General features: G+C 32.9%; 9 protein-coding genes, 1 long non-coding RNA gene and 1 pseudogene across 17 annotated transcripts in view; 8 read left to right on the top strand and 3 right to left on the bottom strand.

Annotated features, from left to right (window-relative positions):
• Positions 1-32,028: 32,028 nt before the first annotated feature.
• Positions 32,029-34,411, top strand: LOC133183412 (uncharacterized). Of its 2 annotated transcripts, XR_009720635.1 has the most exons (4): positions 32,029-32,319; positions 32,987-33,093; positions 33,538-33,635; positions 33,796-34,411. It is a non-coding gene; the product is annotated as an uncharacterized LOC133183412 (long non-coding RNA). The 2 variants fall into 2 exon arrangements; XR_009720634.1 differs by lacking the exon at positions 32,029-32,319 and having other exon boundaries at positions 32,919-33,093.
• Positions 34,412-48,895: 14,484 nt separating this feature from the next.
• Positions 48,896-50,323, top strand: LOC133183411 (elongation factor Tu-like). The gene has a single exon (XM_061318374.1). It carries the CDS (start codon positions 48,929-48,931, stop codon positions 50,303-50,305), a length of 1,377 nt encoding a protein of 458 aa, XP_061174358.1. The 5' UTR covers positions 48,896-48,928; the 3' UTR covers positions 50,306-50,323.
• Positions 50,324-52,688: 2,365 nt separating this feature from the next.
• Positions 52,689-62,639, bottom strand: LOC133181947 (uncharacterized). 2 transcript variants are annotated; one of them, XM_061316602.1, is made up of 4 exons: positions 62,599-62,639; positions 55,359-55,464; positions 53,031-53,111; positions 52,689-52,928 (listed from the first exon to the last, which is right to left on the bottom strand). In XM_061316602.1, the coding sequence occupies exons 1-4, from the start codon at positions 62,631-62,633 to the stop codon at positions 52,836-52,838; spliced, it is 315 nt and encodes a 104-aa protein (XP_061172586.1). In that variant the 5' UTR covers positions 62,634-62,639; the 3' UTR covers positions 52,689-52,835. The 2 variants fall into 2 exon arrangements, with proteins under 2 accessions (XP_061172586.1, XP_061172585.1); XM_061316601.1 differs by lacking the exon at positions 62,599-62,639 and adding an exon at positions 55,935-56,054.
• Positions 56,361-59,821, top strand: LOC133183410 (U11/U12 small nuclear ribonucleoprotein 48 kDa protein-like). Of its 2 annotated transcripts, none has more exons than XM_061318372.1 (8): positions 56,361-56,508; positions 57,266-57,398; positions 57,503-57,622; positions 57,910-57,976; positions 58,106-58,159; positions 58,483-58,671; positions 58,825-58,946; positions 59,129-59,821. In XM_061318372.1, exons 2-8 carry the CDS (start codon positions 57,273-57,275, stop codon positions 59,588-59,590), a joined length of 1,140 nt encoding a protein of 379 aa, XP_061174356.1. In that variant the 5' UTR covers positions 56,361-56,508; positions 57,266-57,272; the 3' UTR covers positions 59,591-59,821. The 2 variants fall into 2 exon arrangements, with proteins under 2 accessions (XP_061174356.1, XP_061174357.1); XM_061318373.1 differs by lacking the exon at positions 56,361-56,508 and adding an exon at positions 56,609-56,627.
• Positions 62,514-66,811, top strand: LOC133181946 (uncharacterized). The gene is made up of 10 exons (XM_061316600.1): positions 62,514-63,691; positions 63,825-63,884; positions 63,994-64,046; positions 64,201-64,345; positions 64,531-64,729; positions 64,862-65,277; positions 65,419-65,533; positions 65,792-65,924; positions 66,039-66,263; positions 66,370-66,811. Exons 1-10 carry the CDS (start codon positions 62,837-62,839, stop codon positions 66,482-66,484), a joined length of 2,316 nt encoding a protein of 771 aa, XP_061172584.1. The 5' UTR covers positions 62,514-62,836; the 3' UTR covers positions 66,485-66,811.
• A 1,275-nt stretch (positions 66,812-68,086) lies between these two features.
• On the top strand, positions 68,087-79,260 carry LOC133183408 (solute carrier family 25 member 44-like). 2 transcript variants are annotated; one of them, XM_061318370.1, is made up of 5 exons: positions 68,087-68,136; positions 73,325-73,667; positions 74,640-75,122; positions 76,146-76,270; positions 76,906-79,260. In XM_061318370.1, exons 2-5 carry the CDS (start codon positions 73,466-73,468, stop codon positions 77,095-77,097), a joined length of 1,002 nt encoding a protein of 333 aa, XP_061174354.1. In that variant the 5' UTR covers positions 68,087-68,136; positions 73,325-73,465; the 3' UTR covers positions 77,098-79,260. The 2 variants fall into 2 exon arrangements, with proteins under 2 accessions (XP_061174354.1, XP_061174355.1); XM_061318371.1 differs by lacking the exon at positions 73,325-73,667 and having other exon boundaries at positions 68,098-68,136.
• Positions 79,261-82,402: 3,142 nt separating this feature from the next.
• On the bottom strand, positions 82,403-98,991 carry LOC133181948 (ubiquitin-associated protein 1-like). 2 transcript variants are annotated; one of them, XM_061316603.1, is made up of 9 exons: positions 98,874-98,991; positions 97,714-97,762; positions 96,901-96,974; positions 95,560-95,616; positions 94,138-95,292; positions 93,756-93,779; positions 90,575-90,808; positions 86,698-86,799; positions 82,403-86,526 (listed from the first exon to the last, which is right to left on the bottom strand). In XM_061316603.1, the coding sequence occupies exons 2-9, from the start codon at positions 97,745-97,747 to the stop codon at positions 86,401-86,403; spliced, it is 1,806 nt and encodes a 601-aa protein (XP_061172587.1). In that variant the 5' UTR covers positions 97,748-97,762; positions 98,874-98,991; the 3' UTR covers positions 82,403-86,400. The 2 variants fall into 2 exon arrangements, with proteins under 2 accessions (XP_061172587.1, XP_061172588.1); XM_061316604.1 differs by lacking the exon at positions 93,756-93,779.
• A 2,380-nt stretch (positions 98,992-101,371) lies between these two features.
• On the bottom strand, positions 101,372-108,083 carry LOC133183407 (ataxin-3-like). The gene is made up of 7 exons (XM_061318369.1): positions 107,987-108,083; positions 106,095-106,259; positions 105,559-105,695; positions 104,850-105,004; positions 103,972-104,208; positions 103,177-103,458; positions 101,372-102,412 (listed from the first exon to the last, which is right to left on the bottom strand). Exons 1-7 carry the CDS (start codon positions 108,008-108,010, stop codon positions 102,345-102,347), a joined length of 1,068 nt encoding a protein of 355 aa, XP_061174353.1. The 5' UTR covers positions 108,011-108,083; the 3' UTR covers positions 101,372-102,344.
• Positions 108,084-112,745: 4,662 nt separating this feature from the next.
• LOC133182491 (uncharacterized) lies at positions 112,746-130,575 on the top strand. Its single transcript, XM_061317336.1, has 10 exons — positions 112,746-113,035; positions 115,029-115,056; positions 119,174-119,317; positions 119,565-119,807; positions 123,804-123,947; positions 124,742-124,984; positions 129,124-129,174; positions 129,695-129,838; positions 130,011-130,253; positions 130,470-130,575. Exons 1-10 carry the CDS (start codon positions 113,033-113,035, stop codon positions 130,496-130,498), a joined length of 1,272 nt encoding a protein of 423 aa, XP_061173320.1. The 5' UTR covers positions 112,746-113,032; the 3' UTR covers positions 130,499-130,575.
• A 2,023-nt stretch (positions 130,576-132,598) lies between these two features.
• The window catches only part of LOC133182490 (uncharacterized), a 23,561-nt pseudogene continuing 11,980 nt past the window's right edge, over positions 132,599-144,179 (top strand).
• LOC133181939 (calmodulin-like) overlaps positions 143,307-144,179 on the top strand; it is a 9,269-nt gene continuing 8,396 nt past the window's right edge. The window contains exons 1-3 of one of the 3 annotated variants that reach the window (XM_061316590.1): positions 143,307-143,422; positions 143,709-143,766; positions 143,902-143,925. In XM_061316590.1, coding sequence (XP_061172574.1) covers positions 143,758-143,766; positions 143,902-143,925 — 33 coding nt within the window. In that variant the 5' untranslated portion in view covers positions 143,307-143,422; positions 143,709-143,757. Of the gene's footprint in view, positions 143,423-143,588; positions 143,767-143,901; positions 143,926-144,179 lie in introns of those variants that run through there. The other 2 variants (XM_061316591.1, XM_061316592.1) reach the window with 2 other exon arrangements.

The raw sequence follows: 144,179 nt of genomic DNA, 5'->3' as shown, positions 1-144,179 counted from the left end.
CTTGATTCCTGACTTCACCCCACCCTTACCCAATGCTCTTATTATTATTTGAAAGAATTTGAATGCACATCACTTGGAAATCTTTACATTACTGCAATTGTGACCCTGGTTCTCTCGAATTTTTTATTTAATTTCCTGTATATCTTGTCACATAAAACTTTGAAATCCTATTTTTGCCCCACCCTAGTCCCATAGGCCATGATCTGAACAATCTTGAATCTGCACTATGTGAGGATGCTTGCATATTCAAATGAATAATTATGGCCCTGTTCTTCTTGTACAGATTTTTTATTATACTGATCCCATATTGTGTCCCAACTCTACCCCAGATGATGCTTGCATATCTTCATGCCACTCACTGTTCCTTAGAAAAAAACTTTATTAAAAGAGTTTTTTCTATATTTATGCCAAGTACAAATCTGATCAAGTATTCTGGCCTACTTACCCCTTAGGGCCAAGATTTGAACAAATTGAAATCTACAGAACCTAAGATGCTTGCTTAAAAGCTTAAATATTAGTTATCATGGTCCAGAGGTTCTTGAGAATGAAGAAGATTTTTCTCATATACCACCATTTAAAACTCTTATTCCCTACTGTGGCCCAATCCTTCATAACCCCCTCCCAACAAGGGCCATGATTTGATCAAATTGGAATTTACATTCATGCATTAACAGACCGGCCCGTTTTTGGTAGGTTTTTTTTTTTTTTTAATGAATTTGTCTGTAATAGACTTTTATGCAGCAAATTTTGTACTTTGAATGCAAAAAATTTAAGTGCTTTCACATAAAACAAATTTACTTATTGTTGTATTTGCAGAAGATAGGTTGACAATACGCATCAAAAGGACTATGCTGAGTCTAGCCCAGTTGGTCTTCTAGCATTTTCAGTGACTATATCTATATTTTTATCTTAATATTGACAAGAAACATTTTTGTGCAGAAAAAATTATCCTGATTAAATCAAACACTGTAAACCAACTTTTATTCGCATGCCAGAAATGTCCACGAGTTTCGCAACCAACTTTAACATGCAAATATTAATCGTCGCGAACCATTTATTTTGTTTTGTATTTGTAGAGAAGATTTCCTCAGTCGTGAAATTAATCATCGCGGATTGATTTCAAACTAAAGAATTGCGAATAAAAGATGATGCAAATAATAGTTGGCTTACAGTATTTAGGACTTTCTTGATTATGACACTTTCAAAATTTTGGAAATTTCTCTCTGTCTATGCTTGGTGTTGTTCATCATTGCCATGTTTAATTAAATGACTAAAGAATGAGAAAAATGTTTCTAAAAGGACTGAAATAAAATGTGGTCATTTTATTTTTCAACCTTAGGATGGTGTTGGGGTGGATGTAAGTGGGCTAGCAAAAAGAGATTCAGGCTAGTAAAATGTTACCATTACTAGCCCAATTGGGCTAGTGCTGCAAACAGTTTTTTGGCATAGGCTGTATGTCTTAAATTTAATTTAGACAAAGTAATACATTAGACAAGTAGAAATCCATATTAATCATATTTAGAACAAAAATCATAAAATTTACGGGCAAACCAGGAGAGTAGCAGGTTTGCATTAAGGAAACTTGTAAGTTTGTCTTTTCTGGCCCAGTGGTTATGAAAAAAGATTTTTTAAAATGAATGATGCCACAAAATCATTAATATTTCTTTATCTTATCTTGAAAATGAAGTGCCCCCCCCCCTCATTTGAACAATTTTGAATCCCCAATTTTCAAAATTTCTTTCTGGCAAGTTTGTTTTAAATACGTTCTATTTCCATTAGTGAACTCTTCAAAATTAGAGGCGCGTTTGGTAGTCTGACTGGGACAGCATGGTGTTGCAGATAATACAAAACATGCTAATCTCAATCCAATTTCAAATGTTAAATGTATTTGTCATTCTAATTAAAGAATAGAAGAACTAAAAGACATATGTAAGAGAGCGAGAACCCTAAATTTATCATCCATTAATAAAAAATATCATTTCCGAGGCATGTGTATTGTATTTAGATGTACATACGATAAATAGATACATACGATCAACAATAGATATAAATTGATATCATTGTCATTCCTACTCTTGATGTATATAAAGTCCACAACAATAAAATATTTCATTTGCATTTTCTTAGGAATTGTTCATCGGCATTCAACATATTGTTTACATGTTTATGTTACGTTTGTCCCAGAAATCCCGCGAGATTTGTACATTTTCCGACTTTTTCACAAAAGAGCGCACTAAGAAGTATAACTCTTCCATAGTGGAAATAGAACGTATTGGCACATATAGTGGTTCTGATGTGAAGTTTACAGTCAGACAAATTGATGCTGGACAATTGGTGATCAAAAAAGCTCACTTGAACTTATAGGCATATTATCTCTATCACTTGATGCCAATGTCTACTGCTTTTTTAACTCCATTTCCAGCCTACTGCTTTTTTTTAAAAATGTGCCGCTTTTCTACAAAAAAAATTTTTCTGCTTGGGTAACCATTTTTGAAACCACTCATTCATAAAATCTCATTTGTTTTAAAGATATCATGTGATTTGAACTAGGAGCATGCAAATGCTTTTTTTCACAACAATCTTTACACAAATTTCAATCAGACACATTTAAAGCTGTACATGGCTCATAGGTGGGCATAAGCCATATTAGTTTTCCTATCTCCTACATCAGCACTGGGGTATGTAAAACCTTTGCACTCATTACATCTGATTGCTTTTAGCTAGCAGCTGAAGTGTGTTGTACAAGTATATCTTACGTTATCCTTTTTGTTTACATTTTATTGCACTGAACTTGTATTTGTGTTTATTTCACTTCGTAATGCATTGTCTGGGGGGCCAATTGAATTTCAGCATTTTATGACCATTTAGAGTGCATAACATAGCAAAGTAAAACCATATTTCACATCTGATGAAAATTTTTACGTTTAAATTTCCAGTTTTTATGAAGGAAAATATTATTTGAGCTTTTTGTTATTGTTAGGGGAATTTTTTACTCATCAAAAGGTGAAAATGGGATATTCAGGGGAAATTTTCTCTTTGGGAAAAATACCTACTCTCGGTAGTAAATATACCATAGATTAATCCGTTTTTGTCTCACCAAGCATATCACAATGATAATAAAAGAAACATCCACAAAGGTGAATCCTTTGAAGAGATATACATTGATTCATGAACAAAGTTGAGGCCTATATAGGGGCTGAAGGAGTACAGCCTAGAGTAGAGAAATATGGCAGACAAAGATAACCCTCTTTCTTTTACAAATTGTTTGTTTGCCCTCTCCCTACTCAGGATGGGAAAAAAATTGGGTCGGTCAATGTAGGTACAATTTTTTTTTTCAGAAATTTTCAAACATTAATCCTGTATTTAAAAATTTATTGAAGGTACTAATAAAATTTTTAAAAGTTGATGATCAAATGAGAAAATTACTGGAATGAATAAAAAATAATTTTCTGGAGGTTAAAAAAAAAAGTTTTGAGTCTGACTTTTTTAGCCAGTTGGTTGGTAGAGGGCAAATAGACAATTTCTGAAAGATGGCCAAAGAGGGGAATAAATTCTTTTTGCTGTCATTATTTCTGTTCTTGAATCTGTTTTGCCTTTCTTATGAAAGCGTCAAACATCTCAAAGTCAGCAAAATAATGGAAAATCCCACACTGTATTTTTCTTACTGTGAATCAACCATGGTTACAATATAAATTTACTAGTATTTTGTGTCATTTTTAACAAATCTGTTGCATGATGTAATAAATCATTGCATCTGTTTCCCATTAAAAATTTTCCTTGTATGTGAGGATATGAATATGCCATTGCTAACTTCTAATCTATTAATATACATGTATGTTTAAACAAAGGGTCCAGAAAAGCTTGCATAAAACATTTACAGAACTTACATCAAATCTCTTTTTACAGCAAGTATACCTTGGTCAATGTACAGTTAATACATAAAATGAAGACCCAATTATTACCCCCTGCTTTAAACCAGTCACCAATGTTCCAGTTAAATGCTACTTTAGAAAACATCAAACAAAATTGTGGCAAAAATTGGAACATTTAAACAGAGGAGATATCGATATGAAATTTTTTTTTGTACATTTGTATCTGAACTTTGGCTATGAACATGATCAATTCATCAATATTATACAGAGCATGACAAAATGATAACAGCTTAAATAATTGAATGCTAGCCAATACATTTATATTACAAAAATGCAATTAATACAACAGCCAGGGTCAGTAGTCAAACACAGTGTGAAAGAGAACAGTCTGGTTTAAGGTTTCATGTTTATTCTCCCCAATAAAATTATGCCTGAAATTACGCAATACAGTGAAATGTATTGAACATTATCATATTGTGCTTCCATATATAAGCTTACATGTGCACATACTGTAAAAAATTTTGTCATAAATTGTTCCTGTATGATACAGAAACATTTATAACAAAATCTTTTACAGAAATCAAGTAAATTATTTTCCATTGGAGATTAATTTATGCTATGTACAAGTGTCACATATTTTCCAAAGAAATACTTAAATTACATTATACTTAAAATTACACCAATCCAAAAAAAATCCACTGTGACACAATTTTCTACACACAGATTGAACAGTACCTGGTAATTGTGATTTTCACTGAATTAAGACTCGATCTGTGGAAAAAGTTTTTTACAGTAAATAACCATGCAATACACTCTAAATATGAACAATGCTTTAAACATGATATCTGTTCAGTGTGCAACTCCTAAGTCAGATTACATGCCTAAATGATCTAAGCATGAGCCAGCTTTGTGTACAATTTCTAAGATGTTCTACAAATGAACACAATTGCAGAGTTTCCGAAAATCAAATATATTTCTATCAGGCATTCGGACTGTTCTACCAGTTCGAATAAATTCTAGTCTAATTCATGATGTAATTCAAAAGATAAGTTAGGACTGGTCTGTTTCATCCGAAAATATACTTTAAATTGCTGCAGAACATCAATGCCAACCTAGATAACCTGACCTTGAAAGTACTAAGATTGAGTGTGTAAATAATTCTGCGGATCGCAACAACAACGATTGTGAGGCATTTCAATAGTTCAGAGTACAATTAATTAGAATAATCTTAACTGAGTCTCGAGACAAGCCACATCACAGTTAAAATATGTCACAAAATCTCATCTAACATGTCAATTTTTTATCAGTTTTGCCGGTAGGACAGATGGTTTTCAGAAACTCTGATATGATTACACAAAGCAGAGCAATCCGCTTGCAAAACAGTCAATCCATCCTCATGTAAATTATTACTTGTGCAACTTCTGTTATGCACACATGCACTCACTCACCCACACACAACAACAAGCATGTTACCACATCCCCTCCAACTTTGTCAGAAGGGGATAACTTATCTTTTCAGTCTACAATTATACAGATGCTCTTAAAACAAGAGGTGCATGGGCCACATCACTCACCTGAGAACTTTGGCTAGGAAATTGCAGAAATCAGTTCAGTATTGAATAGTTTAAGTATTAAAGTGATATGTGTGTGTGTGTGTGTGGGGGGGGGGGGGGGGGGGGGTTATACGAAACTTCAATCTACACCACCTAAGGATGCTTTTGAATTAATATAACTAATAATGGCTTTGCTGTTCTTAAAGGGTTTTTATCACGTATCTAAATTTCTTAAAAATGAAACACTATTATATTCTTGAAACATATAATTATCGTTTGATTATGAAATAATGTTGAAAATAGCCTTAATTAGACGATAAAACGCCCGTAAAATAGGGCCCTCGAAGTAAAAATCTCCACAAATTAGATAGGGGTCACGTGGTACTGAAACGTCATAGGTGTCAATGGTCAATAAAACTCGTAAAGCTTATCGTAAGAAAAAATATATTGAACAGATTTTTACGGTAAATAAATCTGATACACAATATGGCCGGTTGAAATTTTGACATCGATTATATTCCTTTGGTTATGGACGGTCAATCTTTTATGTATGAACATCTAGCAGAGAGAAATAACCAGAAAATATGCCGATATAATCATTGTATAATTGGAGAGGTCACCGAATATGAAGCCGTTGACATTTCGGGACTAGAACAAATTACTAAAGTTTAACTTTGTAAACATTTATAAATATGGGAATTTTAAATTCTCCTTCATTATTATTTTAATTAATTATATATAAATAAATCCTATATATCTTCTATCTGTTCCAGCAGTGAATATCATGTACTAGAAATGACACTTCTTCAATGGCGCCGTACGCCATTACGAAGTTCACAACATTCCTACTAGATTCTGTGCAACTTTTAAAAAATGTGTGTTTATTATTTATTATCTTTTTTAAAGGTATCTTTCCTTAAAATATTTTATAGGACAGAAAAAAATTCGTAATCGATCGGGCATAAACGATTCAAACGTTATCGCATTTGCAGAAAAAAGGCCCCCATTTCATCTCTCAACCAAGTCCAGGAAATGTGGAAAAAGATTTCTTCCTAAAACCTTTCTTGTGCACATTTGTGCATCCTAAAGCCATAAATTATTTCTTACTAGCTGTCAATTATTCAATTATCTCTTAATTATTTTCTAACAGGTTTAATAGACACAACAAATGAGCCCTTTTGTATACACAATAAGTACTTCGCTTGACCAGGATTGACACCTATGACGTCAGAGCAATGGAGCGTAACATCGGCGATCAAAATATGCATATTGAGAAATTCAAACTTTGAATCGCTGAAACATCAAAAATATTAATTTTCTAGCAAAGATTTTATATATATGATTTTAATAGCACATAAACTTTGTCATATCAGAAAATTTTGAGACGTGATAAAAACCCTTTAAGAAGAAATTTTTATTGATACATCTTTATATTCCTTTGTATAACTATGATCCCCTTTTATGGCCCCTCTATACTCCTGGGGGGTCATGATTTGAACAAATCTAAATCCACATTACATGAGGATGCTTTTATTTTATTATGACAAATCACGATCTTGCTGTTCTTGAGAAGAAGATTTTAAAAGATTTTTCCAATGTTTTCCTATGTAAAACTTTGATCGCCCAATGTGGCCCCACCCTACCCCCGGCTGTCATGATTAGAACAAACTTAAATCTATACTACCTGAGGATGCTTCCATATAAATATGACCAATCATGGCTTTGCTGTTCCTGAAAGAAGATTTTTTAAAGATTTTCCCTATGTAACACTTTGATCGCCCATTGTGGCCCAATCCTACCACAGGGGGTCATGATTTGAACAAACTTGAATCTACTCTGCCTGAGGATGATTCCACAGAAGTTTCATATTTTCTAGCACAGTGGTTCTTATGAAGATTTTTAAATGATGTTATTAATTTTTCACTTATTCGTAATTATCTCCCCTTGGAAGACAAACTTGAATCCCCTTTACCCAAGGATACTTTATGAGAAGATGAAAATGTGAAGAGTTTACAATGAGCCAATTTAGTTTAGTGTTTATTCAAAAAAGACTCTCTAAACATAAACCTTTCCCTACATACAGTTACTATGACGCTATAAAACAAAAACAGTTCTTTGTAAAATCACTGGTTCTCTCTGACGATGAACCTGGACATCAACATACATGCTTATACTGAATCACAGCAAAAAAAATTGTATCATTAAGTTGATGTATACATGTATAACATTCCTATACAAGGTTCAAGCTCAATATCATTCAATGATATGCTGGGTGAACTAAGAGTCAAAGAAGGTTTAAACAATTAAACCACATCAACAATCAAACAAGTCCAAGAACAACAATGTTTGCAGACCAATTTTATGTTTGTAAAACTGTAATGTATATCAATAGACGTCTTCATGTCCAAGTTTATACCTAAAAAGCACAGAACCTTGCCTCATTTCCAGTGTATATTCATCAATAGTTAAGTGTAAACAGACTGAGGTGGCTATTAAGAGCTTAAATGGTTTTCAATGTAAGTTTGGACATATTAAATGAGCCAGAAATAGAACTGGTATTGATTACCATGTTAAAATTACAATGTTCTACAGACATGGGCTATGGTACCATATATACATACATGTATGTGCATCACAACACATAGATATGTAATATGAATTTCTGACACCATGTTTCATGCTGCTGTTTCAAGCATAAACACTTGCAATTGCAGAATTTGGTATATATTTTAATTGCAAAGAAAATTCCAATTGTTTCCAGGTCTTTATGTTCTCTCCTTTTTTTTTAATGAAAACGGTGAAGATAATGAACAGTATAGATCTCAAAAATCTAGAAATACAAATTTGTGAACAGGGCAGAAATTCCATAAGTGGATCAGGAGCGTAGGAGAAGTAAGCATCCCCTGTTGACCGGTTACACTCATTATGAGCCCTATGAATTGATCAGGTAGATGAAACATTCCGTAGTCAAATTTAGTATAAAAACAAAGGCCTAACAATTGGTATGAATCAAATCAGCCAAATATGAAAGGTTAGAATTTGTTTTGTTAACAAAGAATTTTAATTTAGAGGGTGGAGGAAGAGTTGTCCCTAAGACCCAGGGGCTGGGAATTTCCCTGCCTATAATGGTGTAACCCCCGATTATTCTGGTATTCCCCCTCAACCCCCTGTTAAACTTCAGACACCCTTCTACTTTTTTAATTTCCCCTGCTATTTCATTTCTTAGGGACAAACCTGGGTGGGTGGCATCAACTCTAAAAAATGGCATTTTTTAATTAATGACAGTCCAACAGAGTTTTGGAAAACTATTTCTCTGCATCAGACTTCAGCTTGACTGATTATGTCAGATGGAAATTGCTGTGCACTATGGTCAATTAAACTCCAAGAAAGTTATTCTATGATACAATAAATGCACTTCAATCTTTCACAAAAATTTTAGACTTATCTTTGAGCACTTCGCTCAGCAACTAAGAATTTTTCATAAAATTTATAACTAAAATTTATCATATATAAGGACCTCAATACACTGCACACAAAGGAGTTACGATAGTTATTGATATGCCCTTAGATCTAAATAAAATAAATTGAAATCTACAATGTAATACTCAAACTGTTCAAGCATTCTCTTCATATTAATGGGCCGATAAAAATAAATTAATTGAACACTTTCTTCGCATGTATATATAATTTTCCCAATTGAAGTAAACAACATTGTCAATTTATACATATCTGTCAGTTATAAAGCAGTATTAAATAATCCGCTGGATCATTATTGATGATTATGTCTTAGGTTTGACTGCACTTTTATATTAGAGTAAAAAAAGGTTTCAAATATCATAGTAACCAATAGTAACCAAAAGTAATTTCGATCTACCATATCTGTACGTAACATTATCCATGATTGTGTTTATATAAATTGTGTGGATATGCATATTCTTCTGGTAAAAACAGTATTGAGGTGTAATTTTACATTATCTGAAACTACCAAGGAAACTTGTAAAATGAAACAGATCAACCAGTAACAGCCTGATTTTATTTAAAAAAAAATTTTAAAAAATCACAGGTCCTCACTCCGGCAAAAAATATTTTTTAAAAGAAATTCTTATACTTACAGCTAAAACCACTGCTCTCTCAGATATAAGTATACAGTTAATTTTTTGATAAATATTTTTTCACGCGATGCAAGGGAACACACATTAAGCCTCTATGATAAAACTACAAGAAAATTAATGGCAACCAAAATATTCACTTGAAGTAAATGATATGCATCAGTATTTTTGAGTTTTATATACTTACAAAAACCAAGGAAATGCACCAAAAGAATTCTATTCTTTAGTTGGAATGAAAAAAACTAATTATAATAGCTAACTCATTCAGGATGGTGATCCGTTAGTGACTTATCAATGACAGTCATCTTGGCGAATGGAATTAATATTGTCTATAGCCTACACGATAGACAAATCAAACATGCAAAGCACAGGAAATGGAATTCATAACAACAGTTCAGAACCCCATGAATCATTGTCATCATCTTACCTGCATGATACGAGACCTTCACCAATACATTTTTAACTTTCGCAACACCTTTCGTCCTCCATATTGAAATGCACGATTGTCATTGGTTAGTGCTTGTCGAAAGATCAAGGGGAGTAACTCGTATACAAAACAATATCAATTTGCCCCCCCCCCCCAATATACAATTACCAAAGTTCAAAATGTTTTGGAAAAAAAGACATGCATGAAGACTCTACTAATAAACTAAAAAAAAAAAAAGTAATTAAATTCAATATGTACTATAGAGATATAGAAAGGCGTTTAGTATGCGGTCGGAACCGTCCGGGAGGGTGGGGGTTCCCAATAAAATAGAAAATAAAGCTATATACTTCATGGATGTACCCCCGAATATATGTACATATATCAAAGTTCAAATAAACACTAAACAGAACAGAAGTGTTTTTCATATCTTCGAGTTACCAACCCACAACATTCTTGATAGTTATTATACAATGTATTATACATTTTGTACAAAAATGACAATCTAAAGGACGTCTCTTCTAAAGGACAACCCCCCCCCCACCCCCACCCTCACCCTCTCTTTGAAGTGTCTATTATGATATATATACAGCTCAACTGTCGCCTAGGATAAAAATGCATGAATTGTGGTAGAATTTTTTTCTGTATCGATTATACAGTCGTATATACATGTACTCATGTACAGCAAATTACATACGACAAAAATAACCAATTTTACAAACAGTACTTACCTGTATATATTTGATGCCCAAATTTTAATCAATTGTTTACGATATTGATCTGTAAAACAACAGAATTCATATCCATGCATAACTTTGATTTACCAACACATCTCAAGGACATCTATAGCGATCTGCTAGAAGAACTTGGATTTTTTCCCCGGAAATCCAACTTATACCCCAAGCTTCACTCTCTGAGGATGAAATTCCTCAGAAACACGCTTCAGTCTTTAAATGGTCTTAACATTCCAGACAACGAAAGTGAATTCGATTTATCCTATATATGCTTGATTCTTAAACTTTAGGAAAGTCTTTACAAAAAAGATACATGCAGGTTCCAGCAAATGCTCTACCAATCCCCAATTTTTACTTCTCACAAAAATATTAACTGTTGTAAAGGAGAAACTTAAAACGCAAATTTTAATTACATTTTTCAAACATTTATAATAATTTTTTTTCTAAAGTCAGTAACATTAAACGTATGATTTTTCAACACTTTATATAGACATAGAGAGGCTTCTTCAAGAAAAATGGAATTTTCCTGTCTCGTGATTAGTCATTATACAAATAATTTGTTTAAAAAACAGTCTTATTCTACAAACAAGTACTCTGAGTTTATGTTAAAAATATGCCTTAGTTCTTCTTTCACAAGATCTATGTATAGTCTTTGGATACCATGTTTTCCAACAGTACGTTGGAATTTCGATGGGATCTAATTGTGCTCCTTTATTAGCTAGCAGACCTGTTTTTATAATCCTATGAAGTAGACTTTATTCACATACTTCTACATGGGAACAAGAAAAATCCTGCTTTACCTCAACATTCATATATATCGACGAAGTTTTATCGGTTAACAATTACTTTCATTCATATCTTGACTCGATATATCCCAGTGAACTCGAAATAAAAGACACCACAGAGTCCACAACATCTGTATCATATTTGGGTGTTTTACTGACTATAGACGATAATGGACAACTAACAATTAAACATGCTGTGTGACAAACGAGATGACTTCAACTTTTCCATGAAAAGTGAAGACAACGAACAACTTAATCCAGTTGAAGAGTCCCATAAAATTTTACAAATTGTGAGCAGAGCAAACTTATAAAACACCAGAGGTTTGATCAGAAGCCTTAGAGGAGTAAGCTTTTCTTGTCGAGAGGTCACATTCGCCGCGTGCCCTTTGTCATGATCGGGTAAATGAAGAAATACGCAGTCAATTCTTATTTAAAAAAGCAGTTGTCTATGATGTCAAATAGACTGGGTTTTTATTTATCACGGGGACTGGTTGTATAAAGTGTTGAAAAAGTCAACTTTTCTTAATATTTATTTAGTATTATTCCACTATCTCGTGCTTATGTGTTTATGTATACAAATGTATTCGATACGCAAGAGCATGCTCTGTGGGGAAGGGCACTGGCAAATAAGTAGATGTTACAGGGATTTCAACAACCTCGCCCGCATTTCGAAAATTTTATATGGGTGTTATAATGTCATATTTTGCAAATACAATCTATCATTGGCCTATATTACTGCTTACATTTTCTCATACCCATTGTTAGGCCATTGTTTCATACTAAATAACTCCGTCTACCTGATCAGTATATTGAGCTCAAGGCGGATGTGACCGATCGACAGGGGATACTCACTCCTCTTAGGCATCTGATTCAATTTCTGGAGTTTCCAGGGGTTCGTTTTTAATGTCCTGTTCACAAATTTGTTTAGTTTGTGAGAATTTTGATATCATTCACTGTTTGTTATTTTCCTCTTTTTCACTTTGGTTGAAAATTACGTATACCGGTGTATTTTGTAAAGAAAATTCAGTCGGTCCATCTTATAAACTTAAGTGGACAAGGCTACTTCTTCCTTTTCAGTTATTTCACTCCATAAAGAAAAATTACCAAATTTCAGATCTATGATATTTTAATTAGACCATATGCCATTGTTTGTTATTTCCGATTTCATTTCATATGCTTTGGCAGTCGTAGGTCGTCAAAAATTTTTGTATAATGAATTAATGAAAAATAAATGAGAAATAGTTGAAATTATTGAATAACGATAATAAAAAAGTGTCACGTTTTTTTTAAGTAGGTGTGAATTAGGTATGGAGAGTTTTAATAATATACAAGGACTAAAGCTGTTCTGTAAAATTAAAAAAAACTCTCAATTTCGAGCTGGATATAATATTCACTAAGTACGAATATGGTGATATTTCCCGTTTTTGTAAAGTTTTGTAGATTTCCCTCCTTCGGTATAATAAAATACTAGCATTGCTGTGGCGATAATATGCAAAACATTTACTATATATAATTGAAAAATAGTACAATATTGATTGCGTATTAAAGCCTTCTTTGCACAGTTTAAGAAAGATAAAAAATGATGTGTATTTTTGCGATAGGTCTTTAGAAAACTTTAGACCTTCCTTTCTAAAGTGCTACACGTTTTGTATAAATTGACTATTTCGAATTGAACATATATCAGTATTCATATTAACCTAAAGAATAAAAATATATTCAGTGAACAGTTAAGTAGGAAGAAAATTCAGTTTAGTTTTTGTTTTGTTTGTTCTTAGAGGGGGAAGGGGGGGGGGGCAAATAAACAAAAGTTCATTGACAAGCAAAAAGACACAAAAAAGTTCAACAGAGTTATGTTCTTTAGCTTTGTTTGCTTTTGTATAGTATATGATCGCATGTATTAAGGGAAACAGTCACCCTGTGCCCCCCCCCCCCTTTCCCTCACCTGGTTCCTACGGACATGGCGAAATAAAAATATATACATGACGTGTAATTTTTGAATGAAAAAATCATAATTGTAAATGTCAATTCATTTTAAAGGTGTTTTTATGCTGTTGAATTTTGACCCGGTTTTATGATCAAAATTCAATGATCCGGCTCAATTTTCAACGGACTAGGGTCTAAATTCAACATCTTTGGTCTCAATATTTAACGTTGAAAAAAGACCCCCGGGTCAGTTTTCAACCCGGGTCAAAATTCCACGTTACACCCCTCCCCCATGAAGTAGAGTTTATGTATATAGGTGTGGTACGTCTTTTTAAAAAGTGGTTTTTCTTGACTGAAATGAAATATATGAAGATAGCGAACAGTATTCAGGCTCAAAAGTCCATCAAACAATACAAAATAGGAGCAGAGTCGGGATCAGGTGCCATGGAGGAGTGAGCATCCCCTGCCGACCGGTCACACCCGCCGTGTGCTCCTTGTCATGATCGGGAAATAACGGAAAAAAATCCGTCGACAATTCAGTGTGTAAATAATGGCCTAACAATTTGTATGAAAAACGTCAGTCAGCATTTGACTCAATGATAAATTGTATTTGCTGACAAGGTCATTGTATCGACCATAGAACTTACGAAATGATGACTTTAAACGAGACTGCTGATATTCTTGTTTCATCAACTTGTTTGTCAATAATTTACCTCGTTTTAGAAATTGTACATACGTAGAGCATGCTCTTGCGTATCGAATCAAATGAGAGATATATACCCCGTATGCAGGTGATGAAGGTATATTGCTGCATAAGTAAGGGAAGTAGAAGATTGAAAAGTTAAAGTCATCACGTTTATCATAAAGCTTGGTTGTTAGATTACCATTAACGTCTTTTTCAAGTAAAATATCCAAATATGAAACAGATGTGTCAGACTCTGTGGTATCTTTTATCTCAAGCTCACCAGGATATATCGTATCGACATAAGAATGGAAATAGCCATTGTTAATTGACAATACGTCGTCGATATATCTAAATGTCGAGTTGAAGGCCACAGCAAGTGTTTTCTTCTTTTCACGTACAAGATTTTGGGCAAATTCTGCTTCATATGAATACAAAAGAAGGTCTGCTAATAACGGGGCGCAATTGGTACCCATGGGAATTCCAACAGATTGTTGGAAGACCTGGTCTCCAAAAAACCACATAGATATTGTCAATCAGAAACTCAAGCATCTTTTTAATGTCAACTTCAGAGTACTTGTGTGTACAATCAGGATGTTTTTTTAACAAAATAATTTTGCAAATGACCAATGACAAGGTAAGTAAATTTACGAGTTCCATTTTTATTGAAAAAGCAGCTGTCAATGATGTCAAAAAGCCTGGATTTTAATTTATCGTGGGGAATGGTTGTGTATAAAGTTGAAAAGTCGTAAGTTTTTAAGCTGTTGACCCTGGTAAAATCTTGTGATTTCAAATTTTCCAAAAGTTCCTTGGAATTTTTAAGTATCCACATCTGATTTACACCACTGCTCGAATATATTGTTGCACAGTACTCTTGAAGTTTCTCCTTCACTATTGTTAATATCTTAGTGAGGAGTAAAGAAAGAGGCTTGGTTGAACATTTACTGGAACCCGCTATGTATCTGAAATTGTCAGAATCTCTATTTTAACAACTTTTAAGTGTATTTAAAGAAGATTCTTTTTTTTTTGAAATTTATTTTACATTTAACAATCCGGAAGACAAGCCCCTATGGTCCCTATTACAACAGTTATATTCAGCTTCAATGTGATACTCGCGAAAATCCATTGCGGACATTTATTGGCGAGGAAACTATGTACATATTGTCTCCCTTTTATTTCATCGAGGAAAAAGTGTGGGAATTTTACACCCACTCCACCCCCTAAAACTGTTTTTGAGTGTGCTTTGTTACTATTTTCCCTATTTTTCAAGTCATTTTTTATTCAAGTATTGGTGGGGGGGGGGGTCATTGATTTTTATTGCAGGCCTGTAAAACGCAGGGGGGGGGGGGAGGGGTCGGCGCCTCCACTTATTCTGAGTAGAGTACTATTCTGCTGTAATTAACCTTCCTTTAGATGCTGGTTGCCCCCCCCCCCTCCTCCCCACCCTCAACTTTTTGATGCTGTGAGGTCGAGCACTGGCAAATTCCAGGATTTGGCCAGTAAATTAGTTTTTTTTGCTTGTCAGATAATTTTGCTACGGGCCTGTATTGGCTCCTCCCAACTCCAACCCCATCCCACCCAACCCCACACCTGGATAAACGATGCTGAGACAAAATTAATTCTGCACAAGAGGCCCATGGGCCTTAATGGTCACCTGAGCATAATACAACCACGCAAAGGATCAATAAACTGACAATTTCATAATTATATAGTAAAGCAAAATAAAGTGACTTATTTCTCAAATAAAGAAATAAGACAATCGGGGGTCAACATATCAGTTAGTTTGGCAATCAGAAACACCAGTGCTAAGTAAGCTCTCACAACACAATAGTGTTTGTCAGAAATGAAATACAGTATGCATCCAGTAAACTCATTATATTTCCACTCACACTATAGCCTCTCTTGGTCAATAAATAACATTTAATGTTAAAATATAATGTATTTTAATCCTGAGTGACTCGGGTGACGTAAAAATATATGTTTTAAAAAAAGATCAAACTAATTCTTTCAAAAATATTGAAGTTTTTTTTCTCTCTCTCTTTCTTCTAAGTTTCGCTTCAAAGTACAACAAGATTACGTAGGTGACAAATAAAAAAAAAAAATACAATGAAATAAAAAATTACACAATACAAATGGAGAATTGTTGAATACAAATACAAAATTTACAATGCAAATGAAAAAAATATAGAATACAAATAAAAATTTTACAATGCAAATGAAAAATTATAGAATACAAATGGAAAATTATACAATACAAATGGAAAAGATCGAATATTGCAAGGTTTGACATGCCATAGACATGGCGAAAAATTACAATGAAACTAGAAGGAAAAAAGCTGCTAACACGACTCTATTTGCTTATAATTGATTGGATATCGAGGACGAAAGCAAAATATCTCAGGCCCGTAGGAAGCAATTTCACTTTGAGGGGGCACAAACATACATTTTTTTGTTGATTTTCTCCAGTGTAAATTGTCAGTGTAAAAACTGTATATGGACATATAGCATTACCAGTCTAGTTGTAATTTGTCAACGAAAATTGACAAAAAAAGCTGTACAAAATGACAATATTCAGAATCAAAAGTGGCGGCCGCTGTCGGCCATCGTAGGAAACAGTTCAAAATGCCTAATTACAATTTATATAGTAGGTAAGGTAATAATATAATTTACCATGTGATTTCATAACTCAGGTAACGCTGTGAATACTAAATTCCGTCACGTGACTTGTAAGGTATCATGTTTTGTCCTAACTAGGACACTGTGCTCGAACACGATGAATTATCAGACATCGATTCAAAATATTCTTTCCTTACATGGACGTGCTCATATTGTTAATTTCGTTTTGAAACCTTTGTTAATAGTGTACTTGTGCCATACAGAATAATCTCGTATTTTTGTACATGTCATTGTTATTTACTTAGTCTAATTTTAGAGTCATTCTTACAATGTTAGCTCCACCTCTCATGCATACCTAATGTTTAATCAAGGAAAGGTATTTGGAAAGCAGTAAGGACAAAATTCATAGAATTATTTTATTGTATCAGTTTAAAATCATTTTAACATTTAAATTTTGGTGCCAAATTGACAGAATTCTTTAGTAAATATACAAAAGTGAAATAAGGTTAAGATATAAAAGCAACGGAACTTTACAGAAGCGACGGAAAAAGACCTGAAATTCAGCGTTAAGTGCAGTTATCCTTTATAAATAAAATGCAAATTGTAAGATAAATAGATATGACACGTGCTTTCAGTCCATTTATTAAATAAATTAATTATCATGGCCGCAGGAACTGGGGGGTTCGTGCCCCGATATATAGAATACTATAGAAAACATAGCTACTATATATAATAATAACATCTGATGCTTCTTTTTTTTTTTTTTTTTTTTATTTATTTATTTATTTATTTATTTTTTTTGCTTGTCAAGGAATTTTGGTAGTTGATAGTCCATGTAAGGAAAGAATATTTTGAATCGATGTCTGATAATTCATCGTGTTCGAGCACAGTGTCCTAGTTAGGACAAAACATGATACCTTACAAGTCACGTGACGGAATTTAGTATTCACAGCGTTACCTGAGGTATGAAATCACATGGTAAATTATATTATTACCTTACCTACTATATAAATTGTAATTAGGCATTTTGAACTGTTTCCTACGATGGCCGACAGCGGCCGCCACTTTTGATTCTGAATATTGTCATTTTGTACAGCTTTTTTTGTCAATTTTCGTTGACAAATTACAACTAGACTGGTAATGCTATATGTCCATATACAGTTTTTACACTGACAATTTACACTGGAGAAAATCATTAAAATTCTTTCTTGTGATATGAAATGAAGATACGTAAAACAGGTTACTTGAAGGTGATAAGCTTAAGGTTCTAGCAGAACAGCAAGGTCGGGGTGATTACAGATTAGTATTGTCTTCTAGATATGTTTTCTCGACAGATTGTAGTAATTAATTCATAAAATTCCATGTTGGTGTACCTGCTGGTCAAATCATAGGTAACCAGGATGAAATTTTCCAGGTCTATCAGAAATTTGATTTTGTTCATAATCTGACGTGTCTTTGATGTATGAATTTTGTTTTTTAAACAATGCGCACGAGGAAATGATCACATTAGTTACATGTACCTATATTTTCATTCCCGTGCCACATTGAAAAATACGAGTAATTGGCCGACCAGGTGGAAGTCTTGAGAGGTTGCGTTGGCCTTTAAAAGTGTTTCAAGCATTTAGTTATTAATTTTATGTATTTAGAGAGCAAATACAGACTCCCACATTTAAGGTTGTCATTTTATTCTTGCTTAAAAACGGGTATATTTCCGTATCTAAAGTTTTGTTTTTGATACATTCCATAAACTTTTGATTGGATGCTCACATGTAGAGCTACTAAATCCTGTTTTTCTACCTCTACATAATAGGTAGAATCGAGTTGTCTCATACACTTTGAGGATCGAGATATATCCATTATATTCATGTATATCCATTACAACAAACGTATTACTTTTATTCGCCTTTTTAATTACAATCCCAAGAATATCTTTTTAATGATACAACAAAGTGACAGAATGACGATTTACGTCTAATCTAGGATTAACTGGGTTACGATATCTCAGACTAATTGAGGGTGAAAATCATTAAAATGCTCCTTATCTTTTTCAAGCCACCTGTTTTATGTATCTTAATTTCATATCACCCGAAAGAATTTTAATGTTTTTCGCTGGTGTAAATTGTCAGTGTAAAAAGTGTACATGTACATATAGCATTACTAGTTTAGTTGTAATATGTCAACGAAAATTGACAAAAACGCTGTACAAAATGACAATATTCTTAACCAGAAAGTGGCGGCCGCTGTCGGCCATCGTAGTTTCCTGATTCATTTTAACTTTTTTGCACATCATGAAACAGTCAAAACTGTTTACCCGGTCACAGAATGAACTGTTGCATAGCTGAACTAATCCATTAAGACGTCACAATTAGTTTCCCGTACTTTACAGCTATAATATTGAATTATGTATAAATTGAAGAATTTTCATGGCAATAAATTTGAAATTTTGATTTGAAGAGTAATCCTGATACCCATATAAATATATATTCAATTTAATATCATTTGAAAGAAGAGGACAAGAACACCTTTTCTGAGGGTTTTGGAAAAATGTAGGCTCCTTTCACTCACTATAGATCTTTGCCTTTTAAAACGTCCGACTCATCGTGTTATATTCAAACCTTCAAGTCATCTTATGTCTTTTACTAAACAATACATGTATACATCAATATTTATTAGGAAATGATAACACTAAGAAATAATGCAAACTTTTGTCGATGTGTCTATATCATTACTTTAAGATATTATATAGGGGTGTTGCTAAAACGCGGAACGGAAAACGGAACGGAAAGCGGAACGGAACGGAAAACGCAAAATCTTATATCAAATTATTTACTTCAAGCATATATAAATCAGACAGGAACCAGTATTCTTTATCTTATAGTTTATGTCTCATTAAAAAAAAAAATAACATAACAATTTAATTTATTCATGACCCTTCCATCCCCCCCCCCCCCTTCAGAACTACATGCGGTGGTCAATGAAATACATACTAATTAGACACACAGCCCAAGCCAAGTATCTATCTGATACTCATTCATCACTTGTCCAAATCTAATTTTTAAAGCTTAATCACCAAAGACAAAACTCTCTTTTTTATCATTTATTATGTAACAGACAATGGTGTTTTAAAACAGGGAAGGGGTGGAGGGTTTGGGTGGCAGAGAAAGAGAATAATTATGTACATGCACATTTGTGTTCCAGACTACGATCACTGACATTAAGGAAAGAATAGAGGACATGCTTATTAAAACTAAGGGCATGTGTGGATCTAGAGTGGGTTCGGGATGGGCTTCGAGCCCCCTGAAATTTGCGGAGTTATTACGTGTACATTGTAAAGTAAATATTTATTAAGAAAAATGACCCCCCCCCCCAAAAAAAAAAAAATCACGGACCCCTGTGAAGTTGATGGGAAAAGTACACATTATCATCCATCCACTCCTAAAAATATCCTGAATCCGCGCTATCCACCGTTAGGCACTTGAAGAGAGGACAACGTAGGCTACATCTATGCATCATCCCCCATCCCTACCAAATAATATATAAATTACCCGAGTGCATTTTCTGAAAAATGTGTTATTTCTCCATCATAGCAATTTTAATATTATTCTGTGCAATCGGTCAGTGTTGTTTTCCAGTTTCACAATTTGGCCAAATACGGGGGATGGGGGTGGGTGGGGATGCAGAGTTGTACGATATCATGATCATTCGCGCTCTAGGTGCCTGTGCATCGAAAATTATGTTGTGTTCGCACATATAAATATCGAATACTGGCTATTCATGTTGATCAGAGTGGTCTTTTATAAAGCTAATTCACTCATTTCTTACCACAACGTTTTATATATACCACGTGTATATATTTTATGTTTTCCGTACCCTATGCTTTGCTTTTGTACAGTACTGGAAACTTCATATGAGAATACCGGTATACATGAAGAGATCAACTCATTCTTGATAATCAAGGTTAAATATGAATAACACATATAATTTATATTGTTTTTGGTATAATTTGTATTTTTCAAGGGCTTTAAACTGGTATCATATTTTCCGTTTTCCGTTCCGTTCCGCTTTCCGTTCCGTTTTCCGTTCCGCGTTTTAGCAACACCCATTATATAGTAGGTTAGGTAATAAAACACTTATTTCATGACAACTCGGGAAACAGTCAAACTGTTGCCCCTCGATAATGGGGAAGACCTGGGAAACTGTTGCCCTCGGCCTGCGGCCTCGGGCAACAGTTTCCCAGGTCTTCCCCATTACCTCGGGACAACAGTTTGACTGTTCCCCTCGTAGTCATGAAATAAGTGTATAATATTCAACATGCCACAGTCCTTGGTTACAACAGTGAGAGCGAATGTAAAAGGAAGCAGTTTTTTCTCTTTTAAACCATTAGCGCATGTTTGTCTCCTTTTGACACAACATTATTAATGTAAATATACAACTACTGTTATAAACGGATAACAATAGACAAACATGCGCTGACTATGAATAAAGTCAGTGAAAAAGTGGGCGTCCTCATTATCGTACGGAGATTCAAGAAATTGTGATGACCCCCGCCTTTGAAAACAGCTTCGTACTTCGTAAATACATACTTTTATTATGTTCCCCAAACGAAGTTTGGGAACATATTGTTTTTACTCTGTTTCTTCTTATTATTATTATTATTAGGTCTTCCGTTCACAACGGAAGACCTATAGTGATTGTATTGTTTCTTTTTAAGTCTTCTGTTCACAACGGAAGACTTATAGTGATTGTATTGTTTCTTTTTATTAAGGTCTTCCGTCTTCACGGAAGACCTTATAGTGATTCTACTGTTTCTTATTATTATTAAGGTCTTCCGTCTTCACGGAAGACCTTATAGTGATTCTACTGTTTCTTATTATTATTATTATTATTATTATTATTTTCCCCAAAATTTTGTGCAGGCGATTTCTCAAAAACTATTCAGTGGTTTTAAATGAAACTTTCAGGAATTATGCGTCGTCAAATGAACTTTGTTCATCAGAAGGAAAATTTGGAAAACTCGCTTCTGGTGCCAAGTTATTGACAGTTTTCTGATTTTAAAATGAAATTTTGTCCCCCTTTTTTTTCAAAAATGGTTTAAGATATGAACTGGAGACTTGTTAGAGATGATAGGTTATGTCTTCTAGATGAGGGGAATCACTTTTTTGTGCGTCGTCAATACTTCCGGTCGTTACCGGATCCGAATTTAAAAAAGTCGTATTTTAAAACTTTTTTGTTTTTCTATATTTTTCTTTTATTTTAATAAGGTTAATAGAGACTCTTCTGAAAATGCTTTATATATAATTTATTTTAGAATTGATCAATCCAAACTCTAGATATTCGCATTTCTAAATTTGAAGCGGGTCCAAAATGGCGGCTGTCTCTGTAAACTCCGATAAGTAGGTCAGAATTTACGGAGTCAGACGAGCGTTTGTTTGAATGAAAGTACCATAAGGATCAAAGAAATGTGAAGGAAATGTTGGATTGTCACATCACAATTTCGTTGCAATTCTGTTTCGCAATAGAGTTTTAATCCGGGGTTTCCTCAAACGTCTACTATAATTTTTCTTGTCTGTATCTCAAAGTAGAAAAACGACATGACTACAAGTGGAAATACGATAACTACAACCTTTTGTTTTACACCACGGAAAAACTGATCATAAACCATGGTTATAAGTAAAAGCTTTTCAAGAAACTTGCCTGACTAAAGCAATCAATATATAGTAATTATTACGTAGCCATTGTTTTTTCCCCATGCAGGCTTGTGTCATATTAAATGAACAGAAAAGACAGAAATAAGAAAACCATTTTTTCAAAGATTGTTTAATGAAAATGATTTAAATATTTTTTTGTAAAAGATGTTGTTATTGAACATAAATGGTATCAGATTCCTTGACCGTCGCAGGACGAGACATGTTTTTGGGCGAAACATTCTAGTCTTCCCATGAATGTGTAACTAATCGGGATAGTCCACTTTGGGGGTAAACAGGAAAATAAAACTTGTAGAAAATCTTACCTAAATCACTGCTTCAGTGTTACTTATCCATACGATATATAATAAGTACAATATGATAAATATACTTTCTCAAGCTCGATATTCAGGTTATAAGAACATACATTTTGAAATTTCATTGAAACCATCACCATTCAATAGAAAATACATTCCGAAGGATATGCGCGAATATTTACCCGTGACATTTCACGCGAAATAATGTATCGTGATCAACCTTTCGTAGTAGACAAATGGTCTGATGCAGAAGTGTATAGAAGTGCAGAAAAAGATTACATGGACATGCCTGTATATGGAATTACATGAAATAAAAAGTTGAATACATAAAGAATAAAAGAAAGTAAACAGTATCAACAGAGAATGGCTAAAGATATGAATATGAAACTTGCTGAGGTGATAGAGCATCAAATGTAGATATATTGATCGACAATTAATTTTCGTCGTTCTTACTTCCGGTCGCAAACGAAAGTGAATTCAAAAATGTTAAATTTGCAACTTTTTTGTTTTTCAATATTTTTCTTTGGGATTTACAGGGTTAATAGAAAGTCTTTTAGGAGTTTTATGTATGTTTTCATCTTTTTGATTGAAAAAGTTTGCAGAGATTTTTATAAAATTCACTTCCGGTCGAGTGATTACCTGTCCTCAAAATTAGAATTTATTCTCACAATATTGCTCGGCAACAGTAAACGACTGAAGTCTAAAACTTTCAGGTCTGATAGTCAGTCATCAGTTTATTTGAATCGTGAGAAAATCTTGTATCGCCGTTACTTCCGGTCGTGACAGGAAGTGATGCAAAAAAGTGAATGGTTAATGGTTAGCTTTCTTGAATTTTCACGCTGAATTTCTTTTATCACTTTTTCAGAGTGAATTTTTGCTTTTATTTTCAGAATCGGACGGAAGACCTCTCATTGCTCGCAATGAGTTTCTAGTTAAGTCTTCCGTTCACAACGGAAGACTTATAGTGATTGTATTGTTTCTTTTTATTATTATTATTAAGTCTTCCGTTCACAACGGAAGACTTATAGTGATTGTATTGTTTCTTTTTATTATTATTATTATTATTATTATTATTATTCCTCCCAAATTTTGTGAGCGCGATTACTCAGAGATGGTTGGATAGATTTTCACAATTTTTCACATGATAGTAGGCTGATATATGAAGTTTATATAAAATTCCGTTTTTTGAAAAATTCACTTCCGGTCCGAAGTTACGGCCGAATTTCCAATTTTTAAATGGACTTTTGTCCGGAATTTTTTTCGGAAACGGTTTGAGATAAAGATGTGAAATTTACAGGGGTATTAGATCATGACATTCTCTTTGTTTCGAAGTTGTTTTCGTGTGTTTCCGGTACTTCCTGTCCGAATCGGAAGTGAACTTGTGTTTGGTCAATTTTCAACTTTTTTGTTTTTTAATATTTTTTCAAGATATTATTATGTATAACAGAGGTTATTCTACAAATACTAAATATATAATTTGTTTTGAAATCAGATTCCACATTTTGCAGATTTTCGGTACCCTCATTTTCCCTATTTACCTAGTGTGTAGACAATGGGCAAAGAAAGATAACTCTGACTTGTAAGTGAGAATAGAACTTTCGAGATAAAGGCGGAAATAGTATCGATGACGTCAGAGACATATACACTCTCCATATCAAAATATTTAGACGTTCTATATTCACTCTTCAAAATTTAAGAGGACGTTGGTTACCGCTTCCAGTGCATGTAAAGTTTGAAGTTGCCAGTGTAGTGTAAGTCTGTATTGACAGTTAGTTAATTTACACATGAATATATCTAAAAAAAATTAATATATATATATGCTAGGTAGCTAATTCAAGTAAATATATTATAAGCACTGAATATACATTTATAGTGATGGACAGGCATGCAGTTTTATCTATTTCGTATATTAAGTTCAGAATACGATAGTTATAAGCCTTCTATAATGCAGACGATTTATTATTCTCTATGATCTGAATGCGAAATTATCCCGATTTCCGAGTTTTACTTTCGATATTAAAAAATATTACATACACTCAAAAAAGGAATTAAGCGATAGAAAATTGTAATACAGTACTGTTTTAAAGCCTGTATAAATAAATTGATATCTGCCACTGAAAAGAAAGAAAATCAATCTATAGATTAGATTTGGTTATTACATATATATTTGATAAAAGGTTATAAATTATTTATGACACATGATCTATACTCTATATACCCAAGGAATTATAAAAGATGTGAAAAGGCGATTCTTGGATTCTTGTGAAATACTCAAAGAGTTAAAGATTGTGTGAAATAATGGTACGCTATATGTTTCTTTTGAAAAAAAAAAAACATGATAAAAAAATTGTACAAGTCTGTTGATATGTGGGATAAGTATATCTGAATGAACACAATTTTATGCAATGATATATAATCATGTACATGCAACTGACGTCCGTACTTTTCCTTGTAATTCATAAAATTATCTAATTCCTTTGAAGCCCCCCCCCCCCCCAGTCTTGAATTTGAATTATATATTCGTTTTAGATTTAAATCTGGAACATGTGAATAACATTACCATTTACATGTATACAGAATTTCATATTTTATAATTATGAAATGTTCAATTTACATGTCTGAGAGAGAGAGAGAGAGAGAGAGAGAGAGAGAGAGAGAGAGGAGAGATTCCCTCTTAATCCCGATCCAGACCAAAAATTAGTTCTTTATCGGTCACACCCATTCTTTATTAGATGTTTTCTGATTTCATAGTCAGTCATGGTCACATCCTGTATATTTTTCAGCTTAAAAAGTATCACACGAAGTGCACGTGTGTTGACCTGTCAATCAAAATCACTTGACGCTGTATGCACTGCAATTAAGTAGCCTGAGTTCGAAATGATCTTGAAGTATGATCTTTAAGTAAATCTGCTGCAACAAACTTGTGAAAAAAAATAGAATAAAATAAAAAATAAAATATCTCGGTATTATGAACTTCGACTGTGGGACGTAGAGACCGGTCCTTTGGATGAGATCGTATAAATCGAGGTCCCTTGTCGCAGAAGATGCTGGCATAAAAAAGATTCCCCACTGCTCAATTGCGATAAATGCCAAAGTATAGGACAAAAATTTACAGTCTCCACCGGCGAGTGGTGGCGTCTCCATGTGAGTGAAAAATTCTGGAGAGGGACGTTAAACAACATACGTATAATCAATCAATCAATCAATCGATTGCTGAAGAATTACTGTAATTGAATAATTTGTCTTATAGGTATGTTGTCAAATCTTGATATTATTTTTTACAAAACTCAGTGACTTTACGTTTAATGTGATACTAAATTAATTCATTATATTTTTTTATAACACCATCACAATTATGCCAAAACATACACACAGTGAAGTTTATGATAGTACGGTGTTCGTTCGTCTGTTTGTTTGTCTTAGAAATGATTGCAAACATTTTTTTTTTAAATTGCTAATGATATACGTATATCTCTTATAGGTGCCAAATGTATTATACAAGATTGATAATGAAAATCAAAGTACCTTAAGTACTGAAAGGACTTTTTTCCAGTTATTTTTTTCTTTCACAGTAAATATGATATGTATGTTTTTTACACAGAAAAAAGCAAATTCTTACAGATTTAGAAGAACGGAAGACTTTTTTGTTGCCATGGCAACAAGAGTCTAGTTATTATTATTATTCCTCCCAAATTTTGTGAGCGCGATTACTCAGAGATGGTTGGATAGATTTTCACAATTTTTCACATGATAGTAGGCTGATATATGAAGTTTATATAAAATTCCGTTTTTTGAAAAATTCACTTCCGGTCCGAAGTTACGGCCGAATTTCCAATTTTTAAATGGACTTTTGTCCGGAATTTTTCTCGGAAACGGTTTGAGGTATAGATGTGAAATTTACAGGTGTATTAGATCATGACATTCTCTTTGTTTCGAAGTTGTTTTCGTGTGTTTCTGGTACTTCCTGTCCGAACCGGAAGTGAACTTGTGTTTGGTCAATTTTCAACTTTTTTGTTTTTTGATATTTTTTCAAGATATTATTATGTATAACAGAGGTTATTCTACAAATACTAAATATATCATTTGTTTTGAAATCAGATTCCACATTTTGCAGATTTTCGGTACTCTCATTTTCCCTATTTACCTAGTGTGTAGACAATGGGCAAAGAAAGATAACTCTGACTTGTAAGTGAGAATAGAACTTTCGAGATAAAGGCGGAAATAGTATCGATGACGTCAGAGACATATACACTCTCCATATCAAAATATTTAGACGTTCTATATTCACTCTTCAAAATTTAAGAGTACGTTGGTTACCGCTTCCAGTGCATGTAAAGTTTGAAGTTGCCAGTGTAGTGTAAGTCTGTATTGACAGTTAATTGATTTACACATGAATATATCTAAAAAAAAATTAATATATATGCTAGGTAGCTAATTCAAGTAAATATATTATAAGCACTGAATATACATTTATAGTGATGGACAGGCATGCAGTTTTATCTATTTCGTATATTAAGTTCAGAATACGACAGTTATAAGCCTTCTATAATGCAGACGATTTATTATTCTCTATGATTTGAATGCGAAATTATCCCGATTTCCGAGTTTTACTTTCGATATTAAAAAATATTACATACACTCAAAAAAGGAATTAAGCGATAGAAAATTGTAATACAGTACTGTTTTAAAGCCTTTATAAATAAATTGATATCTGCCACTGAAAAGAAGAAAATCAATCTATAGATTAGATTTGGTTATTACATGTATATTTGATAAAGGTTAAATTATTTATGACACATGATCTATACTCTATATACCCAAGGAATTATAAAAGATGTGAAAAGGCGATTCTTGGATTCTTGTGAAATACTCAAAGAGTTAAAAAAAATTATGTGAAAACGCGATTCTGTGTGAAATAATGCTACGCTGAATGTTTCTTTTGAAAAAAAAAAAAAAAAAAAAAAAAAAAAAAAACCATGATAAAAAAAAAATGCACAGGTCTGTGGATATGTGCACGTGGGATAAGTATACCTGAATGAGCACAATAATATATAATTATGTACATGCAACTGACGTCCGTACTTTTCTCTATAATTCATAAAACATAACACTATCTAATTCCTTTGACCCCCCTCCCCCCCCGTCTTGATTAATATTTGGAGACGTTCGTGCAGCTTGGCATTTGAATTATATATTCGTTTTAGATTTAAATATGGAACATGTGGTTATAATAAACATTTACATGTATACAGAATTTCGTATTCTATAATGGTACATTTGTCATTATGTCTACATATCTGAGAGAGAGAGAGGAAGAGAGAGAGATTCCCTCTTAATCCCGATCCTCCTATCCATTTACATAGACCAAAAATTAGTTCTATATTAGTCACACCCATTCTTTATTAAATGTTTTCTGATTTCATAGTCATGGTCACATCCTGTATATTTTTCTGCTTAAAAAAGTATCACACGAAGTGCACGTGTGTTGACCTGTCAATCAAAATCGCCTGACGCTGTATGCACTGCATGCAATAAAGTAGCCTGAGTTGGAAATAATCTTGAAGTGTGATCTTTAAGTAAATCTGATGCAACAAACTTGTGAAAAAATAAAATAAAATAAAAAAAATGAAATATCTCGGTATAATGAACTTCGATTGTGGGACGTGGAGACCGGTCCTTTAGATGAGATCGTATAAATCGTTAAACAACATATGATCAATCAATCAATCGATTGCTGAATAATTACTCTAACTGAATAATCTTTCTTATAGGTATGCTGTCAAATCTTGATATTATAACTTTATAAAACTCAGTAACTTTACGTTTAATGTGATACTAACTTAATTCATTATATTTTTTTTATAACACCATCACAATTATGCCAGAACGTATACACAGTGAAGTTTATGATAGTACGGTGTTCGTTCGTCTGTTTGTTTGTCTAAGAAATGATTGCAAACATTTTTTTTTGATTGCTAATTATCATTGCTCTATGATATACGTATATCTCTTACAGGTGCCAAATGCATTATACAAGATTGATCATGAAAATCAAAGTACCTTAAGTACTGAAAGAACTTTTTTCCAGTTATTTTTTTCTTTCACAGTATATATGATATGTATGTTTTTACCCAGAAAAAAAAGCAAATTCTTACAGATTTAGAAGAACGGAAGACTTTTTTGTTGCCATGGCAACAAGAGTCTAGTTATTATTATTATTATTCCTCCCAAATTTTGTGAGCGCGATTACTCAGAGATGGTTGGATAGATTTTCACAATTTTTCACATGATAGTAGGCTGATATATGAAGTTTATATAAAATTCCGTTTTTTGAAAAATTCACTTCCGGTCCGAAGTTACGGCCGAATTTCCAATTTTTAAATGGACTTTTGTCCGGAATTTTTCTCGGAAACGGTTTGAGGTAAAGATGTGAAATTTACAGGAGTATTAGATCATGACATTCTCTTTGTTTCGAAGTTGTTTTCGTGTGTGTCCGGTACTTCCTGTCCGAACCGGAAGTGAACTTGTGTTTGGTCAATTTTCAACTTTTTTGTTTTTTAATATTTTTTCAAGATATTATTATGTATAACAGAGGTTATTCTACAAATACTAAATATATAATTTGTTTTGAAATCAGATTCCACATTTTGCAGATTTTCGGTACCGTCATTTTCCCTATTTACCTAGTGTGTAAACAATGGGCAAAGAAAGATAACTCTGACTTGTAAGTGAGAATAGAACTTTCGAGATAAAGGCGGAAATAGTATCGATGACGTCAGAGACATATACACTCTCCATATCAAAATATTTAGACGTTCCATATTCACTCTTCTAAATGTAAGAGTACGTTGGTTACCGCTTCCAGTGCGTGTATAGTTTAAAGTTGCCAGTGTAGTGTAAGTCTGTATTGACAGTTAATTGATTTACACATGAAAAAATCTAAAAAAAAATTTAATATATATGCTAGGTACCTAATTCAATTAAATATATTATAAGCACTGAATATACATTTATAGTGATGGACAGGCATGCAATTTTATCTATCTCGTATAGTAAGTTCAGAATACGATAGTTATAAGCCTTCTATAATGCAGACGATTTATTATTCTCTATGATTTGAATGCGAAATTATCCCGATTTCCGAGTTTTATTTTCGATATTAAAAAATATTACATACACTCAAACAGGAATTGAGCGATAGAAAATTGTAATACAGTACTGTTTTAAAGCCTTTATATTTAAATTGATATCTGCCACTTAAAAGAAAGAAAATCAATCTATAGATTAGATTTGGTTATTACATGTATATTTGATAAAAAGTTAAATTATTTATGACATATGATTTATATTCTATATACCCAAGGAATTATAAAAGACGATTCTTGGATTCTTGTGAAACACTCAAAGAGTTTAAAAAAATATGTGAAAACGCGATTCTGTGTGAAATAATGGCACGCTATATGTTTCTTTTGAAAAAAAAAACATGAAAAAAAAATTGCACAGGTCTGTTGATATGTAGGATAAGTAAACCTGAATGAACACAATTTTATGCAATGATATATAATTATGTACATGCAACTGACATCCGTACTTTTCCTTATAATTCATAAAACATAAAACTATCTAATTCCTTTGAAGCCCCCCCCCCCCTTCGTCTTGATTAATATTTGGAGACGTTCGTGCAGCTAGGCATTTGAATTATATATTCGTTTTAGATTTAAATCTGGAACATGTGAATATAATTACCATTTACATGTATACAGAATTTCATATTCTATAATGGTAGATTTGTCATTATGAAATGTTCAATTTACGTCTGAGAGAGAGAGAGGGAGAGAGAGATTCCCTCTTAATCCCGATCCTCCTATCTATTTACATAGACCAAAAATTAGTTCTATATCAGTCACACCCATTCTTTATTAAATGTTTTCTGATTTCATAGTCAGTCATGGTCACATTCTGTATATTTTTCTGCTTAAAAAGTATCACACGAAGTGCACGTGTGTTGACCTGTCAATCAAGATCACCCGCGCTGTCTGCACTGCAATAAAATAGCCTGAGTTCGAAATGATCTTGAAGTATGATCTTTAAGTAAATCCAATGCAACAAACTTGTGAAAAAATAAAATAAAATAAAATAAATAAAATATCTCGGTATTATAAACTTCGATTGTGGGACGTGGAGACCGGTCCTTTGGATCCTTTAAATCGAGGTCCCGTGTCGCAGAAGGTGTTGGCACAAAAAAGATTCCTCACTGATCAATGGCGATAAGTGCCAAAGTATAGGACAAAAATTTGCAGTCTCCACCGGCGAGTGCTGGCGTCTCCATGTGAGTGATAAATTCTCGAGAGGGACGTTAAAGAACAAACAAACAAACAAAAAAAGCAAATTTGAGAATTTATCATATATACACCCGTAGTTGGTGCATCACTTTTATTTAAACTTTGGAAGGATGACCAAGAAAAATTTAATTAGAAATTTTAATGAACTAAGCAAACAACCTACTCATTGTTAACACTTTGACCTGTTTCAAAGAAAGTGGGTCCCAACAGTAACGCACTAAAATCACTTGACTCTGACACAGATTTAGTGTTTCGGTGGTGCAATACGAGGCTTATATTAGAATTTTAAATAGGTAATTAATTAGCTGTGAATTTGCCATCATCGGAAAGACGTGTTACTGACTAAACATTTAATACAAGTATGAAAACGGGCATCTCCAGCATACGTTTGAATTCTACATATCATTCACATGAATAGAATGGATTGATCATAACACGAGAGCGTTTGATTATCTAATACGCTAAATGTTTTTCTTTTCTTGTCATATAATGAGAGGATTTGACCAGTGTGATAAATGGGCCAAATGATTCTAAGAGAAGAAGATGAATAGTCAATCAATCAATCAATCAATCAATCGATTGCTGAATAATTACTGTAATTGAATAATCTTTCTTATAGGTATGCTGTCAAATCTTAATATTATATTATATTCAAAACTCAGTGACTTTACGTTTAATTTGATACTAACTTAATTCATTATATTTTTTTATAACACCATCACAATTATGCCAGAACATATACACAGTAAAGTTTATGATAGTACGGTGTTCGTTCGTCTGTTTGTTTGTCTTAGAATTGATTGCAAACATTAGGGTCTGTAAGTCTCGTCACGTGACTCGCGAGATTTTTCGATAATATTAACTTCCGGGTACCTTACACATGGAGATGTGTATTGGGTTACACATGTTTATGGTTTACACAAAGCGTACAAGGAAAGATTAAGCAGTTGTACAAAGCCGAAGGGTTCTCCGACGTACGATGGATGAATTGAGCGTCATAAAAGCTTGGATGCGAGCATCCAGGAGGAGAATTTCGATCGAAGTACAGGTAAACAAGTCGGAGAATGTCACCTGTTTCTTGTGTATTCTTGGGGGAAATCGAAGTGTCTTGTATCATACCTGGATGGAATAGTTTTGTAATCACCATTCCAATTAATTTATTAACAGATTTTTCTTGAATTCGACAACAATGACGTTAATACCAGCTGATAAAAGAGGAATAGTGTAAGTGCCCGATGGATACGAACGTCATCTTGTGACTGCATCATCTTTGTTTGGGTAAATAATTTGTTCAGAATACGCTTCATTTATCAACAGAATTTTAGCTGTTGCGTGCCAGTGAGTCTAGTCTTAAGCATTCAATGTTTGAAAGAACATATTTCCCAAGGATAGATTTTCTTTATAAATTCTGCCAATTCTCTCTGTATTTATCATTGAACAAAATTCACATGACTGCAACAATATGACCATATTCTTCAGTTTAGAGAGCATGTTATAGAGGAGATTTTGGTTAAAGTTTCAGTCTGTTAAGGTTTCAGTCTGTTTCAGTGTTTGAAATATTCTTTGTGCATCTAAGGAGTTGATCAATGATGGGTCTAATCAATATTCACAAATGTCACATATGCATATAACCAACATGTCAGCGATGTATATGATATATCTCTCAAGAAATATCAAAGTGTAAAAAAAAAAAACACCATTGGACAAATTTTTCTATGCATCTGAATCATTTATAACACTAAAATTGTATTTAAAAATTAGGCTAACAATAATGTCAAAGAACAATATAGTCTTTAACACATAAGTACAATTTTGCATTCATTTGTCTATTCACTCTATTGTATTAAATGAGGTTCATTTGCATATAAATGTTGTTAACATTGTTTTACTGTCTTTAATAACTTGTAATACTAAATTTTATAACTTGACAAATTCTTCTTTTTAGAAAATGCATATAATTTGGAAAAGAGACCACCAATCCACTGGGGGGTATCGCATGAAAGCAATGGTATTACAGAATATTGTAAAGCTGGACGAGTTATAGTGAAACAGGTAGGCAAGTACTTTGTTCTTGGAATTTTTTGCCCCAGTTAAGTTTTATTTTTCTCATTCGGCCCTCATTACAAGTAGGTGAATTTAAAGCGGGGCAAATTCAAAGAAGGTAGCATATATTTTTTAAACACAAATGTGCTTCGTCAAATTTTAAAAGGGAAAAATTGTTTTCAAGAGTGAAAGAGTGAATATATTAAAAATTAAAATGGGGTGAAAATACCCAATAATACAGGTTATATGTATTTGTGTATTAACACAGTATATTCTTCATAATGAAAATAATTTGTTCTGTAAAAGGACAAATTTTGTTCTGATTTGTATTTAATAAAAAAAAATAAATGCCAGATTTATAACATATTTTGCAGGCACCTAAATCACCATCAGTTGTGTGTCAAGCTGTGCAAAAATTCTATGTCATATTACAGAATCTTTTCTTAAATACAGGTATATGTCTGCTCATCTGGCAATCTTTGGACATCACTGGATGGTACTTCCAGCATGAAGACCAGCTAGTTGCCTCACCTGTCTTGACATTGTTAAAGGTAAGTGACCCTTTCAGAAAAGGATCTGACAATGCAAAGGCTTGCTCATCAATTAAAGATTTCTATTTACCAATAGCTAATTAATTTGAATTTCTGTAGCTTAAAAATTTAATGATATGAATTAAAAAAAATATTTTAATCAAAATTATTTTTATTTCAGTACTTTCAGACAGTGAAAAGACATGGCTCTAAATTACTGCATCAGAGATCTATCCAGTTTATAAATCTGAGGAAAACAATAAAGCATCATTTGGAGCTACTTATATCACTGCCTTAACGAGTTGTCTGCCGACAGGGCATCCTTAAAAACTTCAGTCGCACTCGTCACTTAGAATAGAAAACTTCATAATTTTATAACTTTTGTATCAATCCTTTTGCACTTCATCTGACTTGGAATTTCAGTAGCCTTTACATGTAACATCCTTCAAGCATTTCATGAAGTACCAATTTGCAGGTGTAAAATGTTTGTCCCAAATGAAACAAAAAAAAAATTCTCTGGCAGTTAGCAGTGTCATGAGCAGTTGATTGATGTCACAGTTCCACCGGCATAGTATTTATAGTTGAATGGTGCCATTTTTAAGAAAACTTTTCACAAAAACCTGGAAAACATCAGATGGAAAGGAGCATCTACAAGAAAAACAGTGAACACTTTCTTGAATATTAACAATGATATGTCATGCCCCATTTACATCCTTTATATAAACTAATTAACCAAATCATAGAGAATTATATACAAATTTGTCCTTTTGTGTATTTATAGTGTATTAAATTGATTTTACTAATTTATAAATATTTATGTTTTTCGCAGTCATTAATATTTACAAATAGAAGTACATATAACATAAAAATATTACATGTTTATTAGGATAACATGAAATTGTTATTCCTCAAAAACCATCGCTGACCGAGGCGAACAATGGTTTTCAAGGGGTAACAATTTCACATTACCCAAAATAAACAAATAATATTTTCTTGTTTTAGAATGCATTTGAAAGAAAACATCCAGGTGAAACGAACATGCAAATATTCTGCACAGCCAACAATCTTTATTACTCTATATTTACATTTCCAATGTCTTTGTCCGAGATAAAATTTCAAATAGTAAAAATACTTTATTTCTACATCGATATACTGGTTCATCCATAGGCGAGGTGAAAAAAAAATATCACGTGCGGAGCGGGACAAATAGAGACGGAAGCGGGGCTTGAAGCACGTGAATTTGCAGGATCAAGAGCATGTATATATAAGAAATAACTGTCAGATTTTTTGGTTTCATGACGATGATCAATCGATTGGCTTGCGTCATAATTTTATGCATAAACGCCTTCGGCGTTTATGCAAATTATCACGCAAGCCACTCGATTGATCACATCATGAAACCAAAAAATTAGACAGTTATTCCTTAAATATACTGTTACCCTTAGTCATGCATTTTCAACCATTGGGATGTAATGTTTGGCATGCAGTAGGGTAATAGTACTTGTTAACAAATGTTTTTAAACCAAATTTGACTATTTAACAGGAAAGTATATGAAAAATTTAACTAGCATTATGGTGCTGAGAATAACCATGGTATGTGAGCTTGTGTGAACTTGATCCTGAATTATTATGTTTTGAATATTGTAAAAGAAATGTGCAGCCAAAACTTTGACCTGTACCTGATTTAGATGGAGCCTTTTTGGAAGTTGTCACACTGTTTACGAGTGTAATAACTGGATTCTGCTTCATTTGCAGATACATGGATAACACATTCACTCAAAGCACTGTCCCTTTTTCAGTACCTTGTGCAGCCCTGTAATATATAATGACATATGGAGAAAAATTCTATTTCAAGAAAAATATCTGTCATATTTGTAGGAGTATTGGAAAGGGGGGAAGGGTGTCATGAAGCTTGGCAGTTAATATGTGTACATGAAAAAATACCTTCTTTTTTGTAGAATAAAAAAAGATTTTCTTTTTTTAGTGTGTGACTATTTTTATTTCTGGATAGACCATGTAGACAGGGTAGACTACAGAATGAGCTGTCCATTTTTATTCATTGTAGTAATCAAATTAAAAAAAAATAGAATGTGTTCTCTACAAGGATCATGTGTTATCGACGTGGTAATCAACTTTGTATTCCCATGGTCGATGCATTCCCGATCTCATGCACACCTGTCCAATACTCCAAAATAGACCCTTGTAAGCTAAATCAATGCAATAAATTTCTGAAACCAATCTGTAGATAAGCTTACCTTTTGAATACAGACTATTTTAGCATTAAAACGATTTAATTTTCCCTTTATGCTTAAGTATGTTGGCTAATCTTGGTCCGCTCAGAATGGCTTGTGTTTACGTCATGTAATGAAAAAATAAAGCAATTAAACGCTATTTACCTGCATCTATCAATCCATTTTCTCCTCTTCTTTGCAACAATCGGGAATCAAAACAAACTACAATTTTTATAATTCCACTGCGATGCTTACAACTTAAAGCGAAGCAGTAATCCATTGTCTCCAAGAACGCTCAGGTACCCGGAAGTTTAAAAACGAAAGTGAAAGTAAACGAGACTTACAGGCCCTAATATGATATACGTAAATATCTCATAGGTGCCAAATGCATTATACAAGATTGATCATGAAAATCAAAGTACCTTAAGTACTGAAAGGACTTTCCTCCAGTTATTTATTTCTTTCACAGTAAATATGATATGTATGTTTTTTACACAGAAAAAAGCAAATTCTCACAGATTTAGAAGAACGGAAGACTTTTTTGTTGCCATGGCAACAAGAGTCTAGTTATTATTATTATTATTATTCCTCCCAAATTTTGTGAGCGCGATTACTCAGAGATGTTTCGATAGATTTTCACAATTTTTTACAGGATAATAGGTTGATATGTGAAGTTTATAAAAAATTCCGTTTTTTGAAAAATTCACTTCCGGTCCGAAGTTTTGACCGAATTTCAAATTTTAAAATGCACTTTTGTCCGGTGTTTTTCTCAGAAAGGGTTTGAGGTTTAGATGTGAAATTTACAGAAATAATAGATCATGACATTCTCTTTGTTTCTACGTGATTTTTGTTTGTGTCTGGAACTTCCTGTCCAAACCGGATATGAATTTGTGTTTCAGTTAATTTTCGACTTTTTTGTTTTTAAATATTTTTTCAAGATATTTTTAGGCATAATAGAGATACGTCCATAAGTGCCAAATATTTGATTTGTTTTGAAATCAGATCACCCGTTTTGTAGATTTCAGCTATTTTCGGTTTGCTTAAAAAAATCAAAGTACTGAAAGTACTGAGAGGGCATTTCTTACTTTAACTTACATGAAGGTTATGTTTACATGTTTCTCTGCATACAAAAATCAATACATACAGTATCATATATCAGAATGAAGACCACATTTAATTGCAGTAAATATCAAAGTACCTGAAGTACTGAGAGGACTGTTTTAGATACCCACTTTTTTTCTTACTACAGTATAGTATAAACAAGCATGTTTTTCTATACATAAAAATCAATGCACACAATAAGTTATCTATGGAAGCTATTTTCATTAGCCAATAAAAATCACAGTACCGTAAGGACTGAAAGGATATTTAGTATTGTTTTTTACTTTGACTTATATAAAGATGTTTCTCTAAATGCAAAATTCAATTCATACACTACATGTTTTATAATTTCTCATGTTTATATATAAGTACGGTGGATACTTCCATTTTAGCAGTGAAAATCAAAGTACTGTAAGAACTGACAGGTTGTTTTCTAGATACCCCCCCCCCCCATTTAACTTTTAAATTTAAAATTAGTTTAGATATGCTTCTACTAATGAAAAAATATGCATACAATTTCATATATAAGGACAACAGATACATTAATTTTTGCAGTAAAAATCAATGGATGAAAAGTACCGAAAGGACAAATTTTAGATTCTTTACAACTTAATTATTACATACTGTACACGTTTCTCTACAGAAAAAAAAAACAATGCAAACGATATCATATAGGAACGGAAGACCTTTTTGTTGCCATGGCAACAAGAGTCTAGTTAAGTCTTCCGTTCACAACGGAAGACTTATAGTGATTGTATTGTTTCTTTTTATTATTATTATTATTATTATTATTATTATTATTCCTCCCAAATTTTGTGAGCGCGATTACTCAGAGATGGTTGGATAGATTTTCACAATTTTTCACATGATAGTAGGCTGATATATGAAGTTTATATAAAATTCCGTTTTTTGAAAAATTCACTTCCGGTCCGAAGTTACGGCCGAATTTCCAATTTTTAAATGGACTTTTGTCCGGAATTTTTCTCGGAAACGGTGTGAGGTTAAGATGTGAAATTTACAGGGGTATTAGATCATGACATTCTCTTTGTTTCGAAGTTGTTTTCGTGTGTTTCCGGTACTTCCTGTCCGAACCGGAAGTGAACATGTGTTTGGTCAATTTTCAACTTTTTTGTTTTTTAATATTTTTTCAAGATATTATTATGTATAACAGAGGTTATTCTACAAATACTTAATATATAATTTGTTTTGAAATCAGATTCCACATTTTGCAGATTTTCGGTACCCTCCTTTTCCCTATTTACCTAGTGTGTAGACAATGGGCAAAGAAAGATAACTCTGACTTGTAAGTGAGAATAGAACTTTCGAGATAAAGGCGGAAATAGACATATACACTCTCCATATCAAAATATTTAGACGTTCTATATTCACTCTTCAAAATTTAAGAGTACGTTGGTTACCGCTTCCAGTGCATGTAAAGTTTGAAGTTGCCAGTGTAGTGTAGGTCTGTATTGACAATTAATTGATTTACACATGAATATATCTAAAAAAAAATTAATATATATATGCTAGGTAGCTAATTCAAGTAAATATATTATAAGCACTGAATATACATTTATAGTGATGGACAGGCATACAGTTTTATCTATTTCGTATATTAAGTTCAGAATACGATAGTTATAAGCCTTCTATAATGCAGACGATTTATTATTCTCTATGATTTGAATGCGAAATTATCCCGATTTCCGAGTTTTACTTTCGATATTAAAATATATTACATACACTCAAAAAAGGAATTAAGCGATAGAAAATTGTAATACAGTACTGTTTTAAAGCCTTTATAAATAAATTGATATCTGCCACTGAAAAGAAAGAAAATCAATCTATAGATTAGATTTGGTTATTACATATATATTTGATAAAAGGTTAAATTATTTATGATACATGATCTATACTCTATATACCCAAGGAATTATAAAAGATGTGAAAAAGCGATTCTTGGATTCTTGTGAAATACTCAAAGAGTTAAAGAGTGTGTGAAATAATGGTACGCTATATGTTTCTTTTGAAAAAAAAAAACATGATAAAAAAAATTGTACAGGTCTGTTGATATGTGGGATAAGTATATCTGAATGAACACAATTTTATGCAATGATATATAATCATGTACATGCAACTGACATCCGTACATGTACTTTTCCTTATAATTCATAAAACATAAAATTATCTAATTCCTTTGAAGCCCCCCCCCTCCCCCCGTCTTGATTAATATTTGGAGACGTTCGTGCAGCTAGGCATTTGAATTATATATTCGTTTTAGATTCTGGAACATGTGAATAACATTACCATTTACATGTATACAGAATTTCATATTGAACCTTACACCGCATTCTGTTATATTCTTAATATTATTGTATAGACGAAATTTGGTAAAGGACTATGTCCGCTCCATTTCTCCAGAACAGCTTAAGATATGAAAGTTAACTTTGTCAGATATCATAGATAATGACTTGTAGATGTCACCATGAATATTCTTTCCGTCGTCATTACTTCCGGTCGTCACAGAAATTGGATTAAAAAGTCGATTTTTTCTATTTCTTTGTCTTTCTAACTTCTTTTTTCTGTAATATTCATAGGGTATGTAAAGGCCCCTCTTTGAAGATTTTACGTATTACCAGTTTCCTGATAGGATTAAGAAGGAATTAAATATCTTTAAATATCTTAGAATTTCCGAAAACGTAGGACCAACGTTTCTTAAACACTACAGAATATTGATTTTTCCCCCGTATATATAGTTTGCGAGGACTGCTCAGTGCTCATTTACGTAGGAACTGGTGTAGAGTTAAAACCTACTGGGTGATTGGGATAGGCCAGAAAAACCTTGCCGTTGCCATGGAAACGAGTTTATATTAAATAAAAACGGTTGTATATGATATGTGTGTGCATTTTATTCGCCCCTATTTTTGTCAACTGTAGAAGACATTGCCATCTTTACACCCCCCCCCCCCCCTTTCTCTCTTTTTCGCTTTTATGTTTTGCATTCTTTATAAAATGACCTTGACTTTCATATCACAAGCAACTCTTCTTGACGTTTTTAAAATTATAAGCCTTAATTCTTTCTACAAAGTAATGCTAATTTACATGTTTATGTTCAAGACCCCCCCCCCCCTTTCCTCGAAGCAACCAGGTAGAATACACAGATATAAAATTTACAACTTATAAGGAACTTCTTAAGAGTTTCATTAATAAAGTTCGGTTCCCCTGATGTGATTTGATATTTTACTACCATTCATTCTTCTTCTGTTTTGTCTTTAGAATTTATAATTATTTTATTTAGAATTAATTTATCTTTAGAAAGTAGTGATTGTCAGCTGCATTCATTAGCATTTCGCGTTTTCTTCTATATCTATTACTTGCATATTAATAATTTCATTAAATAATATTTAAAAGTATTAAAACTTCATTTCTATTAAATTTTATTCATTTGTAAATCCTTGGATCCGCTCCTGCAGGTGCGCGAAAGCCTCATCACTACTGTAAACAAATTATTCATCACGCCGAAAATGTTCATGATTCCGCTAAACTAAGAAAGCTTACACATATTTTTACATCTCATAAACAACCATCAGCCCTGTCCAATGCAGAAATGCTCGAATTGAAGGGGAAAATTCAGGAATTGTTTTGCGTCAACCATGTTTTGACGTGAACCTTACACCGCATTCTGTTATTAAGGTCTTCCGTTTCAGTCGGAAGACCTTATAGTGATTCTACTGTTTTTTCTTTTTATTAGGTCTTCCGTTCACAACGGAAGACCTATAGTGATTGTATTGTTTCTTTTTAAGTCTTCCGTTCACAACGGAAAACTTATAGTGATTGTATTGTTTCTTTTTATTATTAAGTCTTCCGTTCAAAACGGAAGACTTATAGTGATTGTATTATTTCTTTTTATTATTAAGTCTTCCGTTCACAACGGAAGACTTATAGTGATTGTATTGTTTCTTTTTATTATTAAGTCTTCCGTTCACAACGGAAGACTTATAGTGTTTGTATTGTTTCTTTTTATTATTAAGTCTTCCGTTCACAACGGAAGACTTATAGTGATTGTATTGTTTCTTTTTATTAAGTCTTCCGTTCACAACGGAAGACTTATAGTGTTTGTATTGTTTCTTTTTATTATTAAGTGTTTCTTTTTATTAAGTCTTCCGTTCACAACGGAAGACTTATAGTGTTTGTATTGTTTCTTTTTATTATTAAGTCTTCCGTTCACAACGGAAGACTTATAGTGTTTGTATTGTTTCTTTTTATTATTAAGTCTTCCGTTCACAACGGAAGACTTATAGTGATTGTATTATTCTTTTTAAGTCTTCCGTTCACAACGGAAGACTTATAGTGATTGTATTGTTTCTTTTTATTATTAAGTCTTCCGTTCACAACGGAAGACTTATAGTGATTGTATTGTTTCTTTTTATTAAGTCTTCCGTTCACAACGGAAGACTTATAGTGATTGTATTGTTTCTTTTTATTAAGGTCTTCCGTCTTCACGGAAGACCTTATAGTGATTCTACTGTTTCTTATTAAGGTCTTCCGTTTCAGACGGAAGACCTTATAGTGATTCTACTGTTTCTTTTTAAGGTCTTCCGTTTCAGACGGAAGACCTTATAGTGATTCTACTGTTTCTTTTTATTATTATTTTTTTTTCCCCTTTTCTTGTCGGAGCGTTTTCTCAGAGATGGCTGGACGGATTTTCTTGAAATTTTCAGGGATGATAGAGAATGAAAATACCCCTAGGCGTTTTTTTCATTTTTTCAAAATTCACTTCCGGTCGTCAGATATGTCCGATTTCCGTTTTTTTCAAAAATATTTTGTCCCAGTCATATCTCAGAAAAGGTAAGAGATTAAGACACCAAACCTATACGGTTAATAGATCTTGAGGAGTAGGCAAAACCATTTGGGTTAAGAGCGTCAGCCGTCACTTCCGGTCGTCACAGGAAGTGATCAAAGAAATCGAAATTTTCAACTTTTCTTTTTTGATTTTTTTCTTTCATTACATTGTTGCATCTTATTTGTAGATTCGAAATATGTTAGTCTTACCGGAACCAAAAACGTCAACTTCCGGCTATAAGTGAAAAACTGCATAATTTGAGTATTTTACTTTCCCATAAATATTTTTTATACATAATGTATTTGAACTGATTTTTGAATATGTTATCAAGACTGCAAATGTCTAGAGTAACGTCAAATATCTTTGTAAAATTCACTTCCGGTCGCGCGTTTAAATGTCCGCAAAATGAGAACTTGTCCGAGTGAGATCTCAGAAACGGTAAGAGATTTAGACACCAAACTGATAAGAGTATTAAACTTTGAGAAGTAGACAAAACAATTTGGCTTAAGAGCGTCAGTCGTCACTTCCGGTCGTCACAGGAAGTGATCAAAGAAATCGAAAATTTCAAATTTTCTCTTTTGAAATAAGACTTGCATCATATAATTGTATCTTTTTCACAGTTACGAGATGTCTTGGTTCCACCGGAAACAAAAAACGACAACTTTCGGTTTTAAGAGAAAAACTACATAATAGGGGTTTTGAATTTCCCCCAACATATCGCTTATAGATAGAGTTCTTTAAATGATTTTTATATATGTTATTGAAACTGCAGTTGTCTAGATTGACATGAAATATCTTAATAAAATTCACTTCCGGTCGCGTGTTTTCTTGTCCACAAAATGAAAAGTTATTTCAGCGAGATCTCGGAAACGGCATGAAAGTAAAACACCAAACTTGTAGGAGTAATAAAACTTGGTGAGAAGGCAAAACACATAGGGTTAAAAGCGTCAGCCGTCATTTCCGGTCATCACAGGAAGTGATCGAAGAAATCGAAAATTTCAACTTTTCTTTTTAAAATTAAAATTTTCATCACTTTATTGCTTCCCTTTCGCTGTTTTAAAATATGTTAAATTCCACCGGAAAAAAACTTTAAACTTCCGGTTTTAAAAGATAAACTACGTTATTTCGTGGTTTAGCTTTCTCATAAATATCACTTATAGATAAGTAATTGAAATGTTTTTTTTTTTTTTTTTTTTTTTTTTTTTTTTACATATGCTGTAGATACTGCAAAAGTCAAGAGAAAATTCAGAGATTTTTATTCAGTTCACTTCCGGTCGTGTGTTTTCTTGTCCTCAAAATTAGAATTTGTTCTCACAATTGTTCGGCAACAGTAAAAGACTGAACTCTAAAACTTTCAGGACTTATAGTCAGTCATCAGTTCATTTGCTTGGTGTAAAAATCGTGTGTCGTCATTACTTCCGGTCGTGAGAGGAAACGAAGCAAAAAAGTATATTTTAAGTTATTTGGTTTCTACATAAGTTTTAGGCTAATACCGACGTTGGAAAAGACATGTTCATGCAAACAGGAAGTCGTATAACGGAAGACCTTCTCATTACTAGTAATGAGTTTCTAGTTATTATTATTTTTCTTCCTGGGTACTTTTTTGTCCGTGAGTGATCTCCGAAACTACACATCCGATTGAGGTGAAACCTTTTTAGGGTTACTAGGCATGTTATGTAGATTTGCGGAACGAAGGTCATTTTGCGCGCACGCGCATGCACGTGCGTGCGCGTGCAATGCGTAAAATGACAAATATACTTGATATAGCTGTAACTTTTATATTTTTTGATAAAATGCTTTGATACTCAGAATATAAGGATATATTAAAAGTGTGAACAAGATGACATGGTCAATATGCACATGCATGCACGTGCGCGCACGCGCAAAGCGTAAAATGACCAATTCACTTGATATAGTTGTAATTTTGAAACTTTTTGATGAAATGCTTTGATACTCAAAACATTTATATGTATTTAAAGTGTAGACAAGACGACATGACCATCATGCACATGCATGCATATGCATGCACGTGCGCGCGCGTGCAATGTGTTAAATGACCAATTTACTTAATATAGCCGTACTTTTTATATTTTTTGATGAAAAGCTTTGATATTAAGAATATACAGATATATTAAAAGTGTAGACAAGATGATGTGGCCATCATGCACATGCATGCACATGCGCGCGCGTGCAATGTGTTTAATGACCAATATACTTAATATAGCCATAACTTTTATATTTTTTGATGAAAAGCTTTGATACTAAGAATGAACAGACATATTATAAGTGTAGACAAAATGGCATGGTCATTATGAACATGCATACAGGTGCGCGTGCGCGCAATGCTAAGATGACCAATATACTTGATATAGCCGGAACTTATATATTTTTTGATGAAATGTTTTGATACTGAGAATATAAAGATGCATTTATAGCATAGACGGAATGACATGGTCAACCTGCACATGCATGCATGCACGTGCGCGCGCGTGAAATGCGTTAAATGACCAATATACTTAATTGCCTTATTTAATGAAGCTTACAGGAAATGACACCAAAAGGGAGTTGGGGAGCGTTTGGGGAACATCTGTAACGGTCCCCGTTACAATTAATACTAGTTTAATGTAAAGTTGTAGATTGGATGTTGACCATTCCTACAATTAAAAGAAAAATGCTTGTTTTGAAAGTTTATTTTAAATGAAAGGTGCCTACACATTTTTCAAATTTGAGGGGCGAGTTCTTTTAACGATCCTTTACAAATATAGCTTGGTAAAATAAGGTGTATCGGGACATAATTTTAAGGTAAACTCAACGGAAAAACATGTTTTAAACTGTCATCTATACTATACTATATTAAAATAATAGACTCGAATTTTTGGCCTTTAATACCGATAAATCGGAAGAGTACTGTCTTTTGTTATATATTTTTTAAACATAATTGGTACTTGAAGATTACCAATTTGTTTTTATTTTTTCTCAATTAGCCTTCGCTAATTAATAATCAACGAAAATTCCACAAAAAATACCGGAAATCATCTGGATTTTTTGGATTTTACAATCTTGCGCGTGCGCATTACATTCACGCTAAATCACGGTGTTCAAATCATGAGAGAAGACAAAAGAAGTACTAAGTAGATAATAATATATTTGTTATTTTTTAATTTCTCTAATAAGAAATAAGAAAATAAGAAATCAGAAATATATATAAGAAATCATAGATATATATGAACAGAATATATAGCAAATTTCCAATGAAAATTTACACGTATTTGTATTATCTTTCTGAGTTTATCCATACAAATGTGATATTGTGGTCACGTGGGTAATCATTCGCCATCTCGGAGACACATTTATTATATGTTATTTATGTATCTGGCCATCTCAACGGGGGCAAAAAGCTCATGATCGTAGGAGCAATATTAATGTAACTACCCGATTTTATTTTATCCTTCCTTTCTTTTATGCTTTTTTGAGGGGAAGGGGGGGGGGTTACAACTCCAGCTAGAATCACATCTTAGTGAAGTAAGCATTCTTTTTCCGCCAAAAATTACAATAACATTATTTTCATTTCTTAACTTTGAAATAAATCGAAGTAATTAAATAACGTCAATATAACCGATATTTTCAATTTGAAATGTGTCTAAATGATTGCAACTTGAATTTGTTCGCCATATGTTTACTATTACCTTCACTGCTGAAATCTATAACGCGGTAAATATGAAACATAAACTAGGGGCAAAGAAATATTTGATTCCATGCAAAAAATTCACATTATATTTCTTAGAAGTGCAGTGAAATCAATAGCATTATTGTAGGTTTATAGCTTTGTTATGTAAATACATGTAATGACCTCTGACCCTGGTCTGTCAACAATACGGTGAACACCCCCTGCAATGCTTGCGCCGTGCATTTCCCACGTGAACCATCAAAGAAAGTATTTTATTGTTTATATCTAAATTCACCTCTAAAAATTTCTTTAACTTTCAAAAAAAGTGGATGAAATATGTAAATTATTGTTATTGATCTTCAGTACGTTATATAGAAGGGACAGCCTGTTCTTCTAAATATGTAAAGGTCGTCATGGTAACTACGCTTTATAGGTATCAGCAGTGCTGAACTCTTTGTTGTTGTCATATTTTCAATGAATATCCATAATTTCTTTTATTAAATTTGTTTGGAAAGGTGAAATTTATGTAAGCTCCGGCGTGATTCTAACTCATGACTTGATTTATAGCTAACTGGTGGTCAAAGCCATTCTGCGCTACGCCGTTACGCAACAATTTTGCAAAAACAAACAAACAAACAAAATCAAAAAACAAAACAAAAAAAAACAGAATTATATTCACATTCATTGTTTATCTCAAAAGTACCTTACAATATCAATGTGTCGATGTATCTATTTTGTAAATGTCCGATATGCACATGGATGCATTCATAACAATGTCAACCCGTGCACGCACGGGTCAAAGTCTAGTTTTTAATGAAAAATGAAGAAAGTCAGGTATAAATTTCAGAGTTTTTTCCATCTCAGAAAAAGGAAATGTATCAATATTGCCCCCAGTCTCTCAGAAAATGGTTTTTCATATTCTTTTTGACCTCTACTTTAAAATGATATTTAATTGAATATAGGTATCGGGGTTTCTTTTGAAATGATTTCAAATTGAATTCCATGAAAATTCTTCATTTTCTGCATAATTCTATTACAGCCATGAAGTACGGGAAAAATTAAGTTTAAATCAATTATGACGTCATAATGGATCTAGCTTCAAAAAGACAGTCTAAACTCATTTATTACATTTTCAACAGTGAAATACTGTGATTTATTTATTGAATAAAAGTGATATTCTCTCACAGTATGAAAGTATACCAAAATGATATTCTCTGACAGTGTGAAAGAATATCAAAGTAAGTAAAAAATTTCTGGCCTGTCATAAGATAGAGACAGTAACTAAGCATCTTGATAGAGCTAAAACTGCAAATTTCTTCCCAAATATGTTGCTAAAATCCATGCTATGTAATGTTTTCAATCACACAACTGCTAAGCTACGATCGACGTCTCAACCGCTCAACTATGACGTCAAGCCTATGTCACTGTGTTAAGGTAATAGAGGTGTAATACGCCATTTCCGGTAAAAATGACGGCATTTACCGAGGTGTCTGACATCGGCAGTTTTCGGAACACTGTACTTCGTAAACAAAAATGGCGTGTCGTCAAGACGGCCTCGGACGCTAACATAAAACATACACCAAAGAAAAGGAATGTAACTTAGCGGAGGAGAGAATAAATATGATATTACGTAGAAAACACGTTAATATATTTTGTTAGACAAAATATGCAGTCAAAACGATGATACCTTCAAATACACACCTCATGGGTTTTTCCAACTTCTAAAAATAGCACCAGTTTCGAAGAACGAACGAAGTGTACCTTTCTTCAAAACTTTACATTCGCATCGCAATTTCTTGTGATTCTCTCAATATCAGCAAATCGTTTGAGGGGAAAAAATGTGCGTAATAGGTAGCATTGCGTGCATTGTAGAATCTGCAATTTATAAGTGACGTTCAAATGTCCATACGTAAAATATCTGAGATCTTCAAAATATATCAGTAAAAAATAGAATGTAAATATGTTTACAACATTAAAGAAAAAAATTAATATTAGATATGGGAATAAATGATTTATTCTGGTTTGGTTTAGGGTGATTTTTGTTATTTTATTTACATTAATTTATTTATTTATTTTTCACATAAGTTTACTGTTTAGAAGGGGGGGGGGTGAATATTTTTTATTGATATTTTTTATATACATGTGGGGAACAAATTAGTTTTTTTTTTACCTTTTGATTAGTGTTTCTGTCAGTATATATTTTAGTCTACATTGCATAGTAATGTTTTGATCTGTAAAGAACTTCATGCACATGGAAGCTGCAAAAATGTAGGTCATTTTGCGAATCTTTGTCTGGATCAAGGTCACTGTGACGAGGTCAATCTTCTGAACAAATGAATCTGACTAAAGTGAAGTGTATTCAATATGACAATAACCTGTTGTTTATATATGCTCATCATTTCATTAATTATCACATATCCCATGACATTTACCAAAAATAATGGCTTAAATTTTTAGGGGTACATCACTATGATACAGAATATAGATAAATTCTGTATCATGGAATAAATTTTTGTTGTTGTTATATTATCACAAACACACCTTACACAAAATTGATATTGTTCTTTTATTGATCTTTCCTACCATATTTTTCTTTGACAGAATATTACAAACGGTTTTATGAAAAAAATCGCCAAAATTGTCACTCAAAGTAGACAGGTTCTCTCGATTACAAGTATTCATATATCATACCTGATGAATTTGAACTAAAAAGAATGCATATATGCAATCTGTACTGCTTAGTGTTGCAGCTGAATACATGAAACATTCAACTGTTTGCGACTAACTAGAGTAGAGGTAAAAATAACTTCTGTACCTTTTGTCTATTAAAGGTGCACCAGTGGTTAGAGGGTACAGGCATGAAAATAAGTATAGAAAAATTATGTTTGGACAGAATTGCCTGAAACTTTGGGAAATATTGCCTGAAGTGTTGTCCATTATAAGTAAACTGAATTTATTCATATTCAAGGTCATGACCATTACACCCCTAATACCTTAAGAAAAGACAGAGGCAAAGGGAAAATCAAAGAAAATGTAATAAACAGAAAATTCAATGTTTTGTAGATGAATATGGAATTTATTTCACTCGTGAGACAGGATTTTTTTATATTTTCACTCGTGCTTCGCACTCGTGAAAATATAAAAAAAATCCTGTCCCACTCGTGAAATAAATTCCATATTCACCTACAAAACATTGAATATCCTCTATTTACTAGATCTTGACCTTAAGGGGATGAAGGACACATGGTCACATGACTCTGTTTCACTACGTCATAGTCTCCGTTTTTATAAGTGCAAAGCGTGTAAAGCATCGGTTCTTGTATAAAATTTTGACATTTTTTTTTTACTTTAATTACCGAAAGAGAAATTTGAGTTATTTAATGTACAACTTATCTGTAGACCATTACATTAATGTACAACTTATTTGTAGACCATTACACCGGAAGTCAGGAGACATCAGCGGTCACTGGTCAGCATGGCTCGATACATACACAAAATAATCAATTTTCAAGGTAGTTTAACGCTTACTTATATGTCAAAGATTACCGGAAATAAATATTTGAAGGAATCTGTTAGAAAGTTCTCTTGTACGTTCATAAACTTCGAAAAACCGTTTTGCAATGTTGGAACGATAGGTCATGTTGATCACGGAAAAACAACTCTTACCGCCGCAATGACAAAAATCTTATCGGAAGAACTAGGGACAACCAAAGCTGTGAAATTCGACGAAATCGACAAAGCACCAGAGGAGAAGAAAAGAGGTATTACCATAAATGCCGCACATATTGCTTATGAATCAAACAAAAGACGGTATGCTCACACTGACTGTCCAGGCCACATAGACTTCATAAAGAATATGATCACAGGAACAGCTCAGATGGATGGTGCTATTCTTGTAGTAGCTGCAACAGAAGGAACTATGCCACAAACTCGAGAACATGTGTTACTTGCCAAACAAATTGGAGTCAAACATCTAGTGGTGTACATCAATAAAGTTGATGCTGCAGATGAAGAAATGGCAGAGCTTTGTGAAATTGAAGTCCGAATGTTATTGGATGAATATGGATATAATGGATCAGAAGTCCCTGTGGTATGGGGATCTGCACTATGTGCATTGAATGGGGAAAATGATAAGCTTGGGAAAGAATCTATTTTAAAGTTAGTCAATACACTTGATGAGTATGTGCCAATACCAGAACGAAATTTGTCAGCTCCATTTGTTTTTCCCATTGAGACAGCCGTGAAAATTCCAAGTCGTGGTACAGTTGTCGTTGGAACTTTAAAAGAAGGTGTTATTAATAAAGGTGATGCTGCTGAAATCATTGGACAGGGAGTCTCCGTTCTGACATCAGTTACTGACATTGAAGTGTTTCATGAATCAGTACCAAAACTTGTGGCAGGTCAAAATGCAGGGATTCTTTTGAAAGCTGTAAAACAGACTAACATTACTCGTGGTATGTTCTTAGTAAAACCTCACACAGCCAGTCAGCATACTTATTTCGCAGCTAAAATTTATGTACAGACTAAAGAGGAAGGAGGACGTACCAAGCCACTCAGAAATGAGTATCAACAGCAACTATTTTGTTCATTGTGGTCCATGGGATGTATCGTTTACTTGCCAGAAGATTTACCTATGATCATGCCAGGGGACACTGCAGATGTCAAAATATTGTTACGTCAACCCATGATTTTAAAGGCTGGACAACAGTTCACTATCCGTGAAAATCAAATATCATCTGTGACTGGAATTGTGACAGAAATCTTACCTTCTCTTAATGTTGAAATTAAAGGGTTTACATACCTTAAGCCCCAAGCCCCAGTAAAAATAGAAGGAAAGAGAAAAAGGAAATAATGAAAATAGAAAATTTTGTTTTGTGTCAGAGTTGTAATTTTTAGGTCACCTGAGCCGAAGGCTCAAGTGAGCTTTTCTGATCACACTTTGTCCAGCGTCCGTCTGTCTGTCTGTAAACTTTTCACATTTTTGACTTCTTCTCAAGAACCACTGGGCCAAATTCAAACAAACTTGCCACAAAGTATCCTTGAGTGAAGGGGATTCAAATTTATTTAAATGAAGGGCCATGCCCTCTTTCAAGGGGAGATAATTAGGAATTAGTGAAAAAATAATGGCATCATTTAAAAATCTTCTCAAGAACCACTTGGCCAGGAAAGATGAAACTTATATTGAAACATCCTCAGGTAGCGTAGATTAAAATTTATTCAAATCATGACCCCCGGGGGTAGGGTGGGGCCACAATGGGGGAGCAAAGTTTTACATAGAAATATATAGGAAAATATCTTTAAAAATCTTCTTCTTAAGAACAGCAAAGCCATGATTGGTCATATTTATATGGAAGCATCCTCAGGTAGTGTAGATTCAAGTTTGTTCAAATCATGACCCACAGGGGTAGGGTGTGGCCACAATGGGTGATCAATGTTTTACAAAGGAATACAAAGGGAAAATCTTTAAAAATCCTCTCCTCAAGACAGCAAAGCCATGATTGGTCACATTTATATGGAAGCATCCTCAAGTAGTGTAGATTCAAGTTTGTTCAAATCATGACCCCAGGGGGTAGGGTGGGGCCACAGTGGGAGATCAATGTTTTACATAGAAATACATAGGGAAAATCTTTAAGAATCCTCTTCTCAAGAACAGCAAAGCCATGATTGGTCATATTTATATGGAAGCATCCTCAGGTAGTGTAAGATCAAATTTGTTCAAATCATGACCCCCTGAGGTAGGGTGGAGCCACAGTGGGCGATCAAAGTTTTACATAGGAATGCATAGGGAAAATCTTTAAAAATCTTATCTCAAGAACAACAAAGCCATGATTGGTCATATTTATATGGAAGCATCCTCAGATAGTGTAGATTCAAGTTTGTTCAAATCATGACCTCCTGAGGTAGGGTGGGATCACAGTGGGCAATCAAAGTTTTACGTAGGAAAACAGAAGAAAAGATCATTAAAAATCTTATTCTCAAGAACAGCAAAGCCTTGATTGGTCATTATAAAATAAAAGCATCCTCATGAAGATTCAAATTTGTTCAAGTCATGACCCCCAGAGTATAGAGGGGCCATTACAGGGGATCATAGTTGTACAAAGGAATAAAAAGGATATATCAATTAAAAATTCTTTAAGAACAGCAAAGCCATTTTAGTCATATTAATTCAAAAGCATCCTTAGGTGGTGTAGATTGAAGTTCATTCAAATTGTAATACCCCCCCACCCTCCCCCCAACCACTTTTATATTTAAACTTTTCATAGGATTGAGCCAATTCAGGGGATCAAAGTTTGACATAGGAATATGTAGGAGAAAATATTTCAAAACTTTCTCAATAACAAAGTCATGGTTAGTAATATTGATATGGAAGCATTCTCAAGTAGTGTAGAAATCACGACCCCTGGTGGTAGGGTGGAGCAACAATGATGGATCAATGTTTTACATAGGAATATATAGGAAATATCTTTAAAAATCATCTTCTCATAACCAGCAAAACATGATTTTATAGTCATATAGTACAGAGGCATGCCCTTTTTTTTCAAAAGGCTTAATACTCTTTTTGAAAGTTTAATTTTCGTTTTGAATTAAGGCCTTTTATGGCATTAATACGCTTTTTTGATTCGCGTTATTATGCCTATTTTGTGTTATAATGCCATTTTACTTTGCGTTATTACGCCTTTTACTAGTATCTTGTTATAAATAAGGCTTTTATATGATTAATAGTGAACCGAAACTCTAAATTAGCAGATAACTGCAATATATTGGTATGATATTTGATATTTTTATTTTGGACTGTGAGATCCGCATCATTCAGCGAAATCAGATTTTGACTTGAATAATTTGGGACCAAATATCCTTATATTGCCTAGAACATGCACATCAGAATTATCATACCAATTGGCTAGAAAATGAATGGAACTTACCACCATTTTCATTGACTTTGGAATGATTTTGTTCACGTAAACACTATTCACAACATTTAAGTTTTGTTTTTTTTTTTGGGGGGGGGGATTCTATAAACAAATCATAAGAATGAAGAACCAAAGGGTAACTGCAAACAAAACACATTGCAACGATTCAAGAAAGACCCTTTCTGTAATTGTTTCATCTCCAGCTGTATTGTTATTGGTGTCGTTTGAAATTCACCGAGTAAAATTCTTATGAGGAGCTCAATTGACATATAAATCTCTCTCTCTCAAACTTCTTTACGCTTAGAATGTGTTCTATGCAACAAGTACGTATATAACTTTTAATTACAGATTTTCATACAATTTTGATGTTTAATATAATGTTATTTTCTGCCAGGACTCCAATTTACTCCAGTTACAGGTTGATTTTTTGGAATCTCCATTTACATGTTGGTTTGCAGATATTTACTCCATTTACAAGTTGATTTCTAGGTCTGGACTTGTACTTGCACTGACGTCACTTTCAACCCAGCTTACATGTATCCCCGGGTCTTGCAAGCCTCGTCCCTTTGAAAAAAAAAATACATTTAAAAAAAAATATAGATTAATTAAATGTTATTAAATTGTAGAAGATATAAATACCACATGGAAGGTACTATATATAAATACCTTGACGGGTGGAGCCTTTCTGAATTCAAAATACATCAGCCAAAGATACGCCAGCTCCATTAATACGAGAGACACCAGTCCCTATAGGAGTTGATTAAAAAAAATAGATTTGCGAGTTTTAAAACCGCTTTCTGCAATAACATGATTTACAGCAATAAACAGTAATTGACAATAACTCAGCACCAGGTTTAGCATCATCCATGGCTTATGATTGCTCCGCATGACAAAAACCACTATGGTTGGCTTCAGGAAGTAAATTCTACAACCTCCGTATCTGAGAAACCATGTTTTATATATATATAATGGCCATATGTCAGTACACCAATTGGTTATCCAACATTTCTTCGTTGCTAGCTAATTTTTCCGCAAATTTTTAACACAGGCCCCTAGAACCCGGGGGGGGGGGGGGGCACTTTTTTTCTGAGTATAGTATTTTTGCTATTGTAAATTTTCCTTTACATGCTGGTTGTCTCCCCCCTTTTTGTTTGATGTTGTAAGGTCTAGCACTGGCAAATTCCAGGATTTGGGCAGTAAATAACTTTTTGCTTGTCAGATTTTTTTTGGAAATTGCCCCCCTTCTGAAACTGTTGCTACGTGCCTGTAACATATTTGTCCTAAAAGCTCTAGGTTATACTTATGTGTTACAGACTCGACCTTGCTCAATTCTTCTTTTCGAAAAACCCGCAAAGAAAATGTACGAAAGCCTATTAGGATCAAACTACGGTAAAAAAAATTTAAAAGGTGGCGTAATTACGCCTTTTTCGCGTTATAACGCCTTTTGAAAAGGCGTAATTACGCCTTTATTTGCGTTATTACGCCTTTTCCCGCGTTATAACGCCTTTTGAAAAGGCGTTATTACGCCTTTTTTCGCGTTATAACGCCTTTTCAAAAGGCGTTACAGGGATCGACATTAACGGTTGTCCGATTGCCCGGGACAAGTAAATCTTCATTTCGGGCAAGTGAAACTGTCAACGTACTTGTCCGATCGGGCAAGTGAATTTTTCTCATAGAAATGTACATATTTAGTCAGTTTACATTAATTTATGAATAAAACAATAATAAATTAAATACTTGATTTCCGCCAGATACCTGCATGACTGTCATTGATTTACATTAGGAAATCCTGGTAGCGTTTCTAGAATATACCGTTACGGACCATTTAAAAATCGGGTTCATTATTCTGTTTTCTTTCGTGAGAAATACGCTCTACTTATAACAAATTTGTTAACTTCTAATTAGGAAATTCATTCACAGAATATAAGTAACACGATGTATCCCAATCCAGATATGTATGTTTCATAGCAATTGTCTTCCTTTACTGTTGCTTGTTATCTCTGAAAATCACGATTCACAAAAGGATTCTACGGAAATTAATTTTTAAAAATATGAAGTTTATTAAAAGAAAACGGAGGGATAATGCTGCATGGCAGTGTGTTAGCATATTAAATTGACAAGGACAGTGATACACATGTACAAACGAAGCATCGAAATTACTTTTTTATGTAGCTCAACTTGCCAAGTTGACAGTAGTGTATTTGGTCACATTTTTTCTTCTCAGTTTATAGTAATAAATAATATTTTTCTTCCCTAATTTTGGGCAACCAAGTTTTGCATTCGGACAAGTCCAAGTCTGAGATCACTTGCCCAAAGGACAAGTGAATCTAAAAGTTAATGTCTATGGCGTTATAACGCCTTTTAATTTTTTTTTTTTTACCGTAGTTTGATCCTAATAGGCTTTCGTAAAAATGTAAGTCGCGCGAGAAAATATAAAGTTGAATCAGAATTAGTATGCTAATAAAAAAAAAAATGGTCGAATTTGCATGGGCTTTTTCAATCAAATGCGAGGAAAGTATTAAAAGATCTTCCGTTTTTCCCCCCATTAAAACATTGTTCACTCTTTAACAGTTTTCAAGTATTCTGTCCTGGCTAAACATTTTGTGGAAATTAATCCCGACAATAATTTTTAGAATGATTTTTTTTCGGTAGCGCATTAAATATCTAAGGAAATGCCGCATACCCTTTTTAAGAATGTTCCTCAATTTTTTCAACAAAAGTATACGCAGATTGAAGACTGAAACGTTATGTCGTTTGAACCAAATTAAATTTCTTTGTAGCGTAGCAAAACAGTTTTAACAGGCGATTTTTGCTTGATTGTAAAGAAATATTTTAACCCAGCCCCCCCCCCCCCCCCGGGTGAATTCGTTCCTGATTTTAATTTTTTTTAACTTTATTTATTTTTTTTTAAAGATTTTTTTTAATAAATGTTATGAATACTTGGCAAATATCTCTTTTTTAAAAAAAATTGTAAAAAATGTTTATAAAACTCACAATGATGATCCTGATGTCGAATGGGTTTGAACACTTTGTATCTCTATCACAACCTGCAAAATCTGCTAGTGAAACAACATCCCAAAGGGATACTTCTGGTTCACTGCTGAAAGTATATAATGATTTGAAGATATTTAATTATAACAGTGAAAGACAAAAAAGTGCTTTGTGCAGCTAGGACATAGCTATAGGTATTCTCTTTAGAGAACTGGACAGGCTTTCGCCTACATCCACTGGATGTAGGCGATGGCCTGTCAACTTCTCTAAAGAGAATAAGCTATTGACTATTATAAGCCACGCTGTAAACATATGTGCACTCTACAATGATAGATCTATAAAATTTTCAAGATACGATTCTCAATTACAGGACAAAGGTCAATATGTTATACTCTAAAATGAATATAAAGCATCTAAAGAGTTTCAAATTTCATAGAGATAACTAGCATTGAGATGATCATAAGTTCTTTTGAGTCCCAGCTTTCTCCATGCCCGTTTCCAACACATAAAATTTGCCTTTAACATTTACTTCGTGCATACGACCACAAGTACTGTACATACGTCATGACATGTACCTACCAGTTCAGAAATTCATACAGAGGATGAAGTAAAGCAGGCATTATCGCAAGTTTAGAAGCCGAATAGCTAAAAATCCTGAAAGACTTCAAAAATTTCATTGTTTCTGTTCCCTTATTGTGACGTCAATCATTCCCTTATTGTGACGTTAATCAGCAGTGATCAGTAGCACCGTTTTTATTTTAATTTTTATTTTAAAATAAAAATAAAATGATAAAAATGTAAAGAGTCTTTTTATAAATAATTTCCTATATATCATAATGATTAAAACAAATAATGATTTAATTATATATTTGATAAACATTTTTTTTTATTATTGTAATCATGGTAATCAAATTTTAATTTCGGAATAGGACTTTGTTGGTCTGAATTTTATAATGAATTGTCCAAACCCGATGTAAATTATGAAGGGAAGACGGGAAGTGTCTGACTGTCTGATCTGTGTCATGTCACAAAGCTCTCACATTATAATTGTGTTCAGTTTGGAGTCTAAGTACTGAGACAGAGAGTTTAAGAATCCGATTGAATTTTCACCGGTTGTGTGAACAACGAAAGTTACATTAGATAATTATACAAGGTAATCAATATTACTAAATTCACCCCCCTCGGCAAGCATGAAACACTGGAGGAAATTCGAACTTTTGAAATACTCATTTTTGATTGTAAGCAGTTAAATCCTCGTTGGAATGTTTTACGGTAAATAGGTTTTGGCTTCTTGTATGTTAAAGTATTTATTGAATTAGACTGTACAAAAACCACTATTCCACCTACTATTTGCTCATTGAAAACTTACAATGCAAGATTTAGTATCAAAAATGGACAAAAACAACTTGTTCCATATTTGTTGCTTTTATTTATAGTGTATGTTTTTCGTATGTAAAATCTGGGCCAAAAGTTTAAATTGATCTCTTATTTAAAATTAGGAGATCCAAGGGGCACCTGAAGGTATTTTAACATTTGTGAAGCTTGATGTTTCTCAAACGAAAATATTTTTTAACAAACTACTCATAAAACATCAACAAACTACCAACAAAATATTCTTTCATTATTTGTTAAAGTAGTTTGATAGTATAGCATTTAATGAAACTCTAACAAAACACTGTTTCTAAAAATAACTAAAGTGGTTTGTTAGTCTTTCATTTCTGCTGATTGTGATTTCTTTTAGTTTGTTAGACTTGGTATCTTGCATCAGTGTTTTCTAAGTAATAGTATAGCATTTGCATCTAACCACATGGGAAATTACTCATGGCTTTGAATTAGAAATAAATAAATTCTTTCCTGTCACCATTGTGTTTATGCAATCCTTTTTTGTATTGTTAATCTTTAATTTGTAGATCTGATATGGGGGAGAAGGAAAGGAAAAGACAAGAGTTTATAGAGGAGACTAAGACATTCTTGCAGACTTGCCAGAACACATTCAGTAATATCCTGCAACAAATGGACTGGTCACCTTCCCATTTTATACAGGTACTAAATATAATTCTTATCCAGCTTTTTTTTAAACCAGTTTGAAAAGTCAATATATTCATTTGCCCATACTTTAATTATCATTATTTAATATTTTAATCAAGCAAAAGGAGATGGGAGTTTGCTGCTATGACCCAGGGCATATAATGAGTAAAGAGGAACTGAAGAAACACGAGCCGATATGTAGATTTACCTCTAGAGGGGTCCCAAAAACAGAGGCTCTGGTAATATGTGTATACTCTTGTTAAACCTGGAAGTGATAAGTATATGTAAAAAAAATCTTTATTATTTGAGTAAATAATATATTTGAGACCAGGTCACTGATATGAATGACAATCTTGTAAGTTAAACCATTAAGTATTAAAGTAAGAGAAAAAGAGAAAAAATCATTTTAAAAAATAGACTAAGTTGCTTAATACAGATGAAAATCAAAAGAATTTATGTATTATATGTGATGATGTTTTTGATTTGACATTACTAATTTTTTTACAGTGTGTAAAATATTTTGTAGGATGAATCAAAGAAAACATCACAGTTTTTCTACAGGAATATAAACAGTGTCTGCAATGTTCCTATTGGTATGCATCAGTTTATCATCTAGCATTTGTTCAACATTAGAAATGTTTGGTTTCCATGCCAATCCTCCAATAAATCCTCTCTTCTTTAGTTGCGATAACTTATAAAAAAAAAACAACAATGAATTGTAGACAAGGAGACGTTAAACAAAGTGCTGTGGGAGCATCATGTGACAAACCACTCAAGTAAGAAAGAAGTGTATTCTATTTTTGATGGTGATCTTTTTGTAATTACTTTACAAGAACAGAACAAGGTTATTATCACAGTACTGGTAATATACACATTATTTTCTGTAAGGATTTATCACATGAACAGGCTGACCATACCTTGGTTTTCAATTATTGTTTATCAAAAAAAAAAAAAAATAAATATAATAAATAAATAAGTAAATACTCATGGTACAACAGTACCATCTAAGGATATATATATATATATATATATATATATATATATATATATATATATATATATATATATATATATATCAGTATTTGTATTTCATGTGCAGTTTTTTATGGCAAGAGTGAAGTCCCTTTGACAACTGAGGAGGAAACCATTTTGCTTACCCCAAGTGAACGTGGTGCCCTTCATAGCTATATAATAAACAGAGCCAAAGAGCAAAGAAATATTCAAGGACTGGAAACAGATACTCTGCTGACAGCAGATTTTCAAGAAATTGTTAAAAAGAAAGCTTTAGGTAATAGAAAAAAATCTGTTGAGATGTCAAGTACATCAAGTTTGATATATGATGCATCTTTCAGTAAAGTAAGGTTTTATTTAAGATTTTTTGAGAAAAGATACATGGTGATGTGTCTGTCACCATTAACTAAATATTCTAAATGTTTTGCAGAGGGACAGAATAGTAAGCCTACAAGTTATACAGAGTATCTGAAGGCTATGAGAGACTACAAGAGAAGGAGGCAGTCATACAGAGCAAAAAATGTACACATCACGAGGAAATCTTATACAGAGGTACCTGTAATCTCCAGACTCATTTGTGTTAGAGTAGTTGTTGCATAGAAGTATGGGGTTTTTTTTAACTATCCTTTAAATATTACAATCATGTGACATCTCCATGAGTTGGCTATTAAGCTGTTCTTTTACATATATGCTGTTTTGATGAAAATTTCTTTGCATGTATTTTTATTATTTAGATCATCAAGGAAGTGATTGAAAATCAAACAGAATATCTCACAGAGATATTAAAACAAGATCAGCAATGTGACCAACAAGTCACGGAAAGACACACATTGACAGAGCATACAAAGGACTTTGAGGACACTGTAACAGTTACAGAAAAGATTGATGGAAAACAAAATGCTGATGTCCAACAAAAAGACGAAGACAGAAGAAGAAGACTTGATACATCTTATCACAGAAATAAACACAGGAGCAGAAGTCGTGAAAAAAGTAGACACAGAGAAAGGGACATGAAGCATGATAAGGACAGGGAAAGAAACAGAAGCAGAAGCCGAGAGCATAGAAGCAGAAGCCGAGAGCATAGAAGCAGAGAGCATAGAAGCAGAAGCCGAGAGCATAGAAGCAGAGAGCATAGCAGAGATAAACATAAACACAAGCATAAACACAAGCACAAACACAAAAAATCTGAACACTGATATTACTTTTGATTATTTTTTTCATGCTTGTTTATGTTTATCAGTCTACATTGTGTTTTGCTGATAAAACTGGAACCTGAATTTATTTATTGTGCTTTTATTTAAAAAGTAAAATACAAGTAAAGGATGTAAGATTTAGCAAAAGAATGCATTACATGTATTAATAAGTTAATTCAAAGAATGCATGGCAGCTAAATAATGGATTTAGGTGAAATGAATGCTATTAATAAAATCTGAAGGGAAAAAAATCCCAGTAGATGGTTTATTTTATTTTTTCCGCTCATCTGTTTAAAAATTTTCATTGCAACTGAAAATCACAGGTACTTATGAATAGTAAAAGCCCACCCACCCACAGAATATACAACCCCTTGGATTGGACTTTTTTGATAAATTATTATTTATTCTTTTCATTTATGTATACAATAGGAGAATCTGGACCCCCCACCCCACCCCCCATAAAAATTCTCGACCATACGTATAATAAGAGAGAAGAAAATAAAGTCCTTAAAGCCCATGGGTTGAATATAAAGGGATGGGGAGGGAGGAGATATCCACAAGTACCTTTGGTGAAAGGTTATAATTTTTAGGTACATGGAACAATGACAATCAAAATTTCCAGACTTGACTACAAAACCCTAAAATGTTGTGCCAAACGGTCTGGTTGGAAGTTTAGAGAAATATTCTACGTTGCTAATGCGTTGAGAAGGGGGGGGGGGGGTGAGAGTACTTAAAGAAGGGTTAGTGGATAAATAGGGATATCAAAATATTTATTTTCTTTAATCGATTATTCGATTGTATTATTCGAACGATAGTAGAATATTCGGAACATTTTCTGAAAATAAAATTTTATTTCAAACTTCACTGATACATGACGTATTTACAACTCTATAACCCTTTTACCAGTTTACTGAAATCTATTTAAAAAGTAATTTAATCACAATTAATGCAACGTAACCTGTGGATAGCATGATTATATGAAATAAATTTAGAAACCTAATTCTTCAAAATGTATGATTTCGCCGTCAATCGGTCTGCACATGTAGTCAGTTTTTATTTTAGTAAGCATAAAAAAAATTGCCAGTCGATATTTTTTAAAGCTTATTATGATTTTTTTTGTGGGGGGGGGGGGGGGATCTCACTATCCACACGTCAGTTGCGGACCCCCGAACCCCCTCCCCCCCCCCCCTCTCTCTCTCTAGATCCGCGTATGCCGGCCAGCCACAAGGATGGATATGGGATATGGAAAAAAATCGAGAAATATGGGCAAAATCTGTGTCATCCTCGAATACATGTACTAGTACTCACGGAAGATCTCGACACTCAGGTGATGAGTAAAAGACGAGACCCTTGGCTATTCGACGATGAATATACATTTCAAATCAAATCATATGTAGATACGGCCAAAGCATCTCGAGATTTTTATTTTATTTTGTTCTGGTTTAGGTCTTATTTTGTCACATTTTTGGATATAAAATTATTTACACATGAATAATGTTTACGGGTGTAATTGCATTTTTGTTTTTGTTAAAATGTTCTCTATTTTTCATGATTTTCACCCAATCCCATACATCAAAAATAGTCCGCCGTTTTAAGACCAAGGTATATTACAGGCCCGTAGAACGCGGGGGGGGGGGGCTTTTTACTGAGTATAGTATTTTGCTATAGTAAATTTTCCCATAGATTCTGGTTGCCCCCATCCAACCCCCCACCCACATTTTTGTTGCTCTAAGGTGAGATAATTAATTAGGTTTTTCTTCTTCTTCTTTTTTGCCCCCCCCCCCCCTTTTGAATCTGTTGCTACGGGCCTGTATTATTTAACTGACATAATTTTTAATTTCCATGCACTATTAAAAACAAACGAAAGGGAAAACGACAGTTTTTTAAAATTGTTTTTTACTATATCAATTTCTGCAGTACTAGCTTTACCAGTGTTTACCGCTTTTGTGTAGGTGACAAGTCTAGTTTATTGTATTATATAAAACTACATATTGCCCCTTTGCAAAAATTAAGTGAAAACAATTTTTTTAATTGTACATTAAAAAGGAATTACATAATATTTTTAAAAGATTTTGGAAAGATATTTAGAAGGATTTGGTAAATTAAGTACATATTTTAAGTATAAAAAGGTCATTCAATTTTGAAAAATACTTAAATATAAAAAAAAAAAAACCCGGGACAATCGAATATTATAATTCTCACAAAATTCAGAATTAGTAATCATTGCTTAAGGGTAGAAACGGGCAAATATGAAAGGAAACTTAATAAATGTGGTAAAAATGGAATTCTTCATAGGTGTAATTTAAGAGTCAGTCATTAGATCTATTGTACCTCAAGTCCAACTGAGAATGAGATACCTTTTTTGCTAGAATGTCCACTGTATAATGATTGCAGAGGAGAGTTTTTAAATAAAATCTTTAAAATTTTAATACTGCTTAATAATATTGACCTGTTTACATGGATTATGTCAAATGAAGATTCTGAGTTTGTTGTTTTATTATGCCAACGTTTAAATGCAAATTTCAATATGAGAAAACAATATAGTACAATATAGGCATTACAGTCAATTGTACATATACTATTTGTATACATTTTATGCATCCTAAAAGTTGACAGCTAACTCTCTGTTCAGTATACAATTGTTTGTTATTTATAACTATGATTTCGGACATTGTTCATCTTTATTCTCCACTGCAGGCCCAAATTGGTTAAATAAATATTCTATTCTATTCTGTACAACATTGTTGATATGTATATATTGGTGTATGTAGATCTATATTCTAACATTGCAAATGTGTCCAATATCAATGTTGCGGAGGAAAATCCACAATGCAGGACAGTCGGGCTTCTTCAGTACTAGATTTACCGCCTGCCAACTTCGTTATCAAAGTTTCACCACTTCCGGCCAATACATTGTGCAATTTTATGACCTAATTCAGCTTTCTGAAAACAGTATATATAGGACGACATATTTAGAAGCAAAACCACAGCCCTTTGGGCGTTCATCGTACCAGACCAACCTTCCTAAAACTAAGTTTTCTTTCATCACTGAGTGTAAGCTCACCTGTCGAGCTTGCACACGTCGCTTCAAAACTTGATAGGCTTGTATCAACTGTGTTCGGCGGAGGTTACAGTAAAAACTCATCGCTTTCCATTACACTGTTGGAAGTAATCTCGATTTGTGGTAAGGAATTTACAACAAACCTGTTCTACGGGCAAAACTCTTCATCTGAGGTCGGTTATCGTAGTATGCTAAATAGATCAAAACCAATTTGCCAGTATTTTAACACAAAAAGTGGTTGTAAATTCAAAGAGAACTGTAAATTTTTGCATTCTCCTTCAACAAGTATTTCTAGTCCATCAATACCAGATTATCAAGAAAATGGAACGCCAGTAAACGAGCATTTAGAAGCCGACCCTCTTTCTACTACTGTTTCTCAGCTGTCTTTAAGAAATCAGAATCATGAGACGGTAAACAAGGAAAAAGACACAACACAAAAACTCTGTTTCAGTTTTGAAAAACATGGAAATTGCAGATATGGGAATAAGTGTCGTTTTCTTCATGCATTGCCAAAGAAAACACATTTTAAGGTACAAAAATCTGACAGAAGTTTGAAATCGGAGAGAAAACATGAGAATGATTCTAGTAAGAGAAATGAAAATCAGCAGATCCAAGGAAGAAAGAGAACCTGTCACTACTATCTGGCAGGTCATTGCCAGAAGGGAGCTGATTGCAGATTTTATCATTCAGATGAAGTTGGTGAAGGAGATATTTCGGATGCCATAATAGCAGAGGATGGGAAACAAGCAAAGAAAGAAGAAGATGGTTATAATAAAGGAGTATTAGCAGGCCACACCAATGACAGAAAGGAACCAAAAAAGGTTACACCAGGATCTGGCCAGAGAAAAGTGGTACCCAGACCAGTCCAGCCAGTGAAGGAATTTAAGAGAGATAGTTTAACTAAAAAAGAGGTTGAACAACTCCGATTGACAGAAATTGAACAACTGAAAAAGAGGCTTGCATCATCTAATTTAGAAGTCATTACTGACAGCAAAGACAACTTCTGTATCCAGTTTGACTTTTCATCTAGTGACCCAGACTGGGTAAGATTTTAATAAGTGCATTTATAATTAAAATTCTGTGAAACTGAGGTTGCTTACTGAATAAGATTTTCCTACACATAAGCTTTTCAAACATGTTCTTATGTAATTTTGAAATGTCTATTTTTTTTTTTAGCCATATGATGTGGAAGTATTCAATTTGCAAGTCATGATACCACAGGAATACCCACTGGAGGTAACTTACATTTATAGTTTCAGACCTTTATGGTATTGCAATAAGCACAATGATGAATAAGATGTGCTTTTGAAACTTTTGCTGGAAAACAATACTCTTGTTTTTGTAGATGTTTGTTGTTAGACTACCTGATGAACAGAATTTACCAGAGACAGTACGAAGGTAAATTTCAACATTGTGTAATTTGATGGTAATATATACTGACAGTACAAAGTATTCTTGTTTTCATATACAATATTTACAATTTTAATCCATGCTTTAAGACTTATGTGGAATTGGAATGTAAACAGTAATGTTTGTAAACTATTTTATTTAGGTACATAGAAGCATCTCTAGAAGACTGGGTAAATACGAAACAGGCAGAGTTGATAAGTGCCGGAATTGTTAGACTGGAGTTTCGACCTTTTCTGAAATGGCTGGACAGGAGTCTGGAATCTATTGTTACAGGTGCTCTAAAACAGGTTAGTAATCTTAAAAATGTATGCAATTAATATATACTCTCATATAACTTCAAATTTCTGTAGAAGTCCTCCTTTTATAAAAAGATGTATTTTTGTGATCTGTATGGTGTAAAAATATTTTTTAAAGATGGAAGTAATAAAATCTAGGTTTTAAAGGAGTGACGATTTCTTAAAAATAATTTCAGTTAAAGAAGGAGCTGGAAGCCAAAGCAGCAGGACTACAGTTTATTCCAGCATCCAAACTACAAGAAAAAGTAAAAGCAGCAGTAAGTGATGATGATGAGGAGGGGAATGAGGAGGAGGAGGAAGAGGAGGGTGAGGATGAAAGCAATATGTTTCAAGGAGTTGCCTACAGAAAGACAGATGATGACCTAGTTTATACAGGTAAGTGTGAAGTGTTTTATGTACAGGAATAATTCATTCAGTCTTGATGAGACAAGATTTTCATTGAGTAATGCCCCTTTATATACTTTGCCCATTGATGATTAACCATTGTAATTTCGAAATGTCTTGCAGGTCCACAGCAAGATGATGAATCTTCATCAGATGAGGATGATGATTTGATTGAGTCTGCCATAACTGAAAACAAACCAGAAAAAGATGAAAGACGGGGCACAGAAATAAAGCTGAGGAATCTGACACTGAAAGACAATGCCTCTACACTTACCTGCTGTAGTCTGAAAATCATCATTCAATGTGCACGCTGCAAAAACAAGATGGATGTCAGCACACCCTCAGGGAGGCCTAACCTGGTGACTTGTTTAAAATGCAGCTACCCTCAGGTTTTGACCTTCCGTTCAGCAATCATGCATCAGTTCTCGTCTGTAGTTGGCTATCTGGATTTAGATGGCTGTCTTCCATTTGATGTCATTCTTCAGGACTGTATGTTTAAGCTAGGATGCTTCAGCTGCAACAAAGAAATGAAAGCCAAGGTATATTTTATAGAAAAAAATGTTAACTGTAGATAAATTTGTAAATTTATTGAAGGCAAAAGAAAAAATAAAAGAAGATCTTTTAGTTCTGTCTTCAATATCCTGTTTGTGTTTATGCCAACTTAATTTTTCATGAAATAGAGTATGGCTTTTGGACAAGTTACAGAGACGTGGTGCTCTACATGTCATGGAAAAATGAAAGTGTCAGCAGAGTCTGTCAAGTTTGCCCAGCTTCTTCCTTCAGAGCCAGAAACAGGTATCACTTTACAGCTTGCTGATTAGCTGACTGTAGATACAGTCAAACCTCATTATCTTGAACTAGATGTAGCTGAGAAAAAAATTCAATATACATGTTTTTGAGGATTTGAGATGTTGAGGTTAGAATACATAAAGAAAAAGTGGTTGGAACTTTCAACTCACTTCAGCACGCCTATGTTTTCGATACCTAAGTTTAACTGTGTTTTAGAGGCTTATTTGTGTATTCTCCATCGAAATGTTTGGATTACATTTTCAGATGAGAAGAGTTTGCATAAAGTACCAGTCTTAAAACCAAAGAAAAATTTGAAAGAACCGGAGATCCAATTAGGTCGCCCTCTGCCTGATGATGGGACATGTAAACATTACAAGAAAAGTTATCGATGGTTCAGGTAGATTAATTTTCAGAATTACATACCTTTATTTTTAGCAATGATTAGTCCTGTAACATCTATAGAGGACAATAGAACTTAAATCTTACTAACATGGACCTGTTCTTCTTTTAGGTTTCCCTGCTGTGGTAAGTGTTACCCATGTGACATCTGCCATGAGATGAAGGAAGGGGATCACGAGATGCTGCTTGCCACCAGAATGATTTGTGGACATTGTTGTAAAGAACAGCCTTTTGCACTGGATAAAGCCTGTGTGGCATGCAAGAAGTCAATGACTCAAGTCCGCACCGCATTCTGGGAAGGGGGAAAAGGATGCAGAGACAAGACTAGAATGAGCAGGCAAGTACTGTTCTAAATATACGTGTACATTTAACAATGAATGATAATTTGAGAAAAAATATTTGTCAAGGAATATTTCATTTTATAGTTGAAATATTTATTTTAGGAATGATGTTCAAAAATATGCTGGACAATCAAAAACTGTATCGAGAAAGGCTCAAGAGAAATTGAAGTCATCGACATCAAAGAAAAACATCAAGCTTCGCCACAGCAGCAACTAATACAATAAAGGAATTTCTTTTAAACCTGATGTACATGAGTAAAATTTCAGTAAAGTGCTTTGAAAGAAGATTTTACTTTATCTGTATAATGTCATGCATGCTATCATGTGACATGTGACACCTTGCATGCATGACATACATGTACATGCATGCTATCACTTGCAAAATATTTTATAGGACAAATACAATGTTTACATATACATTGTATATACATGTAGTCATGTATATAACAAAAATATTCTGTATTATAGTTTATATTCTTAATGCTACTAGCATTAATTTTATATTGAATAATTGGAAAATAAAAAAAAAATTACTGAATGTGGAAGTAGCAATGTATTTAGTACATTGTTTATTATACATTAAGTACAACTTAAACTGCTGAATTTCATATGTGCATGTATTAAAATAGTTATATTTTAGTATGTTTAATCTAGAAACAGTTTTGACAAATGTATTTGTTGTGAAAATATTTTTGAAAATAAAATTTTGAAATAGTGATGATTTAAAGAAATTTTCTCAGTATTTGGAACTTTGCAGGTTAATTTGGCATTTTTTGTTACATACAGTTTTAAACAAATTGTAATAGTGGTAACAGTAGACATTAGGTACAGAATCATACAATCTGAGAACTCCAGGATCTCTGCAACCCACCAGAAGGATAATACAGTGTTCTTCAACCTCTTTTTTTTTTCTTGAATATCTTCTGGTTGTGGAGCCAAATTGTAATGTGAAATCAGTCATAACAGTCGAATACAGTTGACATGAGTCTGTAAGATGTTGCATGGTAACATATCTTTCAGAGTTTTGGGTGAACAGACTTGTTAGTCTTGAAACTTGTAAAGCTAAACACAACTTTATGAAATGTTAGGACATTAAAACAATGATGTAATAGGATTACTAACAAACAGTTGATACTGTTGAATTCCTCCTATTAATAATATGTCTGTGCACACAACACGCACACACACACCCTCACACACACACACACACATATATATATATATGTAACAAAATGAATTAATCTCACACTCAACACATTGAATTGACCTCTGCATGTTAAGAGATGCCCTAACATCATGGAAATATGCCATTTAAATTTTATGTGACACAGTGGTGTGAAGTAGCAAAAGTCCATGAATAAGGGAATTGAAGTGAATAGTGAATCTAAAAATTAAAAAATGCAATAGGAATTTCTTAAACTCCATGTGTAGATATGAATTGTGAATCTATATTAAAAGTAAAAATGTATATATTAGGAATTCCCTAAAATTGATTTCAAAAAGTGATATTTTACCTTTGATATTCATTTTATTTGAAAATAAAAAATTGCTTCTGTATGAAGTGTGTATCACTCGGTGACAGATCCAGGATTCTTGAAAAGGGGCGGGGCAGTTGGTTAATTAGGGGTTTGGGATGGGGACTCAGTCTCTGTATGGAGGCTCCTAGGTTTTATTGGTAATTCTATGGAACAGTTTTGTGATTTAATTATTTATAACATAAACTGATACGCATGTAAACAGCGGTCAGAACATGCAAAAATGCTCGGACATTCAAGTTCGGGATCGGCATCCAATCCGGCTTATAAGGTTGTGTAATATTTTTCAACTTGCATCATTTCATGTCAAGAGGGGAGAAAAGTATTTTTGCAGGTAAGTTCATGTTACACAAATAAAAGCAAAACGAATAATCAACAGTAGTGTGTCATGGTCGTAACTAGAAGTGATGACATAACTTAAATTATTTCTATTCGACTTAGTCGCTATGATGCAGCTTAATTGCTACTGGCCACGGACGTAGTCGGTTAGATAGAACCTTCTATCGTTAAAATGATATTGTCCTACGGAACCGGTTTGGTGAGGGCTTGTCCCGAGACACAGTTAGATTATTCTAACTAGTAGTTGGTATGAAATTGTTTAAAGAGGCGGCCTGGCCCTTTGGCCATATTTCTCATATGAGTATAGATTTTGATGTTGATTTGAACAAGACCTTTCCCTACTAATACTGTATTATTAAAAAAAAAAAACCTCTCGGACACTAATAGAGTGAAAAAACTAAATGTTCCAATGTTTTGTACTTTAATTGACAAATTAAAAAAAATCTTGATAATTTATCCTTATGTATACTTACAATTATATGATAATCTAGTGTCATGACCTTGACCCAAGGAATTTTGAGCAAGGTCACCAGCAGAAAAAAATGTATAATTGTGTCTAGTCCTAACTTTCTAATGTATATAAACATATACATGTAGGAAATTCATACTTCACACAAAGATTACTTATGACCTGAGAGTGTGTCATAATTTTGACCAAAGTTGATTTGTACAATATAAAGTTCACTAATGGAAAAAGTGTATAATTTACGTCCAGTCAATAGCATTTGAAAGGAAAAACATTGGAAACTCATTTTACTTATGACCAGAGAGTGTGTCATGACCATGACCTTGAACCAAGTTCAATTGTACAAGTTTAAGGTCAATGACAAGAAGGCATTTGTTTCTTGTCCATAACTTTCTATTGGATTTAACATTGAAGGTTAAAACTTTACACAAAGGTTACTTATGACATTAGGAAGTGTCATGACAATGACCCAGGATCATTTGTACAAGTTCAAGGTAACTTTAAAAAACCTTATAATTATCCCTCTCCTGGCCATATTTTGTAATGTAAATACATTGGAAACTCATACTTGCCACAAAAAATGCTTATGACCTAGGATATGTCATAACCTTGACCTTCAGTCATTTGGACATGTTCAAGTTTACTGGTATAATGAGTGTAAAATTCGTGTCTCCTCCAGAATTTTGTGAGAAACATTGGATGCAGGAATTTCTTTTTTTATAAAGTTAACATGATAAATGCAATGGGGGGGGGGATTATTTTGTGATCATCATTGCCCATTACACCCTGAGGCATCTAGGGTGGCAATCATTTTGTTGGCTCTTCACTCAATAACTCGAGTTTTTCTTGTAACATTTAAATTAAATCTGTATTTAAGGTTATCAAGATTATGGTGTGATTATGCCACAGTGCACTGCAAGAAATTGTAATTTATTGATTATATTTACATTCTCATATTGAGATTTGATCCTTTACTGCTGGATACTTTAAAGTTTAAGGTCTGGTTTTAACTCATGTGTGCCAAATAAATGTTTATTTAAGCTGTTTTGACTGAAAGAGCTAGGTTCACTTTAGGTATGAGATGGCCTTAACTACTAAAGTGTCACTCTCTTGTAATATTTCTTATTTCATAAAGTAGAGACTTGGGACATTTTCATTACTTATTTAAAAATCATTTGAGATCTAATTACTGGTGTTTATTGTTTGTGAAATTACAATATTTTTGAATTTTGTATTTTACAGAAAGTTGTGTATTTGAATACTTTCATCAAGGAATTTAAATGTCGATGCAGTTTTGGATTCCAAAAATAAAACATGTAAAAAATTCAATGAAATTAACAGTTCTATCAATATATATGCTATAATTTTTGTGGTTGATGCAATGCCAGACATAATAATGCACAGAATAGCAAGAAAATTACATCATTTTGAACAAGGCTTTAAACAAGCTCATTGAAAGTCAGCATTTCACAAAACAATGACCTTGTTTGTAAATTATACAATCTATAGTTGGGTTTTAATTTGACCGATGTGTTTAATACCAATTGTTAAGCAATTATTTTTAGCTCACCTCGACAAAGTCAAGATGAGCTTATGCTATACCCCCAACGTTGGCGTTGGTGTCGGCGTTGACGTCCTGGTTGAAGTTTTAGGAGCAAGTCCATTCCCAAGTACATGTAACTACATTGTATAAGACCTACCTGGACCAAGCTTGCAGGGATAATGCATCTAGGGATGGACACTAGCAGACTTGCTTCAGATGCTGGATTTGACCTACAAATATTTTCCAGATGAGCGACCAGGTTAAAGTTTTTGGAGCAGGTCTATTCTCAAGTAACTATAAGCCCTACCTTGTCCAAACTTCCCTGGATGATGGCAGATGCATCTAGGAATGTACACTACCGAACATGCTTCGGATGTTGGATCTAACCTACATTTTCCAGATGAGTGACCAGGTTAAAGTTTTTGGAACAGGTCCATTCCAAAGTAGCTATTAGCTCTACTTGGACCAAACTTGCATGGATGATGCATCTTGGGATGGACACACCAGACTTGCTTCAAATGATTGATCTGACCTCCATTCCCAAGTAATATAAGACCTTCCTGGACCAAACTTGTAGGAATGATACATCCAGGGAAGTAAACTACCAAATATTTTTTGGATGCTGGATCTGACCTACATTTGCCAGATGAGTGACCTTGTTGAAGGTTTTGAAGCAGGTCTATTCCCAAGTACCTATAAGCCCTACCTGGACCAAACTTGCATGGATGATGCATCCAGGGATGGACACTACCAGAATGGCTCCAGAAGTTGGATCTGACCTTCATTTTCCAGATGAGTGACTAGGTTAAAGTTTTTGGAGCAGATCCATTCCAAAATAACTATTAGCTCTTGCATGGATGATGCATCTAGGAATGTAGTCTACTCAGCCTGCTTCAGTCATGCTGGATTTGACCTATATTTTCCTTATGAGTGAATTTTAGCCATACATTAACAAAATAAGCATGGATGATGTATCTAGGGATGGACACTTCCAAACTAGTTTCTGGTGCTGAAATTGACCTATATTTTCCAGATTTGTGAATAGGGTATTGTTTTTGATGAAGCTCTATAATTATATGGCCTGTTATGACTAAATTTGCATGGATGATGCATCTAAGGATGAACACTTCCAGACTTGCTTTGGATGCTGAATTTGACCTATTTTTTCAAGATGAGTGAACAGGGTAAAGTTTTTGGAGTAGCTATATAATTATATGGCCTGTTATGATTAAAATTGCATGGATGATGCATCTAAGGATGGACACTTCCAATCTTGCTTCAGATGTTGGAACTGACCAACATGATTTTCTTGATTAGTGAACAGGTTGAAGTTTTTTGGAGCAGGTCCATTTCCAATTAACTATAAGTCCTACTTAAACCAAACTTGCATGGATATTGGTCTTTGGATGCACACTAACTAGAAAAAAATATGATGTGAGATTTGACTTTCTTAAAGACAACATTTGTCGAGGTGAGCCATGTAATTTTTGAATACCTATGTTTATACTCTATAAACTCTTGATTACTCCATTATACAGGGGGCATATACTCTTGATTACTCCATTTCAGAGGGCTCATGGCTCAACATTTCGCAAAATCTATGGTTGTTAGGATGTAAAATGAACTTGTTTGTAAATACAACCTATCACAGAGTTGTAATTAAACTGACATGTCTTATAACAATTGTTAACCCATTGTTTTATACCAGTTTTGACTATGAATTACACCAATTCTGAGTGCATACGGCGGGTGTGACAGGGGATGCTTACTTCTCTAAGGCACCTGATTCTATCTCAGGTGTTTCCAGAATCTGTTCACAATTCACATTGTTTACAGCAGTATTTTACAGCCGTTTTACAGAATTTATGAGATTGATTACTGTTCTTATCTTTATCATTTTCGTACGTAGTCCATAAGTCTATGTCACAAAGTCCATTAAAATTGAACAGATTTAATCCCCATCCCTCCTAATCCATGATTTTGGGGCATACCCAGGTACTTGCATAATTTTTGCCCTGTCCTTCTGTTGTCTGTCTGTTTGTCTGCAAAAACTTTAACTTTGCCTATAACTTTTGAAATGGTTGATGCCAGAGCTTTCATATTTCACATGTGTATTCCTTGTAACAAGTCCTTTCTTTGGGTACTAACATATTTGACCTTTTGACTTTGACCTTGGAGTATAAGCTACTTTTGTAAAATTTTACCAAACTTTAACTTTGGCCATAACTTTTGAATGGTGGGTGCTAGGGTCTTTACAATGTATACTAGTATTTCACTTGTATATTCCGTGTGACCAGAACTTTCTTTGGGTACATTTTTTGACCTGGACCTTGGAGACCTACTTTTGAAGAAGATTGTTCCTTTAAATTTATATGTAAAATTTAATTGCCATTGTGGCCCCACCCTACACCCAGGGGTCATTATTTGAACAAAATTTGAATCTACACTACCTGAGGATGCTTCCATATTGATATGACATCGGTAATTTAATTTTTCTTTTAATTATCATAATTTTACTATTGGTAATAACTTTTGAATGAGAGAAGATTGGGCTGTCATATTTTATATGCATTACATATGGCAATTTAGTCCTTTGGGAATGTATTATGATTTATGACCTTGAAGTTAGACCTACTTTTCAAAAATGTAAACCTTGACCTGGCCAAAAATTAAAAAAAAAAATCTTAAAATATTTTGCATTTTGTAGTAATTGTGAGGGGGAAAAAATTACTTTAATTTTCTTAAACTTATTGTTGCCTGTCCCTGATTTTCAACTAGGACAGTCTGTAAGTCCACTTCAAAGGACAATTAGATGTTGAAAAGAGTCTGAATTATAAAATTACTACAAAAAGAACATTACATACCTATTATATTCCTATTTTGGTCATAAAAGATCCTATTGTTTGGAATATTAATCTTAAAATACAATGTTCTTTACAAGTATTTGTATAGCTTTTTCTTTATTTTTTCTCCATCCATCTGACATTTACAATTCTAATATGGAGGCAAATATAATGCCTAAAATCATTAAATATTCATTATCTTTTTTCTTCTTAGATGCATTGTATATGTGGTATCTTCATTTGCAAATATGCGCTTTAGTGTTGCTGTACATTGATAAAGTTGCTTTGTGTACAGTGCTGACTGATACAATACTTTTTTGATAATTTTCAGAATATGTGAATGCATGGCAAAGGGAATAACATTGAAAAATGACATTCAGATACAAACCAGTTTCAGACGCTGCTTTGAATTTTGCGAGTTAGACATTATTGCATACATCCATTGAGTCTATGTTCAAAAAAGACCAAGACCATGGTATCAGGGAAGGGGCAGCCATCTGTGGATCCAGTGGTCCCCCATCTTGTAAAACCAGCAGTCCACCGCCCTAACATCATAGGAATGCACATGCTGGATCTGTACAAATATTATCCGACAATGACACTTGCAAACTGTGCAATGAGGGTGGTCTACTACCCATTTCAAAAGGTCACAATTCTCCAACAGCAGCAGAATGGTATATGCCTTGTCCATGTTATCTTTACCAATATCATTTTTGATAATTCTCTGCATGTATTTTTGTAGTTACACTACTGTGAGTAAATGCAATCTCAAATTATCAATGCTGCTGTTTGTCATATCTACAAATCAGACACTACAAACTAAATCACTAATCAATGAGACACTTCAAACTAAATCACTAATCAATGAGACACTCCGAACTAAATCACTATTCAATGAGACACTACAAACTAAATCACTAATCAATGAGACACTACAAACTAAATCACCATTCAATGAGACACTACAAACTAAATCACTAATCAATGAGACACTACAAACTAAATCAATGAGACACTACAAACTAAATCACCATTCAATGAGACACTACAAACTAAATCACTATTCAATGAGACACTACAAACTAAATCACTAATCAATGAGACACTACAAACTAAATCACTAATCAAAAAGACACTACAAACTATTTGAATCTCTAGTCAATGAGACACTACTAAATCACAAGTTAAATGAGATCTTAATCCAAGCACCACTTTTTTTTCTATGACCCTCAAGATAAAATATCTTTGTCATGTTGTTTTTTTTTTCTTTGTTGTGTGCCTGTTTGCCTTAACTCCATTGTGATATCCTAGACAGTGTCAAACTTTAGAGGTCATTCTTACACAGATCAAAGTTTGAAAAACCAGTTTGACACAACTACCGGTAAACCTTTTCACTGCATGGGACATTGTAGTGTTTCACTGTGAAAATAAATTGAATTTTCATCTGTATAAAAATAAATTGGCTAACCTCATGCAAATTATGCAGTATTTCTCAAATTGCATAAAGGACATTAAAAAAGCTGAAATCTCTTTCTACCCCCCCCCCCCCCCCCAAAAAAAACAAAAAAAAAAACAAAACGGAATGGTATTCTTTAGAGGGACTCTGATATCAATATTAATGAAGTGTTTTGTTTTTTATGTTGCAGAAAAAGAGAAAATATACAAAAATGTAACAGATACCTTTGTAAAGATATATCGACGGCAAGGATTAAGTGGACTTCTGAGAGGTGTAACATTCCGAGTATTTGGACAGATTCTTTCCTCCCTGACCTATTTTAGTATTTATGAGGGTGTACGAGAACTAACATCACAGCCATCTATTGCTGGATTTACTGCCTCTTGCACAGCCTCCTTCATAATCTGTCCGTTTGATCTTATAAACCGCCATGTCATTCTGTTATCAAAGAAGGCCACAAGTCAACAAGAGGTCCAGATTCTGAAAAGCCTCCAGCCTTTGCGGTTCCCCAAAGAAATTAGACATGGAGGAGGGTGGATTTTGGAGAGTTCAGTTATTAAAGATGTGGGAAATCGACATGGACTTAAGGGGTTTTGGAGAGCTCTACCATTGCTGATGATGTACAATGGAGTTCATAGTGCCTTGTGGTGGTCATCATTTGAATTTGTCTCAGGTGAAAATATTTTAATTCATTTGTGCAAAAATTTGTACAGTAAAACTTGGTTATAGCTAAGTTCTGGGTATCTACGAATTTACTTCGCTATATCCATAATTTGCTATATCATACAAATTCATCAAAGTACTTAAAATAGCAAATTCACAATATAGATGGTTTTCTTCAGGTATGACAGCCAAATATATTCTGTGAAGTATATATTAGGCCTACTAAAGTTTTCTGTTGAATTGAAATTTTCAAAATAAATACATACAAGACAATAATGTCAGTTTTCAATATTTAAAAATTTGAAATCTTTGAAAATTCTTTACAAAAGATGTAAATTACATTATTTTTAACTTCTCTATGAGACACAAAATCAGTTTGCTATAAGTGTAAATTCGCTTTATCAGAGTTTGTTGTTACCATAAAATTTTACAAGAAATTGTTAAGAATTTTGATGGGGATCCCAAAAAACTTCACTTTATCCATTAATTCATTCTATTTGTGTTCATACTATTAATAATTTTTACTGTATTCACTCAGTTTAATTCGATCAGAAAGATCACTAAGACTTCTAATGTGTAATCTGGCTTAAATGCTTGATTTGATGCACTTTTAGCTCACCTGAGCCAAAGGCTCAAGTGAGCTTTTCTAATTAAAGTTTGTGGCATCTGTCTGTCTTACATCTGTTGTGTGTCATGTGTTGACTGCGAACTTGTTTTCTCTAGAACCACTGAGCCAATTTCAACCAAACTTGCTACAAAGCATTCCCTTGTGAAGGAAATAAGATTTGTACAAATGAAGGGCCTCATCTTCTTTCAAGGGGAGATAACTAAGAAATAAGAAAATTTTGTGACATCTTTTAAGAAATATTGAATTATGTCCAAGGTAATTAACTCATGTGAGTGTTATGATACATGGGCTCCATGGTTATCTTTTGAGCATGTTGAGAAAAAAACCTATTCTTGATGAATATAATGATTACCGGTATTTAGTTTGCTTTTAAAAAATACTCAGTAATTGATTTTTATTGTATAGGTATCCTGGCCAGTATGTACCCTGAGACATCTCGGGTGCTGAGGAATAGTGCCAGTGGAATAATATCAGGATTTGGAGTTGCTACCGTCACTAATGGTCTATCCATTACTACCACAAGAGCACAGGTAAACCAAATTTTCTTTAATGACATACAAATAACTGTTTTAAATAAATAATTAATGGCTTTATGAAGAAAGTATATCTTCTGAACATGCCCCTCTTTTATTTTATGGGATATTTATTTGGGTCTGGCTTACCATCTGTGTGTCATTCTGTCTGTAGCAGATGATAATTCTTTTGCAATGAAATTTTATACCATGAATCCCATTGACTTAAATAAGATATGGCAATAATTCCTGAAAAGTAGGTCAAACTTCAAGGTCACAGGGTCAAAAATCATGTATATTTGGAAAGGTCTTGTCACATTTGTGTACATTTGTATGTTTGAAATTTGAAAGCCATATCTCTTCTCAATCAAAAGTTATGACCAAGGTTAAAGTAATGTTAAAATTTTTTAAAAGAAGGTCAAACTTCAAGGTCAAGTTCATGGGGTCAAAAATCATAGTATATTTGGAAAGGTCCTGTGGAAAGGTCTTGTCACAGGAGGTGAAATATAAAACCCCTATCTTTTCTCATTCAAAAGTGATCAGTTAATGTTTTGTTTTTTTTTCTGGAAGTAAATTCATCTTAGAAAGCTTTGATGTGCATGATTAAATTGCAATACTGTTTTTTTTTAATGATAGAAGAAATTGATTTTCAGCTGAAGCAGGCCAGTATTCGAGAAGCTGCCATGAATCTCTACAGAGATGAAGGATTTCTACGATTTTTTACCAAGGGGCTGCGCCCCAGATTGTTGCAAAACATTATTTTTTCATTCCAAGCCACACTAGTGTATGATTCTGTAAAACAGTTCTCCTTAAAGGAGGAATACAAATCAAAGGTCACATGGTGACAATAAATTTCAGTCATGAATACATGTATCAAATACAGATTACATTTTGTATGATTTTTTTAAATTTCTATTTTCACTTTTTTATTTGTATTGTTGAGATTATTAAATATCTATATACACCTGCATCTATTTATTGAATTAACACTGTGTTGTTTGGGGGGATTATTTTACTGTATTCCGACGGAGTTTGTAGAGTTATGAGAAAATTTATTTTATTTTTCAATTTGACAACAATCTTTACCAAAGATATGTTTTAATTCTACTAATTCTTCTTCTTATTGTATATGTATATCTAAAAGAGACCTCAAAAATTATTTAGTCAGTACAAAATTTGGTGCTTTATTTCATGACAAGGTTGTACAGAGAGATTCAAACTCAAAAAATAAGTCTGTTACAAAATGAACCTGCCATTGCATGCATTGTGTCAAATAGTTATTACTTTTTATGCCCCCGTAATCGAAGATTTGGGGGCATATAGTTTTTGCCCTGTTCGTCCGTCTGTCTAGCTGTCTGTCTGTCCACAAAAACTTTAACCTTGTCCATAACTTTTGATTGGTTGGAGGTATGGCTTTCATATTTCACATGTATATTCTTTGTGACAAGACCTTTCTTTGGGTACCATAATATTTGACCTTGACTTTGGAGTTTGACCCAGTTTTGCAAAATATTACCCAACAATAACCTTGGCCATAACTTTTGAATAGTTGGTGCTAGGGCTTTCATACTTTACATATGTAATCTTTGTGACAAGACCTTCCTTTGGATACAAGCAACTTTGACCCTTTGACCTTGGAGTTGGACATTATTTTGGAAAACTTTAACCTTGGCCGTAACTTTTGAACAGTTAGTGCTAGGGCTTTCATACTTCACATACGTAATCCTTGTGACAACACCTTCCTTTGGATACCAAGAATTTTGACCCTTTGACCTTAACCTTGGAGGTTGACCTACTTTTGGAAAACTTTAACCTTGGCCATTACTTCTGAACAGTTGATGCTAGGGCTTTCATACTTCACATATGTAATCCTTGTAACAAGACCTTACTTTGGATATCAACAACTTTGACCTTTTGACCTTGGAGGTTGACCTACTTTGAAAAACTTTGACCTTGGCCATTACTTTTGAACAGTTGTGCTAGGCCTTTCATATTTCACGTGTATATTTCTTGTGAGAAGGCCTTTCCTTGGGCACCATTAATTTTGACCATCTGACCTTGACTCACATTTGAAAAACTTTAACCTTTTCTATATCTTTTCAATGGTTGCTGCTAGGGCTTTCAAATTTCACAGGTATGTTCTTCAAGACAAGACCTTACTTTGGGTACCAACATATTTGATTTGCATTTGAGAAAGTTTAACCTTCGCTGTAAGTTGCCATATGGGGGCATCAGTGTTTCACAAACACATCTTGTTTATATATACGAGTACCAGTTTTTTTTTTTTTTTTTTGCTGTACTTCAACATCAGCACAAACTCGAAACAAAATTTATGTTTATTATCTTTGTTAGGCATCTATCTTTTGATGGTCTAAGAACTTGCAATCAGAGATGCAGAAACTTGTGTTGGGTTATTATTGTGGGAAAGTATTTTGTGTTCACAGATCTGTAAATGGTTGAAATTGAAAAGGGAAGACCTGAATGAGCCGCAGTCATGCTCACCATTCAATATTGTTTTTTATCTTATAGCAAGATTTGTTTTGACCCAGTTTAAAAGTACGTTTTAAGCTGTGAATGTCATTAATATTTTATGATAGGTAAGATTCAAGATTTAAATTCAAAAGAAACTGTTGCATAGAGAGGGAAGATTTTTAGTGGAAAAAATCTCAGAAAATAGAAATATACTGTGTATAGATCTTTTTAACTTTTGCAATTTTCCCCCCATATGTATTAACTACAGTTGAACTTTGGTATCTCGAACACTGATATCTCGAATACAATGGATATAGCACAGTGATTTGGAAGTCCCAATCCCTTATTCTTTAATTATTTTAGCCTGGATATCTTAAAACCTTGGATATCTCAAGGTTTTTTCTCAGTCTCATTGAGTTTGAGATAACGAGGTTTGACTGTATATCCCAAACTCAGAGGAACTGAGAGAAAACTTCAAAATATCTGAGGATTCAAAATATTGAGGTTAATACATATATATATATATGAAGAAAAAGTGGATGGGACTTCAATCTCTCTTGAACATATCCATGGTATTTGAGATAGAGAGGTTTGAGATACTGAAGTTCAACTGTACTCATGGTTTTTTATATATTTTTTACACAAAATAATAAATCTCAAAGGGCGTGATAAATACAATTATAAGAAATGTTATTATGAATATAACTTGAAATGCTGTGTATTTTGTCAAGAAATAAAATCTACAAGATTTAAAAGAAGTGACGTATATTCAATGTAAAAACAAAATTTGAGATTCAGGAAAATCAGCACATGTATCATGCATAAAATTGTTTATAGGAAAAAAAAAGTATATTCTTGGTGTTTAAAAGATGATTTCAGCATTGGTTGAAGGCCTCATTTCTTTCATTTTCTAATCTGTAAATATTTATTACAATTTCCTGTTGATACAGTTTTGAAAAAGGAAAGTAAACATTTTGAAAGCTAGTGTTCCAATACTAATAAATACAAACTGATGGTCATGAATGTGGATTTTTCAACCGAGTCAATAAAGCATCAGCATGGCTTCATAGAAGTGATGTAAAGAAATACCCAATCATCTGAATAGTTCCAGTTTGTTATTGGTAGCAGTTTGTCAAATACTAACCTAAAATAACCTACATAATAGTTAGGGCCCCTCTATTCACTAAAGCAAAATGTTTTTGGGGGCACTGAGAAAATTATATTGTGTAAATATTGAGCTTTTTTATTTTATTTTCAACATAGGTTACCTTGCATTTACCCCCTGGAAAGATGTTCATAGACATTGCAGTATTGATGAACAGAAATCACTGTTGTTATCTTAAGTGGGGAAAGTGTTCACTTAATTTAATTATCTTAGCATATGAAAATGTTCTATATGTTGGAATACTAAGATTACAAATTGAGTAATACACGGTAGATTTCAATTTACTTTATTTTAGACATATACTCTAACTGCATAAAAATACAAAGTCAAATTAAAACTCTTTAAGTGTGCAGGGCATAGAGGGTTCCTGAGCAGTACTTAAACAAGAGGCCTGTTGTCCACAGTGCTCACCTGATTCAACTTTCTGTTCTTGACAAATACAGTCAAACCTTGTTATTTATGGGACCGAGAAAATACTTTGAGATACATAAGAATCCAAGATATCCAGGGTAAAATATTTAAGGAATATGTGGTTGGAACTCCCAAATCACCTTGACATATCCATAGTATTCAAGATATTAGTGTTTGAGATACCAAAGTTCAACTGTATGTACAAGTGCAAGGAAACCTCTTTAATCTTGTCTCCAAATTAAAGTTTTTGATTGTTAACAAAAATAATGAGTTCAAAGTAAGAGGTCCAAGTGAGCTTTTCTGATCAGAGTTTGTACAGTATATGTATGTATGTAATGTATGTTTGTATACACTTTACATTTTTGTCTACTTCTCCAGAACAGTAGACCAAATTCAACCAAACTTTCCTTAAAGTATCCTTAGTTAAAGGGGATTCAAGTTTGTTCAACTGAAAGTCCACATCCTTTTCATAAGGTGGGGTCATTTGCTATTCTGACCTTATTATTTGATTTTTATCACGTGAACCTTAAATATTATCTTGAAGGCTTTTGATTGATTGATTGATTGTGTGTTGTTTTACATCCCATTCAAGAATCTTTCACTCATAAAGAGACGTCACCAAATACTGGTGAAGGAATTCAAATTTAGACCTTTACTCGGCACTCAGGGCCATTGAGCAGTGAGGGTTCTTTATCGTGTCAACGTCTACCATGACACAGGGCCTTGATTTTTAAGGTCTCATCAAGACCCGCAACTTTCACTTCAAAGTTCCAAGCGCTTGGCGAAGGAACAGTTGCTACCTATTTTTTATCGACTTGGGTCAGTTGTGGCAGTGATTGGAACACACAACCTTCCGATCACGGAGGGAGTGCTCTACTAACTGAGCTTAGTAACCTTGACGGAGAAGGCTTTAGACTGTCCCTTTTTAATATACTATATGCAGTTTATGTCAGTGAAGTCTGTTATTTTTAGAGAATAATAAACATTGGATGGTCTTTTTTTATATTTTACTTTCTTTTTTTTTTAATTCTCACACTAGAGCAACAAAACATAACAATGTCCATGAAATCAGCACAGCTACCTTCCAGGGAAATTTAACACAGAGTTATGCAATGCTGAAATTTAAAATGCATTTCACATGTAAATACAAATAATACTACAAAATCTGATTAAGCAGTGAAAAAATGTGTTTGAACAAGACATCCATTTGGGTATAAATTAACTAAAACCCTTCTGGATTGGATGATTTTCCAATGACTTCAAGGTAATACAATATGTTTTATCATAGACACGACAGGAAATTGTCAACAGTGATTGCTCCAAAGGGAGCAAACTCTACATTATATTCCAAATACCGATATATGTACAATATTTTCAACTTGCATACAAATGCTATGTAAGGCCAACTCCACTCTACCGGTACAATTACTTTAGTAGTCAATTTCACATACATACAAAATCTATTGTGTAGTTAAAGTAAAATGACCATTCCTTACAGGGTAATAAAACAAGAAGTCAGTGGGCCACAATGCTCACTTGTGCTGTATACAATAAACCTTATTCCTGGATGTCCATCAAATCTAGGCTGAAAAGACTGAAATATAGAATTCTGTTATACACTATATAAATATTGCAAGTAGTTGAGTGTAACATTGAAAATTTTCATCCCAAGAAAACCCATTGTCAACCAAGGAGCATATTACAGTGAACCTTGCGTGCATAAATTCTGTGCAATCAATATTTTTTTGAATATCACCCATTGTCAAGCAATGTTGACTGTTGCTACGCTGGAGGGCTTGGCTTCATTATACAGTGGGTAATAGTGTTTTTTAACAATTGTTTCTTGAAGAATCAGATTCAACTACCGGTAATTTACATGAAAGTATAATTATATATGTAAATGTCACATTTAAAAACTCCATCTGAATTGAATTATTTTTAAAAATTCTTTTATCTTTGAAAGATAGATTTCAAATGTCTGTGCATATTCTGTAAGTTAATACTTTACATTACAATTTTATGCATTGACATTGTAACAACTCTTGGCTCTTGCATACAAAAAAATTTGCTTTTTCTACACATGGTACATTGCAGAGCTAAAATTTGCAACAGAAAACTTTTATTTGTAACCAGCTAAAGGAAATATATTTATAGATTATAATAATATGTACAAAATACAAGACACAAAAGCCTCAAAGAAGTTTGACAATTTTCTTAGAATGGAAATCAAGGTTTTAACTTTCCATGGGATTTCTTTTTTGTATGCTGAGGTATACATACCAGTATATAACAATCATTAAATAATCACAAAATTAACAACAAAGAGCTAGGTTTGCAAAATGGCCCTGTCATTTGGGCTTATAAAATAGCAATCTACTTGAACTTTGTAGTAAATTTTGCTGCAAAGAGATTGTGCTTTTATTAAAATTTTAGAGTTTTAAAAACTGACCTTTTTTGATAAAATTTTAATGAAATGGGAACAATGATGCAATTTATGTTAGAATGTAGATGAAAACTTGAAGATTATATTGCTATTATTACTGGGGTAGTTATGTAGTTCTCATGGGGCCTTTCGTCATTTTAGATTTTATTCAGAAAATGTACCTGTCTTCATTTTTTTCAGAATTGGACAGCTAGGGCTTAATAAGGCTGACTGTGAACCCTTGCTCTTGAACAACAGCTAAGGCAAGGAGGCATCAAATTTTGCAAGAAAATTAAAAATTCTGGAACACAATAGCTTCAATGCACAAACATATCACCAGGAACAAAACTTTCTTACATTTAAACAGAGCAAAGAACAATGTCAAATACATGTACTACATATACACAATGATATGTTAGAACACAAACACATTCAGGAATTTTTTTAAAAAAAGTTTCACTGTACATGTAGTAAGATACATGTATCCTGTCCCTTTTGACTACAGAGGAAAAAACAAGTTTATCACAGAGCTTTGGATAAAGTACAATAACAGTTTCACACATATCATAAGTTGTCAAGGGAACATCATACATGCAATTACATTTATCTAATATAGCAGTAGTTCCTTAGGTACCATTAACATGATTAAAACACAAACACACATTAAGTTTTTCCTATTTCTGGTTTAAAGACAAATTGAAATTCAATTGTTCTATTTGTGCTTAAAATGAAATATTCTCTCCAAATAGTTTTAGGATTTTCAAATATGTTTCACTAAATACTACCACTTCCAGAGGCTAACAAATATATTAGCATACTTGATTCTGACAATCAGGCATGCCTGGGTTGACCTGAGTTGAGACCAGCAGAGAATTGTGCTCCAACCATCTGTATCGAGCTGGAAAATTTTGAGCATGCATGTAACCAATTCAGAAAAACTGTGTTCAAGATAACTTGAAAACAAAATATTGGAGACATAATAAAGAAATGACTTTACTTTTTTGACGATCCTGATGTTTATGCAAAACAAAAGTAATGGAACTAATGTAGTTTATTTGGAAAAATCTTTTTGTATAACTTTTAAACTTGCAATCATTTTTCAACAATTTTGATTGCATAAAACTTTTACATATTTGCTGAGTTACTTTATGCTAATGGACAAGCCAGGCTGAAACTGTGTGTTCTGGGATTCGATCAGAATCAAGTATGCTACATGTCGTATTATATTTGTAAACTGAGACAAAAATGCTGAGCAAATCATATAAAATTGTATATGACGCCAAAATAAGTTTTCTTTGTATATATATCTTAGATTAAAAGAATTTGTTTAACTATAGTGTTTATGTAACACATATAGATAAAAGTACTTGTAACATTATCTCTGGAACTGTATAAAAAAAAATCACCCCGTATCAACATGGCATCTTGCTATACATGCAAATTGTGTGAATGAGTAGTGCTTAGCAATTGAAAATCATGAAATCATAACAAACATATTCATTTTATCTGTGTTATTATTAAGCAATGTTTTATAACCAAGTGGCTCAAATCATTTTTAATGATTACACAGTGAACACATTTAAGGCAGCCAAACTGTGACAAGGAGTTGCTAAAGATTCGTATGCATCCATTTCTTATGAAGGTGATTAGAGAATTTTCCCTCATGTTGTATTAATTTTTAGATCGACTAAAATCAAGAAACACAACATTATATCTGAAAACACTTCACAATACTGAAATGATACACAGCGAACTAGATATGTCAGGGTGAAATGAATACCCCCACTGACATACAAATTTTAAGTATGTGAAAAGTCCAAGTGTGTGAAAATAACAATGGGTGGAAATGGCACAAAAATAAAATATCATACTACTGCTTTTGTTTTCTGGAACCAGTTCTCTAACCACAACATAAGCTGTGTGAAATGGTGATCACTAATAAGCAGAGCAATGAAAAGTCCCCAAACAGTGAGTAACTAGATATTTTCAAAGTTCAAAGGACTTTCACAAAAAAAAAAGGTCAATCAGTATTTTATATTTGATCTATAAGTCAGCAATATAAAGAGACAAACCAAAGATATTCTCATTATCTACAAACACAGCAAAAATATATATAAAAAAAAGGTATGCAATACTGTGAATTATAAGAAATTTTCAAAGTCCAAGGGCCATAACTTTCATAAAAATGGATCAATCAATATAAAACTCGTTAATATCAAGAGAAATACCAAAAATTAGCTCATTATCTTAAAGCACAGGGAAAAAAAACACACAGGAAAACAATAAATTAAAAGAAATTTTGAAAGTCTTAGTATATGCCCCAGCCATTTATTGGCTTGGGTATCATAAAATAGAGGATTCTATGCCATTCACCTTTCAAGTTTTTATAAGTAAAATACTGTTCCTTCACTTTGACAAGTCTCTGTATAATACAAACAATCGAAACAGCCTATAGGCCTTCATTGTCACCTGAGTGTACTACAACAATTTTTCCAACAAATTTTAAGAATACATATAACACTTTATGTCACAGGCTTCTATGTAACAACAATTAAAAATTTCATCCTTCTCTCCCAGTGACTTTGACCATGCAAAAAAACTGTTTCTCAGTTCATATTTTGGCTATATATTTAACAAAATCCAATGCTTTCTTTAAAAAAAAAAAAAATTAGAAGCAAAACCTGCACCTTTGGAAACCTTGACCCCAAAAGCAATCCTAGCTGAATTCTTCATCAGACCAGCCCATGGTGCATGTTTGAATATCCTAACCTAATCCATTCTTGTAACTGCACCAGAACCAAAATTCTACTTTTTGCAAAAGAAGCCATTCTCTTTTGACCCAGTGATCCCTCAAATGAATCCACGTGAAGTTCTTTCAGAGACCAACCCATGGTGCAGTATCAACAACCAAACTCAAAGCCTTTCTTAAGCAATAGAGGACACACATTTGACTATGTGACCCTACTTTGGAGTCATTTTTATTTGTGGGGGGAATGTTCATTTGCAACGAAAATTTTACTGGTTCGTGGGGATGTTACTTAGTGGATAACATGTTACTGCTGGTGGGGACGTAAATTCATGGTTAGAGTGACCCATGAAATCAATGAACACTGGTCCCCCACAAATAATGACGATTTCACATTAATGTCACTTTTTGACTTCCATGATCAAGAAAGAGGTACCAATGAGCATGCATGCACATTTTACACATGTATGAATTCAAATAATAACAATAATTGAAATCAGTGCACTCCATATCCATATTAAAAAAGCAAGAAAGATATGTCAGCTTGTGATACTGTAAAATCACTTACTTTCATGAGGTTAAGTTTTTATGGTTTGAGAAAAAAGGTAGATGTTGAAGAGGTAAACATGATACAGTAGTTTGAAATTTTAAAATTTTGTGAAGGATATAAATTTGTTGGTCTCTAATCATACCATGAAAAGAACAAAAATTAATCCCACATGAATGGTTTCCCAGTACAGTAATATAATATATAAAATCTGATTCCATTTTAATTTTGCATTGTTAATTACATCAATCAGTGTCACATGCCTGTACTCAGATACCTGTTGGTAACCCAAGAATAACCCTTGATGACATTCATTGCAGAAGTATGGCCTCTGACCACTGTTAACATGCCTGACTTTCTAGTACACAAATTTTTGCTTTGATATTCATGCTGTGAGGGAATCTAAAGTCTTATCACTGTCCAGATCATTCTTCACAAGTTCTTCTTTGATTCTGTGATCAAGGAATCCCAGCTCTTGGAACTGTTTGAACAATGCTAGAAACCTCTCAATCTGAAATAAAATGATTATCAGTTTTGAAAAAAAAAATTAACATGTCTGCAGAAACAACATGTGAATATCATTGTACAGTAATAAGATCCCTCTCCAGAGATATATTTGGCTAACGAAAAAAAAAACAAAAACAAAAATCCAGCAAGCTGGGATAATTTTTGAGAGACAAACCTTTTCCTGGTTATTTTTGAACAGAAAAAGAGCTTCTTCCACTCTGTGAACTTCATGTCCTTTGTCAGTAAATTTCCCAACAACACAAAGGTACTCAATGACCTAATAAAATAATACATAGATATTCAGATGTCCATCTAGTAATGATTTACTATTACATACAGAGAATATCTACTGTAGTAGCCATTCTTTGAAATGTATATCAAAATTAGCAAAAAATAATATCCTTTGAACTATTAATCATGATGATTGTTTAAACTACAGGCCTATGATACCCATTTACATCACAATTAAAAAACTCAGATTTCTTTGTTTGACAAAAGAATATACTGAGTATGCAATGTACCAGGTACTCCATTATTTGGCCCCAAACAAAGCCTGAGTTTTGTTTTTAAGGATACTAACAAACTTTCTTTCAGAATACATCAGTAATGCCCGTATTCATACCTATGGCTTAGGTAAGCTAGGTTTATCAAGTAAGCCAGAGTCAAGTAAACTGGATTTAAATCCCACTTGAGCTGAGCTCACTTAAACCTCACTTGTGTTTCACACTGAAAATAAAACTGGGTTTACCTAAACTGCAGTCAATCTCGTGTTTTGACAGCATTTGGTATAATATTAAGCAGAGAAAGAACCAGAGACACAGGAAAATGAAAAAAAAACCCATATATTTTCATAGAAAATCTTTCATTACTTCACGGAAAAGGTTTTACTAGGAGCGTCCTCCTACTTTGAGTAGAGACAATGTTCTCACCATTACATGTACTATCAATGAATTAATTCATTCAATATAACGAATGCCTCCACTTACTCTATAATTTAATTTTCTAAGAGAGCAAAAGACACAATTCAAGGGCAGATACAGGAATTTTTCTTCTTTAGAGGCACGGGCTTACCCACTCAAAAAAGAAACATCTTCCAAATTAATTCAATATTTTTTCAAAGGAAATAAAAAGCACCAATACTTATTTAATCACTTTCATTCTATGTGTACACGTACGCATGGGTTCAAATCCCCCCCCCCTCCCCCAATACACACACACAACTTGCCTTTGCAATTACACACAATAGAGAGCGAAGTTGCAAATCGGAGACAATGTAAAATCATCTTTAAATTTCCACCCGGGAATGGCATTGAACATTGATGTATCACCGGGGAAAATAAGTGTAAAACTTTCCGGCAACAATGAAACATAAAAATGCTAACGATGGAATAGCACTTTATTATAAACTTAGGTCGGTAGGGTGAATTCTGGAAATCCAAAAATTAGACCCGAACAATCCGAAGCCTAGGACTTGACTGATTAACAATGTTGCATGTAACATATAAATAATAAAATATGATAATTAGCACAATTTTGAGTATGAGTGACAGATGGCTTAGATAGAATAACTCATGACATGTTGAGTAAATCTATTAAATTGACACATTTTGAGTTACATGGTAATTAGCATAATTAGTCTTTTATGTTGTTTTAAGTAATTACAATAGATTAAAAGTATATTTCAAAGATAGTTAAAACAGGCCACTAAAATTGTTTTTATCAAAATTTACACCGTGATAGATGTAACACACTTCAGTATGTTCATAATAGGTAGAACAGCATTTTGAGAGAAGTCCAAGAACATCATATAAATAGATTTGCTCTGTCATGTATAATTTTGAGTCGTCTTTTAATTTTTTTCCACCTTCTTCATCTTATCTATCCAGTCCTCCAATGTTAGAAGAACAGTAAATCAACATTTAAACCTACCCCAGACCAGGTATAGGCTTATCTATCCAGTCCTCCAGTGTTAGAAGAACAGTAAATCGACATTTAAACCTACCCCAGACCAGGTTTAGGCTTAGCTTAATTTGTGAGCTCAGCTCACTTCTGAGAAACAGGTATGAAACGGATTTAAAAAATGTAAGCTTTTCTTAGTGGTAAACCTGGTTTAAACACAGGTGTGAATACGGGCATAAGTCTAATAGATTTATGTTCAGATAAATAACTTGAATAATTTTTGCCAGAGTAAAGAGCAAGATTCACTTTATGCATAAGATGGCCCTGTGGATACAAACGTATACCAATTTATTGATCAAGACCCTATAACCCAATGTCAACAACAATATAAAGACTTAGTGCTTTAATAATTAATTTCCTAAAACAAAGTTTCCTCTAAGAGTCCATGTATATATTCAATTAAAACTATAGGCAGTTTTGATATTTTAGAAATTCATAGGACAGAAAAAGGCCCTAAGTGGACCTTGCTCTTAAGACATTTTGTAAAATTTTGTTTTGTAATAATGTCAAAGAATGTGTGAAAAAATTGTTACACCTTTATAGTATACAGTAAATGTTTGTTTGTTTGTGTTATTGATCGAATCCTTTAAGTTATTCCACTCTGAGAAATTTTCACACATATCAAGAATTAACAAGAAGTAGGAAAGTTGCCCACTTCTAAACCTATGTTAGGGATTTAATTCACCACACTGAAGATTAAGGTGGCAGGGGATAGTTTCGTACTAAAGACCCGGTCAAATTTCTTAAAAAATTGAGATATCCCCTGTTTGATGTGATATTTTATGTAGAAAAATGATTAGAATAATTATGGGACACATTTGCAGTGTAGCAGAGTGCTTGCTGAAAAAAATGATATGCAACATGTAGGTGTCACTATGACGCTTATCATATACAGAGTTGTAAATGCGAAACTAAGACACGTGGTCAGTTGCAGAGGAAATTCAGCTGAAAAGCAGTAGGCCTTAGAAGAAGGTGTGTATCTCAGAGGGAAGGTGAATGACCCCATATCAATTGGTGAATTTTCATTAGGGCTTGCATTGATTTACAGACTACTGGGTGTTTTATCCTGCTCGCTCGGGCCTGGGGGTGGGTTGTATGGGTGTGAATGAGGCCCAAATCTTGGAAAAACAAGCCAAAATTTGGGGAGTCCCCAGGTGCATTTTTGGTACATGTGCACTCTAATACGCAGATTACATGTAATTTGTTGACATAATTTGTGAGCCATGGGCATATGAAGTGTAATTAATTAGCCCCTGGAAAACTGTCCCCATGTACATGTTTTTATGGATCGCATGTATATGTGTACCCCCTCGGCACATGTTTGGCATAAAAAAAAACTATCCCCTGCTACCTAACATTTTTCCCCCCTAATGTGGCTCCAGTCTGACTCCAGGAGTCATTACTTTGAATTTACATATGGATGTTTGCATACTGATAATAAAAAATCATTTTTTTTCTACTTCTCAAAAAATTATTTGTATTCCTGCATATAACTGTAAGGCCCCATTTTCCCTCAGGTTGGCACTCCATCTAAGCAAACTTACATTCCCTATACTCAAGGATGTTTTGTGTAAAAAGTAGTCAATACTGATTCTGAAGAAGTTCAAATGTTAAAAGTTTATGTACTTATGCTGCATATGCCAGTTAAACTTTTATTAGAAAAGCATGTCATTTGGAAGAAAAAATGTCAATAGTTTTCCCTTTCTATTCTTAGCTAAAACTGTGACCCATACTGTGGACCCAACATGTAGCTGGAAGCCAACAAACTTTAATGAACACTGATTTTAAAATACATGTACATGATTTCAGTATTTCTTGGAGAAGAATATGACTTTTCTTCTAAATCATGTCCCACAACAATATACCTTATAAATTTATGTTTATTTTAATACAGACTATTAATTTGCAAGATATGCAGAAAGTCTGACAACTATGCTAAAAGTATTAATATGTCTTCTCCCTAGCCAACAGGAGAAAGCATCATGATATCATTTAGTTGACTTAAAAAATCTACAGACAGTAGTCATGTTGTAAGGAACATTTAGCTAGGAAAATCATTCAAAAATTGAAAGTTCGGGGTGTTCCTCTTATACCTCTTTCTCATCTGCACCAAGTTTTTCCACAGCTCGGGCTGCACCAGCCTTGGAAAAGCCCATTCCAACAACACTATCAACAATTCTCTTGGAATCTGGTGGTAAATTATTGTACGGGTCAACATTTACAACCATCTTCAAGTCTGTTGTACTTCCTGATGTCAAGGAACTAGGACTTCCTGTTCTAAATCCAGGCTGAGCTGGCTGAGGTAAGGGGGAATAGCGGTTCCATGACTGCAACAAAAGATAATCAATCAATCACCATCTAACAATTTCAAGTCCAAAAATAAATCTAATAAAAAAAAGGAAGAACTGGTATTGATTCTTAAACAAATGATATCACTTTTTAGGAAAAAGTGTTATAAAACTAAATGTATGTATTAAAATCATTTTCAAAGTCTGCTATAGGCATTAAATTAATTATGTTCATCCATCTTAAGAAAGTCAGCCAGGAATTTTAAATGGTGCACTGACTATTTTAACAAATAACCAAAAATAACATGAATAAATGAAAATAAATTCACTTGATTTCAAAATTTTCCTTTGTGTAATTATACATGTATATGCAAAACTATCAAGATACATTTTCTGTATGCACTTAATTGAGTCAAAATAAAATATAACAATGGCAAGCCTCCAAAATCTCTTCCTCATTCATAATTCATTATATCCAGTTTATCTCATCTTGTTACATGTATGTCTTCCTTATAAGCTTGTTTTCTTAAGGGAGTTTACCACTAAAATTATTGTGGAATCATTATATTCTGTAGAGGTCCAATTTTTAAAGGATTTTTTGGGCACCCCTTAACACAAAAATTTACATTTCCCAATTAATATTGAGGTGGTCTCTTATAAATAATATGTTTACTTGTCAAATTCCATCTTGATAAACTTGTAAATATATAGCAGTCTATAAATTTGCCTCCCACAAATTAAAAAGATTCAACAGTATTTTTTTCATATACAATAAGACATGAATAATATTATTAATAAACAAGAGGCCCATGGGCCACATTGCTCACCTGAGCACTTTGGCTGGGAAAAAGCAGAAATCGGTTCAGTATTGAAAACTTTAAATATAAAAGTGTGGCCCCAACCTATCCCCGGGGGTCATGATTTGAACAAACTTAAATCTACATTTCCTAAGGATGCTTCCATACCCTATGACTAATCATGTCTTTCTTATTCTTGAGAAGATTTTAAAGATTTTCCCTATATATTCCTATGTAAAACTTTGATAACCTATTGTGACCCCACCCTACCCCCCGTGGTCATGATTTGAACAAATCTGAATCTACACTACCTGAGGTTGCTTCCATATAAATATGACAAATCATAGCTTTGCTGTTCTTGAGAAAAAGATTTTTCCTATGTATTCCTATGCAAATCTTTGATTGTCGATTGTGGCCCCCACCCTACCCACGGGGGTCATGACTTGAACTTGAATCTACACTACACTACCTGAGGATGTGTCCACATAAGTTTCATCTTTCCTGGCCAAGTGGTTCTGGAGAAGATTTTCAAAGATTTTTCCTTTGTAAAACTTTGATCATCCATTTTGGCCCCACCCTACTCCTGGGGGGTCATGATTTGAACAAATTTGAATCTACACTACCTGAGGATGTTTCCATAAAAGTTTCATCTGATATACATTTCATGCACTTAAGTTAATTAAATAATATTGAATCATTGTAATGTTACATTAATTAACAAAATGTATTACATGATACTGGACCCTGTTTTGTGAGTTATCTAACTTTTCAATTTATAATTCATGAGTACAAAATGTAATTAAGTATACATTATGTTTCATATAAATTATAATTGATTACAGATTACATAATGTAAACAAGAGGCCCATGGGCCACAATACCCACCTGAGTACCTATATGGCCCTTTTGTTCTTCATCAGCAGATTCTTTCTCCTATATATTCTTATGTTAAACTTTGTTCACATATTATGGCCCCACCCTACTCCAGGGGATCATAATATGTATAAATTTCAATCTACACTACCTGAAGATGCTTCCATACTTATCATGACTTTGCTGTTCTTCTTCAGATTTTCCCCATGTATTCCTAGGTAAAACTTTGATTGCCCATTGTGGCCCCAGGGGTCATGATAATTTGGACAAAATGAATCTACACTACCTGTGGATGCTACCATATAAATATGACTAATCATGGCTTTGCTGTTCCATAGAAAAAGATTTTTAAAGACTTCTTCTATATAAAACTTTGATCCCCTATTTCTCTCCCACCTTACTACCTGGGGTCACGAAAAAATCTTCAATCTACACTACCGGAGGAAGATTCTATAAAAATATGACTGATAATGGCTTTGCTGTTCTTAATAAAGATTCTATGAAAGTTTCGTTAAATTTATACAGTGTTATAGGAAGAGTTGCAGATAAAGAAATGGGTAGCCCACAGAGTTATGACGTACAGACAGAAAGATGGAAGAAAGTATGGATGCACACCCCCATCACTACATAACTCCACTTTTTAAGTGGGGGGGGGGGGATAAATAATGCATTGGGAAAGAACATCTATGCTAGTGATGGCTTAACAAGTGTATTTGCATCTGTTATAAAAAGGTACAAAAGATCTTACTTGTAAAAAAACTAAGAAGTGGATTAGCACAAGTTATAATAGGTACAGAAGATTTAAGCTTGTGAAGAAGGCCTAATAAGTGTTTTAGAATCTGTTATAATAGGTACAAAAAAATCTAAGCTAGTGAAGAGAGACTGACCAGTGTATTAGCACCTGTTTAAGCTATGGCAGTAAAATATGTTTATGCAGTCACCGTGCTAATAGTGAAAACATTATTGAAACAAAGGCATAATTTTGTCTCATATACTCTAAAATAATGTCATCTTTATGTAAAATTTTATTAACCACTTACAAAGCCAAATTTTCAGCTGTCCCTAAACTTTTGTGGAGGATGTATGTCACTGTATTTTACTGTTGTTATTAACTCAATACTTAGAAAACACGATAAGTAGGTGAAACAATACATGCATTGGGTAGTAATAATTCTTGTACATTTAAGGTCATTAGGAATGGCCTTGGGAGAAAACTTCCTGTTAATTCTGATGACTACATGCAATGCAGAACAAAGGCAGAACTAGGGAAACATTACAACAGGAAGTGGGGGGGGGGGGGGGTGCTTCATACTTACTGCTTGTATGTTTCCTGGTGGATCCTGTTAAAAATTTACATGAAAGAATGAAAGACACAGGCTCTAATATCTATATACATTACACAACACTCAAAGTTTGACAATGTGGTTACTGTTTTATGCACTACTTTGTATGAAAGCTTGTACACAACTTAATGAATAATAGTTTTTGATATATATATATATAACAACATGAACAAAGCAGTGTTAAATTCTTTCAACTAAACAGATGAAAAAAGATGCAAAAGTGAATCACAATTCATTATTAAAACAACAAAAAGGAGATAAAAATAAAGAATTTTGAAGTGTTAGTGTTGAGAAACGAGGTTAATCAAAATGGTTTCATTACTCACTGAACAATCGTTTGCACAAGTGATTTTACCTGTTTGGAGGAGGGTCTTGGTGGAGGTGAGATTGTGAGTGGGAGGGGTAAATCTTGACTCTGGTTACTTGATGGATCTGGTAAACTACTGGTCAGTCTGGGTTGAGGAACCCCAAAAGGTTTAACAGGAGCCACATTTACATATGCTTTAGAGTTTTTAGATGATGTCTCCTTTGGTTGTTGATTTGTAGGTAGGAATGGATTGGTACTTTGTAATGAACCATCAGTATCATTAACAATGCCAAAAGTTGGTGCCTTTGAAAAACTAACAGACTGTTGATCACTCATAACACTCACATTTTCATAAGTGTTTGATTGGAATTCACTTTTACACACTGGTTTTTCATGGGAACCATCAGTCTCATCTTGTTTAAAGGGATTTGTTGATTTTCCAGTGCCACTGGGTGCTGAACTGTCATTAGCTCCTATTCCTATAGGTGGAAGGGGGCTTTTGGCAGCCAAGCTTGGTCGTGGAGGAACTGGGGGTATGACTTTACCCTTGTATGTTTTTTGTTTTCTAACAATTTTATTCTTGACATTTCCGTTGGGCCGTTCTGGCTTCTTTGTTATATCCAATTCAACATAATTCCCTCCATCTTCTTTGTCAGTCACTGAATTTACAGAAGAGCTTGATGTCACAACACCATTGGGAGGATTGTTCAATATCTTTGTGTTTTCATACACAGTTTCTTGTTTCTTTGACCCTCCAGTTGTGTCTTTTGCATTACCACTGTTGTCAAACACACTTTTTAACTCAGTTAAGTCATTCAGAGTCAACCTCTCAAATCTATCAAAGGGATCATCCTCTGTTTCAAACAATGAAAAATCCACAGGTTTCTGTGAATCCGAATTAGTTTGGTTGGAAGAGTCATTTTGACATGAAACATCTACAGGCGTCAAGATATCATTAGATATAGCTGGTAACACAGGTCTGGTTGGAGCCTGTGTCACTGCCGCGGGTGGAGAGATGACTTTGTTATTTTGCCACCCATCATTTTCATACTCATGCTCTGACTGATCCGAGTCCGAGCTTTTATCATCAGCCTCCTGCTGTGCTCTCACTCGACGTTCTTCCTCTGCTCGTTGCTGGGCAGCAAGTTGTTTTTGTCTCTCATCTGCCCATTTCAGGACTCCTTCCTCTAAGGAGAAGTCATACTGAAAAAGATATCCACCATACAGCAAAATATCAAAGCAGACAAACAGTAAAACCAACTTCCGGTAGTACATGTACTTGCTTCTATGCTAAGTCTGTTTACGGTACTTCTGAATGAAATTTGACATTTACATTTGTTGCATTAAGATAGGAAGCTAAAGCTGATTCTAGCATTATACCACACTGATGACATTCACTTTTCATTTATTTACTTAGTCTTTTACATTTACTAGTATTTATTCTATGTACATTAATAGGTTAACCAGTACCTCTTCCTCCACTGCATGTGCTCTGGTCAGATTCTTAAAGTCTCTTGGGCTGATAACCTGAAATAAAGTTAAAATACCATTACTTACATGTAGATCTTTCATAAGAACATGAAGCACATGGGGGTCATGATTTTTACAAACTTGAACATACACTAGTAATGAAGCTTTCATGCAAGAGTTGCATCTTTTCTGGCCTGGTGGTTCTTGAGGATAAGGTTTTTCCATATTTTTTCCTATATATTCCTATGGAAAACTTTAATCACCTATTGCGACCCCATCATACATGTATCCCCGGGTATCATGATTTGGACAAATTTGAATCTACACTTTGTAATTAAGCTTCCACATAAGTTTCAACTGTTCTGGTTTGGTATTTCTTGAAAAGAAGATTTTTAAAGATTTTCATTTATATATTCTAATTTAAATCTTTGATTGCCTTTTGTGGTCCTAACTCCTAACCTACCTCTGAGGGTTATAACTTGAACAAGCTTAAATATACACAATGTAATGAAGCTTTCATTAAGTTCCATCTTTTCTGGCACAGTGGTTCTTGAGAAAAACTAATTCTTAATTATTTCCCCTTGAAAGAGGGTCTGGCCATTCATTTGAACAAACTTGAATCCCCTTCACCCAAGGATGCTCTGTGCTAAGTTTGGTTGAAATTGGCCCAGTGGTTCTGGAGAAGAAGATAAAATTAAGCAAAGTTTATGCCAACGCCGTTGACAGACAACAAATTTTGATCAGGAAAGCTCTATTCAGCTATCAGCTCAAGTGAGTTAAAAATGGCTTTCTCAAGTAGTTTGGATGTGTATATTAATTGAGCACAGCCAGCAGTACAGTAGGCTGCTCGCAAAGTGAGATATAACAAATGAGTAAGAACAGAGGAAATTGGAATTGAAATCTGCACACTGATCTAGCAAATTTTCAGGTTCCCACAATTTCCTGATTACCACAATACCTTGCAAATATTGACAATTTTGGGAAAAAAATATAGGAGATCAAGATTTAGTTCTTGCTGAGAGCTCAAAGGAAAAAGTTACTGTGTCCACCTCTTTTCTTAATAAATACACATGTATATACCAAAGCTATGCCTTTCATAAAATATTTGACAAGGAAGTCAGTATAGGTAAAAAGTATGTTTCAATACACTAGTTCTGAGTATACTAATGACTTGTCTACCATAATTTATCAAATTTCCTAATTTGCAACACAAAAAGTCAGAATAATGCTCCTACATTATTTGTGGAATTGCATCTAAAAATTTCAAAAGAGCCATTAAATACATAAATTTATCTTTTCCCAATCTTCAAAATTTCTGGAGCAAAAATATATATTTAATACCTTGTGTTTCTGTGTAAAATTTGGTCCAATTTTAAATGGTATGCCATCCAAACTTGAGTGACTGGAACTATATGCTACAAAAAGTCAATGATTTTTTAATTGTTTATCTGCATGTATATGACTACCATACAGAAAGCAAAGAGCTAGGTTCACTTTTTTCATTAAATGGCCCGACCTGCTCATATACTAATTAACTGACCAAGTCCCAATGCCCCATTTCAAACATCAATATAAAGTAAAGATACCAGAAGTGCTTTCATTCCTATAAAAAAGTTTCCCTTAGAGACAGGTATTGAAAAACGGGTTTTGTAAAATTGCACTGTTCTTGAATTTTGAAGAAAATGGGTGTATTTGAGTACCTTCATCAAAGAATTAAAATATGAGCTCACACCTTGATCCAAAAAATAAAATATGGAATTGTTCTATTATATAATTGAACATTTTGGATCAGAGGTTGGGGTCAATGCAAAATATTGAAAAATAGCTTAAATTTTTGGCCATTTTTGAAGAAATTTTCAGGATTTGAGGATAATGATGCAATTCATGATGTCATAATACCGGGACTAGCGAGAAAGTTATGTCAATTTTAATAGATATGCAATCACCAAGGGTCCAACTGAAATTAAATGTATTTTCAACTAAAACTGAGCAGTTTTGATTTTTCAGAAATTCACAGGGCCAAAAAAGGATTTAAGTGAACCTTGTTCATAAGCAATACATTAATAGAAACACCACAATGTTAAATAATGTACATTTGCTTATAATATTTAAAGATAAAAATAAAGTCTACAATTACAGATTCAGAATACATACCAACACTGTCTTGTCTTTGAAAAGTTCTATCCATTCTTCAGATAGGCATCTAAAGAGAATCAATATTACTCATTGGAATTATGTATATTATTATTATATTAAGGTTTTACGAATTTTTGGAAAATAGAAACCAGACATTAAAAAATTAAATTACTTAGTTATACTTCATAATTTCATTTTTTTCTTTATAGTAAATGAACAACTTTATAAATTCATTTAAAAGGGGAGGAACATGTTATAAAACAGGTTTGGAAAATCAAAATTAGGGATTTCACTTAAAACTTTTCATAAGCTCAGATTTGAAGATGTATTTTAGAATCACTTCACTGTAAACGTCAATTCATTATAAGCATATTCCCTACAAGTGTGTTTTACTGTAATCATAAAGTAATCAAACAGAAATCATGATAACAGGACTTTTTCAGAGTAACTGATTAAATAAGAATTAGTTGTAATAACAGGGACATTTATACTTAATATATTGGTCCTGGTATTAATCATAAAAATGAGTGATTACTGATTACTTATGATTACACAGCAAACCGTAATCAATTACAGCTGATAAATTACTATTACTGATAACAATCACCCCATCCCTGATCAGCACAGACCATAAATGTAATGCCATATTCTGGTTGGATTGAACAATTATTTTATTGTAATTTCTAATTATACAAAGGAATTGGACACAAGTTCTAAAAATTTATTACACCCTCTCCCTAACCATATTCTATATATAGTAATGTAACGTTTTAATTGTGCCATAGATATTGGCCTGTGAGCTCAGTTGGTAGAGCACCTGACTAGTGATGCTACTAAATATACTACCAAATACACAAAAGTTAAGAAAATAAAATAAGTAAATAAATAAAATACAAAAGAGTACTGAATCCAGGACATATTAAAATACAAAAATACATGTGTTTGAATATGTATTATCATATTATGTACTGCATAGGCTTCCTGATCATATATTTCATTTTATAACCAGCATCTCCAAATCATATTAAAGCTCATTGTAACTTCAGCCTTATTCAACAAAAATATGCATTTTCTGTTTTTATATGTCTATGATACATTAAAAAGTATATATGTCACAATTACGTTCCAAAACTTCTGTCTAATAGATAGATTGACTCACTTCGTTTGTTGATATAAACTTTTTTGCTTCTTTTAATTAGGTCGATAACAAAGCTGATTTTTCGCCAACTGGCATCAAATGAATTAACTGATTATATTTCCTATCTATTTTTCTGCCATGTTCATGATGTCATTGTCAGCTGCACAAAAGGGATATCACTCTAATAAACTACCAACATGGAATACCGATCCCGATCAAATTAAACTTGATGGAGAAATTTTTAAATCATTCTAACCCAAACAGACACACATCAAATTGAAAAAAAAATGACTTGTTCTATTTCATTATCCACATGAATTCACACAAATAACTTCATTTTGGCTGTTCTTATGACATAATGTGACACTGAGAAAGTTTTGACCGCTGAAAATGTTGACCCTCTCCACTGAAAAAGAAGTCTCTTCCAAAAATCACAGACACCTGGGTCTTGGTTTATAAATATGTATACCTAAAGGTACTTAAAAAAGCGACTTTTTTTTTTTACATATCAATAGGTATACATATTTATAAATGAAGACCCAAGTATCCGTGCAAAAAATAAATTTTGAAGTTAAAACAAGTAAAGTTAAACATATCCCCCTCCATTCTTATAATAATCCATTCAACCCACCACAAGAAAGTTATTAACTTAACATCTTATTACATCTCTATCAAAGTAGATTATGAAATTGCTTTTATAATAATCTATAAAAATATTGTTGAACTTCGCATTTCTTCAAAGTAATTAGATTACCGTGCATGAATTAAAATCTTAAACAAGGAACTCAAATTTCAAATTCGTCAGATTAACACACTATACGTTTTTGAAAAGATATGTGGTTTTTAACTAATTTAGTAATTTAAAAAAGTACAATTGTACAAATGTAAAATTACCTCAAGTTTAAATTGCTAAACATAGGGTTTGTCACCCCCCCCCCCCCAACACACACACAAGGGTGATTAAAAAATTGGAAACTGTACGAAACCACACAGGATTTGCATTCAGTCACTTGATTTGTCATTTACCAGTACTAACTCTGCCTCAAGCAAGTCAACTAAGATTCTGGAAAGATTCTTTTCCTAGAAAGTTCAGTGTTGTTTAAATACAAATTACCAGGGATTTCCAATAGACTTTACGGGACGACCATTTGATTCTGTCTGGCCATCTTGGAAATAAATACATGTATTCTTTCCTGCGAGAGAATCTGACTTAACAAAATTTGGCGCCCCCTTATAGAATCAAATGGTCGCCCACTAACATGTAGCCAGTTTTTGAAAGCAATTCAAATAGGAAAGTTGTTTTTCAAATTCATGATCACATGTAAAATTTTGGGTAGTGGAGCTTAAACGGGGTATAACAAATCTTGAGGATAATGAGCGCCCTGAAAGACCTCTAGATCTATTCTGCATATATGCTGAAATGAGTCAGAAAGTCCATGATTTATCAAAGGCACTTGAAATGTAGATACCTTTCCCTTCCTTTAATTACCAAAAAAATACTAGTAGTTATTTCTCAAAAATATGAGGCTCCCCGTCAAGCACATCCATATGTTTTACTATGAGACAGCACTTATAATCCCAAATAAAAAGAGCAAATTATGGATGGGTAAATAATGGAGGGGTCACTATATCCGAAAAAATCCTTGGGCGGCCATTAGCTGGAAAGGCCATGGCCGCATTTTAGGATTATAAGGGCACACTGATAGAACAGTGGAGGGTCCAGAATTCTTGAAAGGGGGGGGGCAGCTGATGGTCGGGGTGGGGGCCCAGGGACCAAACCCCAAAAATTGATTTATTAATTATTATGTATATTTTTGGACACAAGGGGGGGGGGGCTGCCTCCTCTAAATCCGCAAGTGTAGAATCCCCCCCCCCCCCCCCGGGCCAAATTATCATTGGTCATAATGCTTTAATCTAGTGGTCCATTTACCGGAAGAGTTATCCAGGGAAATGGAGTGCAAGGGTCAACATTCCCGGCCTCCTTTATTCATAGTATAGTTTAAAGTCTTTTTAGTGATAAGAGAGTAGGACCTCCCCCCCCCCCCCCCCCCAATCGTTTCAAAGTTATCCTTATCCAAAATACTCTATGGACATTGCCCAACAATTACTTCCAATTTCTTACTCTATACTAGAGTTGTCCTGTTGGGACTTATACATTCCCCACCCTCAGCCGGGACACAAAAACATGCAACTCATTTATAGCTAGCCACAGATGCAACACATCCACATGATGTGGATATACCGGTATATCCATACATAAAAGCCAGAAACTGAATAGCTTTTAGCTGTATGCCACTGCCCCACCAACTTTATTGCGGGAGAATAAAAGAAAAGCTCTGATAACATCACATCCAATTCTGACTGTTAGGGAGTGCTGTGAATGTAAACCTCCTGAATTGTTCCAGGCATTGGAACAAAGATGACAGAAGTTTGCATGTAATACTAAAAGGAGATTATGAAGAAAAAGATAAAATCCAAAAATAGTTAAGGCCAGTTATATTTGTACCACCTCCATATGAAAATAACTAATTCAGACCGTGGGGATTAATATTTATTCATAATTAACACAACCAACAAACATTTTATTTAATAAGAATGCCTGTATCAGTAAAATTCTGAAGAAATTTGCAAATTAACAAAAAAGAAAAACGCCACAAGAAAAAAGTTTTTTTGACTTTGATAATGTAAAAAAAAAGTTCATAACATAAAGGATCAACTTACAAATTTTCATATGAATTACTGATAGCTGATGTATATAACTAAAGAATTCACTTCAGGTAATTTTTCTTTATGCTTATGTTTATTGCATTGTGTTAAAAAATAAATTAAAAAAAAAAACTGCTTGAAATTCATGCCAGCCAACTGCATAAAAAAATGGTCTATTCTTATAAAGTATTTTTTTCCCAGCACTATTAAATATGGAAAATTATTTGCCTCATACTGTATCATCACTCGAAAAAAGAATGCCCACATATACATGTATCTGCAAATGCTTGAATTCCATTGTTATGTCTTGCAGTGTAAAACGTGTGCTTTTAAGGTAAAAAATTCTCAGAAAAAAAAGATCCAAAGAAACTGTTACTGAGTGAAATAAAAAAAAAAATCCTATACAATATTGTATATGTACAGCATCTGTAATGTAAACCACTACATGGCTATGATTCATATTTTGAGAAAAATTACATACAGTACATCTTTTTTTTCCTTTAGATTTGTTTATACAGCACCAAAAAAGGCAGCAAAACAACACACAGGAAGCACCATAGACTTCTGTAGCCATGACTACAGAACACAATGTCCTTCAGCTGATGTATAAATATCAGCTTCTTACAGTGAGATGGCATTAGATGACCTCACAGGGGGAACTAAATAAGTACACATGCTTCAATTATGGAGAATCTACTGTAAAATAGAGATGGCACTGTGACTATAGACTCCTCTGACTGTTCATTTTGGTGGCCAGTAGCACCACTGCTTGGATTTCCTCTATATTATTCAAAAGACAAGCCTTCTATCCTTGACCACCTTCCATTGACATAGCTATTGCCTGTTTTAGCATTTCATCCTCTGGCATTTCATCTGAAAAAAAAAGAATGAAATTTTGTTTTTCTGAACAAACCAAATCTGGAAATATAATTCCATATTATACAAGTAAATATGAGATCTCTAGATATTAAAATACTGTAACCTACTTTGCGACTCATTCTAGTATGCGTTATCCTGTCACATGCAATTGTGAAATTCCCCTGTAAGTTTCCTTATTTATTTAGTAATTACCTGTTGATGTATTATCCAGTCACCATAATACTTGTATTTACCTCTCATTATCCTACATTTAGTTTTTATTTAATCAGGAATTTTGATGCTCTCTGACGGTCTAAGACTCAAGTTCCCTGAGGTGTACCTAGTGAGTTCACCTCAAAATGAAGTTCCGAAAGGTTCATTGGGGGTTTCCCTCCTGACCAACCATAGATTTGCTTTAACTGTGACCAATCAAATTGTGCATTTTAAATCATTTGTTGCTGGGAATGTTAACATAGCAGACACCAGTACCAAAGAGACTAAACTCCTCTATTAGTAAATTTATATCTCAGAAAAGTTGTGGAACTTACAAACACAAACACAATAGCTTTTAGCTATCATTAGGAAGGGAATGTACAAAATGTCATAATTCTTTTTTCCATTCATGTAGATAATTTTCCTATTTTTTCAAAATTAACCATATAATTTTCTCTTCACTTTGTTGTCTCCTTCTTTAGTTCAGTGAATTCTGTATGACTCTTAACAGTTGTTTATTTTCAAAACTTCACCCCAGCAAGGTTTACAATGGTTTAACAGTGTACCTTCTGAACATTCTTCCACTGTCAGTTTTTCCTCTACTAAACCTCCTTTTTCCATTGGCTGAAGTTGGTCCGTTACACAAGTCTGGTTCGGATTCTCGAGATCAGTATTGGCTGTTTGGTTAGGATTCTCACAATCGGCATTGGCAGTCTGGTCTAATCGCTGTAGAAAGGCCAGTCTCTTCTGTCTCACCTCCTCTTGTGAGGGAGGTTTAACTTCTTTGGACACGGTTTCTAACTTCTCTTCACTTGGTCCTGGAGTATTGTCATCTTCTATTATATATCCTAATAAAGAGTGTAAGAATTATTGATATATATACCTTTCAATTCAAGCACAACAACACCTCATAAATTTAAACCCATACAGAAAGTAATTGAGTACATAAACAGACACCAAAGCTACATTTCTTTTTTTTTTTAATATTAAATTACTGGTATCCCAATACAGTGATATTATTTTCTATGTACCTGTATTTATTCAAAGCAACTTATCAATAGCATAAGGAATAACTTGAGCCAGGTACCTGGTACTTGTAATCAACACATCCAAATTCGGATCAATAGGTAGCACAGGTACCTGGCCTGTCAATCAGATCAGTAGCTATTGTTTCTTGTATGATTGTATTACCGGTAGGTAGATTTTAGGGGAGTTAATGTAAAATTGTGGCTTTGGAAAGATTTTCGTATTTCAAAGGCAGTTTTGAAAAGTATTCATTTTTTTTAAAGATACTTTTTATAATTTTTCATGTACAATGCGACGTCATAAATTGTCTCAATATGAAACGTGTCAGACATTACCCTCTAAGCTCATCTGTAGTGCTCTCTGTAACATTTTATCGTCCTTCTCATCCTCACAGCGACTCTCCATCAGAGCTCGCTGTAACTCAGGGTCATCTGTCTGGGCGTCAGACTTGCTAATAGATTGATTTTCATTAATTAGGCGAGGTTTGATGAGTTGTACTGCTGGGGCCAAGTTAAGGATATCATCTGCTTCACACTCTGGTAGTCGACCAGTTACAATAAATATAGAGTATCCTGTTAAACAAAGAAGATTGTGTTTAATTCTTCAATTAAACAAAATAAAAAATATATCGGTGCATTAATTTGGTGCTTGATATTTTACTAGGTATTCACATCTTGGCCAGTTTAAGATGATTTATGTGCATGTGCTCATAGGCATTTCTTGTAAACATGTACTTTACAGCTGATCATGGGTATCTCAAACACTTTTATCTCATACTTTCATACCATGGGTATGTCAAATTGTTTAGAAGTCCCAAGCACTTTATCTTAAAAGTATCATACCCTCAATTTCTCAACCCTTGGATATCTTGAAGTTTTTCTCAGTCCCACTGACTTCAAGATAACGAGGTTCGACTGATATTTACATTCAGAATCATGTTAATTTCTCTAAAAAGGGTATAAAATTTACAACACATGCATTCATTATAAAAATGAGACTCCTTTCATTTTAAATGTTTTTTTTTTCTTTTTCAGATTTCATACGTTTGACATCAATCATAGAAAGAACATAAAACCTGTACAAAGTACAATGTAGGTGTTAATATCATGATCTGTAAATAGAGTTAATTCTCTTTGCATGTCAATATACTGACAGTAGATAGAAAAATGTGAAATCCATCAATGACAGATAATTCAGAGATAATATCACTTGCCTTCTTGTTGGAGCTGTGTAAGGAACAGAGACAGATAAGTGTCAGAAATAAGTTCAGGACCAGTCAAGAGAGAATTCAGATTAAACCACTGTTTTCCAATCTTCCTGATGCAAAACCAATGGTCACGAAAATTGCAGATATAAGCATTCTGTGCCCTGAAAGGAAAAAAGAATTTCTTGCAAAAATACTTGTCATGTATTTTATACTGCTTTTACTATTAATAATTGGGGCAATTATTGAGTGAATCATTCTGAGTGCCTATTGATTACTCCAAGACTACCGGTACATCAGATGTTTGTAGGATATGGGGGAATTCTAGTTTTTGAGAAAAAGAAATATAGAGGGAGGGAGGAGGAAAAGTTCCAAAAGTTACCTCTATAACTGAAAAGCTGTCAATTGATTTTTTTTCAAACTTTGAACATTAAATAAATTTTTTCTAGCCCCCTGAGCTGAAATTTCTAATATTTCATATATTGATTTTTTCAAAACTTAACAAAGAATTGCTTGTTCATATACAATGCGTATACACTACATTTTTTCCCATGCCACACTTATCTAAAGTTTAAGCGTGTATGGGAGAGGGGATGTCATGCACTGAAATGAGGGCACACTATACCTCACAGATATAATTATACTTCTAGCAGTATGAAACTAAAAGATCTTTAGAAAGTTTCAAGAGGTATTCTTTGTAATAAACTCAGTTACTCACACTGGGTTCTGTCGAGCTTCCCTTGCAATAGTATCCTGAGAATTATACTGCACTACATTTAACCCCCATACTTGTAATGCTTTGTCTATGACTTGTATGGAGAAAAATCCACTGTCATCAAAGTTGGAAGAAGCTTGCTAATTAAAAGAAAGGAAAAGGACAAAATTTGTAAAGCTCATTCAAAAAAAAAAAAAAAAAAAAATCACACATTATCACATATCTAGCAAAACATTTAGCATCATTACAATATTGAGTCCATTTTGTCTTTGCATCCAAAAAATATCTATTAAAATTAAGTGTTGTGTCCTTAGACAAGGCACTTTATCTGCATTGTCTCAGTCCACACAGCTGCAGTGGGTACCAGAGGTTAACCTGTGATGAACTGGTGTCCCATTCAGGGGGGGGGGGGGGGGGGGGGTAAATGACTCACATCTGCTTAGCACCACAGAAACTTCAGTAAAAGCAACAGCCTTAGGAGTTTCAGGGCTCGCAGAAGGATTTAACTTTTTAACTTAACAAAAAGATATTGAGCAGACCTGTATAAATCTCTGATACTCTATACTCTGGGTTCCAGCTTCTGCCATCTGTAATCGCTCTGATTCATCAAGCTGACGCGCAATGTCTGCTAAGTCAACTGCACTAAAATACTGTCCCTGTAGCAATGCATTTAAACAATGCTGAGCACATAATGACCCCTCTTGCTGTAAAATAAAGAAAATTGTAGAAATAATTTTTTATCACTCTCATTATGAATAACAAAATATTTCTAAATCATTTTCTCCATATTTAGAATGTCAAAACTTTCTTGACATTTTTTGAGAGAGACACTGGTAAATCACAAATTCTTGGGGTCATGTTTTGAACCAACCTGAATATACACTACATAACATAATGATGCTTAAAAATATTTATATATGATGCAGGGCTGGAAATTAACATATGCCCATAAGTCCATGACTGATTAAATTCCTGGCAAACTTGATATTTGCCTCAGTCAATTTTTTAAACTTTAATTTTGAATTCCCATATTATTGTATATTTAGCACTTGCTTGTAATGAATGAATGACAAAGCAGTTTCGATTGAAACACATTAACAGTAAATTTCAAGATCCAAAATGCCTTTTTTGCAACTAGTCTGACTCTGAAGTATCTGACATTTTCCAGGCTTTTGATGTTTAAAGTGCCAGGAAAATTTCAGAACCTGTGCCATTATGAAAAGTGGAAATTTTGCCTCCTCCATCTGGATTCTATTTTTTGATATTTGTGATCCAAATTAAATGTCTAACACACAATGATTCTTGTACTCTCAAATACAATGTATTGCTTAATACTAGTTATCCAGGTTCCATCAAGGGTGTATGAGGATTTACCCCAGGTTTTATTCCAAACACCCTGAGGCCGAAGGTAAATCCCCGTACACCCTTGATGGAACCTGGATAACAATTTTATTTCCTACGTACCCAAATCAAGTCAATCATGTAAACAAGTCCAATCAACTGTTTCAAGCTATCGATAAGATTTTACTATATGCATCATGACGTCATGTCATTTGCTTTTTATCATAGAAGAACTATGCATTGTGATGTCAGGTTTTTTACCCCCAGCTTAAGTCCGGTGTACGGAAATTTACACCCGACTTTGTAACCAATCAAAGCTTACATAGGAAATAAAAGAAAATATCACTTCACATTTCAATACCAATCTCGCTGAGTCGCAAGATTTCAAAATACTCAAAATCAAAAGAAACCTAGTAAACAGTCTCATAAAATATTTTCAACAGACTGTTTATTATTATAAAAGAATAATTAAAGCTATACTGATGAGTACTAGAAACATTGTGCTACTGATAGATTGTGATTTTGACATTTAATTCTGTTTGCATGTATCCAAAATTGAACCAAGAATGCTGCCTTTTGTTGGAAGCAGCAAAATTTCAAGTTATTATAATGTCAATGCAAAATTGCACTTGTTCTGATTTTTTTTCAACAGGTGGAAAACTTTAAAAAAAAATTAACTATGCAATTTTTCCATTTTCTCTGATAAACAAATTCGGGCAAAATATTAAGAGCTTATATTGGTCTTTTAATGGAAATCATATGTCAAAAGCATCCATTTAATAAATTTTTGGTGTGGCATACCCCCTTTATGATGACTGCAATCTGGGTATGGACTATACATGTTATTACATCTATGAGCTTTAATACACTTTATACCTATAAGAATTCCATGAGAGTAAGCGAAGAGATGGGCCTAAGTATTTAAAGTAATTTTTATTTACATTGCATTTTTGCGAGATGTGAAACTAGTATCTCATAAGCAGCTGATAAGGACTGGTTTCCTTTGCCAGATTTAAACTGTCACAAATTCTTGTAATTTAATTATTTGTAGTCTATGTTAACGTAAAGAATAGACGACAAAATAACTCACTTCTTCGTGAAATATTGCGTCCATAGCCCTTTTTTTCTCTCTCAAGTTTTTCTAATCATATTGTTTACGAATAATAGGAACTTCGATCCCGATTGAAATACCTAATAAGAAAAGCTGTGGGCCCTAAGACAGTTTTGACTGTATGTGAAAGTCCAAGAGTGTTCAAATAGCAAATGGGTGAAGATGGCACAAAAATACATACCGAAACGCTGCTTTCATTGTCTGGAATCAGTTGTCCATACCACAACATTCTTTAACTGAGTGAAATGGTCATCTCATAAATGCAAAGATTTTTTTTATGAATATTTTTTTTTAATTTAAAAAAAAAACTAAAATAGCTTACTGACTTTTCTTCAGATGTTTAGTTAGATCAATTGATTGATTAGTGCTTAGCACCGAGTCGGCAATATTTCAACCATATTTCGGCGGAAAATTAAGTTCATATGATCGGTTTTTGAAAGATTTTGGTTTCTCTAGCGGCAATGAGATGACCATTTCACTCATTTAAAGAATGTTGTAGTATGAACAACTAATTCCAGTTGATAGAAGGTTCACAATGGCACTGTGTTATAAATATTTTGTGATTAAATTTTATTTAGTGGTATAGGAGGAGTTGCAGATAAGACATGGGCCCATGTTTTGCCATGTGTCGGATAGAAAGGAAAATAGAAGATGTACAATGCCACTTTATACATGTAATAAAGATTTTGTGAAAGTTTCATTTAATATTACATTGAGTGGATAAGGGATGGTTATCATAAGAGAAACGGACGACGTATAAACCAGCAAAAAAAAAATAAATAAAAATTAAAAAAAAAAAAATGAAAAATAAATAAATAAATAAATAAATAAATAATAATAATAATAATAATAATAATAATAATAATAATGAAAAATAATAAATACATGTAAATAATAGCCATGGGATATCCCAAATATATGTCTGATCAAAATATAAAGCAGGAAGTGCATAATGGCACTCGATCTGTAATAAAGATTCTGTGAAAGTATCATTTTTATAGTTGCGGATAAGAAATGAGTACCCCCGATAGAAAGAATGACAGTGTCCATGCTTTGTGTAATAAAAATTGAAAGTATCATTATATTTTTTTTTTATATTGAAAGTATAATTAAATGTTATTCGTTGGTATTGGAGAAGTTGCGGATAAGAGATGGGTACCCCAATGCTTAACGGACGGACGTACAAACGGACGGAAGAATATACACCCCCACCACAATACAGCCCCTGCTTTTCAATGATAATAATACTCACTAGTTTTTTTTATGTTTTTTTTTTTGCTGCACGATAATATTTTACGTGTATTTTCTGCACGTTAAAAACATTTGTTGTTGTTTTTTTCTGCTATATACAATGTTTTGATTTTTTTTTGAATATTTTGTCACATGCAATTGAATTATAAAATTGAAAAATAATAAACATAATACAGGGGTAATAATAATAATAATATGACAAAAAAATTCTTTTGATTGCATTATCTTTTTAGAATAGAAGAAAGCACACAAGGAAAAGCGATCATGTATTTTCTCAGGGACGATATAGCTACAAAGAGAGATTTTGGAAGTCATAATCTCAAAACATATTTGCATGCATAGAAAGTAGCTATTTAAAGTCAAATTTTTATCAGGTATATTGAAAATACGACTAATCTAATGAAATGAGACACTGCTTATTCTTTTCTTCCTCTTTTTTCGTTACAATATTCTTTGCTATTGGATTGAAGTTTTATTTGAAATCATGTTTAATTTTGCCCTGTTAAATTTATAATAACAATTGAACTTCTTCAGAAGTTGTCTCGGCTTCCTTTGATCAAATTTAAGCCGCAATGCAGTACGATCAGTGGAGTACATCGAGAGATATCGATCGTTTAGATCGATTGCCCGATAAACCGATTGCTGAAATGTCGCATTGCGACACAAGCGGTTACCCTTGACCGCAATAAAATCCCTTTTAATTGAAGTTCTAATTGATTAAACAAGCCTAATCTTTTATTTAAAAGAAATTGATTTACATTTATATAAAAGAAGTATAACAATACTGGTAACTTAGAACAAACAAAGAAATGTTTCGAAGGAGCAGGGTATCTGACATAATATCCTCGATCAAACACATAGACAAATTCAGTAACGAATCCATTTTAGCCAAATATGACAAGCCACTTAGCAAGCCATGGTCATTTTCTATTGGTTTTGGCCGCAAATTGTCATCTGCGGACCATTTTAAGTGGCAATCGTCTGTTTAATTGCCCTTAGTTGTTATTGAACGGTCACCTCGAAGGCTCTCCAAGAGAAAAACAACAAAGCATCAAATCCATCGATTGGGTTACGTTAATCTATACATATACTTCCCAAAGGTCAATTTTTATTTATCTCTGGAACCAAATATTTTACGGCTTAAAAAAAAAAAAGAAACTTAACACGACGTCTTCACTCTGTTGACAGACGACAAAGACGACAAACAGATTAGAATTAAATTAGCCCATATGATTAAGAGAAAAAATCCCTTTATTTAATTATAGATCCTGATCAATAAAGGGTACACAATTGGAAATAATCAGGCCACCGGCCGAGAGGCAATGTCACTATATATATTTCGGGTGTCGCACTGCGGCATATCTCTATAACGACTATGTATGTATGAATTTACATTATACCACTAATAGATACATTAACACAGGAACAATGAGAAATTATTGACCCGAAATTCAATGCAAATTGTTACTGCACAGTTATTTTCTCAGGTGCCCAATACGAAGGTCATAGAAGATCCAGACATATATAAATTCTTTACTGCGACAAGGAAACGTTTTCACCACAATTGAATACTTTTTTTGGTATTGATTTGTAAAACTTCGTCTAAGCAGACAATCATAGAAGAGTTCATGAAGTGTACAGAATTTCCAACATCAAAACATTTTGTAATGTGACAGCCAGACTAGTCATATTGTTCATACACGAAACTGGAAAATTTGCTAACCAGCGTAAATGTTTGGATAGGAAATAACATGAATATTTCAAATCTAATATTTAGCTAAGAGTTATGACAGTTAACTCTCCTTCGAGTGAACCCCTAACATCAAATAACACATTTTGTCTTGCAGTAGCTGTTCATAATGATACATTTATTGACTGGGTTCACATACATTTACTCGGACCCGAGAGCCAAACTGTAACAAACACATGAACGATATATGTAAAACATCCTTATTCTGACCACACGTACAATTAGAAGAAGCAATAATATTAAAAGCAAGAAAGTTAATGACTAAATCTAAAGCTAGATAAAAAACAATGTCCAAGATTCTAATAATTTAGTGCCTGATTACTCAATGGACATACTTCCAGAAATGTAAAACATTATTATATGATTGAATAATTCCCATCTCTCTGATTGGCTGAGATTCATCGATGTTTAAAAAAATACTACTTAAAATTGGCCTGCACGTGACCTTCCAGGTCAATATAAGGAATTATTTCCAGGTCAATATAAGGAATTATTTATTCTACATTGGACCAAAAATAGATAATCATATAATAAAACAATTATTGCTCTCTTTTGAGGTCAATACGATGATTTAGACACCTTCGGAGTACAATATATTTACCTCGCCCTTCGGGCTCGGTGAATATTGTACTCATCAGGTGTCTAAATCATCGTATTGACCTAAAAAAAAATAGCAATAATACATGATATTTATTCGTCAATATACTTACATGACGTATAAAAATAGTGGGTATAAATTTGATGAATGAAGCTCTACTTACAAGTATTGCATGTATGGTAATTATGCAGTTATTTTGGATTATCGGTTTAGATGCATACAATCCCAAAAAACTTACTAAGAGTGTGTATATTAACTTTCTTTTTATATTTACTTGTAAGCATATTAACTTATCTGATTTAGTTCTAAGTGCAAATCAGAGGATTTATATGACAATTATCTATATGATGCCACATCACTACAATCTAATATACATGTATGACCAATCAGCATTTTCATTTCTTTCTTCCAAACTTGTGCTTTGCACCTATAATTTAAAGATATTTAACGTCGCACATACTCTAATTTTAAATGCTGGAAATCTGTTCTCCACGGTCTTGTACTTTTACCCAAATCCTACTTAAAGGTCTAAGGCGATAATTGAAGTATAATCGCGGCAGGTCAGCTCATTTGCAGATTTATGACTATAAAATTCATGAGTACCTTTTGCATATCTTTCTATTTATACAAAATTTTTAAACCCTTCTGTGCACAGCAGTAGATATGTTCAGCGAAAGGGTAAGTGGCCTTTTTTTTTTTTTTTAATTTGAAGCAGCCCTTGAAAGTTTTGCGACAGTGAATTAGTGTTAACGAGAACACTAGTGCTTTCGTAGGAATAACCTATTGTTCAGCGGAATATCATTATCAGTACAGGTATAGACTAAACCAATAATTAATGTTTGATATCTTGATGGGAAAACATCTTGATGTCTCTTGCAATTGAGAACATAAATGAGTTGTATGCATGGACACATGGAAAAATACCAAAGTTTTTGAATGGAAGGGGACATTGGCAGATTGGTTTAAATAATCTAATCAGGTTGAAGTAGAATAAGGCAACATATAGGTCTGTAGTACCGAAGAGTGCGCATTCAATACCATTTCTGACCTTCGGCTCAATTTCTGGAGGCCATCTCTTCAAAACACTATAACGTTGCACAAATACAATGTCAGTTGACAGGAATGCCCTGAAAGCACAGCTAGAGACTGGGCTTCCAGAATAAATTGTTCATAAACAATCTAACCCCTCAACCTTGACTTCTCCCACAAAGATAAAGCCAAACTCATTATGGGTAGGCTATATCAAGATGTGTTATATAGATATCATTGAAACTTTGATACAATCATGAATATGATTTGTATACCGTCTTTTCATGCAGAGTACTGATATACAATTCGAGGTGTCGGAGAGACATGAAACCTAGGACAAAATGCTGGTTTGTTTTGGTTTAGGGACACAAATTTGTCATTTCCGGTTGAAGTTAAAATGGTAAGATTTTTATTCTTATATTTGTAATCTTTTTCTTTGTTTTCTTTGACTCTGTTAGACATGTTTATTTAGCCAATCTTGTCTTTGTGCATAAACTATATTTTTGTCATTGGCGGTACCATGAATTTGCTTGAATGACAAACAAAACACTATGTCAGACAACACAATCCTTATACATGTATCTGTGATGAATGTGTTTGACACTATGGTGACATATTTCTGCCGCCTACATACAAGATAAATTCTGTCAACATGCAATAAAAAAAAAACATGTCAACATGCACGATAATTATGTCTACGTGCAAGATATTGAATTAACATGAAAGATACCAATCATTTAAGAGAATCTGATTTTAATATTGTTGAATTTACTTACTAATGAAATATATGGAGATAACGAACAGTATTCAAGCTAAAAAGTCCATTAAACAATACAAAATAGGAGCATAGCAAACACGGACCTCCAAACATCAGAGGTGGGATCAGGTGCCATGGAGGAGTGAGCATCCCCTGCCGACCGGTCACACCCGCCGTGTGCTCCTTGCCATGATCGGGAAATAACGGAAAAATCCATCGACAATTCAGTGTGTAAATAATGGCCTAACAATTACTATGAAAAACGTCAGTCAGCATTTGACTCGGTGATAAATTGTATTTGCTGACAAGGTCATTGTATCGACCACAGAACTTACGAAATGATGACTTTAAACGAGACAGCTGATATTCTTGTTTCATCAACTTGTTTGTCAATAATTTACCTCGTTTTAGAAATTGTACATACGTAGGGCATGCTCTTGCGTATCGAGTCAACTGAGAGATACATACCCTGTATGCAGGTGATGAAGGTATATTGCTACATAAGTAAGGGATCGAAGTTGACGACTGAAAAGTTAAAGTCATCACGTTTATCATACAGCTTGGTTGTAAGATTACCATTAACGTCTTTTTTCAAGTAAAATATCCAAAAATGAAACAGATGTGTCAGACTCTGTGGTATCCTTAATCTCAAGCTCACCGGGATATATCGTATTGACATAAGAATGGAAATAGCCATTGTTAATTAACAATACGTCGTCGATATATCTAAATGTCGAGTTGAAGGCCACAGCAAGTGTTTTCTTCTTTTCACGTACAAGATTTTGGACAAATTCTGCTTCATATGAATACAAAAAAAGGTCTGCTAATAACGGGGCGCAATTGGTACCCATGGGAATTCCAACAGATTGTTGGAAGACCTGGTCTCCAAAAAAAAAAAAACCACATAGATATTGTCAATCAGAAACTCAAGCATCTTTTTAATGTCAACTTCAGAGTACTTGTGTGTACAATCAGAGTGTTTTTTAACAAAATAATTTTGCAAATGACCAATGACAAGGTAAGTAAATTTACGAGTTCCATTTTTATTGAAAAAGCAGCTGTCAATGATATCAAAAAGCCTGGATGTTGCAAGTTATTTATGTCGACATAGAACATTATGTTAGCATGCGACTAATTTATGTCGACATGCGAAAAAATTATGTCGACTATTTTTTATGTCAATATGAACAATAATTACGTTGAAATGCAAGTTAATTGTAAAAACATGCAATAAAACTAGTCACATGTCAACATAATCAACTTGCTTGAAACAATTATTAATTTGCATGTTGACATACGTATGCTGCATGTCAAAATATTTAACTCGCACTTGAGCATAAACTACATAACTTGCGTGACAACATAATTATGATACATGTTGACATAAATAAGCTGCATGTCGATATAAATATCTACATCTTGCAAGTATGATGTCAGATCTAGGTGTTAATAAGAAAATTTAACCATATTAAAATCAGATTTTGTAAAAACTTTGGTAATTTGCATGTCAACATAATATTTGGTAGAAATACTTATCTTGCATGTAGACATAATTTATGTAGGGTCTGTAATATACCACCACATAACAATTAATCGTATTCATGAAAAAAAACTATATTTTTACTTATTCATATAGAACAATTTAACCTCTGAACAAGTCGCTGGTAAGTATACAAACCTGCTTCTTAATGTGATTTGTTTGATTGATACTGACGTAACACCTCCATTTAACACTCTAATCCCGTCTGAATGACAGACTGGCAAATTTAAGCTCTCGTACAGTATTCTCTAAAATATCTGCCCCGTAGGACAATAGTATCTATCCTGAAGAAAACAGGAAAAATCTCCAATGGATTATGCTTCTATATGAAAATTCAAGTCTATTACAATATATTAAAATATATTTGATATTTGTGTTAATTCAACATCAAGGAATCTGTGAAGCCATGTTTCTATTTAAATTGGGTACTAATTTTACAAATAAATGATTTCTGCAAACAATACAAATTACAAATGCTCACTGCAGATGACTTTTAAATTACACCATGTTCAAGTTCAGGGTTCAAGTTTAAATTTGTTTTATTACGCTCACACCATCAGTCAGTGGAACATGAGATACAAATGAGATACACAAGTCGTCATAATAAAATAAGAAATAAAAAAAAAAGATACAATAGCAATTATAAAGCATTTTAATATAAATTATAAACTAACTATAGATAACAAATTAAAGCAACAAACACCCAACGAAAACAAAAGAGGAAGAATTAATTAGGAACTGTAAATTATGGGGGACATAATGCATTGTATATTTTAGATATGAATATACAAAGATTTTTTTTAAAAATTTAAAAACTTGTGCTTGTCATATTTGCACTAAACTTACGTATTATGGAATTTCACAAAATCTGGGAAGTAAAAGGTTCTTCCTAATATCAAACAATACTTTACGTTTTAAAATGAGATGTAATTCCTTTACTATAACTGACCTGAGTTTCATAATGCAAAGTCTTTTTGAATGCGATAAGGTTGGATTTTGATGAAGTAGTAAAACTCAAAGACTCAAAGAGAGACATCTTAATTTGCACGATTTTATTTTGTGTGGTTAAGAGCCATTCTCTGTAACGACTTGAACTTTTATATAGGAGCTGTGGCACGCATAGTCTCAGAATTTCTCCAAACTCTCTATCATAAAAGTCTTTGATACCGTAAACTCAAATCAGGCAGAAATTGGTTGCTACGCGTCATGGTTACCATGGCAACATGTCCTTAAGTTTGAAAAATGGCATTTTTCAACATGTTCAGAGTCCCACAGTTAACGTTTGCAGCAAAGCAAACAAGTAGCAATGATTGTTTCTGAAAGTTGAAGGCCTGATGTCTTAAATGCATGATAAACATGTTTGGTAAATCAACTATTACATACGTTACTATGGAAACAAAGTATTCAAAAGTAATAATTTTGCTCATTTAATTTTACACAATCATACACTTAAAAATAAAAAAAAATTATAGGTTGAAATGCAAGCAAGTAATAGACAAAAGATCCTTGTAACATATACCAAGGAAGAAATATGATATTTCTTATAGGTTAGCAATGGTTGCCATGGTTTTAATACCACAAAAGGATTTTAAATTTACTCTCTTAGTGATTTAGTCTTATCCTATCTTTTTAAAAAGCATATTTCAATATAACTAATGATCAATTTTTAAAGATGTTCATGTGACCCTAATTTTAACAAAAAATTCAAATTCAATTCTTTAAATAGAGCGTTGCTATGGAAATAAGTCGAAAAAATATGCATAAAAATCTGAAAAATATTCTGTTTCCTTGGATACGTACCCTTGTATATAGATTCCCAAAACTTTTATGATTGATAATTATGAACAACTAACCTGACTTTAAATTTTGACTGCCACCCAATCTCTAACTGGATGCAAAAAGCTGGCACATAGGGTTTAATATTGATATAAAATTCACAAAATCGAACATTTTCCCTTCTTGGTTACCATAGCAACAGTGTTATATTTTTCAACAAACTTTATCAATATATGATATTCAACTTTAGTTCTACCAGATAAGTACTATTCAAGGTGATTCAAATAATATATTTCTTGAATAAAAGATAAGAAAGTTCCTAAGGCAGCAAAAAAATATCACTTTAAACAACTGGTACATTGTTTCCATGGTTACACTGCAAAGTAACAATTAATCCCAATTTTTCTTATGTTGTCGGTGTTGCAAGGTCCTAGGGATGTATTTGTGCCAGTCATGAATTTTATTGTTTTTCCTGAAGATAGTAGCATTAACCCAATCTAAGCAACAGATTTTGCATGGTTACACTGTGTTACCATGGCAACCATGAAAGTTATTTTTAGAATAATATTGCCAATACCTAATTACTTAAGGTAAAATATTTTTATTGTTTTTTCTTCGGTTGTTGATTGAGTTTGATCATTTAACACCTATCATTAGTGAATATTGAGCGTTTTTCTGCATTTTTCAGCATCTAAAATGTATTCCAAATGTACCCATGGTTACCACTTACTTAGAGATAAATTCTAAAAAGTTTCTTTATAGCATAAGTGGCAACAAGGTGTCAGGTTTTTGTGAGAATGGTTTGTTTGTTTTTCTTAGTCTTTATTAAGGCTTATTAAAGATTCAAAGTAGCTGAAAATCTCAATTTTTCTAACTTTTCTGGCTGTTACCATGGCAACCAAGACACATAGCAACGGAATTTTATTTGATATATGTTTCTGGTGTCAAGTAGTAATAATGGGCAAAGTTTCATTAAAATCGGTGACCATGCGTGGCAAAGAAGTTTAAGTGGTTACAGAGAATCGCTATTAAATATTAGATTTGGTCTTGTTGTTCTCAGTATTAAGATATTAATGAACACGAGTTTGGAATTATATTTACGTTTACGAAAACAAAAGACATCATGAAATTGAAAGGTTATTATGTACAACATCTACATTCGTATGCCTATATATCAGTAATAGTTAGGTTATTATATACAAAATCTACATTCGTAAGTCTATATATCAGAAATAGAGAGGTTATTATATACAACATCTACATTTGTATGTCTATATATCAGAAATAGAGAGGTTACTATGTACAACATCTACATTTGTATGTCTATATATCAGAATTAGAGAGTTATTATGTACATTTACATTCGTATGTCTATATATGAGAAATAGAGAGGTTACTATGTACAACATCTACATTCGTATGTCTATATATCAGAATAAGAGAGGTCATTATGTACATCTACATTCGTATGTCTTTATATCAGAAATAGAGAGATATGTTACAACATCTACATTCGTACGTCTAAACATAAGAAATAGAGAGGTTATTATTGACAACATCTACATTCGTATGTTTATATATCAGAAATAGAGAGTTATTATGTACATCTACATTCGTATGTTTATATATCAGAAATAGAGAGGTTACTATGTACAACACCTACATTATTATGTCTATATGTTAGAAATAGAGAGATTATTATGTACAACATCTACATTCGTATGTCTATATATCAGAAATAGAGAGGTTATTATTTACATCTACATTCGTATGTCTATATATCAGTAATAGAGAGGTTATTATGTACAACCTCTACATTTGTATGTCTATATATCAGAAATAGTTAGGTTATTATGTACAACATCTACATTCGTATGTCTATATATCAGAAATAGAGAGCTTATTATGTACAACATCTACATTCGTATGTCTATATATCAGAAATAGAGAGATTATTATGTACAACATCTACATTCGTATGTCTATATATCAGAAATAGACAGGTCACTATGTACAACATCAACATTCGTTTATCTATATATCAGAAATAGAGAGGTTATTTTGTCCAACATCCACATTTATATATATATATATATATATATATATATATATATATATATATATATATATATATATATATATATATATATATATATATATATATATATATATATATATATATATATATATATATATATATATATATATTATATATATATATATATATATATATATATATATATATATATATATATATATATATATATATATATATATATTAGAAATAGAGAGGTTATTATGTACAACATCTACATTCGTATGTCTATATATCAGAAATAGAGAGTTTATTATGTAAAAAATTTACATTCGTATGTCTATATATCAGAAATAGAGAGTTTTATTATGTAAAAAAATTACATTCGTATGTCTATATATCAGGCGAATCTTCTTTCTCCTTTACTCAGAATTCAGGGAGGCATTCAAGCTGTTTGATAAAGATGGCGATGGAACCATCACCACAAAAGAACTTGGTACCGTGATGAGATCACTGGGTCAGAATCCTACAGAGGCAGAACTTCAAGACATGGTCAATGAAGTAGACGAAGATGGTAACAAATAAGATTCTTGTCTTTAAAATCAATATTTTTTTCAGTTTAAATCAACATTATTTCAGTTTCAACCTTTACTTAACATGGTTTTTCAATAAATATTAATTTTGCTTCCATGATATATTCTGCATATAGTAAGAAGTAAGTAAACCATTCGTGTTAACTAATAAGCATAAGTTTATCTGATATAACATTCTTTGACAAGCAATAGTAGATAGAAATACCGGTAGTCTTTCTTCGTTATAAGGGAATGGTACAATAGACTTCGGCGAATTTGTGCAAATGATGTCTAGAAAGGTGCAGGACGCTGATACAGAGGCAGAACTACGGGAAGCATTCGCAGTGTTCGACAAAGATGGTGACGGATTTATAGGAGCAACAGAGCTTCTGCAAGTGATGTCACAACTGGGGGAAGAACTTACGTTAGAGGAAGTACATTCAATGATCCGCGAAGCCGACCAAGATGGAGACGGACGTATAAACTACAAAGGTATATCAATAAGTATAGCTTACTATAGGATGAAAGTCGCTGTCTTCATTGAGAGAGAGAGAGAGAGAGAGAGAGAGAGAGAGAGAGAATCTGTTTTGTTTTGAACATATTTAATATAATAAATCAAAAGGATTAGAAAAAAGTTCTTATAACTTACTATTTCCTCTCCGTAAATATTACAATATGTCATGCAAAATTAATGTTTTACATTTAAAACTGAACAGAGAGAATATGTTACTGTTGAACAGGATTCCTATATTTTCTTTCTATTTTCAGTTTATCCGAGTCACTTCTAGCATAATTACAAATTATATAAAAACAAGTTATCAGCCCTCTATGCAAATAAAACTTCCAATTCACAGTGAATTTACATCATTGTTTTGTCTTTTGCAGAGTTTGAAGCAATGATGACCCAAAGATAGCAAATCTATCATATTAATGCGGTTTTCCATTGTAAATACCTTATTTTACAAAGCATTGTAACGAAAAAATTGAGGAAGAATACACATACACGGTGTATTCGTCTGTTATATCCTGACTTGTTAATCGGAAGCATTTTATGTCATATGTCTGTGCTCAGACTCTGAAAGAGAAGATTGTAAATTTATGGTGTTTAGTGATGTATGATAAGAGAGAAATATTTTCATTGATGATGAGAAATGTGTAGTTTTGTTTTCTTATGATACTGTGGTTTTCATATTTTCCAAAGTTTTATAATAAAATGCAATTTCTTATATATATATAAGCCAAGAAGAAAGTCTGATAACAAACAAAACAAGGTTGATTTCGAGACATAATTAGTCAGATTGTGGATCTTAAAATAGATTAATCTTTCAAAATTTATTCTTTGCTCTGCTCATCCAAGGATCTAAATCCCTACCAGTTTATGACAATCAAGAATTGATTATGTCTCCTCCAAAGGGACGAGACACTTGCCCTCTCTTTTGATAAGGTCTCGATCGAGCAAACTAAATTAAGTGTCATGTTATTACCATACATGTGTGCGTTGACTGTTTTTTCGTACTTGTGGCCGGTGTCTGTGATTCAAAGACGATTCTACCATGTAGACGTCTTATTAGCATGACATATTTATTATAAGCATGGACAGAGTGTAAAATTTATATGAGTTTACATTACTAACCCCTTATTTTGCAATTTAAAAAAAGGCTGAATAAAATTGTTTTATGAAAAATGTGTGTTCTTTTATTTAATATTTCCTGATATTCAGAAGAAACAAGAATCTTAGCAGTTTTTTTCAGTTATTACGTAATAAAAGTCATCGTCCAATATTCCAAAAATAGAATGCAGAGGAGAACTGTCATATTCAATATCTCTTATAAATGGCAATTACCTAGAAGATTGCAATAAATTTCGAAATAACCACGAAGAAAAACCCTGAAATAGTTATTAAATCAGGGACTGAAGACTGCCGATGGCGAGTAGTCTTAGAAATGCACTTCAATGCCTGTTAAGTTCAGAGGACAAAAATCTTTCCACTAGGAAGTAACGTTTCTTCAACTCGGTCACTGAAGCAAATGAACATTTTTTCCAGTATAGAAGTGGGCATTCTAAGAAAGTTGATACTTTTTTGGACAAAACTTATGATTTAAACCTTCACCTCTTAAGAAAATAGAAAAGGACACGATCAAAGAAAGGAATTGTAAAGACTAGGTTTCTGTATTTGTTTATGCACTATTCGATATAATCAATATTAACTAAACTACCGATGACATGGAAGTATTGCAAGCCTAGTTAAATACATTTGGAGACTATTATTGAGTGGAGTTCTAAATTCAGGCAGGGCCAGACTATGTAAATAGTGCTTAACATTAACAGAAAACCCATATCTCTGCTCTCTCTTTTTTTATTTTACCACTTTGTCATCAAGGAGGCGTAGTGTTACAAAGGATCATATACACAAAGAACACAGGAATGGTAAGTGAATTAACATTAAACATTTATTAAAGAACACTATTCGAGTTTACTTTTCCATACGTTCACCAAATTGGAATCTTTTCACAAAAAATGTGAATATAAAACCTTGATTTTTTTTTTCATAAGAAAGTTTTACTGACACAATATGATATTGTAAAATCATTAAAATAATTCTTATGGTAAGTTATAAAGGATTTCTCTTTTTGAGATTTTAATTGCATATCTAGTCGAATATTACATTTCGTAAAAATATTAATGACTGTCATGGAGAGAAAAGATTTTTACACAATGTTTTGCTTTTAAAAAAGTGCTGAACAACCGTTGAACCATGAATGCAAAGTTTTTATTAGCTGTGAAAAATGTTCGTTTTAGGAAAGCCAAGCATGGCACAAAATCAGAAGCCAAAGCTACATAAAAAGGGATTTCATATACCATCAGTAAAATAAATATCGATTTTTGAAAGGTGCGATAAAATAATGACTGATGCTGCTTTAATAGGGACTCTATTCATCGCAATAGGGATTAAGGTCTTCAATAAATTGTTTTGTAATTAAGATTTTACCAACTAGTATGTGCCATCATTTTCTGTCCAGATTAGCAGACATTTTCTGTGATCAATATGTAATTATATAAATTTTTTCCCACAGGCCGACGAACTATCAGAAGAACAGATAGCAGGTTTGTTATATTTAGTAGCAGTAAAAGAAAATTACTGTCATCCAGTTCCGGGCTTCCAATGGTTCCAGAATCTAAGTTCCGGAAATTCGAGATTCAGTCGTCATTGTTCATTGAATTTCAATACTGGCAATTCAGGAAACCCTTTTACTGTCCGAAAACTAATGAAGAACTAACGGAGTGTTAGAGAATAAGAAAAAGGCAGGCAGTCGATATAATAATGACGTTCTTCTCATCACAGCACGCAATAATTACCATATTCATCATATATTTTAGCAGATTCAGACTTTAAAAATAGCAAATTATTCCACAGAGACTACTCAATGCAATTCTGTAATCTCCTGCGATGATTATAACTTTACTTCAGAAGTAGTCTTAAATCATTCTAATGATATATTTAAAAAGCACAAAAAACTCCTATAATTAATTCCCATTTCTAAAAATTAGGAAAAATGTGATCGATTGCGAGTGAAATACAGTGATCATTTGCCTTAACTTACAATTTACGGAAATCACTTTTCCATTTCTTAGCATCTAATAGTTATACCGAACTAATGTGGTATGACCATAGCTCAAAATGGTCACAATCAGGTAGAAAAGATACGATATTGATTATATCCCCCTCCCCCTGTGTCACCAAAGATTAATATTCTACTCTGCATGAGGATATCTAACATATGAATAACATTATACTGGGTGGCGTAACAATGAGAGGCCAACAAATATTATACTTGTTAACATATCTTATTGTAAACCCATTATTCAAGGGAATATTGCTTAATGTTTAATCTTAGAGAAGCACAGGTTTGTATTTTCCCGTAGCTGTTTGCCGAAGCATTTGCGTTTGTATTCTTTGTTTGCTAAGCTAGATCCGACGACAACCTTAATCATTTGCACCTGGTATTTGGAAATTGAATGCATTGATTTAAGTTATTGTGATATTTATATTAAGAAAACATATTGAGTCTTGTCAAGATCTAGTACTACTTCCTGAGCCTTATTTCATCTTTCAAACTTGTTTCAACTGTGAAAATATTGTTTGTATATACTCTGTCGAGCGTGATTGAGCTTCCTTTTTTCTTTTTCATTTATTTGTAAATTCATGGCGCAGATATATATATATATATATATATATATATATATATATATATATATATATATATATATATATATATATATATATATATATATATATATATATATATATATATATATATATATATATATATATATATTAGTATATCCTCATATATATCCTCATTGAATAATGGTACAGTCCTTCGAGATTATATTGGTATTCGTATATCTGGCATTTTTGGCATTTCTGTAACATCGATCAATGTATTTTTGAACTCAATCTTTACACTGCATCACAATCAATTTCAGAATTTAAGGAAGCGTTCAGCCTCTTCGACAAAGACGGAGATGGAACAATATGCTCCAAAGAGTTGGGGACAGTAATGAGGTCACTAGGTCAGAACCCAACGGAGGCCGAACTCCAAGACATGATCAACGAAGTAGACGCTGATGGTAGGTAAAAACTCTCAGAAAAGCCAAAGCTACTGATGACAGTAACTAAATCAATCTGTAATTTAAAAATTTCAAAAGTGTCTGACTAATTGGAAAATGGTTGTAAATAGTAAAGGAATAAAAAACCGGCACCACTAGCACTACCTAAAAAGAAAGCATCAAGGCCCAAATGGAATTAGAATACATGTACTAGTATAAAAAACTTCAATATAAGTTTTGACCCTTTTACAATTAATAAGAATGAAACTGGGATTATAAATAAAGTTCTTTGAGATTTACAAAAAATGTTAAATTATGGAATAAATATTCTTTTTTTCCAACAGCAAAACAAGCTATGTCTAAAAGGTGAACAGTATTTCTTTGGATTAATTACACTGAAACAGTAGGAAGTTCTATCGATTTTTGTAAAGAAGAATGTTGATTCTGTCCTATAATCTGATATTTAACTATCTGTCGACTCTGTGTCTGTTTGTCATTGTAATTAACACGGACATTAAGAAAAAAGAAAATTGACATGTTCTGTGGGAAAAAAAGAAGAAGATCCAAACAGTGCAAAAAGAAACTGAATAATCTACATTTAGAATGTAAGCACGAAAATATGTTCTTTGACGTGCAATGTCTCTTTGTATCATCATTATTAATTATCTAAAAGATTGAAGACAGAATACCAGTAAACCCCATTGATAATGAAATGCATAAATTTGATAGACACATTTCTGTGATGCGTCTTTGTATAATTGATATTTAAAAACCAACAACTTGATAATTGTTAAGTCGTATAATTTAATGAACAGGAAATGGCACAATAGACTTTCCCGAGTTTCTTACAATGATGTCACGAAAAATGAAAGACACAGATTCGGAAGAGGAATTACGAGAAGCCTTTAGAGTGTTCGATAAAGATGGGAACGGATTTATTAGCGCCGCCGAATTACGTCACGTGATGACAAATCTTGGCGAAAAACTCACAGATGAGGAAGTTGATGAGATGATTAGAGAAGCTGATATAGATGGTGATGGCCAGGTTAATTACGAAGGTATTTCAGTTATTAACCTTTACTTCATCCTATTCATTAGAACTTCTGTTCTATCGACTAGTTAATTTAATCACATTTTAAGTGTATATTTTTGTTGTTTGTTCTATTCAGGGGTGATAAAAGGACGAGCACATTACAAGAACCTAACAATACATGTACTTGATATATCGCACTGACACGACATAATCATGACGTGGGCAAGAATAAGAATAACATTCTGAATCAGAACCATATTGATGAATATCAGTAGGCATCCATCATCCTTACATTTTATTCAATAGAATTCAGGATGAATTAACAGTATTCTTGTTTTCTCTTCTTCCCTATTGATGAGAATTGTCCACTGAAGATTAATGGAAGATCAATAACAAACATACCTCTTCAAGTGAAGAACACAATCTAACAGTACACAAAGAAGTATTAATGATTTCATTTTCAGTAAATGAAAGTCTTAATTTTTAATTATTATAACACGCTAGTCTTACATGAGACATCGTTTATTCTTTTAATTTGTTTACAACAAGTATGTCGATGTGCTGTCTTGATATTTCAAATAGAGGTTAAAGCACATAATGGAAATTAGTTATCATATAGTTTATTTCATATTTGTATTCATATGGCTGGCAAATATGTCATATGTATGTTTTTGCATGCTAAATCAAGATAAATGCATTTAATTCACTTCGCGAATCATATTATTTAACTTGTTTCTATATCTCAGGAACAGGGCAGATATAATTTGCATCTTTTTTAAAATTTAAGAAATTCTATTCTGTAAATAAATCTTATTTCTTTTATTTTCAGAATTTGTTGGAATGATGACAACAAAATAGTTTGTTCCCTCTTTCTTTCCTTTTACCTACATTCTTTACGTATTCGGAGACAATATAGAAGAGAAGAACTCTGCCAAAAATTGAAGAGAAAATGTTTTTCAGAAATGATCTCATTCAACACAGTTTTGTATGTTCTTTGTTGCTCATTTTCGAATCAGAAACCATCAAAGTAAGGGAGGGAAGAACTCTGCGTAGTATATCTATCTTAGGCGATCGTTGTTTTTTTCAGGATGTTTTATATTGGTGAATGTTCTATTATTAACGTATTTTCATTAAATAGTCAAATAATCTGGTTTAATTTTATTTCTCAAGATATCAAATTAAGGTCAGATGACACGTTCCTAGAAAATATATAATTTTTCTCAAGAATTTGTCATTGAAGTTTAACTTCCTAAATAAGTTTCCTCACTAAAAATTAAGGTACCTTACCAGGCATTTGGGCAAGATACAAGCACAGGCACTTGGGGTATGGACCCCCCCTCCCCTTTTTCCATTTTTTTTTCTTTTTAATTCTGGGGTCCAGTCACCTTTTCCCTATTTTTGTATTCTAATATGCACTATATATCATCAATAATGCAACTCTTTTGTTTCTATCAGCTGTTTTTAAATATATCGTTTTCTGCTGATACATAAAAAGAGAGAAGGCTTGCAACTCTTTTCTCATCGTCTGCCTCACCTCGCTTAAACTTCGCTTGATCATTTATCTAAAGCATAAGACATAAGCGGAAGTGCCCGGTATTTTCTGGCGTCATCATTAAGTGTAATGTCATTCGGAACATTAAATGCGAGAGGGAAAAATCCCGAATTTTCTCTTCATATTACATGTAACGGTAAGTTGAAGTTCTGTGTATAACAAGATAACTGTAACTATCATGTTCTGATGGATGAAGATTAACATTTTACATACGACATAGACAACCAAATTTCACAATATTTTTAATACAAAGCCTGGATTTTTTTTTTAAATGTAGAACATTTGTAAAGTTAGAGTTACCGTTATTGCACTTCCGTCCCAGCTGGTGCACATCAACAAAATTTACCCTAAATGTGGGTGATTTAATCGAAATATTTACAAATCGGGGGCACATAAAAATTAAATGGAAATATGAAAAGGAAGAAGAATGTGTAACAAATTTATTGACATATGCATATTTCATGTGTTCTTATGCTTTAGATAAATAATTAATCAGGCGAAGTTTAAGCGAGGTGAGGCAGACAATGAGAAAAGAGTTGCAAGCCTTCTCTCTTTTTATGTATCAGTCGAAAACGATATATTTAAAAACAGCTGATAGAAACAAAAGAGTTGCATTATTGATAATATATAGTGCATATTAGAATACAGAAATAGGGAAAAGGTGACTGGACCCCAGATTTAAAAAGAAAAAAAATGGAAAAAGGGGGTGGGGGTGGGAGGTCCATACCCCAAGTGCCTGTGGATACAAGAGGGCGATATTTCTTATATAATCCTTATGGGTAATCTTTTGAATTGCCAAAGTCACAATTTTTGGTGTACTTATTTTTTTTAACATATTGAAAACTATTCAGAAATCACAAGAGAATGACAATTATGAATAATTTTTGATATAATAACAAGGTATACAAAATATATATCGTCTGACCTTAAGCTAAGAAGAACTCACATGCAAATATTTACATTTGCTGTGTATTTCTACTAAGCCAACTGTGAAATTGATTTGAAAGTCATTTTTGTGTACACTCACGCGTAGAAATATACACGGTGAAACTCGCTCTAAAGTGACGTCACAACGAGGCTACAGAGAGACGTAAATAAAAATGTAACGATATAGGACAGCAAGAAATTCAAATATTGAGTATATTATTGGTGCTTTTAAAATTCTAAAATGTAAATATAAGGAATGTTTTTAAGTTTAGTGTGAATTATTGGTTTGTAAATCACACAGACTTGCACGTAGGCATATTTTTCATGAAGCGCTGGCTCGCTTCATGAAATATGCCTACGTGACAAGACTGTGTGATTTACACACAAATAACTCACACAAAACTTAAAAACATTCCTTAAATAACTTATAAATTTTCTTAGATTACTTGAATATTATAAGTATCAAGTATCTTTTAAATCACCTATGGTGAATATGATAAAAGTGTGTAGGCGTTGGCACGATAAAGAAATTTCACTGTTCAATGACCCTGAGTGCCAAGTATAGGTCTAAACTTGAAACCCTTCACCGGTATATGGTGACGTCTAGAGCTATATGAGTGAAAAATTCTCGAATGGGACGTAAAGCAACATACAATTAATCAATCTTATATTGTGCATACCTGTTTACTATTCAAAACTGGAACATCGATAATGAAATGTATGCAAAAACCTATATATCCGTACCCGTTTACTTTAACACAATATATATATATATATATATATATATATATATATATATATATATATATATATATATATATATATCTTATTTTATTTTTTTACTGTTCGTGTCGTTGGTCATTTTTAGTGCTTTATATAAATTTCCATCCGTGACCTTGTATCTACTTAGTAGATCCGACACTTAGGATATACAGTGTTGTATTTTATGATATGATAATAGCTCAGAATTACAATAAAATTATGACACATTAATTTACATCATTATTATTTAGCTACGAGTCTTGTCAATACATGCAACATATATGACAAAATCTAATAGTGCAGCAGTACGTGACCTTGAGATAATACATTTTTAAAGTTAACTGATTTGCAACAAACGCAATCGTTTGAAACAGATACCGTTAGATGGCTCCTTTATTATCAATGACGAATAAGGTGGAATGCCTCCAAATTTAAACTACCAGAAAAACCGGACAAAGGCCTAGCGATCTTCTTTCTGATATTCTATTAGTAGTTAGATCAACTCCAACATGGTAAGTCAAATTTTCGAAGCAATTGTAATGATTTAAGAAATAGTTGCAGTAAATTAATAATTGATCTTTAAATATGTTATACAACCGAAAATATACAGATATTGCCAAGAAATGGCATCAAATACTCCATGCTGTACAGTAGCATCGTCAAAAAAATGGAATCCCGTGTAAAGTATTGTACAGTGTCTTACAACACTTTCAGGAATTTCTTACTAATGAAAGCGAATTAACATTTTCTTAATAAAATAAACAATTCATACTTACTAAAATTCATTTAATACTATAAAAAAGTAATAATGATATATTCATTCTATGCATAAAAACAACATTTAGAATATTTGCGCAGTGGCATACAGTTACTAGCTAGATTTTAAAGATACTCTTGATAAATACACATTTATTAATTCAAATTCTATCATCTCTTACCTAAGGCAGAGCAACTAACAGAGGAACAAATAGCAGGTAAGCAATACCTGAAAAATAAGGAATAGAAGAAGGTAAAGCCACATTATGGTACAAATGCACGATAACAAAACTTCAATGCAGATGAATAGATGCCAGTTTTTGCGAGGTATACGATGTTTCTCTCGTGTTAAATATCTGATAAAAGATAAACTTGCCTATATAATGAAATTTTTGTTTGTGAATGCAGTGTGCAGACATACATGTTTATAAATATCAATTTAGACAACCTACGCATAGTTCCTGGTAAAGACATAAAACTTATTATAGAGATGCTGACTGCTGTTATAGGGTAGTTTACTGCCTAGTCAATTTATGAAAGTAATGAAATATTTAAAGATGATCTTAATAGGAAATAGATATAATATCGGTGCTACTTGAAATTGATTAGAGGTTGAAGTATTTATTATGTTATTTTAGGTATTGTTCTTAAAATAAATAATTTCCCTTTTTGGATAAATTTTACAAAGATTTGGTATTTTCTTGAAGATAATGACACTTATCAATGTCTTGCTTTTAGAATTTAAAGAAGCATTTAGTTTATTTGACAAAGATGGTGATGGAACAATTAGTAGTAAGGAACTAGGAACTGTAATGAGGTCACTAGGTCAAAACCCCACTGAAGCCGAACTTCAGGACATGGTCAACGAAGTGGATGCTGACGGTAATGATTCTGATTTTATCACTGCATGTATCAAATTTAATTATATCAACCTAAAACTTTGTATAAATCCATCAGAATCTAGCTAATGGGTTTGTATTTATACATTCAAATTATGGGCAGTACAAAGAATGCTTACGTTATAGATATAAGATACAATTGATTAACATTTTAGGGAATGGTACAATAGATTTTCCCGAATTTTTAACAATGATGGCTAGGAAAATGAAAGACGAAGACTCAGAAGAAGAATTAAGAGAAGCGTTCAAGGTGTTCGACAAAGACGGAAGTGGCGACATTAGCGCCGCTGAATTACGTCACGTTATGACTAGTCTTGGAGAAAAACTAACAGACGAGGAGGTGGACGAGATGATCCGAGAAGCTGATGTTGATGGTGATGGAAAAGTGAATTATGAAGGTACCCTATTACATGGTGCCGTAATTAGCCTAAAAACACCCTCTTTATTGATTTTTTTATTATGCGTTAGGTAAAAAAAAAAAGGCAAAGAAATTAAAAAAAACAACCACAAAACAACAATAATAACAGCAACAACAACAACAATAGAAAATGATAAAGAAATTATTACAATGTTATGATAAATTTGGATAATCTTCACTTTGCATTTCTTTGTAGAATTCGTTACAATGATGACACAGAAGTAGCGAAAGACAACCTGGAAACAAATGGAACATCGTCTGAATGAAACTCATATAATTCATTTCAAGCCAATTTATGTCATGAATCATATTTGTACCTACCTGATATTGTTGCAAAATGAAATTTCTTTAATATCAGAAATTTATTTTAATCTACTTGATAAACTGGAAAAGAAAGACAATAAACCAAATTCCACAAGCACTTTGAATTTCATTTTATACAAAATGTCTTGTATAATGAACAATCTATGGGGTTTCCTTATTTTTTTAAAACCAAAAACAGCAAATTTAAGAAATAATTCTGATATTAGGTTTTAGATTTGATAAAAAAAAAAATGAAAATGAGAGCCTAGATCAAATTTGAGCAGTGCAATGTCAAGAATTGAAATTTTTGATTTCTGAGTCAAAACTAGAAAATGTTGAGTACTAGTTTTTTAACGAGTTTCTTGTCAGATGATTTTTCATCTTCAAACATGCTGCGAGGCTTTATTACTCGAAAATGAGTACCAAGTTGATAAATTAGTTCTTTCTGACTACATATTTTCATTTTAGGACAAAACATATCCCATTTTGAGAAACAAATGAAGAAAGCTGGATCCAAAATTACTTTCAAATTGACAGGAATATTAATTATATTATGACATGAGAATGAAAGATATTTTTAGTAATGAATGTTTTAAATTCTCATATACAGAGAGGATTTGTTTCATGTTAATTTTCTTTGCTTGCTATTATGAATAGCAGTACTTGTATGCAGCTGAGTGCAAGTTATGTATAATTTTTCTGTAAATCTGCAAAACAGTATCTAAAATAACTTTAGTAAACTCTATCATTTGTGAAATCTTTCTTTCCAAAGTATATTTGTAAAGAGAGATAACTCTTCAAAATGTTTTATTATGTGTATGAAATTATGTCTCAAACACATGAACCAGTATTTACAGTTGTTGTTCTTTTATCGAATATTTCGTACATGATTTGAAGTTTCTAGACAAAATTAGGTAAAAGAAGTGTTTTAAGCTTATCTAAAAAAAATTGATTTTTATATCCAGCTTTAGGGTCTTTTGGAGATGAAAGAAACTTTACAAAATTCGATTTTATCGGTACAAATTCAGACTTTTTTACTTAACACTAGCAACAACCTTCCCATGTTATAAAGTTACACGTAATAAACGCATGTCGACATGAATAAGAAGCATGTCGACATGATTATGTCGCCTGTCAAATGAATTAACTTGTTCGTTGACATAAGTCGCATGTCAACATCAATAGGCTTCATCTTACATGAATGATATCAGATTATAAGTAATTTTAGTTGATTTACCCATATTATATAAAAATCCGATTTGTAACTTGCATATAAACTTATTATTGTGCATGTAAAATTGTAGATACATTTATCTTGCATATTAACAAACTTTTATATCATGTTGATATAAGTTATATTATATCTAGGGTAGAAACATACTACCATAGTTATTAGAAATCATTTAAGTCCAAATTAATCAAATTGTGATCAAAACCGCTATCTCCACCGTTTAACAAGTCCCGATAGCTCATTCAATTTTCCTTTACAATCGTTTAAAACGAGACATTGTGTATGGAAGTTTAATTCTTAATCTCTCTAATACTATTAGATTTTCTATTTTTATAAATATTTTGGTTAAGTTTTCATCATTTGGAACCAAATTTCCACCCACGTTACATGCATATGAACCACAATAACTCGACTGAGTTATCCCGTTCCACACGTGTTAAATTCTATACTTAATTAATTAGTAATGGTTAAATATCTATTTGGCATACAGTACAATAGATTCTATACAAGTTATTGATCCCGAATATAAAGAGTCCTGATCACTAATGCTTCTCCACTACCCCAACGCGTCATGTATTGTTTCCTAACAGTCTATATACCATTTTTAAAATTCGTCGTATTAGTATGTACCTAAACACACCGTTTCTCCTCATGTAAACATGACTTAGGCCGGAAACCATCGCTAATGCAATTATTAATTCCATTAAAAGGAATAACTCGCCAATCATGGTTTGTATAGATTATTCTATTATTCTCTAAAATTCGATTCTTGTGAAGCGGTAGTTGTACACTTATTCATTTTACGCGAACAGCAAATATATACCTCTCATTATTGATTCAATTCAATGGATTTTTACTCCAGTAAAATTTTAGTTAGGTTCACAGCCTTAAGGCCATTCATTGAACAGCTTATAAATGTTTATTTATTGAGGAAAGAAAACACTTTTCACGTCAGAATGAATTGCATATGAATACAAAAATGCAAGCGGCAAGGCGCGATAAGATTCAATAATTATATGTTTATTATTGTGTAATTTCCTCCCGTTTTGAGCTTTCTTTAATATTTCTGCAATGGAAGACTCTGAGGTTGCGGTAAGGATTTTTTAAAATTAAAACTTTGTCAGAAAATTCAAATGATTTTTTCAATTGTTTAATATATCGCTAGCTACCACAATGAATTTACAAATATTTTTTCAAGAAGCAGTTGATTGATCTCTGTTTATATTTTAAAGTTTAATAAATATAATCGAAGATCTTGAAATAAATCATTTACGACATGCATCATAATTAAATATTTAAACTTATCGGATGAATTATTTGTGGCATCCATTTTAAATATAAACTTTTAAAGTCCGTGATGCCTACAATTCTTACTGCAAAGAATATCAAAACTCTAATAAAGACTGGCTGCAATATCGTATTTGAATTGTTATTTTTATTGTTTTCATTACTGAAAATATTACTTTAAATCAACTTTAAATGATAGTATAAATGACACTATGTAATTATTAAAAGATATTTGATGAGAAACGCAACAGAATGCATTTGTAATTAATTTTTTATCAGCATGTACTAAAATAGTACTTTATTGGCTTCTTTGTCATCTATTACTATTAATAATTGCCGCATATATAATCATGAACAAAATACAAAACATTTAACTTTACTACGTAGCACTAGTTTTGAATAAAAGATGCTTGATTTTACAGAACGCCGAAGATACAGAGATATTGGAGAACTTGACAGAGGAGCAGATCGAGGGTAGGGGATTTCTTCTGTGTAGAATTCACATGTCAGTTCCACGTCTATGTCATAAGCAGATTTACCGTTGTACATTGAAGTTAGCCGAGTAAAACATTACAATAATATGGTCTCAAATCTTTTTTAAATGCTAAATAATAAGCTTATGTTGAGTTTTTTTTCTTTATTCGAGTCAAATAAGGATTTGTCTGACAAGGAAAAGTTCAGAAGACTCGTGTACTTTATCAACAGTTAAATACATAGTAAAGTTATTTATTTTTTCGAATTTCATTTGAGACCAGATGTTGTGTAATCCATGACTTAATTAGTTTAAGTCTTTATTCTCATCCAATATATCCCTTTATACAGTATGCAGAATTATGATAATCTAAACCTCTAAGATTGCAATAAAGCCCACTTTATACCCATAACCAGTATAAGCCATTGTGAATTATCTTAATTTATAAACTTGTTACACTTCTTTTATTCTTCACATAAAATGTTTTGTTTCTGTCCATCTTAATTCCACTGGCAAAAAAATCTTTTAACATTCACCAAAGTAAATACTATTTGATCATTTCGAAACGTTGGAGCTTGTATTTCTAACTTCAATGATAATCCCCTTTGATTGGCAGACTCAACCTTTAGTAAGTTACATGTACATCCTACATAAGTTAGATTATTATAGAATTAAGAAGAATTCATTATTGACAAATATGCTCGATTGCACTGAAGTTTTCTTATTTGGTCCCTTTGTTAGGCATGTGAGCAACATACTTAAGAGTTCTGCCATAACAGTTGCTGACATATATTGAACCATTTCAAACTTGATGACCATCTTTGCAGGGTATAACTTTTGGCCACCTTTATTTGTAATTATTCTAATATGAATGGAATTATGTTTTAATAATATATTTAGAATATATAAAATACACGGAAACCCTTAATTAAAAGTTAAATTAACTTGGAGGGACGGATGGGAGTAGGGGATATATATATATATATATATATATATATATATATATATATATATATATATATATATATATATATATACAATAAACCTCTTACACATAATTAAATGTAAAAGTCCATAAAGAGCTAACTAGTGTGTCACGTACATAGGAAACATTGTTTTCTGTGACAATTATCAAGACAATTTAATAAAAGGATAACATTCTTAGTGCCCTGACCTAAAAATGAATGAGTAGCTAATAATGGGAATGTTTGTCTTTCCTCAGAGACATCTGGCTAAATATCTCTTCAAGACACTTTCAGTTCGCATTTGAAAATTTGGTTTGTGTTTTCTTTCAATTTGATTTTTTTCAAAACATAGCCAAGGAAAATAAATGCACATTGTTGTTTTTAAGATATAACTCGTTGAATAATGTAGCAAACTTTTTTTCAGAATTTAAAGAGGCGTTTCGTCTCTTTGATAAAGATGGATCGGGGACAATATCCAACGATGAGTTAGGGACAGTTATGAGGTCTCTTGGTCAAAACCCATCTGACCAGGAACTCACAGACCTTGTAGAGGAAGTCGATATTGATGGTTAGTGGAACAGAGACAATGATTTTAACCTCACAAAATACCATTCTGTTATTTTTATGCCCCCTGAAATAAAAGATTTGGGAGCATATATAGATTTTGCCCCATCCGTCCGTCTGTCTGTCTAGCTGTCCGTTTGTCCTTAAAAACCTTCCCAAAGCTTTTCATTGGTTGGAGCTGTGGCTTTTATATTTCACATGCATATTTCGTAAAGACCTTTCTTACGATGCCAACAATTTTGACCCATTGACCTTGACCTTGGGGTTTTACCTACTTTTGAAAAACTTTGACCTTGGCCAGTTGGTACTAGGGCTTTCATATTTCATGTTTATTTCTGGTAACAAGTCCTTCCCTTGGGTGTCAACAGTTTTGACCCTTTGACCTTGACCTCAGAGTTTGATATACTTTTGAAAAAACTTTAACCTTGCCCATACTTTTGAACAGTTGGTGCAAGGGCTTTCATATTTCACATGTGTATTTCTTGTGACAAGACCTTTCTTTGGGTACCAACAGTTTTGAGTTTTGACCTTGGAGTTTGACCTACTTTTGAAAAACTTTAACATTGGCTATAACTTTAGAATGGTTGGTGCTAGGGTTCTCATGCACATATATATATTTCTTGTAACAAGACCATACTTTGGGCACCATTAACTTTGACCATTTAACATTGACCTTGACTTACTTTTGAAAAAAAAAAAAACCTTATCCTTCACCATAACGATTCAACGGTTGACGCTAGGGCTGTCATATTTCACAGGTATATTCCTTGAGACAAGAACTTTCTTTGGGTACCAACATTTTTGATCTCTTGACCAGGAGTTTGAGTTGCATTTGAGAAAGTTTAACTTTAAATTCATCTTGTTCACATGTTAAGATGGAGTTACTCATGTTTTACTTTATATTAATCAAGTTGTCTGTAATGCAGCTTTTTAAACAGTAGGTAATGCATTCTTTTGAAAAATACATACTATAACGAGAATTCAAAATCACATTTTCACTGAAAATTGCCGGTATAACAACCTTAATTTCTCTTTGGTTTTGTCATTACTAATTGAACTTCATAAAATTCGGCGAATCCTTCTTATCACCGGCTGATCCATAGGTATCATTTTTTGATTGCAATATATGCTAGCCTTATAAAATATTGCGAAATTGAACAATTTTCCCTACTATCAAAATGTTCCATGTCTAAATATCTCAGCTTTTATTCTTAAAAATTTCAGGCAATGGGGAAATTGACTTTCAGGAGTTTCTCCTGATGATGGCAAAAAAGATGAATGCCGTTGATTCCGAGCAAGAAATACGGGAGGCTTTCAAAGTGTTCGATAAAGAAGGGACAGGATCTATCAGCTCGGCGTACCTAAGACACATAATGACGACGATGGGTGATAGACTGGAAGACGATGAGGTCGATGAGATGATCCAGGAGGCAGACATAGACGGAGATGGTGACATCGATTACGATGGTGTGTTATTCTTTGTCATATTGATATTAAAAAAAAGGAAATTTATGCTTTGATACTACTATCATTTTAATTTCATTATCATTTCATGTATTGACAACACTATCATACATTGGCATATTGTCATGAAGTAGTATTTCCTCTTGTTTTGATATTAATACTATGCATGATCGTATCAATTACGTCAAAGAAAGTGGGTTTAATAAAAGCTTTGATTGTAATCATGTGAACAAAATATTTTATTACTTTCTAATATATATATGGTCGATTTTGTCGCCTGGAATTTAAAGGAGGTTCAATGATTGCAAAATTAATCCTATTGCAGAGTTTGTAAAAATGTTGGCTGGTGCTGGACAAGAAGAAAAAGAGGAAAAGCAGAAAGCCATCGCTCAGAATGCACAGAAAGGTGGCGCCACCGGAAGTACCCCGGCACCTAAACCAGAATCAAAGACAGAGACAAAAAATGACCCGAAACAAAGTTCCTTAGCAAAGAAAAAATAATATCTTAACGTGAATGAGGAATGTGGTGAAAAAATTGTAAAATTTTATATACAATTGTTATAGATTGTTAAATTTGTTGATATTTATAGCTTGTTTCAATTTCCTGTCAAACGAGGATTATACACCTTGTCACATCCATTTTTTTCATTTAGAATTATTGTTGGCAAGATTTGGTAATAAAATTAATATTCATAAAGTGAATATTCTAAAAGGCTATGATATGAAAGGTTTATAAACAATTATTGCATGTAAATGTGGGAGACAGCACAGATAAAATGGAACACTTCAAGAACTTGAATCAGATAATAAAATTACAGAACTCCTGCATAGCCGTGACACTGTGAATTGAGTATTTACTTTTTGATTAACATTTTCTGTGCCATGTAATGGATTAAATACCTGTTTCAGACATTTAATAGGGGTATTTAAAATTCAGATGATATAATGGATTCTTATTTTCATTGGAAATCTCTTAACCTTTTATATACTTTTAACATCAATGATTTGTATATTCTCTACTTTTGTCCGTCATACTCACAGTGAGATTTCTTTAATGCCTTCTTCACTCTTACTGAGCGCAGATAATCGGACTTTATAAACATTCTCACTTGAAAATCTCGATTCTACATAGAAAATCGAAAAAAAATGTCTATTCAAATATTTATCACCGGTAATAGAATAAGTTTTACCCTAGCATTAATAAAGGCATCCTTACAATACACATTATTGTGAATGACAGAATGTGCCCTTATTCAGAATGATTTCTTATGAATCATGTTTTATACATATTTTAAAACAAACAACGATTTCACGAAGTACCATGATATGTGGCAAACATATATATTATTAATTTATCGTCGAGTCTAAATGTTTTACTTGCTAAGGATAGCGAGAACTCAGATCCTATTAAAGAACTGTTTTTTTTTTGTCTGATCAAGTCCAAGTTTCATCCATTGCTAGGCTATAAAACTGGAGAGAGAAGCTTCTTAATATGGGTAATTTACTACGATGTAAATTCAATAGCAACAAAAACTTTAAAGGGTTCGAATTTTAATCCCCCCCCCCCCCCGGTTTGAACATATTAGAGCTAAGGGAAAATGTTTTTGATAGACAAATTTTATTCATGTTATTTCCAATCTGATTGTTATTTATTCTCTAAACTTTAACTATAAAACAGTGTCAATATTAAAAACTTTGGAGTCGATCGCTGGGGAGTATTACATGTGTACCTCTGGGTGGGAGAGGAACTAACGCTTTGATCTAAAAAGGTTTTTTTTTAAACAAAGGTTTCTATGGATGGGGTCTATATATAAATATCTTTAATGCCCGTCAAAACCAAATTACACAGAAAACATATTATTCAATTGCTTCCTTTGTGTAACATAGGAGACAAGATACTAGGCCGAAGTTTAGGCATTCACTTACAATTTTCCGTTAACTCTGTTGATGTAAATATTGTACATTCTAACAAAGAAATCGATCAATTTAACATTTCACGTATGTTTTCCTTTTCTCGACTCTTTGACAATCATTAATCCCCAAAACTTTGCTTCATGTAAACATGTCGTGTATTGAAGAAGAAAGAATTGCATTTTCTAGTGTGACCACAGAGAGAAATGGAGGAAAGAAAACAGCTTGTAGAGGTATGTGTTTTAAATTAATTTATATCAAAAAGTTACTTTCGTCACTCTCAAATGAAATGTGAATAAGAACAGTAATTATCATCAAAAGTCAAATTAAATGATAAAAAATGACAGCAGAGCAAACATGTATCTGAAACACCAGAAGTAGGATTAGGTGCCATGGAGGAATAAGCATCCCCTGAACAATAGGACACGTTCTGTATCCTGTTCCTTATAAATGATATCTAAATGACATGTCACAAATCCAACAGTCATTACTATTGGTATATGGGGAGCATCGCAGTCGTATTTTCAAGCGTATATCAATTACGGTAAATCCGTCCGGACAAAGAACTACTAGAGTTCAGTGAAGAACATTGGTATTTTAACCAGGCAGTGCATTCAAATAAACATTTAAACAAAGAATTTTATCAATTCATATTGAACTGTTATTTTATGGACACTATTAGACGGCGCTGAACAACATTAGGTCGCAAATGATCAACACTTATGTTGTGAAATCAAGCGAAAATAAAAGCATGTTCCCCGAAATGATATTGAGTATTTCATACGGCACCATTCATGTATTGTAGCAAGTTGGTTCCAAATTGCTTGAAAGTCACACTTTAGCTTTTCACAATTCCGATTTGACGAGTCTATAGATGTGATTCTTTGAAATTAATAATCATTCAGATATTACAGAAATAAAATAGAATCTCTCTCTCTCTCTCGCTCTGTGTTTGTGTGTGTGTGTGTGTACTGTAACATTACTAGTTTTAAAAACATTCATGAAAGTCAACATGATAAGCAAAAATATGCGCATTTTCTATTGAATATCACACATTACATTTATTATCCCCTCTATAAATATTTTATGCTTGTAACACATTTTGTAAACTATCTGATGAAACAATGCAATCGATATCATGTAGAATTCGATATTTGCAACCAAGAAAAATGTTCTTATGAATTCAGCAATATTGAGTTTGGTCGTTGTAAAAAAGTTGTTTAACATCAAAACATAGAAAAATCACTTGCTACAAAAGTAATTTATTTTTGGAGGATTCATCGGTGTACAGTAAAATAGTACCAATTAAGATGGAATGTCAACTAGAATTCCTATTAAATCATGCCGGCTCCATTCCTTTACTATTTTATTCCGTGAAATAAAATTGCACTATTTCAAGACAGTATTGTTTTATCAAAGAAAAGAAAATAGGCATAAGTATACAAAGTATAAAATACACGAGGAATTTCACCCGAGAGTAAGGAACAACTTGAATTACGAAATAAATACTATTATTTAACAACTAGGGACTTCTTAAAATAGTCTATTAATAATGTTAAGACTCTTCATTAGAAATATTCTCTCAAATTTTAATTACAATCATTCCTTCAGAGTATAATAAAGACAGAGATTAACTTGATGAAAAATGACTTAAATCAAAAGACCCATCATACAGTGGGATTAGATAACTATCTCGTTTTGGGTTACCTACCTAACATAAGCCAAGCGGTTCTGAAAACAATCCACCCATTGTCTGACTAGAATCAGGATATCACTGAATCTATACTGACATACTCAAACAAATGATTGATATTTCTTGAAGGATTCTATCCTGAAGAAAACATGGTGAGTGAGCTTCATATGAAATGACTTCTTTCTTAAAAATACAATTTCGTGTGAAATGAAACTTTAAAAATACAAACAGAAAAAAATTTAATTTAAATTTATGATATACATGTATGTATGTTGTTTTCTAGGATGCACTGACGGAAGATCAAGTCGCTGGTATATAGAGTTTAGTCTCTCTCTTTTTCTCTCTCGTTGAATTTTCAAGTTTCTTTTTAAATTATATATCTTGAACTTGGTTAGTATTTTCTTTGAGTTAAATTTATTGTTTTTCACTGCTATATCTATCACGTTAAAGAAATTTTAGAAATAAGCAGCAATATTGATTGAAAAAAGGTCTCTATAACTGAAAAACGTTATCATAATTACACCACATTTGTTGTCAAAGTAATTGAGTTACAAGTTTTGAATAGGATTTAAGCAATATTCATATTATGATTATATCCTTAAAATGTTTTCTTGTCACTGACAGAGTTTCGGGAAGCTTTCAGTCTCTTTGATAAAGATGGCTCCGGGAACATTTCCGGTGGCGAACTAGCGTCCGTAATGAAATCATTAGGTCAAAATCCTACAAATGCTGAACTGGAAGAACTTATCAACGAAGTGGATCAAGATGGTAAAACTAACTTGAACTTCTACCAGATTGCATTTGATTCTAATAATTCTATACATGTAGATGTAGATTAAGAGAAAGAACGTAAGCAGCATGCTTCAAATATCCATTTAACCGAATGGCTCATTGCCCTTTTTAAACAAATTTAAAATATTCATTTTTTAGGCAATGGGGAAATTGACTTCAATGAATTCCTGCAAATGATGTCGAAGAAGATGAAAGAGACGGACACAGAGGACGAAATTCGGGAGGCTTTCCGAGTGTTTGATGATTCCGGAACTGGATCCATTAGTTCTAATCAGCTGCACCTGATATTGACGACTATGGGGGACAAGCCGAGATTGACGGACGAAGAAGCAAATGAAGCTGTCAAAGTTGCCGACATAGACGGAGATGGGGATATTAATTACATTGGTTAGTAAGATTTTCAGACTCTTTTTCATTGTAAAATTTCAGAGTCATACACTGCAGTTTTTATGTTGTTGTCTACCTATGCAGTCTTAGTCTCCTTTATATATATACATATATATATATATATATATATAGAGAGAGAGAGAGAGAGAGAGAGAGAGAGAGAGAGAGAGAGTCTACATACCATTTTTCGACATTGAATATTTTCGACATTTTGTGTAATTTTTTATTATAATTTTGCAGAGTTTATAAAAGTGATGACGGGTTAAAGCCTTGAAGTTCTTGGCAATCATGAAAGGAACGGGACATGATTATAAAGACTATATCGAACAAAAACTCCGATTTCTTTGACAATCCTTGAACGAGCAATTCAGAAGTTACCTTAGATAAGAAATGGAATCAATGTATTTTTTTTTTCTTTTTACAAATTTAAACATCTGAAATGAAACTCTGATGTTCATAAATTGGTTCTTCCAAACCAGTATCAATTCTAATTACATGTATAACTTTTTTCTAAATGGTGAACTGCAGTTACGAAATTTTGCCGCCTGTTTTAACTTAAGTTTTATTTATTCTACTTAATTTGCAATGATTTTGTATAATTTTTTGTTGTATATGTTTGATAAATGTTTCAATTATGTTTTTGTTGATGTAAAATAAAGTATATTTTATCAAAATGCCTTGTATATTCACACATATTTTACTTGAAGTCATCTCAGTATATTGAACTCATGAAAAAAAAAAATCTAAAGTCAGTTTCAATTTTCTTTATGTTTTATTAGTCATACTTGATTTATTATTGGTTCTATTTTTTCTTCTTCAAATTAAATTCTTGAAAATTATTATTCACATAAATTTGAGAATAAAGTAACCAAATTAACAGAAACAAATATTTTATGAACACACATCTTCCGGTTGATTTGTTGATTTACTTTACATAGGTATATTTACATTCCACATGTATTTTACTTATAAAGTGTGAGGAAACTACAGCATTCAAAACACCATAACACGGAGGGGGGGGGGTCAAAAGGTTATAATTAAGGTATGCGCTTTATTCTGACGTCACAAACGTTGAACTCCGTGGAAGTGCAACGTCATAAACAAAAATCAAAATTCACGCTCAAATTGAACAGAAGCTGTTGCAATGGCTCTTACATTAACTGTAACTTACACGAAGGATTATACAGTGATTTTGAAATATAAATCATATTTGCAGTCAGGGCAAGGAGTTAAATAGTGTAAATATAAGTAAGCATTGAATTATTATTTTTTGAAAGATAATGTCTCATAATCGCAACGGTGTGTGCAAACAAATTTTCATAACGCACTAACGCGCGTTACTCAGTTTGTTTGCAAATTCCATTGCAGTTATGTGACTATATCTTTCAAAAAATAATGATTCAATGCTTAATTATACATTTTTTTTAAAAAAGGAACAAAGATGTTTTTTATATACAATTTTATATATCTTTACTAATTTCTTCTTTAATAATTAAAATAAAGAAAAAACACATAGATCCAAAACTTCATCTTTCAATGCTCCAAAGTGCATATGTTTTCCAGAAGTCACAAAAATTAAACCTGTAAATTATTAATGCAGTCTCTGTTTGTCTTTTCTCCAATATAAAATCAAACACACATGAAGAATTGAAATTTTCGATAATAAATCCTTGTCACAATAGAAATATTGATTTTTTAAAAATACAAACAAGAAAACATTCTGAATATTATAGCGTTGTATACCTTGCTTATGACAAAAAACAAAAATAATTTAAAATATACATACATCAAACTTTAAATATTGATGGCAAAATGCACAGAAGGCAGAGCTTTAGAATAAATAAAAATGCTTTCAATAAAATTGTCCTCCTTTGATATTTACAATGAAAAATTAAAAAAAAAAAAATTACACGCTTGATATACTGTCTGTAAAAGGCCGGGACAATTTAAAGGCCATTGATTTTAAGCCATTGAAACATCAACACATGCTAAGGTTTTGTTTGGAAACATACATAGAAACGGAAATTTATGTTGATATTCACAACTCTTGGACCATGCTAGTGGAGAAAAAATAGAGCACGTAAGTCTTACAGTCCACTTCTATCGACTTCAACACAGCATTTGATATAATATCCTTAAAAGGCAGTTTGATAATCTAATATCGACGACTTTAAATGGTTGTATTAACCTAACCCGATCTCTCGAGATAAAAATACCTAATAATCTTCGGTTTACAACCATGTTCTAACCGCGATCAATCAAGCATTGTATTGATCCGGGTTTTCAAATTGGATTGTGATTCTTTGACAGTTGCATTCACCATCCATTTTCGTTGTCTCTATTTTATTCTTTTATTTATCCCACAGAAAAAAAACCTTCGATGTTTGAAGTCCTTTGAGTTTTGTGGAAAACAAAATGTCGTCGGTAAGTTCCCATTGCTTGCATTCTTTGTCATTTTGTAAACATACTGTAATCCATTTTTAAAACATCGATCCACTGTATATGTAGAAACCAGTGTGTTGTGAAATCAATGTTCATCGATAACTTGTGTTTTTCTAGAATACGAATCCATTTGGGGAACAGGTACTCAAGTTCAGAGCACAATGAACGTGTATCTTAGCTTTCTCTATTTAAATCAATGTATATTTTATCTTTCCATTTGCTTTTTTCTAGATGTTGTTATTTTCAACAAACTTTTCATGCACTTTTTTTAGTTTAATTCAAAAACATTATTTTGATCAATGTTGTATTTGATAAAGATTTTAGACAATTACATAATGTCATACTGAACCTATTTAAATTGTGAATTGTTACTTTCATATATATATATTTCAACA

The sequence above is a fragment of the Saccostrea echinata genome, unplaced genomic scaffold (assembly GCF_033153115.1).
Source record: "Saccostrea echinata isolate AGI-Se365-2 ecotype Australia unplaced genomic scaffold, CSIRO_AGI_Sech_v1 ptg000009l, whole genome shotgun sequence".
NCBI classification, from domain to species: domain Eukaryota; kingdom Metazoa; phylum Mollusca; class Bivalvia; order Ostreida; family Ostreidae; genus Saccostrea; species Saccostrea echinata.
This window is presented reverse-complemented; position numbering and strand designations above follow the sequence as displayed.

Bases quoted from the DNA above. Each gene is read 5' to 3' on its own strand.
- LOC133181948 (XM_061316603.1), bottom strand. From the start codon at position 97,747: ATGGATAGAACTTTTCAAAGACAAGACAGTGTTG. The intron at 86,800-90,574 runs GTATAAGAGGAA...TTATTTTATTAG, and splicing joins TTGGTGCAGATGAGAAAGAG to GTCATTGAGTACCTTTGTGT. The intron at 86,527-86,697 runs GTTTGTCTCTCA...ATTTTATTTCAG, and splicing joins TCAAAAATAACCAGGAAAAG to ATTGAGAGGTTTCTAGCATT.
- LOC133183408 (XM_061318370.1), top strand. From the start codon at position 73,466: ATGGTATCAGGGAAGGGGCAGCCATCTGTGGATCCAGTGGTCCCCCAT. The intron at 73,668-74,639 runs GTATATGCCTTG...TTTATGTTGCAG, and splicing joins TCTCCAACAGCAGCAGAATG to AAAAAGAGAAAATATACAAA. The intron at 76,271-76,905 runs GTAAACCAAATT...ATTGATTTTCAG, and splicing joins TTACTACCACAAGAGCACAG to CTGAAGCAGGCCAGTATTCG.
- LOC133183410 (XM_061318372.1), top strand. From the start codon at position 57,273: ATGGGGGAGAAGGAAAGGAAAAGACAAGAGTTTATAGAGGAGACTAAG. The intron at 57,399-57,502 runs GTACTAAATATA...ATTTTAATCAAG, and splicing joins CACCTTCCCATTTTATACAG to CAAAAGGAGATGGGAGTTTG. The intron at 58,160-58,482 runs GTAAGAAAGAAG...TTTCATGTGCAG, and splicing joins TCATGTGACAAACCACTCAA to TTTTTTATGGCAAGAGTGAA.
- LOC133182491 (XM_061317336.1), top strand. The intron at 119,318-119,564 runs GTAACAAATAAG...CTTCGTTATAAG, and splicing joins CAATGAAGTAGACGAAGATG to GGAATGGTACAATAGACTTC. The intron at 129,839-130,010 runs GTAATGATTCTG...TTAACATTTTAG, and splicing joins CAACGAAGTGGATGCTGACG to GGAATGGTACAATAGATTTT.
- LOC133183411 (XM_061318374.1), top strand. From the start codon at position 48,929: ATGGCTCGATACATACACAAAATAATCAATTTTCAAGGTAGTTTAACG.
- LOC133183407 (XM_061318369.1), bottom strand. From the start codon at position 108,010: ATGGACGCAATATTTCACGAAGAA. The intron at 104,209-104,849 runs GCAAGTGATATT...TTTGTTTAACAG, and splicing joins TACACAGCTCCAACAAGAAG to GATACTCTATATTTATTGTA. The intron at 103,459-103,971 runs GTAATGTCTGAC...ACTCTTTATTAG, and splicing joins ACTACAGATGAGCTTAGAGG to GATATATAATAGAAGATGAC.
- LOC133181947 (XM_061316601.1), bottom strand. From the start codon at position 56,032: ATGAAATTTTTGAAGTCTTTCAGGATTTTTAGCTATTCGGCTTCTAAA. The intron at 53,112-55,358 runs GTGAGTTTTATA...CAACTCCTATAG, and splicing joins TCGACATCAGGATCATCATT to GGACTGGTGTCTCTCGTATT. The intron at 52,929-53,030 runs GTATTTATATAT...TTTTTTTCAAAG, and splicing joins GAAAGGCTCCACCCGTCAAG to GGACGAGGCTTGCAAGACCC.
- LOC133181946 (XM_061316600.1), top strand. From the start codon at position 62,837: ATGCTAAATAGATCAAAACCAATTTGCCAGTATTTTAACACAAAAAGT. The intron at 64,346-64,530 runs GTTAGTAATCTT...AAATAATTTCAG, and splicing joins TTACAGGTGCTCTAAAACAG to TTAAAGAAGGAGCTGGAAGC. The intron at 66,264-66,369 runs GCAAGTACTGTT...TATTTATTTTAG, and splicing joins GACAAGACTAGAATGAGCAG to GAATGATGTTCAAAAATATG.